We start from the raw sequence: 144,179 nt of genomic DNA, 5'->3' as shown, positions 1-144,179 counted from the left end.
AGTGCGAAGGCTAGTTCCAGCAGATAAATGAAACCTTCATCGTTATCCTCTTTCTGGACACAGCATAGAGCAGAGAGAGAGAGAGAGAGAGAGAGAGGTCAGGAAGAGGGAATGATGCAATAGCATTAACCGTCTATAGCCTGACATGATACAAACATGCATGGCTCATTGTACAGTAATAAAACACAGTACAATACTGTACACTGTACACAGGGTTGATCTCGGCACTTGTCATCAAAACTCCAAAGTTGGGTAAGTTCATTTGGTAAATAGTTTCTCTCAGCAGTACATCTCAGGTATATCCTGGCAGTGCCGTGCATGATAACAACGGTGATATCACATCACTAATTATGTTTAATTCACACAGCCATATTACGAAGGAAATGGCTGAAATGAAGGGAGCAGGAATGAAATGGCCCCCCAAGCCTGAAATAGCGCTGTCAGCCGGAAGGCACGGAGAGTAATGTAATTGGGGTGCTTAGTGACAGCCAGAGCAGGGGAGGGAAGGAGGGGGGACAGTTCAGCGCTGTCCTGGGCTTTTACACAATAGAGCTATATCCGGTGTGGGATGAGGACATGATCTGTTCTTTTGCCTTTGCTTTCGTCACTGGTAGCAGGCTACGCAGCTCAGTTGAAAGGTAAAGTAGCGAGAGAGGGGACGATACAGTATTAGTGTATAGTCATCCACATTTTCAGACTGAGGATACCCCCACTGGCGGACTAAACATTAGGCAGAAGATGCAATTGCCTCAGGCCTCACATCATTAAGGGGCCACACGAGCAGGGGGAAAAAGTGTTTTTTTTAAATTATCCACTTGAGGCCCCTTCATGCTCCACTCAAGGCATATTAATGGAAGTGAATAGGGCATTTTCACTGAAAAAAAGTATACAGGTATATAAATTATATAAAATAACAAAAATTGAGCTTTCTTATATCTTTCAGATACAGGACAGACACTTCAAAACATACTTTAATATTATTTAATTTGACTGTTTTTCCATGTATGAATCTGTTAATAAATGCATTTCTATGGGCTAATAGCAGTAAGGCCGAATTCAGTGTTTCATCTAATTATCATTTTTATATCTACAGGGGTCCCTAACATGAAAAATAAAACTGCTTAAAACAATTCCAGATTTGAGCTTTGTAGAAACCCAGCCCCGGGCCCTTAGACTCTAGGTCACTTGTCAAACTCATTCCAAGGATGGCCGAGTGTCTGAGGGTTTTCGCTGCACCCTTGTACTTGATTGATAAATTAAGGTCACTAATTAGTAAGGTACTCCCCTTACCTGGTTGTCTAGATCTTAATTTAAAGGAAAAACCAAAAACCCACAGCGGAATGAGCATTTATTTCGTAAAAAGATCGGTGCTGCTGACAATACTGCCCTCATCATTGAGGCAGAGGACACGTACATGTATATGTAGCCCATGTATCATGCGCTCTAGCCAACATGAGTATGGCATGTCATACTCTTTTTGGCCAAATAGCATCAGATACATGGGCGACATATAGTAAGACAGAGGGACGCCGTTTTGCTCGCTAGGATCCTTTCTTCGTTGAGAGTTTCAGCCACTTGTAAATTGAAGGAAAGTTGGCGCACAGTGCACTGTTCAGATGCTGGAATGATTTTGGATGAACGTGGGAAGGTAACCTACTTTTTGAAGTGATTTGTATGACAATCAGATGAAAACATCATGGCTGGTTGTGTTCGTGGCACAAATAAAAGATAATACATTTTTACAGTAAAATGACATGTCTTTACTGTAAATCACATTAAAAAAACTGAGTGGTTAAAGAGTTTTGATGGATACACCCACATGAAAAAATACTACTGTTTACTATCGAATACTGTAGTTAAATGTAGAATATAATACTCCACGTTGTAGTATCACTTGATCATGTGTAGTACTTACTATAGAATGTTATAGTATACTGTAGAATAATATACTACACATTGTAATATCCCTCGATTGTGTAGTGCTTAATATAACATTTTGTAGTATACGGTAGAATGCTATACTACACACAGTACTATCCCTTGATCATGTGTGGTAAAGGGAAAGGGGATACCTAGTCAGTTGTACAACTGAATGCATTCAACTGAAATGTGTCAACCGCATTTAACCCAACCCCTCCGAATCAGAGGTATGGAGGGCTTGGAGGGCTGCCTCAATTCGACATCGACATGTCTTCTGCGCCCGGGGAACAGTTGGTTAACTGCCTTACTCAGGGGAAGAATGACAGATTTATACCTTGTCAGCTCGGGGATTCAATCCAGCAACCTTTCGGTTACTTACTATAAAATTGCATAGTACATTGTAGAATCTGCTACACACGCTACACACTGACAAAATGTGTAATAAATCAATAACCCTTAGTAGAATGATGACGTTTGTATCCCAAATGGCACCCTGTTATATAATGCACTACTTTCGACAAGAGTCCTATGGACCCTGGTCAAAACCACTTAATTATAATAATATACAGAACGTGGTCCTTTGTAGCTCAGTCAGTAGAGCATGGCGCTTGTAATGCTAGGGAAGTGACTGTAAGTTGCTTTGGATCAAAGTTTCTGCTAAATGGCATATATTATTATTAAAAGTACTAGACTATAAATGGATTGGGGTTCCTTTTGGGACACAGACAGACATGTATTTGGTCGTCGTGGTCATTGGGAAAGGGATGACATGACACAATCCCTATTATAATTATCAAACACTAGTGTCGCGTTGCCATACCTCCAGCCTGGTTCTTGACGACGCTAATCAAACACTTATTCATAGGAGCCTGGTGATTAATGCAAATTAGACCTCACTGCTGAGTACAGCTGGCTGGCAGGAGTGGGTATCTATTGCTCTCTCTCTCCTCCCTCGTGTTCTCCTTCTCTCATAGTCTCTCGCTTGTCTCTTGTGCTCGTTCTCGCCACTTTTTTCTCTCTCTCCATCTCTCTCTTCTCTGGTCCTCTATCTCACTCTCTCTTCTCTTGACCTCTCTCTCATGATGAGTCATGGCCAGAGTGGGTCTCTGTTTGGATGAGTGAGGGGCGGTTGGAGCACTCTCCTCTCTTTCACTATGGCGGTAGTCGCCCGTGTAGCACCAGGCAAAACAACATGGCTTGTGATGCTGTATGTACGGTCCCTGTATCCACGGAAGCCATATATTTCACTCACACCTCTCCCTAGGAGACCGAACCCTCTCGCGCAAGTGATGTGTGAAGAATTGCTATGCAGTACATACACTACCACCTGTCGTTCATTGGTGTTGTTCTCGTGCTCTTTACTCTCACTCCATAGTGAGGCACTGCAGCAATAGTGCAGTGGAGTCGAATGCAAACTCTCGCAGTGGCACGTTGAAGAAACCGGTGTCCTCTAGACCTCCAGCTAATTGACAGCATTCATCATCATCTCAATGCAAATGATGCTAGATTACCATTATGAAGAGTCAGGTTGTCCCTGATCACATTGACAGATAAAATCAGAGGATAGGCTGAGTTTGGGGGAAAAGAAAGAGCACCCTCAAAAAAAAGGGAAAGATAACATTAAAAAAATCGTATTTTTTTCAAATGCACCATAAAAACAGCCACAGTGCTGATGATTCATAAAGTGATAAAGATGGGCTGTAACGCAGTCAGGCTGTATTTAGAGTCTTCTCACTCTCCTCCTCCCCCTGAGTAATTGTCATCTCTTTTAGGGTTTGACTGATGACTGGCTCTCTGATAAATGTGAGAAAAGGAGAGCGTGCAAAGCCTCACCGAGCGTCGTCAAATATAATGTCACTGCTCGGAGTTGTCAAGGGTAACGCAGTAGAATGTTCCACAGCATCAATAGCCAGGAGAGCTACAGGTTGAAATGGTTCTTAAACACCTTGAGACCAAACAAGGCACTGCTGCATTATAATGAGGATGGAAAATGATTTACGGTTATGTGCTACATCCTCCAGACAGACCACAGAAAGACTACCTTCATAGAGACATTTGAAATTGAAAGGCTCTTACTGATGACTCACTGTTTTACTTTATTTCTGGAGACAGAGAAGAAGAAAACAAGAAATTAATGCCACCTGTTGATCTCCTTGTAAAACATAATAAGTAGAGTTCAACACAGAAGGAAATGACCGCCACATTTTCACTTAAATTCCACTTTCAGGAGAGTGTCAGGATGCTAGACATGTTGCGGAGATGCCAAAACCTTAACCCTGTCTGCAGACACACACACACACACATAACCACACACACACACACACACACACACACACACACACACACACACACACACACACACACACACACACACACACACACACACACACACACACACACACACACATACACACACACACACACACACACACACACACACACACACACACACACACACACACACACACACACACACACACACACACACATAACCACACACACACACACACACACACACGCCCTGGGTCAATACTGATTACACACTGGGCAAGTGTGAAGGGTGTCTCTCCGCACCAAGTCACCCAGCTCAGCTACGTGATCTATCAATACACTGTATCCACTCCATCGTCACAGCGACACACTCCTACAGAGCACCAAATAATGCATGGGATACATTTAAGACAGGCATGCATGTTGAGAACACTCAACATCCTCACCATCCTCACCTCTGACTGAAAGGGGCAGTTCAGTAACACCTGACAGTGTAGTAACCTAGGAACACAACTGATATGACCACGTTGTATGTAGAGCTATCTGATATGACTTTGTAGTCGTCATGAAATTAAACTGTGACAGGGGGGCACTGAAAGGACATGAACAGGCAAGAGGTTGCTACTGTAATGTGGATTGGGCAGTCAGTATGTAGCAATGTGTGAGATCCCCCAACAGTTACACTCTATTTGCAGTTCTGTCATTTACCAAAATAAAAACTATTCCCAATGTAATCTGAAGGCAGCATGTATACACTGCTACACTGTCCTGGGTATTTGAATGATACGTCTGTCGATCAGGTTACTGTCCACAGACTGTGCCATGCTGTGGGAGAGGGAGAGAGAGAGAGAGACAGAGACAGGGGCAGACAAACAGACAGACAGAGACAGGCAAAGAGAGACAGAGGGGAGGGAGGGAGGGAGGGAGGGAGGGAGGGAGGGAGGGAGGGAGGGAGGGAGGGAGGGAGGGAGGGAGGGAGGGAGGGAGGGAGGGAGGGAGGGAGGGAGGGAGGGAGGGAGGGAGGGAGGGAGGGAGGGAGGGAGGGAGGGAGGGAGGGAGGGAGGGAGGGAGGGAGCAGTGGCTGCAAATGGCAGCTTCTGTGACACAACGAGAGAGAAGGGAGTGGGAGAAGAGATGCAGGGAGTGAGTGAGCAAGAAACAGTGAGAGAAAAAGAGAGCGAGAGAGAGAGAACTGCTGCCAGCAGAACTAGATCAGGTTGCAAATATTGATAGAGAGGCTGTTCAGCTAATAAGCAGAGGTAATTATCTCTTTTAATTCAACATTTTTATGGGAAATGTGACAAAGGACTTCAATGTTACTAAAGATTGTCAATGAACACAAGTGCTGAGGGAGTTCAGAAGATGGGGATACAAAGCCTTTTTTCACATTGGGAAATTGTTAGATACCTTTGTTTACGCCCAGCAACGGAGGACAAACTGAGGACAGAGTGATTCAGTCAAAGAGAAGAAAATACACACATTTGTCATGGTTTTGTTCTTTGTGGGGACCAATTGACCACAGTTGCATTGCACGTATGTGCGATGTATGTAGGAAGAACTCGCTGACTGACAACAACAGAGGAAGGAAAGATAGCAGATATAGAGCTCAATGATGAAGAAATTCAAAGGGTTTCTGTGTCTGTGGCTCAAAAGGATGGAGTGGTTCTACCCTTAGGAATCACAGAGGGAGAGACCAGCTCTGGTGGCTTAAACTCGGAGGGAGAATGATGCTTCAGATTGGTTAGCTGGGATATGAGCCAGGAGGACACTGTGTTTCAGCTCTAAAGTGGGGTAGAAGAAGAACCAGGTGGATAATATAAGGTAAGAAACTTCACATCATGTTTGACTCTGCTCTTTCATCAACTGCTTTTCCTCATCATTGGTGTGATATTGGTGGGGACAGCAATTACGTAATGGGGTTTAGTGTAATAATAAATGCAAAGTCTTTTGTCTTGTCCAATCTAAATTCATATAGTACAGGCATATTGCTGTGTAAAAGAGAAGGCAGATCTTCTTGTCGATATGAAAAGTTTATTTCCAAAACGCTTTATCCCCCAATGTTTGTGTTTTTTCATCAGATATGATGACTTATGGGAAGTTTCATGTGTGTGTAAAATATTACTGTTCTCAGATTTTGTATTCATAGATTTGAGATATGTATGAAAAAGTTTTTTTTGTGCAAAATGCAATATATCCATTGTTTAGCTGGAATGGAACGTTCGTATCCTGTATATTTGACCGTGATACGTGTTTTCCTCACCTAGCTATCTTATGATGAATGCACCTACTGTAAGTCGCTCTGGATAAGAGCATCTACTAAATGTTTTACATACAGATCTCCTGTTACTGTATTGAAAAAAAAGTTTACAAAAATATATACATTGATGTCACAAATGTAGCATTTGTACAGTTGTTTATTAAAAATGTATTTTTTTGTTGCATTTGACTGTAAAACCAGGCAATACTGCTTATTTCTGAGAGTGAGGGGGATATATGGCATTTAGCAAAAAACAGGATTATTTGTTTCTCTGAAATGAAACCATCAAGTGATAGATTTTAATCAAATACATGTAATTGAACAACCCCATGCCACAATTAGATCATGAGAAAACACACCAATCTCTTTTCTTATGATTTCTTTAAGCAATAAAATCTCATTTACCAAAATTTCTGAAAATGGATAGATAGTGTTTTGAAGTATACAGTGAAGTGTTCCTCATTAACAGCCCAGTATATGGATTGTGTATATGATCCTTCGGACACCTACAGTATCACTTCACATCTAAGGCTGGTATGAGATGACTGTATGATGCTTAGCCTACACCTGTTCCAGACAGCGCTTCATGTAAAAATACATTTCAATCCACACGTTATGCACACGTTCTACCCTCAGAATTCTAAACGATTGTCTGAGTACCAAATCAACACATATTTCTCTGAGGTTAAATCCATTAAGGAGATCGTATACAATGATTATGGACCACTAGTTGCAATCATGACAGGTTTTTTTTTTGGCATGATGCGCACTAAACTTGATTATTCAACTTGATCATGTATGGAGCTTTGTCCAGCAGACAGCTGTCATTAATCAAATCCACAGGAAAGATGTATTATCTGAGTGAATCTCCTAAAAGTACTGTACTCAAGATATAACCAAAGAGTTTACATTTTATTTAAAAAATACCAAGAGCATTCAAGTTGATGTACGGCAGTGCTCTGTGTTTCCCAGATATATCAATGGTCAGGTCCTGCCTGCCTGTCATCTCAATAGCACACCACAAACCTTAGCTTCATATTGTGTACATAACTGATGCCATTAGATTGTCTTGTTTGAATCCATTCATTATACATACTTGATTTTAGATTTGAATATGTGGTCAGATATGAAAATAGAATAAAAAATTCAAGACATTTAAGTTTTATTATATAATGTAAGCTACTCCTGGCCTACGCAGCATGTCGCACTATGTGCAATACAAATGTACATCTATATTAGAGTTTTATGTATAGTAAGCTTCATATTTTATATTTTAAAAAGTACTCAGTGGTTTTCGCAGTGACTAGAACATTGAATCACATACTAGAGTAAGTGGGTATGAAACATGTACTACTTACTACATTTATTAAACTGGGGAATTCATTCCAAAGCACTATATGTTGGTAAAGTAGCTTTTATTGTTTAAAGACATTATGAAAGAGATTGGCCTGTTTTTTCATTATCTAATAAATGACCTGGGGTTGTTAAATGACAGACATGTACTTGTTTAAAATGTAGCACTTGATGGTTTCATTTCAGAGAGACAAATAACCATGTTTTTTTGCTAAATGCCATATATCCCCCTCACTTTATTTCATTTGTATTTAACTAGGCAAGTCAGTGAAGAAACAATTCTTGTTTTCAATGACGGCCTAGGAACAGTGGGTTAACTGCGTTGTTCAGGGGCAGAATGACATACTTTTACCTTGTCGGCTCGGGGATTCATTCATGCAACCTTTCGGTTACTAGTCCAATGCTCTAACCACTAGGCTACTTGCTGCCCGACTCACAGAGAAATAAGTAGTACTGCTAGGTTTTACACAGTCAAATGTAACAAATAACCACTTTTTTTTTATAAAGAACTGTACAAATGATACATTTGTGACATCAATATTAAAATAATAATAAGTAAATACGGTAATATGAGATCTGTATAAAACATTTACATTTGACATTTTAGTCATGAAGCAAATGTTCTTATCCAGAGAGACTTACAGTAAGTGCATTAATCTAAAGATAGTTAAGTGAGACAACTACACACCACAGTCAAATATACAGGGTACGAACATGCCATTCCAGCAACAACAAAAAATGGATATATAGCGTTTTGCCCCAAATAAAAACATTTTCATGCACATCTAAAAATATATGAATAAAAAATATTTTCTGATGAAAAAACACAAATGTGATATAGCGTTTTGTAAATAAACTTCTAATGTTCACTTGCTTGGTGTCATAAGCTAAGAGGTCAATTAACAACATAAACAGCATGGGGTTTCCGAGCCATGGACCTTTATAGAGCCGAGCCTTTGGGACGCCCCCTAGTGGGATTGGCCTGTAATCACTTAATTGATCAAAAGAATACAGGTGGATGAAAAAAAGTGACCACGGGAGATATTTAGTCTTGTTCAGTAACACATAGAAGTGACGATAGGATGATTGTTAAATCACGGATTTGCAATAAAGCAATGAATGATTATGATGCACCCTGCATAAGCACAAATACACACGTACACACACACACACACACACACGCTTATCTCTTTTGGTTTCAGCTGAACAGTAACATCAGATGGAATTTCAAACACAAACTATTGTCCTTGCCGCTAGAGTGTGACTTATCAGTCTGTCTTTTATCAGGAGAGACACATAACGTTGTAGAAAATGGCTGACTATCAGAGTTTGCCTTTCCCTTGCCATGGTCAAATCCTGTCTTGAATGAAGTTCACTATGATAGAAATAGAATGAACAATAGTCATTCTATTTCTGTGGTCACTATTACATTGTCGAATGCATTAAACGTAGTAACAAACTGCCCATGCAACTGGACACGGCAGATGTACAATGCTATACTACGAAGGTGTGCTCCCACATTGTGTCCCCTGCGGTTAAGTGGTGAGCTACTCAATAGGAAAATATGTAGGTCACTTGAGACTACACGGGTGATGAGGTGAGCCATAGGAAAATACGATGACACCTGATCCTGAGCTATTCCTGAACAATGGACAAAGGGTGCTGGCTGCGATCACAGTCGCCGTGTTCGATTTCCTGCTTTCCTTGAGATGGAGTACCCCCTTTTCCTCCCGGCCTCGTGTTCCACCCCCCCATCCTTCGTCATTTTTTACACATAATCGAACCCCATCAGGATCATTCAAAAGCATTTCACCTTACCTGCACACTCAAATCACCTCCATGCTTTGTTCACTTTTGTGTGATCCTGTGTGTTATCCTATGTATGATCCTGTGTGTTATCCTATGTTATCCTATATGTGAATAATAACCACATTGTACTTTCTACAAAGATGCACTCATGAGTTATACTTTGGTTGCTATTTCAGACATAACAAAGTCATCCTGTAGTCAGGTTATTTGAAAGTGAAAGGAATGACAATGTAGAAATGTAGCAAAGGTATGCCACACAAGGTATGATTTCTCTCACGTGCCGTGGTATTCTTGGCATCGACTCTGCAAATCTGTCTTTTCACACACACACACACACACACACACGGAGGTATGCTGTATGTGTTCGCTGGAACATAAAGGTAACGACTGCATTTTGCCATATTTCCATATCTCAATGAAATCTGTATAGCACATAAAGCAAATAGAATTAAAGGCAGAGTTATAGTTGGTGTAGCGGTCTACTTGTGTTGCATTTATAACATAGACAGACATAAAGTAAGGTAAGAGGATTGGTGAAGCTCTATACTGTACATGACTAATCTAGATTCAGCTGTGCTAAAAGAAAAGCATCACCTAAACCACCTACTGTCGAATCCAAATAACTTCGGCATTCTAACAAAGCATACATTCTCCGCATTGTGACTTCTAAATTCCATTTCCTGCAAATCCATTAATGCAGCATGTTGCGAAATACTTTCTCCAGCATAGACCTGGAGGCACATAACTAATGACTTGAAGCACACACAGGGGGTTTTACTTTCATTTAATCAATTCATGTGTTGCCTGATATACTACTACAGACAGTATGACATGAGGACCGTTGTCGGCCGTAAGGGGATGGGGAGCAAGCTAGAAGGTGGATGGCATGGAATACAAACATAGTGAAATGCTGAAACCTTCCGTAGACTCTGTACATTGCAAACTGTGTTTTGCGATATTAGTGATTAAGAAAAAATATGTATTGGTTCAAATGATATATGGTATGTGTGCAGTAACAGTAGTGGTGAGACATTATCATGGGATAATCAAATCCTTTGGAAGAGGGCACAAAAGCAGACATAGCTGTCATAATATATTACAGCAGTTGACATAGCAACTCTGTTAGACCTGGCTGTAGAGTACAGCCAACTACTGTGCTGCGTTCATGGTGAATGGAGTGAGACTGAGAGGCTGTGGTAGAGAGAGGGAAGGACCGGAGGGATTTAGTAGTGCACGTCAGTGGACGGTTGTACACCGTCAAGCCTTCAGAGTGTTGATCCGGGGTATAGGGATGAGACAGGGACTGTCTGGGGATCCAGAGGGACCTGTGGCTGACTACTGGGGGCCTATAGACACTTTTACCCTGCTCTGCTGGTTACCCTGGAGACTGGACATGATGTGGACCAGGTGACGTCTGTGGCCCAGGTCACATCTGTGGCCCTTCGTAGCCGAGGTCTAGTAAATTAGTAGACAATATCTATACAGAGATGGATAAATCATTACAGATTGGCAAAGGTGTTTGTAAACCTAAGGCTAGTGTGATGTACAAAAAAAAGAAGTTATATACAGTGTGTGTGTGTTTCTGTGTTTGTTTCTGCGTGTGTGCGTGAATAAATATGTTATTCTTTAGTGTGTACATGTTTATTTGAATTCTATACAAATATGTTTTAAATGTGAATGATTGATCACTTAACCATGAGAAAGGTTTCTGTCTAGTATTGAACATGCACACAAGCAGAGGGTGGAGAAATGCAGTATACGTATTTATAAACTGGGTGGTTCTAGCCTTGAATGCTGATTGGCTGACAGCCGTGGTATATCAGACCGTACCACGGATATACCACGGATATGACAAAACACTTATTTTTACTGCTCTAATTACTTTGGTAACCAGTTTATAATAGCAATAAGGCACCTTGGGTGTTTGTGATATATGGCCAATATACCACGGCTAAGGGCTGTGTCCAGGCACTTCACATTGTGTCGTGCCTAAGATCAGCCCTGGTATATTGGCCATATATCACAAAAGGCCAAGTTTCCATATTGCTATTATAAACTGGTTACCAAAGTAATTAGACCCCCCCCCCCCCCCCAGGCCTTATTGCTTAAAAATATAGGAGGCAGTGGTAAAATGCAGTAAATCTTACACCATCCTCGTTGCGTGATTAATAATACTGCAAATTATACTGAATCAGGTCAAGTAAATAGAGCTTGAAACCTGGCTAAGTAGTGACAGAACATTTTCATTTTTAGACCAAGTGTGTCTCTCCCTCTCCTTCTGTCCCTGTGCTTAACATCTGTGATGGCGCACCCATGAAAACTGTGGCACGCACAGGAGTCCCCTGGGAATCCTGAATTAAACACATGCATACACACACACACACACACACACACACACAGGCAAATAAAAAAAAAGACTTGATCAAATTGAGTGCAATGCTGACATGACAGCCAGAAGAGCTCAGTACGTAAATGAACACACCACTGAGATAGGAAGCTTTACCATGTTGAACTTTCCACTACGTCCTAGTGTTGATGTCGCTGAAATCTGATCATTCTGCTGACTGTGTGTACTATAGCGTACAGAAGGCTGCATAAAAAATAGTGAATGATGTCTGGTAGCATCTCATCGGTTCTAAGCAAGTGGCCGATAAAAGCACAGGAAACGTCTTGTGAGAGAAGTGTCTGGATCTAGCTAGCTCCTCTCCACTTTGCCCGGCAATCAACAAAAATACTTCTGAAAAGGGCCATTTGGAATGAATGTGTGAGTCGTGATCAGGCTTCGGAAGCAGGAGGTAAAGGGGGGGGGGGGGGGGGGGGGTGAGTCTTTTGCCATTCATATTGAAAACGAATTCATGATAAAAATCTTGCATTTTGTCAAGAATCATGGTAATAGCACTAAGGCCATAATAATATCACCATAAAGTACAAAACATTTAAGGAATCTTATACGGTATGGTGACTACATCATTTAAGGTTTTGGTGTCAATGGATTATGTGAAATGTGGTTATGTGGCATGTGGCAATAGCCTGAAGACTACTTATGAAAGCCCAGTGGCATAATGGATTATGTGTGCATGAATTACACCAAATAAATGTCTTTGTAGTGCAGTTCCCCAGAGTCTTAAATGGTGAAGTACTTTGATACTGATATGCTGTAATATGACAGTTATTTCAAAGTACTGACGTCCGTATCCCTCTCTTCTCTCCTCAGGGAGTGGTCGGCCGAGAGTACAACAACCCACACAGCACACCTTCTCCCTGGCTATGACCGGCTGAGATGGGGCTCTGGCAGTGACACCACTGGAAAGGACCTCTGAGTGATCACACATTGGGACATCTGGGACCTCCCACCTACTCCCGACCCTGCAGCCCGGGCCTACGTGGCCAGCATGAGTGTGGGGCGTCTCAACCGCTACAGCATTGTGTCATCTGAGGAGGAGGCGCTGCGGCTCACCAACATGCACGGCGGCAGCAGTGGTGGAATGAATGGCTTTGGCAACGGCAAAATCCACACACGCCGCAAGGTCCGCAACCGCTTCGTCAAGAAGAATGGCCAGTGCAATGTGCAGTTCGCCAACATGGAGGACAAGTCATCGCGCTACATGGCCGATATGTTCACCACGTGCGTGGACATCCGTTGGCGCTACATGCTGGTGCTGTTCACGCTGGTGTTCGTGCTGTCTTGGCTGGCCTTTGGCCTGGCCTTCTGGGTCATAGCGTTACTCCACGGCGACCTTGACAACCCGGCCGGAGACGACAACTTCACGCCCTGCGTTCTGCAAGTCAACGGCTTCGTGGCCGCCTTCCTGTTCTCCATCGAAACCCAGTCGACCATCGGCTACGGCTACCGCTGCGTGACGGAGGAGTGTCCCGTCGCAGTATTCATGGTGGTCTTCCAGTCCATCGTGGGCTGCATCATTGACTGCTTCATGATTGGCGCCATCATGGCCAAGATGGCACGGCCCAAGAAGCGGGCACAGACGCTGCTGTTCAGCCACAACGCAGTGATCGCCATGCGCGACAGCAAGCTGTGCCTCATGTGGAGGGTGGGGAACCTGAGGAAGAGTCACATTGTAGAGGCCCATGTCAGAGCTCAGCTCATCAAACCCCGTATCACTGACGAAGGGGAGTACATCCCCTTGGACCAAATAGACATCAATGTGGGCTTTGACAAAGGCCTGGACAGGATTTTCTTGGTGTCGCCCATTACGATTATCCATGAGATTGATGAGGATAGTCCACTCTATGGGATTGGTAAAAATGACCTGGAGACGGCAGACTTTGAGATCGTGGTCATACTGGAGGGAATGGTCGAGGCGACTGCCATGACCACACAGGCGCGCAGCTCTTACCTGGCCACGGAGGTACTGTGGGGTCACCGGTTCGAGCCGGTGCTCTTCGAGGAGAAGAACCTGTACAAGGTGGATTACTCTCACTTTCACAAAACCTACGAGGTACCGTCCACCCCGCGCTACAGTGCCAAGGACATGGTGGAGAACAAATTCCTGGTGCCCACCTCCAACTCCTTCTGTTACGAGAACGAGCTGGCCTTCCTCAGCCGGGACGAGGACGAGGAAGAGGATGTGGTGGGCGTGGGCGGTGGTGTCAGAGTGCTGGCCAACATGAACAGTCCGGACCGGACCAGTCGACACGAGTTCGAGAGGATACAGACAACTAGGGGACTGGACCAAAGGTCGTACCGCAGGGAGTCAGAGATATGACCCCTGCCCTTGTACCTACCCGGGGTCAACTTTGATACGTTTTCTTTCCTTCCAAGGGTAAAAATGCAGAACAATGCAAAGTGCCATAGGAAAAGCTGACTACTGTAATAGGTTGGAAAGAAAATAAGGGGACAGTGAAAGGGAAAGAGGGATACTGTTTGGAAGGAAAAGGTGAAAGCAAGAGTACGCAGCTCGCAAAACTGTGGTAGAGAATGTCGTCAACAAAAGGAAAAGGCCTGTGAAGGACCTTATTCCTTCATGGAAACTTGAATATTTTTTTCATAATGTCATTTGAGTTTCAATGATGCATCGAACAGGTATAATGACAAGACCTAATAATCCGATACTAGGTGTTCATATTATTGCTTAGATAAGTTGTTTTGTGTGGAGTACCGTTTTTCAAAAAACATACTTTAAAAAATATTTTTGCTATTTCAACTTGCTGTTGGGCACAAATGATAGTGTTACAGTTTAAAGCTACCCATACGCTTCCCACATTGCTGGAATTCCCAATCGCTGTAACGGAGTTCGATGACACTTTGAAAATTCCTGTAAAAGTGTACTGCAGCATTCAGAAGCAATGAACCATGCTAAATCATTTAACCATCCACGAGCCATTGAAGCACAACGTAGTTTCACAACTTTAATTTGAACCAGTTGTGATGAATACATATAATTTGCACTATTAGACGAATTTAGGAGTAGGCCCAATAGTAATGCAGTAAATTAATTTAGAATGGGCAGGGGGGAACATCTCAAAATTCTCTAGAAAGAAAATAAATTGAATTGATCATTTTGATACCGCCTTGCTTAAAACATTAAAATAACACAGGATTATTCTGACCTCAACGAAGTTTGAAACAACTATAGGGAAAATATCATTACATTTCTTTGTTTCTCTCTTTTTTATTCTCTTTAAAACAAATCTATGCACATCATTAATGATATCAAGGGACAGAAACTGAATGGATTTCCGTAGAAGATGTTATGATGTCGTCCAATCACCATTGCATAATTCTACAAAGAGAACCGGTTTGATGAATGTGTGTCTGAACTCAATGAGGATTGAGGGCCTTCACATGTATAAAGTGTTTCCCCTCTAATATCTTTATAAGTAAAGAGCAGTTATTGTATGCTATCAAATCCCCTTTGATAGAAAAGTTCAAATAGTATGCAGAAAGAATGGTACTTTACCAGGTAAAGTGATGTGTGTTAAAGGAATACTCCACTCATGATGATGGTGTAAGTGACAATTTGCTTTTTGAAAGTCCTACATCTTGAAAACTTGCTGACATTTTCGGACTATATCGACAATGGACTAATTAAAAAAATACTAAATATAGTTTAAAATAGTGTATTATTCCTTCAAGCTTTGCTTTGCTGGAACTGTCATCAATATTTTCCTAATGGTCTACACAGGGTATGCATGTGGGGCAAGGTTAAAATGTGTAAAAAGATTTAATCCCGTGTTTTTAGAAACATACTGAAAGAGCAAGCTATTAACCCCTATTAAGCACGAGAAACTATCTTGGATATGTTGAAAAAAGTCCTTAGTTGATTTGATTCAATTACATCTCAGAAGCAATAGGCTTACATGATCAGGTGGACAGACAATATGAAAAGCAATAATACTGAAATGTACCTCCATGTTATGTACTAAACATAAATGGTGAAAGGCACAGAGCTAAATTTGGCTATCATGAGTCTATTTGTGGAACCCGCTTGGCTAGTCTGGTGACTCCATACTCTCGTGGTGCACCTGTTTTATAACTGGCACCACACTTATCTCTCTGACAGTGATGTTTTGAGTCTCGAGGAGCGCTTTCACCAAAACATCATGTATAGACATCTTTCGTCCTTCATTTACTGGAGTGATCTTCAAAGTTCAATAACTCAAGAAGTAGCTGAGCAGCTGAGTTAAGTTGGGTTCGGAACAACATTATATACATTATATTAAGAATGAGTACAATAACAACAAATATTTGTAAGCCTGGAAGCCTAAAGGTACCAAAACTCAATTTAAAATGCAAATTGGAATGGAAGTAACAAAAGGAGTCAAAAATAGGAAAGGTGTCTTGAATGTTAATAATCTAGGTTAAACTTCAAGCACAAAATCAAGCAAAAAATTCGAAATTCAAACCAAATAAATGTCATATTTTAGTATCTACAGATTTGTTTTTGTCTTAGTTACATATACTGAGTAGTTTGTAATTGATCAGTATCTAGGTAAAGCAAGAAAACTAAGGTGCATGACAGACTAATTTTAATCTTTGGCATGAATCGTAGCATATGAAATGTATACCTTGAATTTATGCCTACCCATAATTCACTGCTCTACTAAATAGCACACAATATATTATGCTGTGTCATGAAATCATTGAAATCCTCATTGAAATGTGCAGTTCATGTCCCCTAAAATACTACTTTTCCTCTTCCACCAAAATAACTGCCCTTGTATCTAAGAAAGGGGGAAGTAGGAGGTATAGTACTGTAAGACTAGCACAAGAAGAAACACCATGATGGTCATTCAGCTGGCGACAATGACTGATATTTTCCTAGTGGTCCTTTTATCCCAGGGGTATCCTTTGCCCTAAATAATTATACATAATGTGTTGCTTTTTAGAACTTTTAGGCTAAGAGAGATTTTTGGGGAGATAAATGAAGCCTTTTTGTCCCAATCCTAGACTTTAAGCTCATTGCCTTCTGGGAAGGCTCTGGTATCCTAATGTGTGACACCTTTGTACCTACTTATAATGTTTCGGTGGTATCCATGGTAAAGCATCATCAGCTTCTATGCTGCATCATCGGAATGCAAAATTCCATCATGCCTTTTTCTTTTTTATCTGAAGAAGTTTTAATATTAACAAAATGTACTACATGAAAACAGATAATGCACTAGCTGTACACAACATCAATAAACTATATTAGGCAACAGCTAAATACACACAAATCAACACATCTGTTTTTAAAGGAAGTTATTTTTAAATGACAGTATTTCATTGAGATACATTAGAATAAAATCATCCATATTTATCGATTTTTGTACCAGAAGAAAATCTGAAGAAATCACAAAGAAAGAGGCAAAAATAGATTTATTGCCTCAGGTTATCAATGATTTGATTTTGTTTCATTTCAGCACAGAAGCTTATGATTAAACAGGTATTTCTCTTAAAGGGATGATTGGAAAACCTTTGACCTCTGTAGAAGTCTTCCTATGGCCCAGGTGAAGAAACGTGCCCTGGGCTTTTATTTTAATGCAAAGTCAATTAAATTATTCGATTAAAACCTAATTGTAAATGAAAACTGGTTGGAGTGCATATTTTGTTAAATTTGCTTACTTCATGTATTTATCATTGTAAAACTGAAAACATTGGTATTACATTACAGTAGTAGCCCACAACACAGCAGCTGCTGTGAATTAACGTAATATTCCAGCATTTTGTTTCTCCCACCTAGCAAATTTCTTTGTTGCGAATCAACTCTAAACACAGGTGGTACTCATAAGGCCTGACTAATCAATCGACCAACTAACAGAGAGCTGTATCATGATGACAAATGTGATCAGACTGAGATCACAGATCAACATCTGTGTTGCCGAGGTGACCAGATGCCTCTCTGGTCTATGGACAATTATTCGATCCACTCGTTCAATAAATCACTGTGACATACACTCACACAAACAGCCTGGCGGGTTCAGGAGCCTTTTGGGACCCCATGGACCAGAACTGGAGGACAACCAGAGACAGGTGTAGAGAGAGAGATCAATGGAGGAAACAACTAGATGCATCATCATTACTCTACTGACAAAATAATAGAGAAAATGTTGGTTATATTTCTAATACTCGTTTCAATGTCTCACTTCTGGGGATTCTCTCTAGCAGGTCACTAACTTGACAAACCAATCACACAACGTCTGTTGGAGACAGACAGGTCGAGTGGCAAATGAGATGAGCCCCTCCCCTCTTTATAAGGTACCACTCGCCCAATTGTTCTCAGGCAAACCGTGAGGTTAGCGCTGCCAAACGTAGGACCTCAGCTCCTGTCGATAGTGTTGAGTACTGACCAAAAGGAAAGTTTTGCTTAGAGTATAATTTATTTGGAAGCTAGCGTCACACGGCTAGCTATCGAGACTTGGTTAGCACATGCCACAAAGCTTTAGCTAACTTGGCTAGCTAGCTGGAAAGCTAGCTAACCACACCCAAGGGCTAGCTCTGGCTGCAAGGCCAGATCAACCCACGTTCACCCGTGCTGATTAAACTGACTACCCTAGATTTACAGCTCGACGGTCGAGAGACACACTTTGTTTGTCGAGACACAAAGAACACACACACTTTCTCCAGCTAGCATTGTGCTAACTAGTTAGGCTGTTAGCCGAAAGGCAAGGAAAACTATTTTCTTGAGGAAAACTATTTTCTCTGAGCCATGGAGCCTTCTACCCCTGCACAGGGAGAACCGAGCAGGACTCTTGCCCTACTACTGTCACACTTGTATCCGTGTGGGGCTATGCTATCAGGCAAGGACACACACTCTTTGTGTATCATCTGCCTGGGGACAGAGTGTGCTGAAGCATCACTCGGTAACTCCTAGTCCTGTGTGCACTGTAGGGACTTTCATAAGCCTGCCCTTAAGCCAAGACTGCATAGATCAAACCCTTCACGGGCCCCATCGTCCTCACAGCCTGCGGGTGAGGAGGCTACCCCGCAACTTCAACCCTCACGGGCTGAGGTGGAGGAGGCTTACCCGAGGACCTCCAACCGTTGTTCGATTACTCTACAGTGGAGGAAGAAGAAGGGGACCTCATCATCAATGAGTTCGATAGGACTGGCCTTCGATACCCGATGACCGATTCAGGCTTATCAAAGTCTGCAGACTGGCAGCGGCCATACTCAATATTGAGTGGCACACACCCGTGGGGGGTGGCAGTGCAAAAGGGGATTGATACGACAGGAGGAGTCTCCCCTCTCGCACCGTCTCAGGAAATAAACTTCTCCCAGCTGTCCCAGCTTGCGTGGAGGAAGCCCAGCGCAACTGGGGCAAGCCCTTGTCCACTAAAGTCCAGACCAGGACATCCCTTGGTAGTTGAGCAGGCGCTGGCCAACCACACCAACCCCAGTGCAACTTCACAGACCGGCACATTTCTGAATCTATCTTCAAGAAGAACATAATGTCCCTACTGTTGGCTTATCAGGCAGATTTGCCGCTGGTACTGCCAAACAGGACCTATGAGAGGAGATCTGCGTCATTGCCGATCTCAACGTCTGTGCCTCCAGAGGACGTGTCATGAGCCTTGCTGTGGTGGGGGAGAGAGCCCTGCAAGTGTGGGAACGTCTCTCATCTCATTGGATAGCGGAGGCTATTATATTTGCTTATAATAGCAAGGGTTTACAGCCCTGGAGGGACTGAAGGCTCATTCCACCAGAGGTGGGCAATGTTCAAAGTAGAGGTCGACCGATTAATCGGAATGGCCGGTTAATTAGGGCCGATTTCAAGTTTTCATAACAATCGGTAATCAGCATTTTTGGACACCGATCATGGCCGATTACATTGCACTCCACAAGGAAACTGCGTGGCAGGCTGACTACCTGTTATGCGAGTGCAGCAAGAAGCCCAGGTAAGGCGCTAGCTAGCATTAAACGTATCTTATAAAACTAGTTAACTACACATGGTTGATGATATTACTAGTTTATCTAGCTTGTCCTGCGTTGCATATAATCAATGCGGTGCCTGTTAATTTATCATTGAATCACAGCCTACTTCGCCAAACGGATGATTTAACAAGCGCATTCGCGAAAAAAAGCACTGTTGTTGCACCAATGTGTACCTAACCATAAACATCAATGCCTTTCTTAAAATCAAAACACAAGTATATATTTTTAAACCTGCATATTTAGTTAATATTGCATGCTAACATTCATTTCTTTTAACTAGAGAAATTGTGACACTTCTCTTGCATTCTGTGCAACAGAGTCAGGGTATATGCAGCAGTTTAGGCCGCCTGGCTCGTTGCAAACTGTGTGAAGACTATTTCTTCCTAACAAAGAAAGCCAACTTCGCCAAACAGGGGATGATTTAACAAAAGCGCATTTGCGGAAAAAAGCACAATCGTTGCACGAATGTACCTAACCATAAACATCAATGCCTTTCTTAAAATCAATACACAGAAGTATATATTTTTTAACCTGCATATTTAGTTCAAAGAAATATTCCCTATTAAACTAGGGAAATTGTGTCACTTCTCTTGCGTTCATTGCACGCAGAGTCAGGGTATATGCAACAGTTTGGGCCGCCTGGCTCGTTGCGAACTAATTTGCCAGAATTTTACGTAATTATGACTTAACATTGAAGGTTGTGCAATGTAACAGGAATATTTAGACTTATGGATGCCACCCGTTAGATAAAATACGGAACGGTTCCGTATTTCACTGAAATAATAAACGTTTTGTTTTCGAAATGATAGGTCATTAATATGGTCAAATCCGTAAACTAAGGCTCGTATTTCTGTGTGTTATTATATTACAATTAAGTCTATGATTTGATAGAGCAGTCTGACTGAGCGGTGGTAGGCAGCAGCAGGCTCGTAAGCATTCATTCAAACAGCACTTTATTGCGTTTGCCAGCAGCTCTTCACAATGCTTCAAGCATTGCGCTGTTTATGACTTCAAGCCTATCAACTCCTGAGATTAGGCTGGCAATACTAAAGTACCTATTAGAACATGCAATAGTCAAAGGTATATGAAATACAAATGGTATAGAGAGAAATGGTCCTATAATAACTACAACCTAACACTTCTTACCTGGGAATATTGAAGACTCATGTTGAAAGGAACCACCAGCTTTTATATGTTATCAGGTTCTGAGCAAGGAACTAAAACGTTAGCTTTTTTACATGGCACATATTGCACTTTTACTTTCTTCTGCAACACTTTGTTTTTGCATTATTTAAACCAAATTGAACATGTTTCATTATTTACTTGAGACTAAATTGTTTTTATTTATGTATTATATTAAGTTAAAATAAAAGTGTTCATTGTTCATTCAGTATTGTTGTAATTGTCGTTATTACAAATATATATATATCTATCTAGATATATATATAAAAATCGTCAGATTAATCGGTATCAGCTTTTTTTGGTCCTCCAATAATCGGCATCGGCGTTGAAAAATCATAAATCGGTCGACCTCTAGTTCAAAGGCATCTTATTGCGACACATTTGCAATTCGGCATGTTGGGCCACTCCCTATGAGGTTTTACCGACTGGATGTCACTGCATCTTGGTTGGTGCATACATTCCTCAGTGCCTCTGAGGTGTGATGCTGTTGGGACTACACTGACTTCGGAGAGCAGGGCTGCGATATGGGAATTGGCCATATCCCATAAGTGAGACATCGAAACGAGTATTAGAAATAGAACTTAGGGTTACTTGCATAAGCCCAGTTCTACGAGAATATGAGTGAATTGTCTCACCGCATTTCCATGTTAGCAAGAGCACAATGAAGAAAGGCATACTTGAGAATGACCAGAGAACGGGCAATTTTAAAGAACTGATTCTAGCACAGAAAGATTCCAAAAAGTGGCAAAAATATTTCAGGTCTGTTACCATGGTTGGGCCGCAGGCGTGAAAGATTCAGCAGGCCACTGGCATTACACATCTGGCTAGAAGATTGCAGTAGCTCTGTTGGAATCACTTTTATATATAACTTTGACACCTTCTGGAAACAGAAGATACCCTACCATCTAAATCATCTTGTCTCCTGGACTCTGTCAAAGCATTTCAAGGCTTCGTTGAGACAATGATTTATCAATGACCCAAGACCAGGTCAGTTAATCCCTACCATTGTGTCACTGAGTTGTCATAATGCTGCAGCAAATGTAAATTATCCAAGGGTTGTTGGCAGACACAATGTAAATAACTGAATTTATGTCCCCCTAACTGCCTCTGTTGATCCTACAGCTATTGTATGCAGTAATCATGTGCCTATGAACCAAAGTTATACTGTTAGCACTGAGACAGTGTAGGAAGTCCACTATGTGCAGCTCACCATGTACTTTCAGCTCAAATATAAATAACATGAGCATGTCTACTTCTGATACGCTTCCCAGTAAAGCAATAAAAAACAATCAAACATCCCAGAAAAGTGATAAAAATAGCCTACATTAACATATGTAGCCTTTTGAAACAAGGTTCATGAAGTCAATAACTTACTAGTAACAGATGACATTCATATTCTGACTATCTCTGATAATACCTTTGATGATACAGTGGTAGCAACACATGGTTATAACATCTACAGAAAAGACAGAAATGCCAATGGTGGCGGTGTTGCCGTCTATATTCAGAACCACATTCCTGTAGCTTAGAGAGGATCTCATGTGAAACACTGTTGAAGTAATATAGCTACAGGTTCATCTGCCTCACCTAAAGCCCATTTTTGTGGGAAGCTGCTATAGACCACCAAGTGCTAACAATCAGTATCTGGTTAATATCTGTGAAATTCTTGATAATATATCTGACATCAACAGAGAGGTAGATTTTCTGGGTGATTTGAATATTGATTGGCTTTCATCAAGCTGCCCACTCAAGAGAAAATGTCAAACTGTAACCAGTGCATGCAACCTGGTTCAGGTTATCAGTCAACCTACCAGGGCAGTTACAAACAGCACAGGAATGAAATCATCAATGTATTGATCACATCTTTCCTAATGCTGCAGAAATTAGCTTTAAAGCAGTATCCAAATCCATCGGATATAGTGATCACAATATAGTAGCCATATCTATGAAAACTAAAGTTCCAAAGGCTGGGCCTAATATAGTGTATAAGAAGTCATACAATCAGTTTTGTAGGGATTCTTATGTTGATTATGTAAATAATATTTGCTGGTCTGTGGTGTGAAGAGCAACCAGACGCAGCACTTGACACATTTATGAAATTGCTTATTCCAGTTACTAATAAGCATGCACCCATTACGAAAACGAATGTAAAAACGGTTAAATCCCCTTGGATTGACGAGGAATTGAAAAATTGTGTGGTTGAGAGGGATAAGGCAAAAGGTATGGCAAATAAGTCTGGCAGCACAACCAACTGGCAAACATACTGCAAATTGAGAAATAATTTGACAAAACTGAATAAAAATAATTAGAAACAATACTATGAAGAAAAGAAAGGCAAAAAATATTTGGAGCTTTGGAGTACCTTAAATTAAATTTTGGACAAAAAGGCAAACTCAGCTCCCTCATTCATTGAATCAGATTGGTCATTCATCACAAAGCCCACTGATATTGCCAACAACTTTAATGGCTTTTTCACTTGCAAGATTTGCAAACTTAGGCATGACATGCCAGCAACAAACGCTGACACTACATATTCAAGTATATCTGACCAAATTATGAAAGACAAGCATTGCCATTTTGAATTCAGTAAAGTGAGTGTAGAAGAGGTGAAACAATTATTGTTGTCCATCAACAATGTCAAGCAATGTCAAGCCACCGTCTGACAATTTGGATGGAAAATTGCTGAGGATAATAGAGGACGATATTGCCACTCCTATTTGCCATATATTTAAGCCTACTAGAAAGTGTGTGCCCTCTGGCATGGACGGATGCAAAAGTAATTCCGCTACCTAAGAATAGTAAAGCCCCCTTTACCGGCTCAAAAAGCCGCCAAATCAGCCTGTTACCAACCCTTAGTAAACTTTTTGAGAAAATGATTTGACCAGTATACAATGCTATCTTATAGTAAACAAATTGACAACAGACTTTCAGCACACCTATAAGGAAGGACATTCAACAGGCAAATGATTGAGGATTGGCTGAGAGAAATATATGATAAAAAAGATTGTGGGGGCTGTTTTGTTAGATTTCAGTGTGGTTTTTGACATTATCGATCATAGTCTGCTCCTGGAAAAACGTGTGTGTTATTGCTTTACACCCCCTGCTATATTGGGGATAAAAGGTTACCTAACAGAACATAGAGGGTGTTCTTTAATGGAAGCCTCTCCAACATAATCCAGGTAGAATCAGGAATTCCCCAGGGCAGCTGTCTAGGCCCCTCACTTTTTTCAGTCTTTACTAACGACATGCCACTCACTGGCTTTGAGTAAAGCCAGTGTGTCCATGTATGCGGATGACTCAACACTATACACATCAGCTACTACAGCGACTGAAATGATTAAAACACTTAACCTCTCTGGGATATATGGGACGCTAGCGTCCCACCTGGCCAAAAGCCAGGGAAAATGCAGAGTGCCAAATTCAAATAAATTACTATAAAAATCAAACTTTCATTAAATCACACATGCAAGATAGCAAATTAAAGCTACACTTGTTGTGAATCCAGCCAACATGTCAGATTTCAAAAAGGCTTTTTCGGCGAAAGCAAACTGTTATCTGCTATTATCAGAGGATAGCACCTTCGTAAACAAAGAGAGAAACCATATTTCAACCCTGCAGGCGCGTGTCACGTTCTGACCTTTATTTCCTGTGTTTTGTATTTAGTTAGTATGGTCAGGGCGTGAGTTGGGTGGGCAGTCTATGTTTGATTTTCTATGATTTGGGGTTTTCTATGTTTCGGCCTAGTATGGTTCTCAATCAGAGGCAGGTGTCATTGGTTGTCTCTGATTGAGAATCATACTTAGGTAGCCTGGGTGTCACTGTGTGTTTGTGGGTGATTGTTCCTGTCTTTGTGTTTTGCACCAGATAGGGCTGTTGAGTGTTTCACACGTTTCTTGTTTTTGTTGTATCAGTTGTTCATGAGTAAATGTACATATTAAAAGAACCATGGACACTTACCACGCCGCATATTGGTCCTCTGATCCGTTTCGCCTCTCCTCTTCGGAAGAAGAGGAGGAAATCCCTTACAGCGCGACACAAAACGCAGAAATAAAAATATAATTCATGCCTTACCTTTGACTAGCTTCTTTTGTTGGCACTCCAATATCTCCCATAAACATCACAAATGGTCCTTTTGTTCGATTACTTCTGTCGATATATATCCAAAATGTCCATTTATTTGCCGCGTTTGATCCAGAAAAACACTTGCTCAATGAGACTACAAAATATCTCAAAAGTTACCTGTAAACTTTGCCAAAACATTTCAAACTACTTTTGTAATACAACTTTAGGTATTTTTTAAATAAATAATTGATCAAATTGAAGACGGGATGATCTGTGTTCAATACAGGAAGAAAACAAACTGAAGCATGCTTTCTGGTCACGCGCCTCTATCTAACAGTACACTTCAAGTGACCCTCGTTCAAGATGGCCGTACTTCTTCATTACACAAAGGAATAACCTCAAACAATTTCTAAAGACTGTTGACATCCAGTGGAAGCGATAAGAACTGCAACAAGGTCCCTTAGAAATCTGGATTCCCAATGAAAACCCATTGAAAAGAGAGTGACCTCAAAACAAAATATCTGAATGGTTTGTCCTCTGGGTTTCGCCTGCTAAATAAGTTCTGTTATACTCACAGACATGATTCAAACAGTTTTAGAAAATTCAGTGTTTTCTATCCAAATCTAATAATAATATGCATATCTTATCTTCTGGGGATGAGTAGCAGGCAGTTGAATTTGGGCATGCATTTCATCCGGACGTGAAAATACTGTCCCCTGTCACCAAGAAGTTAAAGAGCTGCTGTTAGTTTCAGGGTAGTGGCATGGAATAAGTTATTCCTAAATATTTGAAAAACTAAAAGTATTGTATTTAGGATAAATCATTCACTATACCCTAAATTTCAACTAAAACTTATAATGAATAATGTGGAAATTTAGCAAGTTGAGGTGACTAAACTGCTCGGAGTAACCCTGGATTGGAAACTGTCATGGTCAAAACATGCTGATACAACAGTAGCTCAGATGGGGGGGGAGTCTGTCCATAATAAAGCACTGCTCTGCCTTCTGAATTCACAAAGCTGTTTGTATAAACTACTAGCACACGGCTCAGACACCCATGCATACCCCAAAAGACATGCCACCAGAGGTCTCTTCACAATCCCCAAGTCCAGAACATACTGTGGAAGGCGCACAGTACTACATAGAGCCATGACTGAACATAACTCTATTCCACATCGGGTAACTGATGCAAGCAGTAGAATCAGATTTTTAAAAACAGATAAAAATTCACCTTATGGAACAGAGGAGACTGTGAAGAGACACATACACAGGTACAGACACGCATACGCACACAAACGTTAGCACACACACTCTGCACACACGTACATTGTAATATTGTCATATGGTGGTATTATACATTTTGTATTGTAGATATGTAGTGGTGTAATAATGTTATATAAAGTAATGTTGTATCTTTTGTTTTATGTGTAATGTAAGTGCCTTAATGTGTTTGGACTACAGGAAGAGAATGTGTATCACTAATAAATACAAATACAAAATACAGATAAGGAGGGTAGGGGCTCACAACAGGTGTTGTGTGATTGGTTCTTCAAGTTACTGATCCGCTACAGCAAATCCCAAAAGTGAGACATCTCAGTCATGTTCTCATAGAACCAGGGTTACGCAAGTAACCCTAAGTTCTGTTGCTTTGAAACCAGCCTTAAAAGTGTTTTTGACATATTCTTATGATATTATGTTTTACCACTCGTGGTAAAATAATCCTGTATATAGTATAACTTCCAAGATGGCGCAGCAAAAATAACTGTTTGTTATCGTCCCATGTAAGTATTGTCTTTTTTGTATTTCTTTTGTATACATTTCAATGTCTATTTTCCATTTTCGAAATAACTACATTCCTGCAACCTGCCTCACCCAATGTGGTACTTTCGAAATAACTATACATTCCTGCAACCTGCCTCACCCAATGTGGTACGGATCAGCTTGTAATGGCTCTCGTTTGTTGAATGAAAAGTGAACCAAGACCCAGCGTGGAAAGTGTTCATGATTTTAATATTCAAAAACACTCAAACAAAATAACAAACGTGAAAATGAAAGCGAAGAGTTCTGTCAGGCGAAAAACAAAGAAATAGAAAACATAGACTTTCCCACCCGAGTCACACCCTGACCTAACCAAACATAGAGTATAATAAGGATCTCTAAGGTCAGGGCGTGACACAGCTATTTCTTTTAGACCTTATAACTGGAACCTCCATCAGAAGCTAGCCAGCTAATTAGCTACTAGCTATTTCTTATGAAATCAATGTAGCCAGAGAATGGAAAATAGCTGTTCTCAGGTTACACCACGGTGATACCCTAGAGGGTGCTAGACTACTATAGACCATCACAAAACAGTTTAATTAGGTATTTGGTAACATGTGAATATATTTAGTATAGTTTTATCTAAAACTGTTAACTTTTTTCTGTTTTATAAATTTGGTATTTTTCTAAAATTCACTAAGTAGGATGGTCCTCCCCTTGAGGAGCCTCCGCTTATGGCAGTGGGGTTAACGTGACAGCCGAGTTGAGACGTTCGCTCCTAGTTAGGCGAGCTATGTCAAGCTATGTACATTAACAACTTTTTGTCTTGTGATAAATAATCTGCCGTGGTTTGCATTAGAGCCCTATCCACCTACTCTTGTAAATAATTGAAATTGGAGTGATTAAGTCAACCTCCAGTGAGTGACAGATGTAGGATTAGCGTAGCTGGCTTGAGTTGTGGTGAGCGAGTGACACTGGAATCACAGGGTCTGGAGAAGAATCAGCTCATGGAGTTATGTAATGGGGTTTGGTTGTGTCAATGAGAGGCTTTGGCGGGTTTTGGGATGTCAGTGTCACATGTATGGGTGAAGTTGCCATATGTTGGTTTACTGGTGGATAGTAATAATGGATACATACGGTATCACATGAAAACAGCCCTCTATGATGGTAACTGCAAGACATAGTCAGTGAGGTTCTGTGCATGATAGGTAGCACACAGAGATTCAAAATGGCTATCATCACAAAATGTTAATAATAGCTGTCATGCTCCTTCAAAGTTCAAGCAATGTTGTAACATGGCATGGGAGAAGATATGGGAGAAGATAAGCTCTTTTGTAACTGAGACTAATGAGTCAAGGGTCACTTTAATTTCAGATATGTCATACACATGCCATTCTGAAAAGCTCGGACCTAAAGGACTTATTCATGGTTAATGTATCAAGAGTAATCGTAAGGGTTACAAATATACTTTGGTTAACTAGAATTATAAATGTTTGTTTGAACTTGCAATGTCTATTCCAAGGGCAGCTTTAGCAGTTTAGGGGTGCGTTTCAAAATGCTGTTAAAAATTATGAAATATATAGGCCATATACAGCTGTTTTTAACACTTGTGCATCACAATTCAGTCAGTGAGGGCCCCCTGGGCAGCTGGTGCCTGTTTCAATTGACACCTATGAAACATAGCAAAGTCTGCTTTTGGTCCATTCTACTCATTCCCCTTACGCATATAGAAGTTTGATGGTGCTGGGAACCAAGCATGGCAGAATATTACAAGAAAAAAAGATTGAATGTGTTCTTAATATTTGGCTATTTTGTTTAGTAAAGATACTCAACCAGAATAACATTTGAAAAGTGTCATTTTCTTCCGATTCCAGCATGTTCCTAGCTGTACCCCCTGTGGCTGGAAAGCCTTGAATTCAAATAGGTCTATTAGCAGCAGTCTGAGCCCCTAGGGTGAGTGTGTCACCACTGCCCCGGCCTCTCCCTTGACACCCACGCCACGGTCCCTGTGAATAAAACCCATTACAGTTTTTTCCAAGCAATTTTTGGATCTGTGTTGAAAAGTATCTATAGCAATGGTCAAATACATTAGCAGAACATCTGATGATTGTCTTCCCTCAGTACCTCTTGCATATCTTAAACCACCTTTTGCAAAACTTTAAATACAAACGTCATCAGTAAATTCACTGATAATGATGACTATATGTGAGATTTAAAAAAATTGACAGATTGTTTCTCACACAAGATTATTGTTAAACACACAAACTTCCCTTATTTATAAGATGTATATGTATGGTTGTAGGCCCACCTCTTTCAAAATGTGTTAGCTGGGGCTGGGGTGTGTCACCAATCAAGCCCCAGAGCACACAGGAGTTGAACATTTACTGACCTAGATTAGAGATAAAACTAGCTAGTTTTAGAATGTTGTGTTGTACAACAGCTGACTAAATACAGGGCATTCAGATCAAGACCATGACACGTGCAGTTGAATGTTTCCATGGTAACGGTGTTGCTTAATTTCATGATGAAATTTTAAAACAAAGTTGCCACTTGTTGTGGAAAACGAGTGTCATGAAATACATATACCAGAAACAGGATACAGTTTTAGACTTGTCAGAAATGTCAGCAAGCCAGGCTAACTGTGTACAGTAAAATAGCTAGCTAGCACTCTTTGGCTTGCTAGTTAACGTAAACTCACCCCATTCCGTACAAATGTGCGCAACCGCGACATTCAAACGAGGCTGCATAGAAAACTAATGGGACTGTAGTGACTGTGTTGACTTCAACATCTTGGGTGTGAACTATGTTTCTATTCAAGCGTTGATCGACATGGTAATGGCTCTATAGTAATGGAGAAAAATTGAAAAAAACTGGCCCTCCGTTACATCGTGACGTGTCATGCCATAACGTACAGCACGCATAAAGCAACTATATCTGTCTTACAATCTCTCTCCACCAGGTGTAGCACTTCTCTCATCGTTTAAAAACAAGAAATGGACAGTGACAGGGTAAGGGGGATACCTAGTCATTTTTTGCATCATCACTGTAAGCGATCGTCACTCTCAAAGCCATTGTTTACTTCTGAAGATCACTTTAGCACCGCCCTAAAACCATATTTCATATTCGACACAAACCTTCAAATAGGTATGTAATGACACATTATATAAACTCTTTATAGTGTTTTATTTACATTTTAGAGGCGATAAGGTGATAAGTTGGACAGATCGAGTGAAAAAAAGGCATTTTCCCACACATCCCTCCTTCCCACTACCACGCATTAGTTTCGCTTCCCCACCCGCCATTTTTAAAAAGACCCGAAGGAGCTCATTGTCTTCTTCAATCATGCAGAAACGGGCAGCGTGGAGTTCTCGGCATGAATTCTGTTGCAAAGGGGAGAAATTGTGCTTTACAATGGTATTGACAATACAGTTGATCTGGATGTATTACGTTTTTTGGGCGCTAAAATAAGGTCAATTGTACTGACCAAGGCGAGTGAGTTTACGTTATTTGCTTTGCTGAACACAGAACGTTAGCGCACTGCTCTTTGAATGGCTAAATGGACCTGTCTCGCCGCAAGACTTTGACTAAAGTTGATATGTTGAATATCGAATACTCCAGCCAATGACATTCTAAAACTAGACTGTTCAGATCAAACAAACAGTTGCGTGGTTTCTCATATGTATCTGAACTGGGCTTTGTGGCTATTCCGTGCCAGTACGCTTGTATGAACTGAAGTAGCTAGCTAGCTAACCAATATTAACGTGGTTTTCAGACCACAAACATCAGAAATGTAATAAGGTCAGGTAGCGTTGTCACATAAGATCGCTAGTTATGGCTAACTAGTGAAGAAACATTTTATATGAAAATGAAACAAACCAATGTCGAAGTCTGCTAAAAAGCTACTAACCAATGTTAGCTAGCTAATACAAACTATTGGACGTGTATCTTGAAAACAATCAAAACAAGTAATCCAAAATACTACTCACATACATATTTACAACCAAATAGCAACATTTCACTTTATATCTAGAAAGATACATAGCAAGCTTGCTATGTCTTACCTTTTCAGCAAGAAAAAAGTTCAAGTTCTTTCCCATGTGTGAACGTAAATCTGAGATTTACTCTCGTCTTGGCCCGGGGCTCTGTCGCTTTCCTTTTTTACATGTCTGCTCTCCAAATTTCTGCCTGAGAACCGCTGCATCATTGCTGCTGGGTCTGCGTCTGCAAATGTCTGTAAGCTAGCTAACTCCACTAGCCATTAACCAAGTGTTGGCCATGGGCTAACCTACTAGCTAGCGATCACACCCCCTCCTCACTGACGGAAAACACGCCACTCATTGTGCGTGCCACAAAATGAATATAGGGGGTTCTCAGGCAAGCTAGGAGTACACTATTGTTACTGTTTCATCACAATGGATGAATACTAGTGATTTGTTGGAGCTTTTGAACATACTTTTTTTGTTTACATATTGCAGCTTTAAGTGTTCTGTTCACAAAATATAACGAAGGTTACATATTTTTCCCACGGTTATGTGAGCTATATGGATCACTCCAATATATTGTTATCACTCCACGGTAGAGATGAGGATTTACAGATTTACTCCCTTGTACACCTGTGTCATGGCTGGGGTCTGCCAATATATATAGACCCCATGGCTGCGACACACGTTCTCTACATCATTTGAGGTGCCTCTAGCACCGTAGAGGATTGGAGTGATCCATATAGCTCACATAACCGTGGTTACATACATAGCCTTTGTTATGTTTCACTTGTTATGTTCCCAGCACGGGACCGACACGCAGGGGCCGTCAATGTGGAAGGGGGGTCCTGGCACTGTCCCCGGAAGGGAAGACGACGCCCAGGGCCACTGAACCAACCGCAGAGGGAGGTGCTACATTTAACCGATAGTACCTAGCAAATGTGCAAGAGGAAGCCCAGCTGGCCGCAGCACAGATATCAGCGAGGAGCACTCCTCTCAGTAGAGCCCAGGACATAGCCACACCTAGTGTTGAATGTGCCACCACAGACATCAGCACTGGCCTGCCTGCCAGGTGGTATGCTGTCAGTAATCGTGTTCAAGATCCAATGAGAGTGCCTCTGCTTTGATAACCCAGACCCCAGGACACTCTCACCATAGCAGACAAAGAGCTGGTCTGTTGTTCTTACTGACCGTGTCCGCACCACATAGGCAGCCAGTTCCCGCACAGGTCACAGCATGCCGGGGTGAGGCCTTGACTTCCCCCACCACATGCCTGTCTGACAGAACCTTCGGAAGGAATGAAGGATTGGGGCAGAGAGATATACTCCTCCCACCAGGTTCCATACAGTAGCACTCAGAACTTACTGAAAGAGCATGGATCTCACCCACCCTCTTCATGGAAGTAATCACTATCAAGAAAGACACCTTCATAGAGATGTTTTTCAGGAAGGCTGACACCAATGGTTCGAAAGGCGGCTTAGCCAAAGCTGCCAAGATCACATCCAGATCCCAGCTCACCATTCAGCGGGTCCTAGCTGGACGCAGGCAACGAACCCCCTTCATAAACCTAGAGACCAAGGGATGGCGCCCCACTTGCCTGTTCACCCACCCCACATGGCAGGGCAAATATAGCTTCCAAATACCCTCAGTGTAGAGGCTGCCAAGCCCTCATCCAAGCGAGACTGCAAGTATTGAAGGACATACTGCACCCCGCATGACTTGGGCACAACCTCAATACCAGTGCACCAAGAGCAGAACAATCGCCAGCGCAACTGGCATGCCACGGTTGTATCCGGTGCCCTTGTGCTCTTCATGGTGTACATTACACCCTCCTGTAGTCCTAACATGGACCATTGGTGCCATTCAGGGGCCAAGCCCACAGACTGAGGCGGTGTGGTCTTGGATGCCACAGAGTCCCCCCGACCTGAGACAACAGGGACAGGAGAAGGCTGAACCAGGGTGGTCTGGGCCAGTATGGGGCCACCAGCTTTAGACGATGCTCCGCCATCTTGGTCCTGTCCAGCACAGCCTGGATCATGGGACAAGGTGGGAATGCATGAAGCTCCAGCCCTGGCCAATCATGAGCCAGAGCATCCAATCCCAGAGGCCCTGGTGGCTCCGACATGTAGGTCCACAGGGGGGCAGTGTGCATTCTCCCGAACTTGTCCCACAGGTGCTGCACCAACTGGGGTTGTAGGCTCCAGTCACAAGGTGGCGGGCCCTCCCTCGAGAGCATATCCACTGCTACATTCAGGATGCCATGTACATGCGCTGCGCATAGAGACGGTAGACATCCCTGAGCCCAGAGAAGGAGCACCTGTGCCATAAGATGGAGGCGGTGGGACCTCAGTCCACCCTGATGGTTGATGTAAGCCACCACTGTGGTGTTGTCCATTCTCACAAGTCCATGTTTTCCCTTCAGATGTGGAAGGAAAGACAGAAGGGCCAGCAGTACAGCTCAGAGCTCTAGTGTATTGATGAGCCTGTCCCTCCAAGGGGGTAGCCAACAGCCGCTGGCCAACCTGTCCTTGGTCACACCACCCCAACCGTTCTGGGAGGGGTCTGTGCTGACCAACTCTCAGCATCTCCGCCCCGCCTGAGAGAGAGGAGCGACAGCGCCACTTCAACAATTCCCTGAGGCACTGTGCGGTCACCCGCAGCTGGCAGTGACGGTGACGCTTCGGGTGCAGCCGGTGGGAGTTGAACCACTGTTGAAAAGGCTGGAGATAAAGCAGGCCCAGGGGAATTAGCAACGAGGCCACCGTCAGCAATCCCAACAGGCGTTGTCATGTCAGGGAGGTTACCATCCACCCCTGCCGAAAGAGGTCGGGGCAAGATAAGATCGCCTGACGCGTGCTCTCATGAGGATTGAGTCCAGTTCCATGCCAATGAAGACCACCCTCTGGGTGGGCATCAGGCGACTCTTCTTGTCGTTTACAGTAATGCCCGGCCCGCAGATGTGGGTCAGGAGCATGTCTCTGTCTGACAGGACCTGGGTCCTGGTCGTGGCACAAATTGGCCAATCGTCCAGGTAATTGAGGATCAACAATCCTCTGGACGTGAGTGATGCCAGGACAGTGTCCTTGCACTTTATGAATGTGCTGGGTGCCAAGGAGAGACCGAAGACAAGAACCATGAATTCGTAAGCCGTTCCTTCGAATGTGAATCAGAGGTACTGCCAATGAGCTGAGTCCATTGAGCTGGGTGAACAGGAACATGGAAGTACGCACCCTTAGGTCCAGCGTCACAAAACACTGGTCCCTGTACACGGCCTGCAACACACTGGCTTTGGACAGCATGTGGAACCTCAGTACCTTCAAGTACCCATTGAGGTTGCAGAGGTCCACAATCGGTCGAAACCCTCTGTCTCTTTTTGGTACCACAAAATAAGTGGAGTAGAACCCACCTAGCCATTCTGATGTCTCAATCCTGCGGATAGCACCCTTGTCCAAGAGTGAGGAGATCTCCAGCCACAGGGTTTTCTTCAGGGGGGTCAGCAACCATGGTGACATGAAGGCCCCTGAAGGACGGGGGCCAGCACCGGAATTGGAGTTGGTACCCCTTGAGCATTGTGGACAACACCCACGGGGACTCTCCACCCTCCTCCCACTTTCCCCTTTGAGACTGGCCACGCTGTGCCCCTCCCCGCCGTTGTCCCTCAGCCCGAGGTGATGGGGCAGGAAAGGGACCCCACTGTCGTTTGGGTGCAGGCGGGTGGCAACGGTCTGTCTGCCTGAGGAGGTGGAATGAACCGTCTCAGGGTCTCCCTGTCCCTACGAACCTCTCCTGCAAGGCCTCGCAGAACTCAGCAGAGATGGGGACAGGTGGAGAATCATCACTGTCCACCAGTTTGATGTCCAGTGCAGTGGCTACCCGATTGAGTAGGCTCCTCATAGCCTCTCAAGCCGCTGGGGGCGATTAAGCCCCGCTGCCGGCTTCTGATGGCCTGTCAGCCTGGTAGCCCCGCTCACGGTGGAGAACAGTGCCAGCATTGTCCCCCAGAATAATCCTATCACTGGCCAACAGGGAACAGCTGTCGTCGCCTTCGAAGCTATCAACCTCCTGACGCAGGGCATGCACCCTCCGTCCAAGGTGGTCCCAGCAGTTTGCCTCCTGCCCCCATCCAGGACTGGCATCAGCTATGCTCTACCTGCGTTGGCTCCCGCCACACTTCCTGGGAGGGGTACTGGGCGCAGTGCAGGGACCAACAGCTCGCTCGCGCACCACTCCTAATGGAAGGAGCTCGTCTCCAGCCTGAGCCCGAGCCTGGCCACCCACTCGCGCATCGCCTCCAATCGCACTAGGGGCAGGAGTTCTGAGAACACCACACAAAACTGGCATCCAGTAGCGCACTCCACCGCCCTCCCTGCGTGGCTCAAACCCAGGCAGTGCATACACGAGGTATGCGGATCCCACCATCACACCTGTCACAAAGGGAAGCCATAAGCTCAGCCAAGCCAACAAGGCCAAGGAGCATGGGTCCGACGCCCTGGGAAAGCTTATGTCATGACCCGCTTGGAGGTATAGGAACCTGGTGAAGGATAAACTATCCAGTACCTCTGCAAAAAACAGGGAAGACGTGTGGTAAAAGCAGGCATACAAAAAAACAGCAACCAGTTAATGGATTTGATTTTTATGTTATTTATTTTATGCCAACTGCAATATTACATAGCCGTTTAATATCCAAGCAGTAAAAACAGCACCATATGATGGAGTAACCCCGTTAAGGAACTCCAAAGCTAATGTCTCAACATAGTGAAAAGCCCACCAAGAAAGAAAAAACCTGCATGGTAATTCGCAGAGAACCAGCCGTTTAAGCAATTCAGAACACACACATAGAACAAGCCAGTTGGCAAGTTGTGTAAGGTAAATTACAGTTTGTGGCAGCAAGAGCCACCATACTAACAGGCTGACCACACCGCTCGCATCACGTGCATTGCAAAATAAATTTAGAAATCTGTGTTATTCAATTATTGTAGCCACACTGCTTGAGTGTCTGAGTTGCCAAGGGCTAAAATAGAAATGCGTTCTATTTCTGACGCAGATCGCGCTGCAAGTCCTGCCTCTCCCATCTCCTCATTGGTTTATAGAAGCAGGTACCCACGTGCCATCTCCTCATTGGTTATACTCACGTGGGTGACTGAAAGACGAACTAGGTCAGTGGCGGTAATGCACCTAATTTATGAAGGTTGCCAATTGCAATATAAAGTCAAGAGAAGAAAAAGCCTGGAAGGAAGAGAGTTGACTAGAAACGATTCGGTTGACCGTTTTGTGGGTGGATTAATTGGCGGAGTAGAGGACCTTGTGCATTTCAGGTAAAATAACAACTCAATGTTTATATCCTAGGACAAATTAGCTAGCACAGCAAGCTAGATAAATAGGACAACTTAGCTAGCAAGTGCAAGCTAGCTAGCTAAATTGCCATAAAGATTTAATAATGCTTTTTCGACCTGTCCCCAAATTAATGTAATTGGTTCAGAGTTAGTTTTGATATTTTAACCTGCGTGTCGTGATCGCGTTTGGTGTGGGGGGACAAAATAAATGTATGCACGATGGCGTACGAGCACAGCCGGTTTTGGTTCCATGTAATGGATGCACACAGAGTCATAGGGTCGCTTAGGGTCCCAGGAACTCAGTCAGGGTCTAAACTTACTGTTATAGTAGAATGCAAAAGGTGCAATATTTCTCTTGTTATGTCAGTCGCTGACAGTCACTCAGGCATGCAGGGCCCTGACATCCAGTGGGCCCTGTGAGAGCTAAACTCATGACTATGATTATATTTCCATTATTAGCAGCATCTAGGCTGTCCACTTTGGAAGCTGAGACAGAATAGCTATATAAGGAATGGAACATATAGGACCAGGGCCCTGCTACCATTTTAACCTATACAGCTGTCAGATGTGGGCGTTAAGTAGCAAGAACTGAGATGGAAAGATGATGGAGAAAGGTCAAGGGAAGCTATTTTCATATAGAGGGAGGGGACTCTATACGTTATGCAAAGACAGAATCCTATAAAGGCAGGACTCTGTAAAATGAGAATTTAGTCTTCTCCATGGAGTGGCTTGGCTCCGTTACATTTGTAATAAAGTCTTTCCATGGAAGGGCTCGTCTTTGTTACTTTGTATTAAAGTCTATTTTGAATTCACAAGTTCTAGTAAGAGTGTTATATTTCTGAGTCAATATCAGATACACTCAGATATCATACACTCAGATATCATTAACATGACATTAGTCATAGCAAAATGTGTAGAATTGCAGGAAATCAGCTGTAAAACTGAACATTTTTTCTCTGCTCCATGGCAAAATTTGTAGAATAACATCAAATGTGTCATGAAATTGTCACACTCTGATCTGTTTCACCTGTCTTTGAGCTTGTCTCCACCTCCCTCCAGGTGTCGCCCATCTTCCTCATTATCCCCAGTGTATTTATAGCTGTGTTCTCAGTTTGTCTTGTCAGTCTGTCTTCTTGCTTGCTCAAGTTCTGTTTCCCCGGTTCTGACCATTCTGCCTGCCCTGACCCCGAACCTGCCTGTCGTTCTGTATCTGCCGACTCTGACCCGTTTGTGAACCTCTGCCTGTCCTGAGCCTGCCTGCTGTTTTGTGCCTTATTGACTCTGCCCTGGATTACGGACCTCTGCCTGCCTTTGTCTTTTGCCTGCTCCCTATTTGAGTCAATAAACATTGCGTTAATCTTTTTGCAGGCAGTAGTGTTCTTTTGATGAATCTACTTGTATTTATGTTTTGAGAAGGCAACTACATTTTGAAAACGCATTTACTGTTTTGCACAAGGCCCCAGAGTTCTGTGTCTTGTGAACTCTGTTTTGAAAATTGACAATTGTTCCAAAAAAATACTTGTAAACAATTGAGGAAAACTGTCATTAACATACGGAGGCTGCTGCCTGCCATGTGACCACCCCGGCCAAGAAAAATTTGCCCGCAGCTGGGGAACCATACACTGAGACCTACTCCCCAATGTGTACCTGCCTGGCCCTCCTCTTTATATGTTTCCCCCCTGTTTTAGAGACACCCAGAAAATATGTAATCAGGTTTTGACCATTAATGGTGATTTGAACATCTTGGCCATGTTCTGTTATAATCTCCACCCGGCACAGCCAGAAGAGGACTGGCCACCCCACATAGCCTGGTTCCTCTCTAGGTTTCTTCCTAGGTTTTGGCCTTTCTAGGGAGTTTTTCCTAGCCACCGTGCTTCTACACCTGCATTGCTTGCTGTTTGGGGTTTTAGGCTGGGTTTCTGTACAGCACTTTGAGATATCAGCTGATGTACGAAGGGCTATATAAATAAATTTGATTTGAATGCACTAAAAAAATCCTACTATTTTGCTGAAATTGTGAGAAAAAAAAAAAGAGTGAGGATGACCCCCAAGGGAATGTCAGCCCCTTCTGTGGTCCAAATTAGCATATCCACACACGCCCCGGCCAGGTGGGGGCTTTCATTCACATACTATGAAACAAGGAACAACCCAACAACACACACATTCCTTTCAAGAGAGTGTGTAGTACATTACTGTACAGTCAGCCATGCTCTGTGTGCCTGCCATATAGGTTAATTAGCCCCACATCACACTCCCAATGGCTGGGGCTCTGGCAGGGGCTCTTGGTGACAGTAAAACGATGGGCAGTCGTGTTGAAGGGGCTATATAAAGCACTACCATGTCAAGCTGTACGGCTCTCTGGCCGCTTTCATTGCTCAAAGTACTCGCTATTAGTTACCAAGAGGATATCACTGAGTGATAGAGACTTTTAGCTCGGAGGTCTCTAGCTATTCAATCAGCCTACCGCCGCTTTTAAATACATTCATAGAACATTCTTCCACTGCAAATCCACCACCTTGTGAACAGTGTTTGATGCCAGAAGGCAAGATGGATTATTATCATATGTACAATTGCATCACAATTAGGCCTAACCTTTATAAAGCCAACATTACTACGTGGTAAACATAGCCCTGAATCCAGGGGCCTTGCAACCAAGGTAGAAAAATATTATCAATATATTCTAACATGAGAAGCATTGGCCAACTTTATCACAATGAAATTCAGTATCAATGGTTTCTAGAATAACTTTAGTTAGCTCTATCTTAGCCTAGTATAGTGTCCTGTGTGGTGAAGTCATGAGAAAAGACCAGCAGCTCTTTGGTCTGTCTGGGAGGGAACTGGCATCTGTCATCAACTGCTCTAATAGCCCTTTCACTGGGAGAGAGCAGGGATTTGATTCTCATCTCTTTAGCCCTCCATCCACCCCTCCCTTCTCTCCATCCATGCCAGCTGGAGTAGCATCTTTCTATTACTGATATCACTGTGTCCCAATTGGACACAGGCCCTTCTCCGGCCGAGACAGAGTCTCCTGTGTAAGGCAAAATGGGGGCCATTGTAGAGGGGGGCTCTGGGGAAAAGAACATCCACACAAAGACAGGCTGGGTTGGAGGCGTGGGGTGTTCGGGGAGACAGCACCTTGTCCAACCTGTCTGGCTATTCCCCTTTAAGCCAGGCACAACAACAACCAGGGAAACCTGACCTCACAGGACACCTCACTTGTGTGGGAGGTCCACTTTCAAAACATAGTCATGATAGGACTGATGTTATTACCCTATTAGTGATAATCATGATGACATGGTATCATGTTGAGAATAAAATAGTATAGTATGGCACAAGCTAATATAAGCTAAAAGTAGCCAGTAACCCTCAAGATTGTCAGTCAAATGGAGTTTCAGCGTCCTGCATTTAATGGCATGCACGTCACTACTTTTCAACTCCAATGGTTTGTATGGTCACTAAGGGCACTTAAGGATGGGCCATTGGCAGAACTCTAATATGGCGCCTGAGACGGGCACACAGAGGACATTGCTGCTGACAAAGACAAGTGAAACTGGAGACACACAGTGACAAGTCCCCATTGCTACAGACAAGGACCTTAGTGAGAACCCCCAAAAATGAATGACCCTATTACATAAGAATTTCTTTCTCAAGTCATTTATTCTCTTTGGTAATCTAATGTGGTATAGTTACATTATGTAATATGTCAGATAACACTTGTTGTTCTTAGATTTTCCAACATTAATTTAACTAGTCATGGTCTAACGGCGGTATATTCAAAACACCCCCTGAAGGGGAAGGGAGGGCAGTAGACCTATTGTGGCATTTTCAGTGTCATATGTTAAACCATTAAATTAGTAATTGTGTATCAATATCAGCTGTATTGTTATTCTACACCTAACCTATCCTCTGAAGATTTGTTCGCGTTCCAAGTTCTCAACTAAACTGTGACAAAGGAGCGCAACATAAGTGTGAAAGGCGTGACATCTAGTGGCGAAAATTGGCGGTTTGAACGAAAGTAACCAATGGGCCTGTTGTTTCATCAAAACTGTCTCTCTTGACCAATCAGTCTATACGATGTTTTTCTCGTAGTTTAAACAAAAGATGGCGTTCATTGTCTTGTAAATCCAACATTAGGCTACATTTATCTATTCAATTCATACATTGTCGACGTTTCATGTAAGTATTTATTTAACTGGTTATTTATCTAGCTACGTATCATAGTCTTCACATTGAGTATGCCAAGGCTCTCGGTGCAAGCTAAAACAGTAAGTTACTGTTTTACTTTGCTAGCTAGTCGTTGTTACTAGATATGTCTCAAATGTACATTGCAATACGTCAACAACTTTCCTGCAAACAGTCTACACGGTGAACAACAAAAACCTATCTAGAAAGGCACTCTGGGTACCGTAGTTTCATACTAGTAACATTATGTGCATGATGCATAATTGCTCTGGTAAATTACATGGCGTTATAGTTTTTCTAAGTTCTTCAACATGACATTTCCAGAATTGTGTTTTAGTGATGGCTTCAATATACTGTTGTTACTCGCCAAATAGTGAAAAGCGACTTCTCACCAAAGTAAAGATGTCGGTAGTGTGTGAACGACCTGTTATCTGTTATCTTCGACCGCAACTAAGGATTCTGAGGGGACATTGCGTTGGTAGCGTGGTAAGTTTGGAAATTAAACTTTTGTTCTCGTATTGTATCCCGTGTTATGGAGCAGCTTTTCAGGAACACAGAACACTTTTTTCACGAGGATATTACTTATTTAGGTCAAGATAAGGTGGTCTTAGTCCCTTTCGGAGACACTCTGACAGCCAAATACTCCATCAAAAGGTGAATCGATTCTCACTTGCGATGCCTTTCGTATCACATCAAAATAATTTCACAAATGAAAAAGACATACTTTGTACACTGTTTTAACCAGGCTTTATCCCAATTGCAGCCAACAGTATTTTTCAGCGACCACACGTTTCTGGCGGCCTTCCGTTACACACGGGTGTTCAGAGCATTTCAAATAGCTAATTAGCACTAATTAACACGCGATGTGACATGGAGATGGCAGTGTGGGAACGCTAACCTTAACCCTATAAAATTGTGTATCAATTCAACGTTTCGGTTTATTTCTCGCTGATATGAAAGATAAGGTCATTGTGCCTAAAAAATCAGGAGGGGCACTTTATAAAACTCCCCCATACAAAGAGGCTTTCCTCCAATGACTTAAGTGTAATGTAATGGAATTGAGTCACGATCAAGAGCTAGGACTTACTATGAGATATTCTCTTTTCAAGTGATCAGAAAAGGCAGAAAAGTTAGCGGACAGGTCAATGATTCCCATGTCAATAAGAAACCAAATCATCTGTCTGGAATCTTAAATTCCAAATAAAATTATATTTCTTACACGCTTCCTAACCACAGGTGTAGACCAACAGGGAAATACTTTCTTTCGGGCCTTTTCCAATAATGCAGAGTTAAAGATAAAATATAAATAGTGACACAAGGAATAAATACACAGTGAATAATGAGTAAAAATAACAACATGTCCTATATACAGGGAGTACCAGTACCGAGTCGATGTGCAGGGGTACGAGGTAACTGAGGTAGATATGTACATATAGGTAGGGGTAAAGTGACTAGCTAACAAGATAGAGAAGACTGAGTTGCAGCAGCAGCATATGTGAAGCAGTAGCAGCAGAGTGGGTGTGGGTAGAGTCCAGGGTGTGCATAGTCAGTGCAAAAGAGTTAGTTAAAAAGGGTCAATGCAGGTAGTCCAGGTAGCCATTGTATTAGCTATTTAGCAGTCTTGTGGCTTGTGGCTTGGGGGTAGAAGCTGTTTAGGGTTCCTGTTGGTACCAGACTTGGTGCACTGGTACCGCTTGCTGTTCGGTAGCAAAGAGAACAATCTATGGCTTGGGTGGCTGGAGTCTTTGAGGCCTTCCCCAGACACTGACTTGTATAAAGGTTCTGGATGGCAGGGAGCTCAGCTCCAGTGATGAGCTGGGCTGTATTCACCACCCTCTGTAGCACCTTGTAATTGGGTGTCTTACAGTTGCTGTACCAAGCAATGACGCAGCCAGTCAAAATGCACTCAATGGTGCAGCTGTAGAACTATTTGAGGATCTGAGGGCCCCATGCGAAATCTTTTTTTAGCCTCCTGAGGGGGAAGAAGTGCTGTCGTGCACTCATCACAATTGTGTGGCTGTGTGTAGACCATGTTTATTCCTTAGTGATGTGGTCACTGAGGAACTTGAAGGTCTTGACTCGCTCCAGTACAGCCCCATCGATGTGGATGGGGGCGTGCTCGTTTCTCCGTTTCCTGTAGTCCACGATCAGCTCCTTTGTCTTGCTGACATTGAGGGAAAGGTTGTTGTCCTGGCACCACACTGCCAGGTCACTGACCTCCTTCTTATAAGCTGTCTCATTGTTGTCGGTGATCAGTCCTACCATCGTCGTGTCATCCGCAAACATGATGATGGTGTTGGAGTCGTTCGTGGCCACACAGTCGTGGAACAGGGAGTACAGGGGGGGACTAAGCACACACCTTGAGGGGCCCCTGTGTTGATGTTCATGGTGGCGGAAGTGTTATTGCCTTTTCGTGAACAAAAAAGCAGAGTTACTATTTACCAATTAGTAACATTTTGGCTATATATATCACAGGTATGTTGTATTTTTAGTAGCCCAACTGATTAAGCCTAGAGAGACAAATAATACCTCCAACCTTGTGCCCTTGCCACCTGCATGCGCACACACACACGCCACACAACGCACACATTGCTTAACACAAGACACAAACTTCTCAGCATCTGCACACATTTACACAGCACTCCCACCATCACACACACCCGGGTTAGAAAAGCTGAAAAAACTTACTGTTAACTTCCCCAAAAAATCATTTAGGAAAATAATGCTTTTTATATTTATTGCTGGAAATACAAGTGCATTGAAATACATTTGACCATCATTCTTATTGGTCTATAGGTTAATTTGCATAATGTAGTGGAATTAAATTGCGCTGTGTGTATTTTTATCCAACACAACTATCAGCGCACAGCATACAGAGCCTGTTTTGAGCACGATTTCTCCTGCAGCTCCTAAACTGGTTGCTGCTGGAGTAAAACGTGCGCTTTTATAACCTCATTCATTGCGCAACAATTCTAAATGCAATCGCATGATAAAAAAAATAACGTTTTGGTGTATGATTAAAAATACCTAGTATTGTTATTGCCTCCTATTTACCATTTCAGTGCAGGCAACAAGCTAACAGCGCATCACCCACCACTTTACAATGAGAGCTGGGGGCAGTATGCATTTTGAAAACATACTTAATTGTTTGAAACCTGAATGTTTTATTTATGAGGCATGTTTTACCTTTATTCAAAGTAGCCTATAGGGAAAATCCGACCATGGAAACGTGGAGGCAATTATTTTATAAAGACTTCATAGGCGGCGCAGTGAGTTTCGAGTTTGATTAAGCTTAGGCTACAATTTATCCTACAATTTCTACAGTTCTGCTTAATATATTATCATTTGCAATGGATGTTAAAACCTCTTTAAGATAGGGGGCAGTATTTTGATGTTTGGATGAAAAACGTGCCCAAAGTAAACTGCCTATTTCTCGGGCCCAGAAGCTAGAATATGCATATAATTGGCAGATTAGGATAGAAAACAATCTAAAGTTTCCAAAACTGTCAAAAAATTGTCTCTGAGTATAACAGAACTGATATTGCAGGAGAAAACCTGAGGAAAATCCATCCAGGAAGTGCTGTTTTTCTGAAACTACTCTTCCATTGCAATCCTCCATTTAAAGCTATATCAACCAGATTCCTTTCCCTATGGCTTCCACAAGGTGTGAACAGTCTTTAGACATAGTTTCAGGCTTTTATTCTGAAAAATGAGCAAGAATGATCACATCGTGTCAGTGGATAGCCAGATGTCCTCAGATTTATGCATGCGCGCGCGCCTGGAGCGAGACCTTTTTCTCTCTTCTATTGAAAATGCTACCGTCCGGTTGAAATATTATCGATTATTTATTGTATAAACAACCTGAGGATTGATAATAAAAAAAATGTTTGACATGTTTCTACGAACTTTACGGATACTATTTGGAATTTTCGTCTGCCCGTCGTGACCGTATGAGCCTGTGGATTTCTGAACAAAACGAGCCAACCAAATGGAGGTTTTTGGATATAAAGAGAATCTTTTTCGAACAAAACAAACATTTATTGTGTAACTGGGAGTCTCGTGAGTGCAAATATACGAAGATCATCAAAGTTAAGCGATTAATTTGATTGGTCACGAAAGTCAGAAAAGCAATCTACTTTGCCTGCTAGCTGTTTGTGATGCTTTGTCTGCTGAGAGCTGTCCTGCTGTCACCGTAAAGCCTTTTTGAAATCTGACACGCCAGGTGGATTAACAACAAGTTGTGTTTTGGTATATTGCACTTGTGATTTCATGAAAATTTAATATTTTTAGTAATTTTAATTTGGCGCTATGCAATTCACCTGATGTTGACGAAAATTATCCCGCTAAAGGGATCTGTGCTCCAAGAGTAAAAAAAAAAACAACCTCTCCTACGTTTCTGTGCAGTGGTCGAAAAACTACTCAATTGTCATACTTGAGTCATTTTCTATTAAGGTATCTTCGCTTTTACTCAAGTAAACGTGAAAGTCGCCCAGTAAAATCCTACTTGAGTAAAAGTATTTGCTTTTAAACATACTTAATTATCAAAAGTAAATGTAATTGCTAAAATATACTTAAGTATCAAAAGTACAAATAAGAGTATAGATTGTTTCTTATTCCTTATATTAAGCCAACCAGACAACACCATTCTCTTGTTTTTATTTATTTATGGATAGCCAGCGGCACACTCCAACACTCAGACATAATTTACAAATAAAGCATTTGTGTTTAGTGAGTCAACCAGATTAGAGGCGGCAGGCATGACCAGGGATGTTCTCTTGATAAGTGTGTGAATTGGACCATTTTCCTGTGCTGCAAGGCATTGAAAATGTAACTAGTACTTTTGGGTGTCAGGGAAAATGTATGGAGTAAAAAGTACATTCATTTTCTTTAGAAATGTGATAAAGTAAAAGTTGTCATATATATAAATTGTAAAGTACAGATACTCAAAAAACGTACTTAAGTAGTTCTTCAAAGTATTTTTGCTTAAGTACTTTACACAACGCTCCCTCAACGTCATCAGGACAGAGAAACCAGACACATGCTCATTGCTCACATGGTGCACTCCGAACAAAAGACAATGAAAAAATGGACACATCTAGTAAATTATTGTTATGAAATAAGCCAAAACCAAGTGTAGCAGGTTGGGAACTCTGCAAACAACGTTTCCACTCTGAGAACGAGAATGGTAAATGACTGTAATGAATATATGCATTGACAGAAATGAATGTGCCCAAATTGCGGGCTTCCAAAAAAGGCATTGGCCTATAAGCTTGTGATTTGAAACAATCCACAGCTATTTGTTTAAAGAAGCTAATGATCCTCGATTCCTTTGCGGCTAAGTCATGCTTTCTGGTGAAGTATTTTATTTATTTCTGTATAGAAAGGAGTAATGACACTGTATAGAAAGAACAAAATGTAAACGCAACATGCAACAATTTCAACAATTTTACTCTGTTATATTCATATAAGGAAATCAGTAAATTGAAATAAATTCATTGGGTCCCGATGTATGGATGTATGGACCTTTCGGTTACTGGCCCAACGCTCTAACCACTAGGCTTTCTGCCCCAGTAGCCATTGAAGGTGAGCATTTTCCCACTGAAGTCGATTACAATGCTGAACTGCAGTCAGGTTAAGACACTGGTGAGGATGACAAGCACCCAGATGAGCTTCCCTGAGATGATTTCTGACAGTTTGTGCAGAAATGATTTGTTTGTGCAAACCCACAGTTTCATCAGCTGTCTGGGTGGCTGGTCTCAGACGATCCCGCAGGTGAAGAAGCCGAATGTGGAGGTCCAGGGCTGGCGTGGTTACACGCGGTCTGCGGTTGCGAGACCAGTTGGACGTCCTGACACATTCTCTAAAATGAAGTTGGAAGCGGCTTATGGTAGAGAATTTAACATTTAAATTCTCTGGCAACAGCTGTGGTGGATATTCCTTCAGTGAGCATGCCAATTGCACGCTCCCTCAACTTGAGACATCTGTGGCATTGTGTTGTGTGACAACTGCAAATTTTGGAGTGGCCTTGTCCCCAGCACAAAGTACACCTGTGTAATTATTTTGCTGTTGAATCAACTTCTTGATATGCCACACCTGTCAGGTGGATGGATTATCTTGGCAAATGAGTGCTTTAACCATATTTAATAACAAATGGTAAATAGAAGGTATGTCATCTTTGTCAGATTGCGTCTCTTTATACGCAGAGCCAGGATGAGAAATGGCATAGCGGTGGGTCCAATAGGGAAGCATATGGAAATAAATGTGCAAAAATGCTACAAACAGAACAAAAATATAAGCGCACGATGTAAAGTGTTGGTCCCATGTTTCATGAGCTGAAATAAATGATCACAGAAATGTTCCATATGCACAAAAAACCTATTTCTCTCATATGTTGTGCACAAATTGGTTTACATCCCTGTTAGTGAGTATTTCACCTTCTGCTATCATTTCTGTCAAGCCTTCTTCTTCGCATACAATTTGATGCGTATGTTCGATAAATCCACCGTATGCACCACACAGAACGCACTGCAACTGCCTCTTCAATGCAAGGCAAAAGCAGCGTTCCGTTAGAAATGAATGTACTTCTGGTGTACCAAAACGCAATGACGCTGTAAGTGTGATGGAGGCGTTGGTTGCTGTTAGCTTCGTCTTGCAACTAAGGGATTCTGTTGGGATACAGAACCAGAATCCCTTTGTTGCGGTCAAATAAGCTAGTTCTTTGTGTGTGCAAGGTGTAACTTATCCAAAATAAACTACTTTTGAACACTTTTTCTGTTTACCGCCAGACTACTTCTGGTTCATGTGCATGCGTTGGATCTGCACTACGAGCTTCATTGAGCATCCGACGCTACATACATGGGCTAGCATCAAAGTGAGCCAGCAGTGTCACCAGGCACAGCTTTGTGGCTACAGTTTCACCAAGACGTACATAATGGAGCTGATCCATCTCATGACATTTTCATATGCTAAAAACTCTTGATTTCCATGTATTGCATGTGTTTGATAATTTGTTTTGCTCTTGTCGGTATGAAGGTGGTCAATTTGAAACGAGCCATACTCCAGGCTTGGAAGGAGCCTAGTCCCATGTGGCTCCCTTTCCACCTCAACCTGGCAGGTCAGCTGACTTGTGTTGATCATCCATGTAAATGTATGCGATGTGGAAAGTAAACCGTTAATTAATATGATTTCAGGGTATGAAATAAGTAATTTCTTTATTTCCCTATGTTCCAGAGGCTCTTATGGAGCAGGCAATGATTGGCCCTTCTCCCAACCCGCTCATCTTGTCCTACCTAAAGTATGCCATCAGTTCCCGGGTATGGTTGACATTTTGAAACCCATCGTTTATCCTATACATAGTGTCAAAATAGACATATATGATCTGTATTCTTTGGTTGTAGCGATATTAAAGGGTTAATCTTCATATTCTGCACATAGTTGGAAAGGAAGTGTTCAAGATTGGCTAGTGTGCTTGATTTATTATGCACAATAATTACAAATGGAAATGTCTTTCCTCAGATGGTGTCTTATTCAAGTGTACTCTTAGCCATCAGTTTGGCCACCTTTTTATATCTCTGGCTAATACCAACTGTCTGACCACTACTAGACATGCATACTTTCATCGGCTGACAACTTGTCTGACAAATGCCCCTGTTTGTTCCCAAGTTTGATGATTTCTCCAGGGAGCTCTGCGTCAAGTCCCTGTTGTAGATTCTGGACATGTGCTCCCACCGTCTCAGGTGCGCATTCTTTTATTAGTCCTTCCTTTAAATTGGGCATTGGTGTTAGCCCTGGAAAATGTTTCATCCTGGCTCTGCGTATAAATAGATGCAACCTGACAAAGATGACATACCTTCTATATACCATTTGTTATTAAATATGGTTAAAATACTATTCGGTATGAGTCTGCTGCTCGATTAATTTTCTCAGGGCTAAAGAGAGTGAGTGCATTTCTGATGTCAAGTCACCTTTTCATATTGAAAAATAATCTGCAGAATAATCCCAAACCTCAATTTGCATGGTAGTGTGGTTGCTGACAGGCTGTGCCTGGTACTGCGAGAGGCTCGGGGAGCTGGGGCCGGCGGTCGGCACTGAAGCCAGCCATAGCCTCTCCTGGCAGGCCCTAAGGGACCTGGTGAACAGCACCAAGAACATTGCCCTGGTCCACATCGCATGCCTGGAGAACCAAGGTCAGTCAGCAGCTACGAAATCTTCTAAGGGATTTTCCTATCACTACCTGTGCTTGGCTGCATATTATTGTGATCAAACTGAAATGACAGCAAAATATTAATATTGTTGTTGTAGCATTTGATTGAATGGATTTCATTGGTATTGTTAGAGTTGCGTAAATTTGAATCTCGTATCAGGATAAATATAACAATGAGTCACCGATTTTATACTATGTATTTTTTTATTAGCTAAGTAATAAATGGCAAATGCAACTTTTGTATATACGGGCTCACTGTAATGCCACGCAGGGCAGAACAGAGAACTGACAGGATGTACATAAACAATTGTTCTTATACTGTGATAGACATAGTTCCAACCCGTCTATTAGCCTATCACAGTAGAGGCTGGGCGTGGTTTAAACTTGCCCAGCCTATCGCAGGCACTCAGGCGGGTCCCCGCCTCTTGGCGCTTCTTGGAGTCCTCCCTCCGTCGATGTATAGATCCTTCCTGTTCTGGTATCACCCCCTAGTTATAACAGTTGCTCAGTTCCTGCTATTGTGTTGTTCAGTATTTTTCCATCTCAGTTAAACCTCGTGATGACCACCCCTCCCTATCACAACTTTGTAAGATACAGCAAGTCACACCATGTGCTCAATATTGTTACATACAAAAACAAGGACAAAGCATCTGCTGGGCTGTTATCTACAGTTTTGCAACATGCAGGTCACACCATGTTACTCAGTTTTTGTCACACACAAACAGGCAAGTAGCAAGCAGTTGTTTAATCTCATAATGATGCTCCAGTGCACAAATGCAGACACCTCACACAACCAACATCAGATCATATTTAATCATATATATGCTAATGGCTATAATGTAAAATACAGAATCCAACAGTATGTTTAACTACACATCATATCTGAGGGCTTGGCTCCGTCCATTGTATCTGTATTCTTTAAGTTAGTAGGATAAATCTTACTTTGTCTTATACCGATTTTCTGCTTTTCCCCTGATATGTTTTAAAGGCCTCCTAGACCAATGTGGAGCAAGCTTTTCTCAAAGTGACAGAGGGCCTCAGCAGTCTAACCAATCAGACACTGAGAGGCAAGCTGGAAGTGTGTATTTCATTGGTGAAGAGGTGAGAATGTAGCACTTTTGGAGCAGAAGCCATTGCCTTTGTAAACAATAATTGAAGCCACTGGCTGTTTAAAAAAAATAATCATCTGACCTATCTTCCCCCTCAGTATTCCTACGATAGTGTTGGAACAGTCCGACCCCCTGCATCACTCATCGTTCCCCTCGGTCCACGCCTTCATCATGCTGGAAGGAACCATGAACCTGACGGGGGAGACTCAGCCACTGGTGGAACAGCTGATGATGATCAAGAGGGTGCAGGTGACCCCCCCCCCCCCCCCCCCATTGTGGTGCGTTCCCCTGTGCAGCGTATCCCTGCGCCACTCTTTGTGTTGGAGATCTGAAGACGTGTTTCACTGGCCTCATAGTCACCAGAGGGCACTGCAGAGCTGAAGTGGACCGCCTTCACCATCCTCGAGGTACTTCTCACAATGAAGGCCAGATAGTTACAGGATGTGAATGTTTTATTTTCCTTGGAGCCCGTGAACCATCTCTCATCTCTAGATCCCCCCCCCAGGTTCTTCTCAGACTGAAGAACTATCCCCAGGGAGAGATTGTACAGTACAGATATAGTGACTGAGTTATTCTTGACATCATAACAATCAATGGTTATAATGTCTGTTTCAAGTTTATTTACCAGTTAAAAAATACATTGGTCATATTACTCAATCACCACTGAATGAAATTAATGTAGGCTAGTGAATACTGCTGGTCTAGTCTCTGTCAATCTGCAGCAGGACTTCATGGACGACGTGAACATTGCCTTTAAATACCCTCTGAAGCTCACACCACTGCTGGACATGGCTGACCAGCAATGCATGTGAGTGATCCAGAACAAAAAAAGCATGGTATCATGTTTTATGCCATGGCATTGTTGAATTCTCGTTTCTGATTGGCTTGAAGGGCATGCTAGAGCGTGCATTATTTCCCTATAAAGCACAGTAGAATTCAATGGTTATAGTTATTGCTTACATGTTCCAAGTGTGAGCTGCTTTTGAAAGCAAAAGTCGAATTTCAAACATTGTTGAATTCGATTTTCATAATAGCAAGTTAGGACTGATGGTTTGGTTAGCTAAATAGCAAGTCTGTTTGTTGGTTACCAAAGCAACTAATGTAGCTATCTCGTAAACATGCTAGCTACTTCAGTGGATGTTGTACACATTTCTACCTGTAAATTAACACATCTCTAGTGGCAAATGTGTTTATTTATAGCCATGGTATAAAAGGGATAATCAAGGGAAAGGAGATAATGCATTCAACCAAAATGTGTCTTCTGCATTTAACCCAACCCCTCTGAGTCAGAGAGGTGTGGAGGGCTGCCTTAATCAACCTCCATGTCATCGGCGCCTGGGAAGCAGTTGTTGTTGGCAGTTAACTGCCTTGCTCAAGGGCAGAACCTCAGATTTTTCCACCTTGCCGGATCGGGGGTTCTACCTAGCGACCTTTCAGTTACTGGCCCAACGCTCTTAACCGGTAGACTATCTCCCCCTTTCACACATTCCTATCACTACATCACTGTCTGTCAGTGTATTCTTCTCTCTCTCTCGTGTAACCTTCGGGGTGAGGACAGGGTGTACTCCCCACGGCTGAAGACTGCAGAAAATGCCAACATCCAACCCAGGCCTCATCCTGTGAGCCGAGCCCACCGTCACCAACATCCTCAAGGTCCTCCTTCTCCCCATGCCAACCCTACCTAGCCTTAAAGTCAGCAGGGTCATGATGTTCACCAGGAGGTCCATTGCAAAATGTGTTTTAACGAACACAACGCTGACTTTTACCCGCAACTATATCCCTGGATTAGTACTGATGATAAGACCGTTAGTTCACCTTGTCATGAAGTCATATCACACTGTCATCACTGTATCTGTCTTCCCCTGTTGTGTTAGACAGTGGACGCAGACCACTCTCAAGTATCCAGGGGGCTTGCTGGTTGTGCCGTGACACATACTGTCTGGAAAAAGCCTGGACCCCCTCCTGGCTGCATATCGCAGCCACGGGAAAACTCACATCCTTTGCCCGGATGTTCATCAAGTGAGACAGACATCAACATACTGACATGTATTATATTAAAGTCAATTAGGACAGTTCAATCCACTGTATTGACAGACTCAAATGATGTTACTGTGGAAAGAAAGATGCAATCTGTAATTTGGTATTGGTTACTCCAGCCCCATTCCTCAGCTTAATAGCAAACCAAGTGGCGGGGCAGCCGTTTTGGTTGCAAAACAAATTACAGATTGTGGCTTTAAAGTCCAAATGGGAATGTCCAAATGATGGAAGAGGAACATAATGTTTGCAGGAGATGATTTATTGATGCTCTGTCTTTGCTCTTCAGGCTGAATGAGTTTCTGAAGCACTTCAGTGGAGAAGGATGTGAGTACATGAGTTAAGAATGTTTCACAGTTCCAGTGTTCCTGAGTATGGGACTTTTTGAATGAGATTTTACATTAATGTTGAAGACATGCTGAGTGTGGGAGCTGTTGAAACCAATTTAATATTAACATTGGGCACTATTTGTTCTATCTTGTTGCTGCTAAGACGGCCTCGGTGCGAGCCCTGCTGTTCGACATATCCTTCCTCATGCAGTGTCACGGGTTGCAGACCTACGGATCAGAAGTTGGTCTCACACCTAGTACTAATGCTATCTATCATAGGGATGTAGGTCAGTATTCATAAAGTGTCACAGAGCAGGAGAGCTGATCTAGGATCAGGTCCCTCCTGTCCATGCCAAATAACAATTACACTTATCCTGAAGAGTTTGCATCTTTGTCCTGCTCATTCAGCACAACACCACTAGGTGGCCAACCACCAATAGCTTTCTGCCTGTGCTGTCTGAGTGGCACAGCTGCAAGCAGCTTTGCCACATTTATATGATGTGTAGTATGATTCATGTAACATAAGTGTCATGGTCAGAACCTGGTCCTCATATAAATGGATGTCATGTCCCCCGCTCCCTATTATTATATGATATGAATCCATGTTGCGACCCCTCAATGTGATCCTGTCGGACCTCAGCCCCTCGGAGGAGAGCAAGACCCTGAACCCAGACCACCCCTGCTTTAGGATGGAGTTGGGCAAGGTGGAGAGCCTGGTGGCCCTCCTCAACAATGCCACTGAGCTGAAGCTAGTGTGAGTGATATTTCACTCTAGGGTCAGAATCAGACTGGCTTTGTGTTTCTCAGCTGCTGGGTGAAAAAGGAGGAAGGAACAAGCCCATGCTATGGTTAAAATGTTGTTCCCCATGTTCATTTTTTTATTAATTTATTTATTTATGAGCGTAATTTAAACCAGTGAGTCCTTTCTGCACCTTCACTTTTCCCTCCTAGAAATCTTGGCATGACTCATCATTTTCCTGAAGCTGTACTGATTGTTTCATACCGCTGTGTGTGTCAGTCAAATGAAGTGGCACGAAATCTGCCTCAGCACACCTGCAGCCATCTTGGAGGTGTTGAATGGCGTGCTGTATGTGGAGGCCGTGCAGGTGATTCCAGTATTGTGCATGGTCTATTTTGCTCTCGAAACCATGTCGACAGTCAACCGTTGAACCACAAAAGTGAACTTGCTCTTGCCGTAGTGGAAAATGAGTCATAGCATATGACTGCTGGCATTATGACTTGAGGTTGCATGTGTGCTGTTTTTAGTCCCTTCCTCATTTAAACCATTCATAAAGTTAGGTCATTTGTCGTATGAGTGGCCTGGAAGCATGTTCAGAGTTCACACACAGTCTAGAAGATAACAGACAACATTAAGGGCAAGGTGTGCATCATGGCTATCTGTGCTGTGGCCTGGCTGGTAGCCCATGTGAGGATGCTGGGGCTGGACGAGAGGGAGAAGCCCCCAGACCATGATACGTCAGCTCATGACCCCGCTGTATGAGGAGAACACACTGCAGTTCTACAACGAAGGGTACACACACAGATGGATGCTCGGTACACACACACCAGACCCGGGTTCAATACATGTGTATTTGATTATTATTTAATATTTATTTTCTGTGTGATTGACTATTTTCAAATAATGTGGCCCAAATCAACTACTATTGGAAGTATTTTCGAATAATTTCCGATAAATAAATAGCTTACTATTTGATAGTATTTTCAAATACCATGGTTAAATGCATAGAAGTTCATTTGAGTCAGTCTTTTTGAGTGTTTTCAAATACATGCCAATACTTTCCAAGTGTATTTCTAAATACTTTCCAATATTCAACTACATATTTGACTATTCAAATAAAACATATCTGAATACTTCAAAATGTACAGTACCTGTTAAAAGTTCAGACACTCAACTTTTTCATTCAAGGGTTTTTCTTTATTTTGACAATTTTCTACATTGTAGAATAATGGTGAAGACATCAAAACTATGAAATAACACACACGGAATCATGTAGTAACCAAAAAGTGTTAAATCAAAATATATTCATATTTTAGATTCTTCAAAGTAGCCACCCTTTGCCTTGATGACAGCTTTGCACACTCTTGCCAGTCTCTGAACCAGCTTCATGAGGAATGTTTTTCCAACAGTTTTGAAGGAGTTCCCACATATGCTGAGCACTGCTTTTCCTTCACTCTGCGGACCAACTCATCCCAAACCATCTCAATTGGGTTTGAGGTCGGGTGATTGTGGAGGCCAGGTCATCTGATGCAGCACTCCATCTCTCCTTCTTTTTCAAATAGCCCTTACACAGCATGCGGAGATCATCCTTTCACCTACTCTGCGTCTCACAAAGACACGGCGGTTGTAACCAAAAATCTCAAATTTGGACTCATCAGACCAAAGGACAGATTACCACTATACTAGTCAATTGCTCGTGTTTCTTGGCACATGCAAGTCTCTTATTCTTATTGGTGTCCTTTTAGTAGTGGTTTCTTTGTAGCAATTCAACCACGAAGACCTGATTCACGCAGTCTCCCGAGTGGCGCAGCGGTCTAAGGCACTGCATCTCAGTGCTAGAGGTGTCTCTACAGACCCTGGTTCGATTCCAGGCTGTGTCACAACCGGCCGTGATTGGGATTCCCATTGCCACGTCGTCGCCCGGGTTAGGGTTTGGCCAGGGTAGGCGGTCATTGTAAATAATAATTTGTTCTTAACTGACTTGCCTACTTAAATAAAGTATCCTCTGAACAGTTGATGTTGAGATGTGTCTGTTACTTGAACTCTAATGAAGCATTTATTTGGGCTGCAATCTGAGGTGCAGTTAACTCTAATGAACTTATCCTCTGCAGCAGAGGTAACTCTGGGTCTTCTTTTCCTGTGGCGGTCCTCATGAGAGCCAGTTTCATCAAAGCAGTTCAAAGCTTTAGCTCTGTATGGATGTTGCCTGTAATCGATGGCTTCTGGTTGGGGTATGTACGCACGGTAACTGTGTGATGTGATGCAGATACTGGGACGAAGATGTTGTCAATGCGCTAGTTAATGAAGCTGGTGACTGTGGTAAACTGCTTAATGTTTCAAATGAATCCCGGAACATATTCCAGTCGGCTAGCAAAACAGTCCTGTAGTGTAGCATCCGCTTCATCGGACCACTTCCGTATTGAGCGCGTCACCAGTACTTTTTGAGTTTTTGCTTGGAAGTGATTTGCCAAATGGAGGGTGAGGGAGGGCCTTGTAAAGAGTAATCTAGAGTTTTGTCACCTCTCATTGCACAGGTGACGTGCTGCCTCTCGTTCTTCAGTTCAGCAAACAGCTGGAAGAAGTAGTGCGGGTCCGTTTTCATCTGGAGCATGTTGCCACTCATCAGGTTGAGGAGGGACAGGCAGCGGTCCCAGGAGATCTCCCTGACGGTCTACACCAGGAAGGGTCTCAGTGGGTAGGAAGTCTCGTTACAGGAGTAAGTCCGGTAGAAGCAGGTGATCACAACGTCCTGCAGCTGGTGCTCTGTTGCCACCTCCAAGGAGACCACCTTGCGACAGCATTAAGACAAAAACCACGTTGGCCGGAGCGAGGGTGCTCTGTTTCCCCCAGCCATGGCCAAGCAGGAAGCGGTCCACACTCTGCAGCCACAGTCCTGGGTCATTGGGACAGGTTCTGGAGCCGGGAGCAGTGCTTGCACAGGAACTAACCCAGGCAACACAGTGGCTTGCCATTGGAGGCCTGGACCATCACCCTCTTGGGTGTGTCAGGGCCACAAAGTGGGAGCCTTCTTGACCTGCGAGGAGGTGTTGTCAGAGCCCTTTACTAGGTCTGGGGTGCTCTGATCCTGGGTGAGAGTGGACAGGTTGGTGCATGACTGTGGCTTCTCCAGATTCTCGTTGTTAAGGTGGATCATGTTGTTTTGGTTGTTCTAGTTAGGCAGCACCTTCTTGGAGCACTTTTTCCACTTGATCTTGAGCAAGCGGAGCTACATCTGTTCTTGTCTTTGGCGTTGTTGCTGTACTGAACTGCCATGTCGTGCCCCACTACATTTTCCCACTTATTCAACACCGTTGTGCATCGACATTAGGTTTATGTGTGTTCGTAAATGTGAGAAATATAATACAATTGATTTGTTCCTGTCTTGGCTAAGTAAATGACTTCTGTGTGGCTGCTAGTGCTAGCAAGCCTATTGTGTTGCATTTCAGTCTACAGTGTATGAATAACGTGTTTGCTGATGGTTTTGCATTGATCTACAGTACCAGTCAAAAGTTTGGACACACCTACTCATTCCAGGGTTTTTCTTTATTTTTACTATTTTCTATGTTCTAGAATAATATTAAAGACATCAAAACTATGAAATAACACACATGGAATCATGTAGCAACCAAAAAAAGTGTTAAAACAAATCAAAATATATTTTAGATTATAGATTTTTCAAAATAGCCACCCTTTGCCTTGATGACAGCTTTGCACACTCTTGGCATTGTCTCAACCAGCTTCATGAGGTAGTCACCTGGAATGCATTTCAATTAACAGATGTGCCTTGTTAAAATGTAATTTGTGGAATTTCTTTCCTTAATACGTTTGAGTCGATCAGTTGTGTTGTGAGGGGTGGTATACAGAAGATAGCCCTATTTGGTAAAATACCAAGTCCATAGTATGGCAAGAAAAGCTCAAATAAGCAAAGAGAAACGACAGTCCATTATTTCAACCTCCGCAGGATCGGTGTCCCCCCGATTAACATGTTTTTTTCTTTATAATGTTTTACCAGTGTGACGACCCTCCCACTCTGTCTGCTGAATTCTTTCTCTTTGCTCTTGTTTTCCTTAAGTCTTTGTTGAGAGCTTATTGTACTGAGATGGATAAGGATTGGGAGGAGGGGTTGCCTTGGTTACTGTTATCCGCTAGGGAAGTTTCACAGGAGAGCATGCGTTTCAGTCCAAATTACCTTGTGTTTGGACATAAAAGTCCACGCACCCTATCTGTTCTCCAGGATGACTGGAAGTCTCCCGAGCCCCCTCAGTCCCTGGTATCTTATGTGTGTGATTTCCGACAACGCCTGTACGCCGCTGGTGAAATGGCTAAAGAGAAGCTATCTTCACAGGAGAGGATGAAGGGCATATTTGATCTGGGAACTGAGCCTCGTCACTTTAGGTCAAGTGACGAGGTTCTTGCTCTGCTGCCAATTGTTGGTTCTCCTTTTCAAGCCAAGTTTCAAGGTCCATATATGGTTATGCGTCAGTGCACTGAGCAAAACTATCTAGTTGCCACTCCAGAATGGAGAGAAGCACACCAACTGTGCTATGTAAATTTGTTAAAACCCTGTTACAAAGGATGGAAAACCTGTTATTTTGGCTGATACCGTTATTTCGCTGGGTTCTTGTCATGCTAGGTCTGTGCATGGGGAGGAAGATGTTCCTAGTCCCTCCCACTCTGTCTGACAAATTATTTCTCTTTGCTCTTGTTTTCCTTAATAGAATGTAAGTAGGCAGAGCTGGGAGGTTCATCAGCAACATGGGACACACCTGGGTCCGGGTGTGTCCCAGGATAAATGCACCACTTCCCCATTCATTGAGGAGACTCTCTCCATGTAGACACAGATTTTGGTTGTGGCATTTTTTGTCTGTTTGCGTTGGCACCTTTCAACACCCCTCATTATCATTTATGCACGCAACCACTCACTTACACTACTGATTACTGACACACATGTCATTGTTAATTGTATTTAGTTTACTTTAGTTAATAAATATATTTAGTTTTTCCTTATCTCCATGTTGTCTCCCTTTTTTGTTACGAACTTTGAGCTGGTTCGTGACACCAGATCTAATGTGATGTATTTTCCTACATTAATTTCACATTTCCACAAGCTTCAGTGTTTCCTTTCAATTGGTATCAAGAATATGCATATTCTTGCTTCAGGTCCTGAGCTACAGGCAGTTAGATTTGGGTATGTCATTTTAGGCAAATTTAAAAAAGTGTCCGTTCCTTATTAAGACATGACGGTCAGTCAATCTGGAAAACGGGAACAAAAAGTTTCAAGTGCAGTTGCAAAAACCATCAAGCTCTATGATGAATTGACTATGATGAAACCATCACAGGAAAGGAAGACCCAGAGTTACCTCTGCTGCAGAGGATACGTTCATTAGTTACCAGCCTCAGAAATTGCAGCCCAAATAAATGCTTCATGGAGTTCAAGTAACACACATCTCAACATCAACTGTTCAGAGGAGACTGCATAAATCAGGCCTTCGTTGTTGAATTGCTGCAAAGAAACCATTACTAAAGTACACCAATAAGAAGACTTGCTTGGGCTAAAAAACACCAGGAATGGACATTAGACTGGTGGAAATCTTCAAAGCACACTTAACCAGCATGGCTACCACAGCATTCTGCAGCGATACTCCATCCCATCTGGCTTGCGCTTAGTGGGACTATCATTTATTTTTCAACAGGACAATGACTCAACACACCTCCAGACTGTGTAAGGGCTATTTGACCAAGAAGGAGAGTGATAGAGTGCTGCATCAGATGACCTGGCCTCCACAATCACCCGACCTCAACCCAATTGAGATGGTTTGGGAAGAGAAGGAGGGGCCAGAGGGCGAGCTGCCTTCTGAAAATTCGTAGGCGATTGTATAATCCCCACTTTCTTCCATTCTGCTAGCAAATGTGCAGTCTTTGGGAAAATAAAATTGATGACCTACGCGGAAGATGAAACTACTAACCTGACATTCAAAACTAATCTCATATGCTTCAGGGAGTCGTGGCTGAACAGAACAGCGGCATCTGGTAAGACAAAGGGCGACGGACTATGTATTTTTGAAAATAACAGCTGGTGCACGATATCTAACGAAGTCTCAAGGTTTTGCTCACCTGAGGTAGAGTATCTCATGATAAGCTGTAGACCACATTATCTACCGAGAGAGAATTTCATCTGTATTTTTCATAGCTGTCTACATACCACCACAGAATGATACTGGCACTAAGACATCACTGAATGAGCTGTATTCCACCATAAGCAAACAAAGGCGCTCCTAGTAGCCGGGGACTTTAATGCAGGGAGCTTAAATCCGTCTTACCAAATTTCTATCCGCTTGTTAAATGTGCAACCAGAGGGGAAAAAACAATGGACCACCTTTACTCTTATTATTCTATCCTCCTGATTCCTGCTTACAAGCAAAAGCAGGAAGCGCCAGTGACTCGATCAATAAAAAAAGTGGTGAGATGAAGCAGATGCTAAGCTACAGGACTGTTTTACTAGCACAGACTGGAATATGTTCCCGGAGTACACCACATCAGTCATTGGCTTCATCAATAAGTGCATCGATGACGTCGTCCCCACCTTGACTTTACGTACATACCCCAACCAGAAGCCATGGATTACACGCAACATCCGCACTGAGCTAAAGGCTAGAGCTGCCGCTTTCAAGGAGTGGGACTCTAACCCGGAAGCTTATAAAAAATCTTACGAACCATCAAGCAGGCAAAGCGTGAGTTTGGGATTAAGATTGAATTGTACTACACCGGCTCTGACACTCGTCGGATGTGTCAGTGCTTGCAAACCATTGCAGACTACAAAGGGAAGCACAGCCGAGAGCTGCACAGTAACATGAGCCTACCAGACGAGCTAAACAACTTCTATGCTCGCTTCGAGGAAAATAGCACTGAAACATGCATGAGAGTACCAACTGTTCCGGAAGACTGTGTGATCACGCTCTCTGCAGCCGATGTAAGACCTTTAAACAGGTCAACATTCACTAAGCCGCAGGGCCAGATAGACTACCAGGACGTGTACTGCAATCATACGCTGACCAACTGGCAAGTGTCTTCACTGACATTTTCAACCTCTCCCTGTCTGAGTCTGTAATACCAACATGTTTCAAGCAGACCCCCATAGTGCCTGTCCCCAAGAACACTAAGATAACCTGCCTAAATGACTACCGACCCATAGCACTCACGTCTGTAGCCATGAAGTGCTTTGAAAGGTTGATCATGTCTCACATCAACACCATTATCCCAGAAACCCTAGACCCACTCCAATTTCCATACCGCTCTAACAGATCCACAGATGATGCAATCTCAATTACACTCCACACTGCCCTTTCCCATCTGGACAAAAGGAACACCTATGTGAAAATGCTATTCATTGACTACAGCTCAGCGTTCAACACCATAGTGCCCACAAAGCTCATCAATAAGTTAAGGACCCTGGGACTAAACACCTCCCTCTGCAACTGGATCCGGGACTTCCTGATGGGCCGCCACCAGGTGGTAAGGGTAGGTAACAACACATCCGCCACGCTGATCCCCAACACGGGCTCCTCAGGGGTGCGAGCTCAGTCCCCTCCTGTACTCACTGTTCATTCATGACTGCATGGTCCAAGCACACCAAGACAGTTGTGAAGAGAGCATGACAAAACCTATTCTCCCTCAGGAGACTGAAAATATTTGGCATGGGTCCTCAGATCCTCAAAAGGTTCTACAGCTGCACCATCGAGAGCATCCTGGTTGCATCACTGCCTGGCATGACAACTGCTTGGCCTCCGACCGCAAGGCACTACAGAGGTACTGGGCCATACGCACTACCATCACTAAGGCCAAGCTTCCTGCCATCCAGGACCTCTACACCAGGCTGTGTCAGAGGAAGGCCCTAAAAATTGTCAAAGTTTCCAGCCACCATAGTTATAGACTCTTCTCTCTGCTACTTCACGGCAAGTGGTACCGGAGCACCAAGTCTAGGTCCAAGAGGCTTCTAAACAGTTTCTACATCCAAGCCATTAAACTCCTGAAAATCTAATAAAATGCCCCCCCCCCCTTTACGCCACTGCTACTCGCTGTTGTTATCATCTATGCCTAGTCACTTTAATAACTCCACCTACATGTACATATTACCTCAACTAACCGGTGTCCCCGCACATTGACTCTGTACCGATACCCCCCCTGTGTATAGTCTCACTATTGTTATTTGTTAGTTATTGTTATTTTGTTATTTTACTGCTGCTCTTTAATTACTTGTTACTTTTATTTCTTATTCTTAATCGTATTGTTTTAAAACTGTGTTGTTGGTTAGGGGCTTGTAAGTAAGTGTTTCACTGACCACCTATTGTATTCGGCACGTGACTAATAACATTTGATAACACAATCGCATTGTGTGCACATATGCCGCGTTCATGTGCTAGTCGTAACTAGGAAACTCTGAAATTTTAAACTTGCTAACTGGTTGTAGTTATACACGTGACACATTCAACAAGTCAGCAAGTCTGACATTTCAGAGTTCCAGTCTAGCATGTGAACGAGGCATAAAACCACCAAAAGACGCAGCCTAATTGTAAACAAAGCCACTTGTCTGAACACCAGCAGCTCAATGCGCTGTTATCTTTTTATTTTAAAAACCATTTGTACTGGGATGGTCTATCCTTGCATGTAAAACAAGTCACATGGATATAGATGTTTTTATTTTGACCAAGCGTTTTTAAATGGCCTACACTTCCCCCCCCCCCAAAAAAAGTAACAGTCAGTATCTGGTGTGGCCACCAGCTGCATTAAGTACTGCAGTGCATCTCCTCATGGACTGCACCAGTTTTGCCAGTTTATTGCTGTGAGATGTCACCCCACTCTTCCACCAATGCACCTGCAAGTTCCCAGACATTTCTGGGGGGAATGGCCAAGGCCCTAGCCCACACCCTCCGATCCAACAGGTCCCAGACGTGCTCAATGGGATTGAGATCTGGGCTATTCGCTGACCATGGCAGTACACTGACATTCTTGTTTTTCAGGAAATCACGCACAGAACGAGCAGTATGGCTGGTGGCATTGTCATGCTGGAGGGTCATGTCAGGGTGAGCCTGCAGGAAGGGTACCACATGAGGGAGGAGGATGTCTTACCTGTAATGCACAGCATTGAGATTGCTTGCAATGACAACAAGCTTTAATTTCTTACACTAGTACTTCAATTGAAATCCATAAGGGAAGAGGAATTTTTCCTAACTGCGACCTTAATTGCCTACCGTCTGTAAGCTGTTAGTGTCTTAACGACCGTTCCACAAGTTCATGTTCATTAATTAATAATTAATAAATTAATTAATTCATCATGTCACCAAGGTGGCATAGCAGTTCAGACGTCTTTTGTCCTCGTCTTGTCGTGTCCTGTATATATATATATTTACAACTTTTTTTAATTTTTATTTTCCATCAACTCATCTTCAAAACACTCTCCTGCAACCCGCCTCACCAATTTATATTTATAAAAAAGTATTATTTACCTCAAATCTGTAATCCTCCAAGAAGCTAGCCTGAAACTAGTCAGAAGCTAGCCAGAAGCTAGCCTGAAACTAGCCAGAAGCTAGCCTGAAACTAGCCAGAAGCTAATCAGAAGCTAGTTAGCTTCTTTACTGGCAAATCGTTAGTATTCAGCTAACCACGGTTTGTGGTCATCAGCTATCCTTTAGCTCGAAAATCTATCGCCAGTTCTGTACGGCGCAGCGCGGCTCGGAACGGAACATACCGGACCAATTTTTCTCTCATGTCCCTGGATTTCGACTGCTCTCTGGACATTCATACCCGGATCTCACAGCTAGCTAGCTGCTATCCGTGTGACTATCGGCCTTCGTCGATTCCGGAGCAAACATCAATTATTCCGGAGCTAGCCAGCTCCGTCAATCACTCCTGGGCTGCAGTCACCTATCCGGACCCGTTTTACTGCCTACGCGGAGCCCCACCGGGCCTTCACAACTGGACTGGCGACGTTATCTACCCGAAGGAGTTAACCCGGCTGGCTCCTCCGTCGCGACGTTACCTGAACGCCCATCTGCGGCCTGCTAACCGTTAGCTGTCTTACCGGCTGCTATCTGAATAGACAATCGGACAATTTATTTATTTTTATTATTATTATGTTTTCTTCTTGGGCCTCTATAACTATATCTATTGTTTTTATTTTTGTTGTTGTGTGATTTGGATTAATCCCCTCTACCACACGGAACCACACTAATCTACTGACGGAACGCAAGAGGTGGCTAACAACAGACCTCCATCCTATGCTAGCTTGCTACCGATGGCCTGGCTAGCTGTCTAAATCACCGTGATCCCCAACCAACCTCTCCACTCACTGGACCCTTTTGATCACTTGACTAAGCATGCCTCTCCTTAATGTCAATATGTCTTGCCCATTGCTGTTCTGGTTAGTGTTTATTGGCTTATTTCACTGTAGAGCCTCTAGTCCTGCTCACTATACCTTATCCAACCTATTAGTTCCACCACCCACACATGCAATGACATCTCCTGGTTTCAATGATGTTTCTAGAGACAATATCTCTCTCTTCATCACTCAATACCTAGGTTTACCTCCACTGTATTCACATCCTACCATACCTTTGTCTGTACATATACCTTGATGCTATTTTATCGCCCCCAGAAACCTCCTTTTACTCTATGTCCCAGACGTTCTAGACGACCAATTCTCATAGCTTTTAGCCGTACCCTTATTCTACTCCTCCCATGTTCCTCTGGCGATGTAGAGGTGAATCCAGGCCCTGCAGTGCCTAGCTCCACTCCTATTCCCCAGGCGCTCTCTTTTGATGACTTCTGTAACCGTAATAGCCTTGGTTTCATGCATGTTAACATTAGAAGCCTCCTCCCTAAGTTTGTTCTATTCATTGCTTTAGCACACTCTGCCAACCCGGATGTTCTAGCTGTGTCTGAATCCTGGCTTAGGAAGACCACCAAAAATTCAGAAATTTTAATTCCAAACTACAACATTTTCAGACAAGATAGAACTGCCAAAGGGGGCGGTGTTGCAATCTACTGCAAAGATAGCCTGCAGAGTTCTGTCCTACTATCCAGGTCTGTACCCAAACAATTTGAACTTCTACTTTTAAAAATCCACCTCTCTAAAAACAAGTCTCTCACCGTTGCCGCCTGCTATAGACCACCCTCTGCCCCCAGCTGTGCTCTGGACACCATATGTGAACTGATTGCCCCCCATCTATCTTCAGAGCTCGTGCTGCTAGGCGACCTAAACTGGAACATGCTTAACACCCCAGCCATCCTAAAATCTAAACTTGATGCCCTCAATCTCACACAAATTATCAATGAACCTACCAGGTACCTCCCCAAAGCCTTAAACACGGGCACCCTCATAGATATCATCCAAACCAATTTGCCCTCTAAATACACCTCTGCTGTCTTCAACCAAGATCTCAGCGATCACTGCCTCATTGCCTGCATCCGTAATGGGTCAGCGGTCAAACGACCTCCACTCATCACTGTAAAACGCTCCCTGAAACACTTCTGCGAGCAGGCCTTTCTAATCGACCTGGCCGGGGTATCCTGGAAGGATATTGATCTCATCCCGTCAGTAGAGGATGCCTGGATATTTTTTTTAAATGCCTTCCTAACCATCTTAAATAAACATGCCCCATTCAAGAAATTTAGAACCAGGAACAGATATAGCCCTTGGTTCTCCCCAGACCTGACTGCCCTTAACCAACACAAAAACATCCTATGGCGTTCTGCATTAGCATCGAACAGCCCCCGTGATATGCAGCTGTTCAGGGAAGCTAGAAACCATTATACACAGGCAGTTAGAAAAGCCAAGGCTAGCTTTTTCAAGCAGAAATTTGCTTCCTGCAACACTAACTCAAAAAGGTTCTGGGACACTGTAAAGTCCATGGAGAATAAGAACACCTCCTCCCAGCTGCCCACTGCACTGAAGATAGGAAACACTGTCACCACTGATAAATCCACCATAATTGAGAATTTCAATAAGCATTTTTCTACGGCTGGCCATGCTTTCCACCTGGCTACTCCTACCCCGGACAACTGCACTGCACCCCCAACAGCAACTCGCCCAAGCCTTCCCCATTTCTCCTTCTCCCAAATCCATTCAGCAGATGTTCTGAAAGAGCTGCAAAATCTGGACCCCTATAAATCAGCCGGGCTAGACAATCTGGACCCTTTCTTTCTAAAATTATCTGCAGAAATTGTGGCCACCCCTATTACTAGCCTGTTCAACATCTCTTTTGTGTCGTCTGAGATTCCCAAAGATTGGAAAGCAGCTGCGGTCATCCCCCTCTTCAAAGGGGGGGATACTCTTGACCCAAACTGCTACAGACCTATATCTATCCTACCGTGCCTTTCTAAGGTCTTCGAAAGCCAAGTCAACAAACAGATTACCGACCATTTCGAATCTCACCATACCTTCTCTGCTATGCAATCTGGTTTCAGAGTTGGTCATGGGTGCACCTCAGCCACGCTCAAGGTCCTAAACGATATCTTAACCGCCATCGATAAGAAACATTACTGTGCAGCCGTATTCATTGATCTGGCCAAGGCTTTCGACTCTGTCAATCACCACATCCTCATCGGCAGACTCGACAGCCTTGGTTTCTCAAATGATTGCCTCGCCTGGTTCACCAACTACTTCTCTGATAGAGTTCAGTGTGTCAAATCGGAGGGTCTGCTGTCCGGACCTCTGGCAGTCTCTATGGGGGTGCCACAGGGTTCAATTCTTGGACCGACTCTCTTCTCTGTATACATCAATGAGGTCGCTCTTGCTGCTGGTGAGTCTCTGATCCACCTCTACGCAGACGACACCATTCTGTATACTTCCGGCCCTTCTTTGGACACTGTGTTAACAACCCTCCAGGCAAGCTTCAATGCCATACAACTCTCCTTCCGTGGCCTCCAATTGCTCTTAAATACAAGTAAAACTAAATGCATGCTCTTCAACCGATCGCTACCTGCACCTACCTGCCTGTCCAACATCACTACTCTGGACGGCTCTGACTTAGAATACGTGGACAACTACAAATACTTAGGTGTCTGGTTAGACTGTAAACTCTCCTTCCAGACCCATATCAAACATCTCCAATCCAAAGTTAAATCTAGAATTGGCTTCCTATTTCGCAACAAAGCATCCTTCACTCATGCTGCCAAACATACCCTTGTAAAACTGACCATCCTACCAATCCTCGACTATGGCGATGTCATTTACAAAATAGCCTCCAATACCCTACTCAACAAATTGGATGCAGTCTATCACAGTGCAATCCATTTTGTCACCAAAGCCCCATATACTACCCACCATTGCGACCTGTACGCTCTCGTTGGCTGGCCCTCGCTTCATACTCGTCGCCAAACCCACTGGCTCCATGTCATCTACAAGACCCTGCTAGGCAAAGTCCCCCCTTATCTCAGCTCGCTGGTCACCATAGCATCTCCCACCTGTGGCACACGCTCCAGCAGGTATATCTCTCTAGTCACCCCCAGAACCAATTCTTTCTTTGGCCGCCTCTCCTTCCAGTTCTCTGCTGCCAATGACTGGAACGAACTACAAAAATCTCTGAAACTGGAAACACTTATCTCCCTCCCTAGCTTTAAGCACCAACTGTCAGAGCAGCTCACAGATTACTGCACCTGTACATAGCCCACCTATAATTTCGCCCAAACAACTACCTCTTTCCCAACTGTATTTAATTTTATTTATTTATTTATTTTGCTCCTTTGCACCCCATTATTTTTATTTCTATTTTGCACATTCTTCCATTGCAAAACTACCATTCCAGTGTTTTACTTGCTATATTGTATTTACTTTGCCACCATGGCCTTTTTGCCATGAACTTGTTCTCAACTTGCCTACCTGGTTAAATAAAGGTAAAATAAAAAAATAAATATGATAAAAAATGTTTTAATTTCTTACACCAGTACTTCAATTGAAATCCATAAGGGAAGAGGACCAGTGAAAACTTAGGGTGTTAGCCAATTTTGACATGTGGCAACTAGTGTTATCTCATAGCTGTGTGAATAAGGTTAGGATTAGGGAGGTTTAAAATCTGATTTTAAGAAGATAAATTGTAGAAATAGGTGGGGTTTAGCCATAATTATGACTTTGTGACTGTAATAACTAGTGACGACCAAATTTAGGGAAAATTAGAGAATTGGGAAGTAACCTTATTCAAAGAATCTCTTTATGTCAGAGCAGTGACACAAATACACTGAGTTGATTTACATGCACACAAATAATTAGATTTTAAACTGATTATGACAGTTGGCCGAGTATGGCATTAGTCATATAAACGCCTTACTCTGCTATCTTAATCGGTGTACGGTCATAATCGAAGTAAGCATACGCCAATTAAAACACCTGGTTTTCTGAGCAATCTTTCCAATTATTAGGACATGTAGATGCCTTAATCAGAGTTACAGCGGTGCATTTGATCTGCGCATGTGCTAGCTCGAGCATCGTGAGCTTCCTTCTTTTGCACGAGTGAAGTGAGTTTGGGAAAACTGAGTATGCATCTTAAATAGTTTTCACATACAAACTTTATGTCCAAACTTTGTGTCACAGAAATAACATGGTTGCTGTGGTAGAACGTTTGTTTATTGGCTATTTTCGGCATTTATCAAAGTCCCATCAGGTAGCCTGATTTCAGATCTGTCCATGTGAACATGTAAAGTGTTGGTCCCATGTTTCATGAGCAGAAATCAAAGATCTCAGAAATTGTACACAAATTTGTTTACATCGCTTTTAGTGAGCATTTCTCCTTTGCCAAGATAATCCATCCACCTGACAGGTGTGGCATATCAAGAGGCTGATTCAACCGCATGATCATTACACAGGTGCACCTTGTGCTGGGGACAATAAAAAGCCACTCTAAAATGTGCTGTTTTGACCACACTACACAATGCCACAGATGTCTCAAGATTTGAGGAAGCGTGCAATTGGCATGCTGACTGCAGGAATGTCCAAAAGAGAGCTGTTGCCAGAGAATTTTGTGTTAATTTCTCGACAATAAGCAGCCTAGAACTTCATTTTAGAGAATTTGGCAGAACGTCCAACTGGCCTCAATTGCAGACCACATGTAATCACGCCAACCCAGGACCTCCACATCCGGCTTCTTCACCTGTGGGGATCGTCTGAGACCAGCCATCCGGACAGCTGATGAAACTGGGTTTGCATAACCGAAGATGGCCACTGGCACGCTAGAGAAGTGTGCTCTTCACAGATGAATCCCAGTTTCAATTGTACCAGGTAGATGGCAGACCGCGTTTATGGGGTCGTGTGGGCGAGCGATTTTCTGATATTGTTGTGAACCCCATGGTGGTGGCGGGATTATGGTATATGAGCAGGCATAAGCTACGGAAAACGAACACAATTGGATTTTATCAATGGCAATTTGAATGCACAGTGATGTTGTGCCATTCATCCGTCGCCATCACCACGTTTCAGCGTAATGCACGGCCCCATCTGTACACAATTCATGGAAGCTGAAAATGTCCCAGTTCTTCCATGGCCTGCATACTCACCAGACATGTCACACATTGAGCATGTTTGGGATGCTCTGGATCGACGTGTACAACCGTTTGTTCCACTTCCCACCAATATCCAGCAACATCGCCCACCCATTGGGACAACAATCAACAGCCTGATCAACTCTATGCGAAGGAGGTGACGCGCTGCATGAGGCAAATGGTGGTCACACCAGATACAGATTATTATATTTTTGTTATCCACACCCTACCTTTATTGTTACCAACAGTATCTGTATTCCCAGTCATGTAAAATCCATAGATTAGGGCCTAATTAATTTATTTCAATTGACTGATTTCCTTAATAGGAACGATAACTCAGTAACAAATTGAAATTGTTGCATTTATATTTTTGTTCAGTATATTAATCTGACGTCACAATAATCGTAATATTGTGTGCATGTAACCGTACTCACTGACACAACTTCCATATGGGGTCTTTAACCTTGGCTGCCTATGAACCACAATAACCCCCCTACTCTTTTGACTTTGCTAATGAAGACACTTTTTCCTCTTTCTCCATTCCTGTTGATTGTCACTATAATGACCTTTAATCTTTTCCCTGTCTCTTGTGGTTGTGTTGTAGGTGACCGCTCCATGTCCACCTCCCTATCGGCCTCCCAGCTCCACACGGTCAACATGAGGGACCCTCTCAACCACGTCCTAGGTTAGAACCATGCATGCGCCGGTCTCAAAGCTTTAGCACCTATTAGGCATTGTGGCTTACCAGTATGGCTTACCAGGGCATGCCTTTAATGTTTTAGTGCTTTTCATAACGATTTCATTCTAGCTTATATGTTTGATTAAGTCGCTCTGGATAAGAGCGTCTGCTAAATGACTAAAATGTGATTTAGTGGAGCCCAGGACGGATCCACTCTGCTCTCTCTCTTTCTCCCTCTAAAGCCAACCTGTTACTGCTGATCTCATCCGTCCTGGGCTCCAAGACAGCGGGGCCACACACCCAGTTTGTGCAGAGCTTCATGAAGGAGTGTGTGGAGTGCCTGGAAAAAGGCAGCTGTGGGAGCATATTGTAGTTCATGCCTTTCACCATGGTGAGTGGGAGAGAGGGGAGTTGACCGTGGGGGAGATGAACTGTGGTAGTCTAGGGGAAGGAGAGTAGTTATGTAGTGATAACAGTTGATTGTTAGTTCTACGCAACTTAGGTAAGAAATGTGACCTCGACATGGGATTTTTACTCAACACATTCTGGGGAGACATATTCCTGCAATGAGTTTTTTTTTCTTCATTTCTTTTGATAACGATAATTTTACTATTTCTACCTTCTATGTTTAAAAAAAATCTTAGTACATCTGGCCCCAAGTCTCTAGCTGACCTCATTCTTGCATCCACACTTTTATAATGATGCTTTTAATGTATGTAATTTAAAAAATTACTTCTCATTCATCTTGTTTCTTTGTTCATACTTTTATTGAATTGTATTATTTTATGATTTGAAGAGCTACAGTTGAAGTTGGAAGTTTACATAAACCTAAGCAAAATAAATTTAAACTCGGTTTTTCACAATTCCTGACATTTAATCCTAGTAATAATTCCCTGTTTTATGTCAGTTAGGATCACCACAAGAATGTGAAATGTCAGAATAATAGTAGAGAGAATAATTTATTTCAGCTTTTACTTTTTTCATCACATGCCCAGTGGGTCAGAAGTTTACATACACTCAATTAGTATTTGGTAGCATTGCCTTTACATTGTTTAACTTGTGTCAAACGTTTCGGGTAGCCTTCCACAAGCTTCCCACAATAAGTTGGGTGAATTTTGGCCCATTCCTCCTGACATAGCTAGTGTAACTGAGTCAGGTTTGTAGGCCTCCTTGCTCGCACACACTTTTTCAGTTCTTCCCACAAATGTTCTTTTGGATTGAGGTCACGGCTTTGTGATGGCCACTCCCAATACCTTGACTGTGTTGTCCTTAGGCCATTTTGCCACAACTTTGGAAGTATGCTTGGGGTCATTGTCCATCTGGAAGACCCATTTGCGACCAAACTTTCATTTCCTGACTGATGTTACTTCAATATATCCACATCATTTTCTTGTCCTCATGATACCATCTATTTTGTGAAGTGCACCAGTCCCTCCTGCAGCAATGCACCCCCACAACGTGATGCTGCCACCCCCATGCTTCACGGTTGGGATGGTGTTCTTCGGCTTGCAAGCATCCCCCTTTATCCTCCAAATATAACGATGGTCATTATGGCCAAGCAGTTTTATTTTTGTTTCATCAGACCAGAGGACATTTCTCCAAAAAGTACGATCTTTGTCCCCATGTGCAGTTGCAAACTGTAGTCTGGCTTTTTTATGGTGGTTTTTGGAGCAGTGCCTTCTTCCTTGCTGAACGGCCTTTCAGGTTATGTCGCTATAGGACCAATTTTACTGTGGATATAGAATGTTTTGTACCTGTTTCCTCCAGCATCTTCAAGGTCCTTTGCTGCTGTTCTGGGATTGATTTGCACTTTTCACACCAAAGTACGTCTCTAGGAGACAGAACACGTCTCCTTCCTGAGCGGTATGACTGCTGTGTGGTCCCATGGTGTTTATACTTGCGTGCTATTGTTTGTACAAATGAACGTGGTACCTTCAGGCGTTTGGAAATTGCTCCCAAGGATGAACCAGACTTGTGGATGTCTACAATTTGTTTTTCTGAGATCTTGGCTGATTTCTTTTGATTTTCCCATGATGTCAGCAAAGGGGCACTGAGTTTGATGGTAGGCCTTGAAATACATCCACAGACACACCTCCAATTGACTCAAATTATGTCAGTTAGCCTTTCAGAAGCTTCTAAAGCCATTACATAATTTTCTTTCTGTTTAAAGTCACAGTCAACTTAGTGTATGTAAACTTCTGACCCACTGGAATTGTGATAGTGAATTATAAGTGAAATCTGTCTGTAAACAATTGTTTGAAAAATGTCATGTCATGCACAAAGTTGATGTCCTAACCGACTTGCCAAAACTATAGTTTGTTAACAAGAAATTTGTGGAGTGGTTGAAAAACGACATGTAAACTTCCAACTTCAACTGTATATAAATAGTTAGAATCTGGAGAATGCCACGTAAGAAGTGTGTCGTGTGTTGTCTGTCTGTCTGTCGGTCGGTCGTGGGCATCACTGACCTGACTCTGCCCCTGGGGAGGAGCGTAGCAGCAAAGGCCAGCTTAGTCTTATGGTACCCTGATGGTTCCCAGGGCTCAGCTCACCCACCTCTGCCTTCTCCATGGATTCTATTTCCCCAGTCACTCAGGGGCGAAACCAGCTTCACAAATAAATAAGCATTTTACTTAGTCATGCATTAGTGTCAATGTTAGACTAAGAGAAGATCTGACAAAGTGGAAGTTAGGATTCACACTTCAAAGCTTGGGACTCCACTTAGATGGTGTTTCATCACTTTGGCATAGAAATGCCAGTTTCACGATACTCCAAAGTTGGTTAACAACTGTTATGTAATCCTGATTGCTTCATCATTCATTCAAATTTAGGCTTTCTTTCATTTTGATAGTCTCTATGGTCAGTAATACAAAACTGTCAAATTAAATGTTTTCACAATCTTGGAATCATTATTCATAAAAAGTGTACATATTGTCATTATAATAACGCCTCATGAAAATGTAAATACCTTCTAAATTAAGATATTTTATAGGTGTTTTTCAGTATGCTGATAATTTTCAGAATTCAAATATTTTCACTTAAATACAAAGTATATACAGTACCAGTCAAAAGTTTGGACACCTACTCATTCAAAGGTTTTTCTTTATTTTGACAATTTTCTACATTGTAGAATAATAGCGAAGACATCAAAACTATGAAAGAATATATGGAATCATGTAGTAACCAAAAAAGTGTTAAACAAATGTAAATATATTTGAGATTCTTCAAAGTCGCCACCCTTTGCCAAATATAAAATATATTTTGATTTGTTTAACACTTTATTGGGCATGACATGATTCCATATGTGTTATTTCATAGTTTGTCTTCACTATTATTTCACAGGTGTAGAAAATAGTAAAAATAAAGAAGAACCCTGGAATGACTAGATGTGTCAACTTTTGAATGGTAATGTGCGTTAATTGACCTTCAGTGCTCCTTGCTAGAGTAATAGGCTACCTACCTGTAACATTGTTTACAGTGACTTCCTCCCGTTGCTTGCTTTGTTTTTGTCGTTATCAAACATATGGCTAGTGAATGTCACTATCCCATCACTAGGTTCCTGTGTTTTGTTTAATCATGTCACATGACCTGGATTTTAACCTTATAAAAAGGGGACAGTTTGATTAAGCTTTAAGTCAGATGGTCCAGCACCATCCTCAGATTTTGTGTCTTATTCTCATTTCTGGGTAAGGAAAAAAAATCTAGGTCATATGACATGAATAACCAAAACACAGGGCCTTACCCATGACGGATGATCACATGGCATTGTTTTGAGACAGAAAGGGCCTTATTCTTTAGGGCACATCATAGCAGAATGTTTTGCAACTGAAAATGAAAATAAGCATTTGTTATTGGTAGTTAATCCCTGTTTCAGACCATTTTCTTCCGTTTGATGCCAAATGAACATGACCACAATAACCATAATCCCACATGTTCAACCTCTTCACTGTCACATGGTGGTGTGATGCTCTCTGAGTGATATTCCCCGGGCCTTTGAAGGAACACCCCACTGGTGATTCTTAGTGAGCTCGTGCTTATCAGTCATCTAGCCTTGCATAACTTCCTAAATGAAGTCCCTGGATGGGGGAGGGAAATAAAGCATGTCATTAGACATAACAGTCTAAATGTTACTTTCGGGTTCACAGAAGATGCTTACTCACTGTCTAATAATCCTTAATTTCCTCTGTAGACGGTCAACCAAGCATCTAGACACACGGCTTTTAAGGAACAACTGCTTTTACTAGACAACCCGTGTCCTACCATATTTGGCAATTGCAAACCTAATTTTTGTTATTATACTTAACACAAATATAACGTAACATGCAACAAGTTCATATAAGGAAATCAGTCAATTGAAATAAATTCATTAGGCCCTAATCTATGGATTTCACATGACTGGGAATACAGATATGCATCTGTTGGTCACAGATACCTTAAGAAATATATATATTTTAAAAGGTGTAGATCAGAAAACCAGTCCGTATCTGGTGTGACCACCATTTGCCTTATGCAGCGAGACATCTCCTTTGCATAGAGTTTGAACAGGCTGTTGATTGTAGCCTGTGGAATGTTGTCCCACTCTTCTTCAATGGCTGTGCGAAGTTGCTGAATATTGGCAAGAACTGGAACACGCTGTCATATGTCGATCCAGGGCATCCCAAACATGCTCAATGTGTGAAATGTCTGGTGAGTATGCAGGCCATGGAAGAACTGAGACATTTTCTGCTTCCAGGAATTGTGTACAAATCCTTTCGACATGGTGTATTATAATGCTGAAAGATGTGATGGCAGCGGATGAATAGCACAATGGGTTTCAGGATCTCATCACGATATCTCTGTTCATTCAAATTGCCATTGCTAAAATGCAATTGTGTTCATTGTCCATAACTTATGCCTGCCCATACCATAAACACACAGCCACTCTGTTCACAACGTTAACATCAAACCACTCGCCCACACAACGCCATGCACGTGGTCTGCGGCTGTGAGGCCGGTTTGATGTACTGCCACATTCTCTAAAACTTAACTGGAGGTGGCTTATGGTAGAAAAATAAACTTACAATTCTCTGGCAAACAGCTCTGGAGGACATTCCTGCAGACGGCATGCCAATTGCACGTTCTCTCAACTTGAGCCATCTGTAGTATTGTGTTGTGTGATGAAACTGCACATTTCCAAGTGGTCTTGTATTGTCCCAAGCACAAGGTATGTAATGATCATGCTGTTTAATCAGCTTCTTGGTATGCCACACCTCTCAGGTGGATGGATTATCTTGGTAAAGGAAAAATGCTCACTAACAGGGTTGTAAACTAAACAATTTAGAGAAAGAAGCTTTTTGTGCATATTGAACATTTTTGGGTTCTTTTTTATTTCAGCTCATGAAACATGGGACGAACATGTTAATATTTTTGTTCAGTGTATATTTGGTGAGCACTAATGCATTGCATTTGACAAAATAAAATGTACCAATAACTCCAAAATGAAGTATAACATACAGATACTTGCAAGCAATTGTCTCTGTAAAAAAACAGTACATTTTCATAGAACTTATGAAATACAAATGGTGGATTCATGTATAACCCCTAAAAAAAACTTCCTCAATGACACCCTGGGACAAAAGTTGATTACAGCTTATGAAGCTTACTACAAGGGTTGCTCACAAAGCATACAGGCCAATAATTGAGTAGGCTTGCAGTGCATTTGGAAAGTATTCAGACCCCTTGACTTTCTCCACATGTTATGTTACAGCTTTATTCTAAAATGGATTACATTTATCTACAAACAATACCCCATAATGACAAAGCGAAAACGGGTTTTATACAAAATTTTAAAAACAGGGCCTCCCGAGTGGCGCAGCGATCTAAGGCAGTGCATCGCAGTGCTTTAGGTGTCACTACAGACCCAGGTTTGATCCCAGGCTATGTCACAACCGGCCGTGACCGGGAGTCCCAAAGGACGTTGCACAATTGGCAGTTCTGGCCGGGGGGCTTTACTTGGCTTATCACACTCTAGCGACCCCTTGTGGCAGGCTGACTTCAGTGGTCAAATGAGCTGTGTTTCCTCCGACACATTGGTGCGGCTGGTTTCCCTGGATAAGCGGGCAGGTGTTAAGGAGCGCGGATTGGCGGGTCAAAAAATGTACATAAGTATTAAAACCCTTTGCTATGAGACTTGAAATTGAGCTCAGGTGAATCCTGAGGTGAATGTCTGCTGCATTGAAGGTCCCCAAGAACACAATGGCCTCCATCGTTCTTAAATGGAATAAGTTTGGAACCACCAAGACTCTTCCTAGACTTGGCCGCCTGGCCAAACTGAGCAATTGGGGGCGAAGGCCCTTGGTCAGGGAGATGACCAAGAACCCGATGGTCACTCTGACAGAGCTCTAGAGTTCCTCTATGCAGATGGGAGAACCTTCCAGAAGAACAACCATCTCTGCAGCACTCCACCAATCAGGCCTTTATGGTAGAGTGGCCAGGCGGAAGCCACTCTTCAGTAAAAGGCACATGACAACCCATGTGTAGTTTGCCAAAAGGCACATAAAGTTTCTGACTGAGAAACAAGATTCTCTGGTCTAATGAAACCAAGATTGAACTCTTTGGCCTGAATGCCAAGCGTCGCATCTGGAGGAAACCTGGCACTATCCCTACGGTGAAGCATGGTGGTGGCAGCATCATGCTGTGGGGATGTTTTTCAGCGGCAGGGACCGGGAGACTAGTCAGGATCACGGAAAAGATGAACAGAGCAAATTACAGAGAGGTCCTTGATTTTAAAAACCTGCTCCAGAGCACTCGAGAACTCCAACAGGACAACAACCCTAAGCACACAGCCAAGACAACACAGGAGTGGCTTCGGGACAAGTCTCTGAATGACCTTGAGTGGCCCAGCCAGAGCCCGGATTTGAACATGATCGAACATCTCTGGAGACCTGAAAATAGCTGTGCAGTGACGCTCCCCATCCAACCTGACAGAGCTTGAGAGGATCTGCAGAGAAGATTGGGAGTACAGGTGTGCCAAGCTTGTAGTGTCATACCCAAGAAGACTCTAGGCTGTAATCACTGCCAACAGTGATTCAACAATATACTGAGCAAAGGGTGTGAATACTTATGTAAATGTAATATATATTAAATAAATTTAAGAACAAATTCTAATTTACAATGATGGCCTAGGAACAGTGCCTTGTTTAGTGGCAAAACGACAGATTTTTACCTTTATAGCTCTGGGATTCGATCTAGCAACCTTTCGGTTACTGGCCCAATGCTCTAACCACTAGGCTACCTGGCGCCCCAAAATATACATTTGCTAAAAATTCTAAAAACCTGTTTTTGCGCTGTCATTATGGAGTATTATATGTGTAGATTTTAGGGGGGAGGGACAATTTAGTCAATTTTAGAATAAGGCTGTACTGTAACAAAATCTGGAAAAAGTCAAGGGGTCTGAATACTTTCCAAATGCACTGTAATTGGAACATGTAAAAAAGCATTTAAATGATATTTTAAGCATTTTATAAATACACATCTAATCATAAATATACTAAATAATAAATAGATCATAAATAAATAAATAAAATAGATCACCATAAAAACATGGCAATTTCAAGTCAGTTTTGGGTCAATCGCTCTGCCCATTTGCTTGGGCTATGTTCCTTAGACTGCGGACTATGTCCTGGCCAAAGCTTTGGAGCTGCACCAGAGTCAGATGTGTGGCTACCTGAACCTCATAGTCCCCAGTGAGACGAGAGGCCAGGCTTGTGGCTGTGGGCAGCACCGCCACCGGGCTCTCCGCCACTTGGACCGCTTTCAGCATCTGGAGATACAAAGAACTCTAATTACAAAGAACTCTATAATCAATCAGCATTTATGTCGGAACAGTATTTGAATCCAAGGGATTTTATAATACTGTGTATGCGTGCATGGTGTATAAGTCGTTTTACAGGGAGCCTCACCCTGTTGATCTGGACACGGAGATCTCTGATATCAGTCAGCAGTGCAGTGATTCTCTCTGTGTTGGCCAGGCGTTGTACGACAGCTCTTAGCAGGTCCTGGTGCACCTGTAGTCCCTCTGACATACGTCTCAGACAGGTCTCCTGATGGAGAGACCTCAAATGTCAAAGCAATGCCTTATTTCTAGGGCTGATATCATTTTCAGATGCCATATTTCTTATATTTTCTAATCCAGGCCTAGAGTTGTTCCTGGGAAGGTCTGGCTGTCACTATACTACTATAGGCTCCAGGTAGTAACATATTTCATCCTGAACCTGGTCTTCATATTCACGTGAATTAGGCATAGAGGCTGTAGTGCAGAGTCTGACGCTCACCAAAGTAAAGTTATCTGTCAAGGCTTTGAGTGTGGGAGCAGAGGGGATGCCAAGATTGATCGCCAGGTATTGTAGTTTCCTGTTCTCACTGCTCGAGTTAAGAATCAGGGTCTGAGGGCCAAAAGACAGGATTAGAAAACCAATGTTTAGAATTAGAACATTGGACGTCCATTAAGTACTTATCTAAACTGAGTGGAATTTCCAACTAAAATAACTGATTCCACCTATCAAAAATGGATACATTTTGTGCGTAATAGTAGGCCTATATAGGCTACAGGTGACATTTTTTGTGCACGATCAGACCACCATAGACATAAAAACATCGTCCAGAATGGTAACAGCTTCTTCAATGCTTGTGTATGCTATTAAATGTACATTTCCTGTAATATGGAGAATGATAATACATCTGATTGGATTTGGCCTATACAGCTCACTCTCCCCACAGATACACAAACGGTGGTGTCTGGTACAGCCTGCCACGGGCAGAAGTAACGTTAGTGGGCTTAGCCGAGGCCGATCCACTTACCTCAGAATGAATGCACGATGTGTGTGTCTCAGGAATAGCATCCAACACCTTTTTGATCAAACTCTTGCTGTTTTCTACGGACAGGTTGAATTCTGGATCGTCGACTAGTTGACCCGCCTCGCCAGAATACTCCAAGATCGGTGCGCTTTGACCGTAGCTGGCCATGTTGCAGAGAATGGCGAAAACTGTAGAGAACAACGTTGCCTCTGTTATAGCTTCCGAACCTCCGGTTTAATGCAATGTCGAAATCGGGGTTGTGATGAAACTGTGTGATCATTGGTTGATATGAATATGCAATATCTGTCCCATTTGCCCTTGCAAATTACCCACATCCCCGTGAGTATAACCTAGTTAAAAATAGCAACAGAGGAACAGGAACCCCTGTCAAAAATACCTGCACCTTTAAAAATAAATCCATAGCTATAACTTCAAACTATCTTTTACAGTGATAACTCAATGATAGCCTTGATTCCATCAACTATTTGACCTGCTCTGAAGTATCCTTCTTTCTCTGAAATAACTTTTGTCTGAACTAAAAAGTTGAAACATCCTAATTTTACACTTTGTCGTTTAAAAACTGTCCATCTAATAAATTGTCTACGAGAATATATTCCACGTTTTACATTACTTGTTGCATTCTTTCTCATATCCAGTTGTTGTGAAGTCAGTCAGTCTACCAGCAGTGAAGGAGGGACTTGTACTACTCACCTATCAGAATGTTCATTGCCTTTGGGTTGATGGCACTTCAAGGAATTTGCTGATACAATTGACCGACCAGTGAACGCAAGTTGTTAGATACCATCATAGCCTTTACCCACTATATTTATACTAGTTGATGGGAATTCCCTTTCTATCACAATACTAGCTGTACAGTATCGAGTTGAATCAGTCATCTTTTCTGGTGAAAGTGTTGGAAGTGTAAAAATATTGCAATTGAATGGGCTGTATTATAAACACATCTTAATTGAATACATATATACTACATGTATAGTAATATGAACATGAAAATAATCTTGAAACAACTTGAACATCTAAAACATCTTTAAAATGTGTTGGCATGGTGTTATAATTCGGCAGCTGTTTTAAGTGACAATGGAGCCTGGGTTGGCAAATTATGACAAATGACAATAACTTAATGTTCATATAGACATACATTTTCTGATTTTGGTTAGGAAAAGCTGTGTAGACCAGCAATATTGAAGTCATTAAATTCTGGAGAGAAAAAAAACTATCTGGAATTCCTACATTCCAAAAACTGAGCCTGTCCTCAGGCAATGTTAATTAGAGGAAAACATACGTATCTGGAAAGCCCAATGAAACAGAACTGTCCTGACATACACTGAGAATACAAAACATTAAGAACACCTGCTCTTTCCATGACATAGACTGACCAGGTGAATCCAGGTGAAAAATGTGATCCCTTATTGATGTCACTTGTTAAATCCACTTCCATCAGTGTAGATGAAGGGGGGGGGGGGGACAGGTTGAATAAGGATTTTTAAGCCTTGAGACATGGATTGTGTATGTGTGCCCTTCAGAGGGTGAATGGGCAAGACAAAATATTTAAGTTCCTTTGAACAAGGTATGGCAGTAGGTGCCAGGTCTGTGTCAATAACTGCCACGCTGCTGGGTTTTTTCACATTCAACAGTTTTCTGTGTGTATCACGAATGATCTACCACCCAAAGGACATCCAGCTAACTTGACACAACTGTGGGAAGCATTGGAGTCAACATAGGCCAGCATCCTTGTGGAAAACTTTAGACACCTTGTGGAGTCCATGCCCTGATGAATTGAGGCTGTTCTGAGGGCAAAATCTGTTCCTAATGTTTGGTATACTCAGTGTATACTGGAGGGGGGACCACCGAGAGATCCACAGTAGTTTTCATCACAGGTCTGAAAATACTACATTTTAGTAATCCACTATAACAAAACATTACATTTCAGGAATTACATCACCTTTATGAAACAAAACACATCTCATATGTGCAGTCGATTCATTAATATCCTCATTTCCTAAAACTCTGGATTTGATAGTGTGGTCACTGTGGTCAAATAATAACTTCCACTTAGTTTCACTTCTGTTCTCTTAGTCTCGATTGCCATCAGTGAAAATTCTTCTTAAATGGAAGTTAGGATTTGCCCCGATGTGAGCAAGTGGAGTGAGTGACGTCAAATAAACATGGAATTGGCCTCTGTGGGGTTTCATACAAGTCTGCCATCTTGTGGCCTCTCGTTACCCAAGCCTCAGTTTCTGATTTACTCAACAGTGGCATTCATCAGCACCAGCAAATAGGTTCCTCTCAGCCTATAGGTGTGCTTCCTAGTCTTAATTTGCTTCTTCTAAGGGGGAAATCTCAAACTGACATCCAGCTACGGCTCTTCTCTTATATGTGACTAAATCATTATGTATTTGTGTTTTATTGACTGTTGTTTTGACTTCTGTATTCCTTTCAACATTATTTGTACAAATTGACCAAAGGCTGTCTTATGGATTCCAATTCTATACTAAATACCTTGCAGTGTTTTGTCAGCCCTTCTCAACCATGTCTTGTATAGTTGTATAGTTCTCCTTGTAACAGATCCGGTTTCTCTTCATGCTTTGACACTAAAACTGAGCCTGTGATCAGTCAATGTAGATTGTTACATCTGGCCATGCATGGAGAACTCCACCAAACCAGACCCCTGAAATCCACACGGCCTCTATCTTCATTCAACCAAACCTAGACATGAAAGGAGGCCATTATTCACTGCCGTGCTCAATGTAAATGTTACTGACCTGGGTATTGAACCCAAAGTTTCCACGCAACTCAAGACAGTGTTAGCTCGCTGAGCTAAAGCCTAGAGCATTAGCTCCAGAACTAACATGAGTCTTTAGTTCTCAGGCGAGGTCACTTGTCACACATACCATAAAATGTTTTTGCACAGTAAAAGGACCAGTTACACATGGTATAGACCTACTGCCTGTACATGGGTAATCTGGTGGATACAACTCTACAGCAAGTGTGCAGCCGGGAGAGATTGGCATTTCTCCGCTGTCTTGAATGTATGCAGGGTGAAGCAGCTTGATGTACAAGATGGCCCCCAGGACATAGGGTCTGTGTATAGAAACATTGGTCTCCCAGCAGGGTTAAACCATGTTCCCTGATAGCGACACAAAGAATGTGAATAACTGTTCCAAACAGTATATAGTCAGAAAGTCAAATGTTGGGATTCATATTTATTTTACTTGGTAATTTTCATTTCTGACAGCTACATACTTTTGTATTTATCTGTGACATATCCTGCGAGAATTAGGGTGTGCTGTACTGAAGTCTTACTGTAAAGCCTGAGTAGATAGACGAGTCACAACTCTGTGCTGGAAATTACAAAGACGTGCAATCCAGTTGGAGTGATGTACATGTTTTACATCTGACACTGATGTTGGTCAAGTAGGAGTCATGGAGGAGTTGAGCAAGAACGAATAGTTGCAGTGGAAACGGAGCAAGTGTGTGTTGAGCAAGACAATGACATCAACTTCAAGAAATGGGAGACAATACTGCATGCCAAGGCACTAACCTTGGGCCAAGATACTTTTCTCAGCAGACCCAGAATAGGTTTGTTCTAAAGGAAATGGTTCATCCCTACCCTCCCTCTCTCCATTGAAATTGTTAACAGACATGTTCTAGATTGTTTATGTACCTAGTGACTACTGTGTACTGTATGAACAGTACATAGTGCATACACTTGCCAGAGTCTTGTTCAAACTTACCAAAATAAATTGGTCATAGTAGCGAAGTAATTACAATTTAGCTAATTAAAACTGGAGTGATAGACTTACAACGGCGACCTAGCCAAGATAAAGCAAAGCTATGCGAAACAAACAAAAACAACACAGTTACACATGGAATAAACAAACGTACAGTCAATAACACAATAGAAAAAAGTCTATATACAGTGTGTGCAAATGGCGTGAGGAGGTAAGGCCATAAATAGGCCATAGTAGCGAAGTAATTACAATTTAGAAAATTCAAACTGGACTGATAGATGTGCAGATGATGATGTGCAAAAAAGTAAATAAAAACTATGGGGATGAGGTAGGTAGATTGGATGGGCTATTTACAGATGGGCTGTGTACAGCTGCAGCGATCGGTAAGCTGTTCAGATAGCTGATGTTTAAAGTTAGTGAGGGAGATATGAGTCTCCAACTTCAGCGATTTTTGCAATTCGTTCCAGTCATTGGCAGCAGAGAACTGGAAGGAAAGGCGGCTAAAGTAGGTGTTGGCTTTGGGGATGAAACGGATGTTACTGTGATAGACTGCATGTAGTTTGCTGAGTAGAGTGTGGGAGGCTATTTTGTAAATGACATCGCCGAAGTTGAGGATTGGTAAGATAGTCAGTTCTACGAGGGTATGTTTGGCGGCGTCAGTGAAGGAGGCTTTGTTGCGAAATAGGAAGCCGATTCTAGATTTCATTTTGGATTGGAGATGCTTAATATGAGTCTGGAAGGAGAGTTTACAGTCTAGCCAGACACCTAGGTATTTGTAGTTGTCCACATATTCTAAGTCAGAACCGTCCAAAGTAGTGATGCTAGTCGGGCGGACGGGTGCGGGCAGCGATCGGTTAAAAAGCATGCATTTAGTTAGCGTTTAAGAGCAGTTGGAGGTCACGGAAGGAGTGGTGTATGGCATTGAAGCTCGTTTGGAGGTTAGTTAACAGTGTCCAAAGAAGAGCCAGATATATACAGAATAGTGTCATCTGCGTAGAGGTGGATCAGGGAATCATTAATTCAATTCAGCTCATAGTAATGGCTGGAACGGAACTAATGGAATGGTATCGAACTGAAACATGTTTGATACCATTCCATTCCAGCCATTATTATGAGCCCATCCTCCCCTCAGCAGCCTTCTGTGATGACCATGTTGATCTGGGGTTGGAGATTTGATCAAAAGTGGGGAAGCCTTTTTACTCTACCATCCACTTACACATATTCGGGGACAGGGGAGCTGTGGTGTACCAATAGAAGGGGAGCGAGAGTGGGGAAAAAGGAAGAGAAAAGTTTGCATCTCAATAGTCTTACACAGCTTCCTCGTCTGGTATCCTTTCATTCACACTGAAAGAATTAGACAGGTGAAAGCACGTTTATTTTAGGAATCCACCATATTGCTTTTATGGGCTTCCGAATCATCATACAGGTGAAGGAAAGCAGACAGGGAAAGGAAGCAACTCTAGACTATTGAGATGTACTCAGGGACATCCTCACTCACTCCTCGTCAATAGCCTTCACTTTAGGCCGGAAGAGGAAACAGTCTGTCCATCCAGGCCCTGGCTGGAAACATTTTAATCTGCAACCCAATGCCATGTTGGGCTGCGCTCTGTGGGATTGGATGGGTAACCTTATCCCCCACTTTGTGTCCCATTACCCAGCAGTTGTAATACTCACACCAGTGTAACATGTCTGGGGGTAGCGGGCGGGGCAAGGTGAGCCTGAAATTTAAATTAACCACAGCGACAGCTACTGCATGTGCTAGGGAACAGGGGTGTTACATTACACGTGTGCTGCCCCACATACTCACAAAACAATACATCCAGATACACAGACACCCATGCACAGGTTCACACACACACACACACACACACAAACACAGAACTAATTTGTGTTTGTTTACTCTACCATCAAGCCCCCCACCACAGGCGGCCGGTGGCACCTCAATTGGGGAGGCCGGGCTCAAAGTAATGGCTGGAACAGAATACTATTGAATGGTATCGAACACATCAAACACATGGTTTCCATGTGTTTAATACCGCTCCATTCCAGTCATTATTATGAGGCGTCCTCCCCTCAGCAGCCTCCTGTGACACACACACACAAGTATGTTACTGGGAAGGGCGGGACTGGCCAGCTAGCTGTGTTAGGAAATGTCAGCAAGGGAGGCTTACCATCTATATTTCAGTGCTGTTGAACCTCCTGCTCGTCACGGGAGCCTGTTTCCTTGAGATTAGCTCTGTTAGGATCAATAACACTGTCCTGTAAAGCAAACTCAGCCAGGAGGAGAAGTGCTGTGAATAGAATGCTGATGCACCAGAGAATCTATGTGCTCATATCAAAGCAAATGAATGATAAAGGTTCTTCCTTATTAAAGTTATGTCTTAGCGTCTTTGAGTTTGCCCTCTAAACTAAGTCAAATATAGAGCAAAATGGATGAACAAGCTACTGGAGAGAGAGGACTCTTAAAAGCGGATGTGTTGCCTAAGGGACTAAGGAAGTGTAAAGACACAACGAGCATCATACACTCTGCTGGGCAGCTCAAGGGCACCTCCTTCCCAGTCAACATGGAGAGGGCCAGGTGGTCCCATTTTGTCCTCCTCAACCCCAGAACAGGGTCACCCAAGTTGAAGGATTCCTTCCCAGACTTTTTATGGCCCTCATACATAGTTTATTGGCTTGTTCTACTCTGGAGGCATGTGTTTTCGATGCAGGGATACCCTTGTTGACAAACCCAGTTACAGGGTGTGCTGCGCTAACAGCCGATTTCATTATTCATCATCGTGTTCTGTGTTAAATCTCACTAGTTCATGTCGAATAGACACAAATACAACATTTTATAAGGTTTTCCTTTACTTATTCTAATAAAAGATTAAATTAGGTATTTTGTGTCCTTTGTAACCTGCATAGTAATAAGGTTATTTAAGGCAGATTGGAGGTTTGCGTATTCCATCTTGTTTTAATGCTTGGCTAGGTTTAGGCAAGAAATTCTAATTGGTTAAGATTAGGTTTAGGGGTTGGAATACGTTTAGGTAAGAAATGTGACTGGTTAAGTTAAGGGTTAGTATTTGAACCAGTAATGTTTTGTGTGGCAACCCGCAAATCTACTGTTTATTTCACACCTACTGTGCTGACTGTTGAGCTTTCATCCAACCAATCACATTCATTCCGCCCTGGAAGCAGAGCTGCCCTCGGAACAAAAATTAATAAGGAAGCCTCCACTGAGCATATTAAAACAGGAGTTTACTCTCTTGGTTTACCGCTTGCTGTGTCATGTTCAATTCCACTCTACTTAAATCCACTCTTCTCATATTCGATCCTCTCCTACAAAATTACACGGAGGGGAAATGGACATGCATTTCCTTGTGCCTGAGTCTGTCCAATTAGGCAGTTCAAATAAACCACAGCAGCAACTGGTCCAGCAGGTTGCAGCCCCTGCAATGCAGTTTGGAAAGCCCCAGGGAAATGGCCTCGGTAGACGGTCTGGCTCCCACCATGATGCAAGGCTCCCTCAGAGACACTAGCGGGAAGAGGAGGACAGGAGGCACACCTATAATCTAGAGATAGCTTCCTATTCCTTGTCTCTTTTTATGTGTGATATGTCTGGGCTGTTTTCCTGATCACGTGACCTTAACCAGGACATTGACCATAAGTAGATTATAGGCTTTAACTAGGGCCCATAATTCATCCTAGTCAGTGCACATGATCACCACTGCTCTTAATGGATCTGACATTTATCCCATTCTTGTACTTATCAGTTGTATCTAAAGGGAGATATTCGAGAGTATTGGGACAGAGCCCAAGATTAGAATATCATTAGCATTTTCTGGTTTCTGAATGGCAGTCAGTGCTGCCAGCATTGTGAAGTTTGAATTTCAGCTATCAGGTAGACTGAGGGACTGGACTGACTATGTCCTACACCCCTGGGTAACGATATGTCAGTCAGTGTGTTTCCCTTGTCGAAGAACAACTACATCAGAGTATCCCAAACAATCTCATTTATAATCTCTTTCCGTTTCTTGGAACCCACCACAAGGTTAATTCTGCTGAGTAATACAACTCAGACAAGGGCAAGTACATTTTGAAAAAGCCCATCCCTTTCAAATATTAAACTGCTGAACGTGTGTATTAGCTCTTATTGCCAATTTTTGTCCCTGTGGACTCAGCCCACAGTTCTGGAAGCATTGTGTTGTGCCAGCATGAGTGATTAACGCACTGTAAACCCCCACAGCAGGACCTTAATTTGCACTTTAAAACAGAAGGGAACTAAAAGGAACACATTTTCTCCCACTTGGGATGGTTTCTGTGTGAAGGATCATTGTGCCCTGGTGTGTAGGCAGGAATGTTCCTATACTGCACTGGCTGTTTAATTGTCTTGGTGAGAACAACAAAAGGTCGCTATAGTACAGCGAGGACGGGTTTCCTGTACAGCCCTTCTACTACACAGTGCATAACAGCAATGCAGCTTGTATGTGTACTGTTTTGTAGTGGTGTATGGATCAATCAGATCTCTGAGCCTTTTACCGGTTGGAGCGTTTCATTGATTAATGATTCATGTGTATCATTCTAGTACAGTGGCCTGAACACATTATAGGCAGATTCAACTGATGGTCCAGTTGACATATGCACATTAATTTGCTTAGTTTCTTGGAGGTAAAATAAGACCATTTGCACCAACGATAATTTAAAAAAGAAACCCATGGAATAAATTGTTTTATTGTAAAGAACTACATTTCACTGTTTATGGACTGCGTATATGTGACAGGTTAAAGGAAATATTCATAGCCTGTTATACATTAAAAAGTATTAGTAAGTTCATAGTATGTGAGGATCTTAAAACATCTAAGGTTAAAAAGATGCATTCAGTATCAGTTGATAAAGATTGATAACATTCATATAATTGTGTTAAAGTTCAAATCTGTCAAAGGGTACGAATTGTGAGAGTAATGTGTAAATGTTATATTGATTACTTGATTTTGTAGTGCCTAAAAGTGTTAATCTGTGATCTACGAAATGCTCTTAATCTATGAGCCGGAGATCGATTGCTCTGGTCTCCACCCATATTCCTGGGGAAAATCGTGGTCTTTTTCTCATTGAACTAAACGTTGAATTGAGAATACAACACCGTATCACTGTCGTGATTATTTCTCCCCTGTTTTCAGGGGCGTAACATTTTTGGAGGCTCCGCTGAGATTGCTGCTCAGATGTCCAGTTTCCACACCCTGGTCGCTGAATTCCGAGCCAGCTAAATCTCCACATAACAACTCAGGCAGGCTGCAGTGAGGAAAGTGTTGCTGTTCGAGGGAAGTTGGAAGTTAGTGGTTAAGTACGTGTCAACTGAGGCCATTGATCGACCATCAGAGACAGTAAGGACCATCTAATTCAGAGTCAACTCCTGCACAGTAAAAATTCCTCCTGTTCTGTCAACATGACAAGTGCCTTGGAAGAACTACAGGAAGAGGTAGTAGGAGAATTGCACACCCTGACTAAAGACAAATTACTAGAGATATGTGATTTCCTTGAAATATCAGGTGAACAGAGAAGAGATGTTAAAGACAAATCCCGCATATCATTAATGACTCGCATTATGATGTTCCTTGAAAGAGAGGAAGTCGCAGAGTTAGAAGATGGCGGCATGTCGGAATTGTTGCTACTTAGAGACGAAATGACAGAGATGATCAGTGGCATAGATAACAAAACAGGGCAAATTGACCATGATATTGAACCAGCCGGAACACATCACAGAATAGAGGAACTGAGAACTGTAACCCCACAAGAAGGGGTGGGAATTTAGCAGATTATTCCAGCCAAAGCCAGTGATTCTCTGCGTCAGCCCCAACACCATGCCAATCTTCAGGGGAGCGTGCCGCTCTCACCCAATGCACAGCCCAGCTCATACTGGCGCAAAGAGTTTAAAATTTCTGGTCAGATAGGTGAACCGGGCCAGAAAAAAAAACAGATTTTTTCCAGCCTTGTCCATCAGATTGAAAATGGACTTAACAGAGGATATCCTGAGGTAGAAATAGTAGACGCAGTAGTCAGGGCTATTTCTCCAGGCTCACAGCTACGCAGCTACTTGGGAGTTAAACCCCAGCTAACTCTTCCCACACTTAGATGTATCCTGCGTTCCCACTTCCAAGAGAAGAGTGCAACAGAGCTTTACAAACAGCTAGCTTCAGAAGCACAGCATAGCAAGGAGACCCCTCAAAGCTTCCTGATGCGCGTTTTAGATTTGAGGCAAAAAGTACTCTTTGCATCCCAGGAGTCAGAATCAGGGCTTAAGTATGACCCTGCTCTAGTCCAGAGCATGTGTTTTCACACAGTCCTTACGGGTCTCCAGAGTGACAGTATCAGGATTGACATGCAGCCTCTCCTGCTAGAGAGCAAAACATCAGATGAGGTTTTGCTAGAGAAGCTTAACATTGCTTGTGCTAATGAGATAGAAAGACGAAACAAAAAGCGGTTTAATGCCCCACAGCCTGCTACAACTGTAAGTGTAGTCCAGTTAGAAGATACGCCATCTGCAAAGTGTCCTGTGAAGGAAGCCAAAACTACGATACCCGCAGGACTGTTAACAGAGTTAGCTGAACTTAAGACAGGTGTAGCTTCTCTAAAAGGTCTCAGTGCAGAGATTGCTCAGATTAAAGAGACATTACAGCAGCCTGTTTCAGTCACCGCATTGTGCCTATGCCCCACCCCCAGTTAGGAGGCCAAATAGGGACCCCCAGCCACCTGTTTCCCAGCAGCAGTATTACAGCAACTACAGTCGGTCCCAAGCACCTGACCCTGCGCAGCATCAATATGCACCTAACCGGTATACCAACCACTCTGCTCAAGCTCCAAGGAGGTGTTTTGTCTGCCAGCAGGCCAGAACAGATGCACGCTGCACACACTGCTTCCGATGTGGGAGTGGAGAACATTTTCAAGCTGGATGTAAAATCCGGGGAGCCAGACCATCAAGGGAGGCCCCTTTAAACGGAAACGGGTTACCGCTGAGGGACGAGTGTTAACCGTAGCTACCAAAAAGTCCCAGAAATGTGCAAATTGTGCCAGAGAAGATTTATTTGAGAACCTGAAACAATGTTCATCATGTAAAGAGACACTGTACTGTTCCAAAGTATGTCAAAACCAACATTGGACTAAACATAAGGAAAAATGCACTCACCTGAAAATTGACTCTAATAGTGAAAGGTTTTCCTGCACAGAGGAAAATGCCCACTCCTTACCATCCCTAGCTCAAGGTTGCCACCCCCGTAAGGTCACCTCGCTAGTCGGCAGACAGTGCCTTATTGAGTGTCACCTGAATCGCCACCACCTCCAAGCTCTATGGGACACAGGCTCTCAGGTATCGGTCATTGATGAACGATGGAAAGAGGAATCTCTCCCAAACGCAAGGCTGAGAGATGTTTCAGAAATCCTGGACTCACCTGATGATCTAAGGTTGACTGCAGCAAATGGGACTGAAATGCCGTACCTGGGATGGATTGAAACAACTTTTCGGCTAGCCTCTGAAACTGACCAAACAAAGGAACTGATCATCCCGGTGCTGGTAATGAAAGGCTGTCACCTATCACATCCCATCATAGGTTTCAATGTTATCGAGCACATCCTGACAATGACCGAAAAGACTAAACGATACAGTACAGTAAAAACAGCTTTCCCAAGCCTCAAAAGAAACAAGGGGAGAGCTTTTATACAGGCTGTTAGCGCAGAACAGACAGATGAATACGCAGTGAAAACCAAGAAAGAGAAGGTTGCTGTACCAAAACACAGTAGCATTCAGATTGAGTGCCGTGTAGCTTCCCAACCTTTCAAAGATGACATGACAATGCTTTTCCAGCCAGACCTGAACCCGCAGTGGCCAGACGACCTTGAGTTCTTTGACACACTAGTCAGAGTCAGGAAAGGTGTTTTTCCAGTTATCGCACAATAAATCGGTACAGTACAAACCATTATGACTGTGTTACCTGCCCAAGTCTTTGAAAAAACTGTCACCTCAGCCACAGTGAATCACACCAGCGTTCGAACCCCATGTACTGCTACTGAACAGTGGGATCCACCAGTAGGTTTAACTCACCTAACCGAAGAGCAGAGAGAGGTTGTTAGGCAAATGCTTAGAGAAGAGTGTCACTCCTTCTCCAGATCAGACAATGACATTGGCTGCATTGAACGATTAGAGAAATAGTCATTTTCAAAGGACTCTGAACCAGTAAAGCGCACATACATGTCAGTGCCCAGGCCACTGTATCAGGAGATGAAGGGTTACATTTATGACCTCATAGTCCAGGGCTGGGTTAGGAAGTCAAACTCTTCATATTCTTCACCTGTCGTGTGCGTTCGTAAGAAGGACAGGACCCTCCGGTTGTGTATAGATTACAGAGACCTGAACAGAAAGACACATCCCGACCGCCAGCCCATCCCTCGGGTCCAAGACATCATGGACAGTTTAGGTGGTAATTCCTGGTTCTCCCTCTTAGATCAGGGGAAAGCGTATCACCAGGGGTTCATCTCTGAAGAAAGCAGACAACTGACAGCATTTGTGACACCGTGGGGACTCTATGAGTGGATACGTATGCCATTCGGCCTCATGAACGCTCCTGCAGCTTTTCAGCGGTGTATGGAGGAGTGTTTGGAAGGGCTCCGGGATAACATCTGCATTCCTTATCTGGACGACACGCTAGTTTTCAGTAAAACATTCGACAGCCATGTGAATGATGTGCGAAAAGTTTTGCAGCGTCTCAGAGAGTATGGCATTAAACTCAAACCAAGTAAGTGTGATCTCTTTAAACCCCAGGTCCGTTATTTGGGCAGAATAGTGTCTGCAGAGGGCAGCCGAGTTGACCCAGCCGATTTTGAAGCAGTAAGAGCATTGAAAGAAATCAGAACAGAGACTGTGGGCCAGCTCAGAAAAATGCTTGGTTTACTCACTTACTACAGACAGTACATCAAAGACTTTTCTAGGAGTGCCAGCTGCCTGTATGACCTCCTGAAAGCAGATTCAGAGAAATTACCTGACCACCCACGGAAAACAAAAACAAAGAAAGTAAGTCATGTGGTGCCCTCAAACAAGCCAATCCTGTGGACTGACCAGCATCAACAGGCACTTGAACAGCTGATTGAGTGTTTGCGTCACCCACCAGTTTTAGGTTTCCCTGATTTCACTCAGCCATTTGTTGTACACACTGATGCGTCACACCAAGGCTTGGGAGCAGTTCTTTATCAAAAGCAAGAGGGGAAGCTTAGGGTCATTGCTTATGGCTCTCGAACTTTAACAGCAGCTGAGAAGAACTATCACTACCTCTCGAGCAAGCTAGAATTTCTAGCTCTAAAATGGGCAATCACTGATAAGTTCCATGACTATTTGTACTATGCTCCGACCTTCACTGTATACAGCGATAACAACCCGCTCTGCTACATTCTGTCTACTGCAAAACTGAACGCAACCACTTCCAGGTGGGTTGCAGACTTGGCTGATTTCCACTTTACAATAAAGTACAGGCCAGGCAGAGAGAACAGTGATCAAATCAAATCAAATTTATTTATATAGCCCTTCGTACATCAGCTGATATCTCAAAGTGCTGTACAGAAACCCAGCCTAAAACCCCAAACAGCAAGCAATGCAGGTGTAGAAGCACGGTGGCTAGGAAAAACTCCCTAGAAAGGCCAATACCTAGGAAGAAACCTAGAGAGGAACCAGGCTATGTGGGGTGGCCAGTCCTCTTCTGGCTGATTATAACAGAGATTATAACAGAACATGGCCAAGATGTTCAAATGTTCATAAATGACCAGCATGGTCGAATAATAATAAGGCAGAACAGTTGAAACTGGAGCAGCAACACAGTCAGGTGGAAGTTGAAACTGGAGCAGCAGCATGGCCAGGTGGACTGGGGACAGCAAGGAGTCATCATGTCAGGTAGTCCTGGGGCATGGTCCTAGGGCTCAGGTCCTCCGAGAGAGAGAAAGAAAGAGAGAAGTAGAGAATTAGAGAACGCACACTTAGATTCACACAGGACACCGAATAGGACAGGAGAAGTACTCCAGATATAACAAACTGACCCCAGCCCCCCGACACATAAACTACTGCAGCATAAATACTGGAGGCTGAGACAGGAGGGGTCAGGAGACACTGTGGCCCCATCCGAGGACACCCCCGGACAGGGCCAAACAGGAAGGATATAACCCCACCCACTTTGCCAAAGCACAGCCCCCACACCACTAGAGGGATATCTTCAACCACCAACTTACCATCCTGAGACAAGGCTGAGTATAGCCCACAAAGATCTCCGCCACGGCACAACCCAAGGGGGGGGGGGGCGCCAACCCAGACAGGATGACCACAACAGTGAATCAACCCACTCAGGTGACGCACCCCCTCCAGGGACGGCATGAGAGAGCCCCAGCAAGCCAGTGACTCAGCCCCCGTAATAGGGTTAGAGGCAGAGAATCCCAGTGGAAAGAGGGGAACCGGCCAGGCAGAGACAGCAAGGGCGGTTCGTTGCTCCAGAGCCTTTCCGTTCACCTTCCCACTCCTGGGCCAGACTACACTCAATCATATGACCCACTGAAGAGATGAGTCTTCAGTAAAGACTTAAAGGTTGAGACCGAGTTTGCGTCTCTGACATGGGTAGGCAGACCGTTCCATAAAAATGGAGCTCTATAGGAGAAAGCCCTGCCTCCAGCTGTTTGCTTAGAAATCCTAGGGACAATTAGGAGGCCTGCGTCTTGTGACCGTAGCGTACGTGTAGGTATGTACGGCAGGACCAAATCAGAGAGATAGGTAGGAGCAAGCCCATGTAATGCTTTGTAGGTTAGCAGTAAAACCTTGAAATCAGCCCTTGCTTTGACAGGAAGCCAGTGTAGAGAGGCTAGCACTGGAGTAATATGATCAATTTTTTGGTTCTAGTCAGGATTCTAGCAGCCGTATTTAGCACTAACTGAAGTTTATTTAGTGCTTTATCCGGGTAGCCGGAAAATAGAGCATTGCAGTAGTCTAACCTAGAAGTGCAGATGCTTTGTCAAGGATGCCACTGGATGCCACAAGGATGCCACTGGATGTAGAGTCACTGATGAGAGAATGTTCTGAGGAGCTTCCACCAGACACCATCGCCGCCACGATACAAGCAGTTGAGGTACAGAAAGAGGCTGTTGTACCATGGTCATTTTCAGCTGCATCTATGTCAGTATCAGCTGAAGGTGAGACAACCACTGCAACAACCAGCTCGATCCCAAAAGATGGGATAAGAGAAGCACAAGAATCTGATCCGGTCATCCGTCCTGTGCTAAATTTTAAACTGTCTGGTTCCAAACCACCAGTTAAAGAGCAAAAGAAATTCAGTCCAAAGACAAAATGCCTATTCAGAGAATGGGACAAATTGACAATAGACAGTGATGGCATTCTGTACAGAATCACTACAACCAGTTAGTTCTACCAGAGCAGTACAAAGGTAAAGTGATGGAAGAGTTGCACAATAACATGGGACACCAAGGTACTGACCGCACTGTATCACTAGTACGTGACCGCTTCTTCTGGCCATATATGCAATCTGACATCGAGCACTATGTGACTAAAACTTGTAGCTGTGTCAAGCAGAAAAAGCCAGCCCGTGCAGCAAGAGCTCCTCTGACAAACATTGTGACAACACAGCCATTTGAACTGGTATGTATTGACTTCCTTCATCTCGACAGATGCAAAGGGGGATATGAGTACATCCTCGTGATTGTTGATCATTTTACACGTTTCACTCAAGCCTACGCCACCACATCAAAGTCAGGTAAAACTGCTGCAAATCTCATCTTCAATGACTTTGCCCTGAAGTTTGGGTTCCCGTCCCGCATCCACCATGACCAAGGGGGAGAATTTGAAAATCAGTTGTTCCATCAGTTAAAGAAACTCAGTGGCATGGCAGGGTCCAGGACAACACCCTATCACCCGATGGGAAACGGTCAAGCGGAACGCATGAACAGAACATTGTTGCAAATGTTAAAGACACTAACTGGAGTCACTAAGGAGTCTCTGAACAAACTGGTTTATGCCTATAACTGCACCCGTTGTGAAGTGACTGGCTATTCACCATTTTATCTTCTGTTTGGGAGATCACCCAGGCTTCCAGTTGATATGCTCTTTGGATTGTGCACAGAGGCAGGTTCCAGTAACCAGCGAGAATACGTGGAGAACTGGAAACGAGGGATGGAAGAAGCATACGCCATTGCAAATGAAAATGCTCAGAAAGCCGCTGAAAGAAGTAAGAAGTACTATGACACTAAAGTTAGGAGTTCAGTGCTACAGCCTGGCGAGCGAGTTCTGATTAAAAACCTGACACCAAGAGGAGGACCAGGAAAACTCCGTAACTATTGGGAAGATACAATTCACACAGTGGTGAGACAAATGGGTTCAGACCTGCCGATTTATGAATTGAGACCAGAAAAGGGTAGGGGACGCTCCAGGGTCCTGCACAGAAATCTGCTCATGTCCTGTGACCACTTACCTTTTGAGACACAACCAGAAATGACCAAAGTGGACAGAAGTCAGAAAACGAGGAGACACCAGCCTGCATCACAGACTCTAGATTCTGATGAAGATAGTGGGGATGAATATGACCTTCATCATGAGCCGCTACGGTTCCCACATCTCCTACAGTACCTGAGGAGAGGAATGCTGAACCAGCGAGAGAGTGGGAACACAGACCCCCAACAGTGAAACAGACAGTTGCAGTGCCAGTCCCTGATACGCTACCAGCACAGCCTCTTGTTGAAAAGCGGCTGGAGGAGACAACAACAGTTAAAGACCTGCCTGCTGAGGAGAGTAACTTGCCTGCTGAAAATTTGCCTGATGATCGTCCACCAAGTGCCTTTCCTTCATATACTGATGCTGCTGAACCTGAGGAACCAGCCTACCAGCTGCCACAAAGAGAGAGACACCCTCCAAGACGTATCACCTATGATCAGCTTGGTATCCCTTCCTGCTACAGTAGACAGCCACAGCCACAGTTGTTCCCTGTCTACTCTTCACCAGGACTGGTTCCATGGCTGCCATCACTACAGCAATGTTACTTTCAGCCACCTTACATGGCTTCAGCAAACCTGAGGCTACAGAGTTGACATGTTTGACCATGGACTACTGTCTGATTTCACAGACTGTCAAAAGAGACAATTTACATACTATGCATATAGATCATTAAAAGTGATGGACTGTTGATCAATAGTATGAGAAAATACTGCTTATGTTATATAGCTGGTCAACAGATATGGACTGTGAATATAACTTGTTAGTTATATGTGAACTGTGACCCTTGACCTCTGCTCAAGTACTACCTTACAGAAGAGGATTTTCTAGGTCCAGTGCATACGGACTGTTGAAGAAGACAATGTTGGTAATGTTGGGACAACATTTATTTTGTCGGGGAGAGTGTGACAGGTTAAAGGAAATATTCATAGCCTGTTATACATTGAAAAGTATTAGTAAGTTCATAGTATGTGAGGATCTTAAAACATCTAAGGTTAAAAAGATGCATTCAGTATCAGTTGATAAAGATTGATAACATTCATATAATTGTGTTAAAGTTCAAATCTGTCAAAGGGTACGAATTGTGAGAGTAATGTGTAAACGTTATATTGATTACTTTATTTTGTAGTGCCTAAAAGTGTTAATCTGTGATCTACGAAATGCTCTTAATCTATGAGCCGGAGATCGATTGCTCTGGTCTCCACCCATATTCCTGGGGAAAATCGTGGTCTTTTTCTCATTGAACTAAACGTTGAATTGAGAATACAACACCGTATCACTGTCGTGATTATTTCTCCCCTGTTTTCAGGGGCGTAACATATACTATATGGATGTTATATGGAAAACAATAATTGGAAGGATACGGAGTGACAGAGTTGTTCATAGTGTGTGTTGCTATCCTTTTGTTCTGTTTGCTGTTTTATATGGCCAAAGGACCCTTCACAGGCACAATTTTGATAATGGGCCACTCCTGGTTCAATTATTAATCTGGGTTATGTACGGTGCCCAGGTCTGGATGGGCTTCCTGCATATATGGACACAAATCCTAGTGCCGCTGTGGCACCCACCTAAAAGCCAGACAGAACTCTCCTTGGCTGGCACTGAATGGCCTGAAGTGTGGGTGCAGCCAGGTTAAGGCCCTATAATAACCACCTCCTCTGGCAGACTTAGCCCTCCAGCCTAAGCCCCCATCTGGGCTCTCCTGGTCCTGGGCTATACCATAGTGCTGACAGTAGAAGAGGCCTCGGACGGGCCCGGCTTGGTGGGCAGAGACTTGAGGTACTCCAGGTGGCGGCGGGTGTCCTCCGTGTTGTGCCGGACGTAGTAGACCAGGTAGGAGATGACCATGGTGAACCAGCCGAACATGGTGACCAGCATGGCCACGTCCGTGGTCTTCTTCATCACAAAGCACAGGTCCGGGTCCTGGGCCAGCAGGAAGGGCACACCCTCCGCCCCCACGTCGGGCGGATCCGACGTCTTGCACACGATGCCCGTCAGCGAGAGGGGCTCCAGGTCAATGTGGGGCATGGACATCTGCAGGCTGCAGTCGCAGTGCCACGGGTTATTGGTCAGGTTGGCGCGTGCCCGCAGCCCCTCAAAGGCCTCAGAGTTAAAGTTGACCAATTTGTTGGAAGACAAGTCCAGGAAGGTGAGCGAGGGCCCCAGGCTCCTGAAGGCCCCTCGCTCCAGCTTGGCCAGCTCGTTGTTGGAGAGGTCCAGCTCGCTGAGCAGGGGCAGACCCTGGAAAGCATTGCTGGGGACCTCAGTGAGCAGGTTGAAGTCCAGGTAGATGCGCCGTGTGTCATTGGGTAGGTCCTGGGGGATCTCCGTGAGACGCAGGTTGCTGCAGCGCACAGTCTTTCCATGGCCGTCGCTCTCAGAGCAGTAGCAGCCCTGGGAGCAGCTGGTGGCGGCGTGGTGGAAGCAGGTCATCAGCACCACGCAGTGCAGCAGCAGACACATGACCACCGAATGGCGCAGTAGCCAGCCGCTCGCCAGCAGGTGCATGGTGGGATATGGGCATGCTCCAGGGAAGACCAACCTGGGCGAAGGGGCGGAGCCAGTGTCAAGGGGCGGAGCCAAATAGCTGTCAAGCCTATGGAGAAACAGGAAGCATGATTGGTGGAGGGAGACAACACAACCCACTGATAGGAGAGGTACAATTGTTGCAATTGGTCACCAAACATGCAAAACATTTATTATAAATAGATGTGTTACTTAAAACACAGATGCAGGATAACTAGTGGAACTGTGGTGAGGATGCGGAGGGGATCTTGCGGTCTTGTTCAGCACAGTTGGCTGACTAAACCATGTTAATACTTACAGCTTTAAGGAAAACATAAGGATAAAAAAGTGCCCTCGCACTGGCAAAAACACACAAGCAAAAAGTGCTTTGGTGTCAGTGGGACTGATAATTGACATCCCTGCAGTGCTGGCTTATTTCGGCAGGTAGCCTAGTGGTTAGAGCGTTGGACTAGTAACCGAAAGGTTGCAAGATCAAATCCCTGAGCTGACAAGGTAAAATCTGTTGTTCTGCCCCTGAACAAGGCAGTTAACCCACTGTTCCTAGGCCGTCATTGAAAATAAGAATTTGTTCTTAACCGTCTTGCCTAGTTAAATAAAGGTCAAATTGTCACGCGGGACTAGGTGTGTGTGCAGGAATCTGACGCAGAGTGAGAGTAACGGAGTAAAGTGCTTTACTATTGCACACCCAACTGATAAGCCCAATACAATACAGGGTGCAGGACACTATACCAGACAACCCAAAACCACAGGGTGTCCAGTATAGAAAATAAAATATGACCTAATATGTACACACGTAACAAAAGACAATCCCGCACAAAACAAGGGCGGGTCAAACTACTACATATAGGGAAGCTAATTAAACCAAAATACACACAGGTGAAACTAATAAGACAAAACCAACAGACAAACGAAAAAGGGATCGGCAGCAGCTAGTAGGACGGTGACGATGACCGCTGAACACCGCCCAAACAGGCAGGGGAGCCAACTTCGGCGGAAGTCGTGACACAAATAAAGTAAAAATATATATATTTTTCAGTGCATCAAATTGAATCAAGCTTTATTTATAAAGCACATTTCAGACATCGAGTGCAACAAAATGTGCTTTTACAGGGAAAAAAACCCCAATGAAAATAAAAGCTGAAATATTTACTACACAACCAAAATAAGACAACAACGAAAAGAATGACACACTGAACAACTAAAAAGCACTCTGAGGCAAAGTGAAGCTAACAATGAAGAGATCTCTTTTAAATTTGCCCACAGTTTCAGCTCCCCTCAGGTTCTCTGGCAGGCTATTCCAGAGGCTGGGGGCATAATAACCTCTCCATGCTTCTTGGTCCTAGGCTTTGGGATAGTTAGAAGGCCAGTGCCAGATGACCTGAGGGAACTACTGGGTCCATATCTTAAAAGCATGTTTGACATGTATTGGGGTGCACAATTATGGATTGATTTAAAAACCAATAGAAAAACCTTAAAATTATTCTAAAAGTAACAGGCAGCCAGTGTAGAGACCTTAAAACCAGTGTAATGTGTGTGCTCTGTCTGGTCTTGGTCAGTACTCATGCTGCAGCATTTTGTTTGTTTTTCAGTTGACCGATGGCTTTCTTGGGAAGACCAGACAGGAGAGCATTAAAGTAGTCAAGCCGGCTTGTAATAAAAGCATGGATGAGTCTGACTGTATCAGTCAGAGAGAAACAGCTGCACCGTGGCAGTGGTAAAAAGCTATTTTGGTCATATTCCTAATGTGTGATTTGAAATTGAGTTCAGAATCTAAAATAACAACTATCTTTATTGCGCATGAATTAAAATGTGCAGCCAGATTCTCTCTCTGTGCTTTGGCTCCAACAATAAGTACTTCGGCCTTGTCTTGTGAGCAATCCAAGTATTTAAATCACTAATACAGTCAAATCATTTATCCATGGAGTTCAAATCCTCTGGTGATACAGAAATGTAAAGTCGTGTATCGTCTGCATAGCAGTGAAAATCAATGCTGTGCTTTCTGATGACGCTGTCAAGGGATAACATCAGTGGCGGTCAGTGTCGTTTAAGATGGAGGATGATTTTCTTTTTTTATGAGCATGGCCTTCTTTCTATTAAAGCACATTGGATGACTGTCATTCATATTCCATTCACCCAGCTCAATGTAACAGCATTTTTTTTGTATACCCATCATGAGGTTGCTACAGCCTAGCCAATGAATGACAGTTTACAATGTAGGTGCACACAGGTCGAGACACAAATTTGAGGTGACAGACAGTGACATTCAATACCGCCTTGCACAATCCTGCCAGCCCCCTAACCAAATTGTGCTATTGTGTGTGTTTTTTCACATTATTTGTTACTTATTTTGTACATAATGTTTTTGCCACCGTCTCATATGACCAAAAAGAGCTTCTAGATATCACGACAGTGATTACTCACCCCGTACTGGAAGAAGATTATTTTTCTTTAATGAGATGGATGCAAAGGATTTACTCCAGACACCCAACAAGGCTCTCATCCTAGTCATTTGCAGGAGAAAGAGACAGAGATATCTGGGACGCATGTCTGGGTGCCTTGTAAGGATTCGACGGCGAGTCGGTAATCTTTCTTTACCATCGGTCCTATTAGCCAACGTACAATCATTTGATAATAAAATAGACGAACTGCGAGCATGTATATCCTACCAAAGGGACATTTAAAAACTGTAATATCTTATGTTTCACAGAGTCGTAGCTGAACGACGACATAAATAACATACAGCTGGCGGGTTTTATGCTTTTTCGGCAGGATAGAACAGCAGCCTCTGGTAAGACAAGGGGTCAAAGGAAGTCTCAAGGTTTTGCTCGCCTGAGGTAGAGTATCTCATGATAAGCTGTAGACCACACTATTTACTAAGAGAGTTTTCATCTATATTCTTTGTAGCTGTCTATTTACCACCACAAACCGATGCTGGCACTAAGACCGCACTCAATGAGCTGTATACGGTCATAAGCAAACAGGAAAATGCTCATCCAGAAGCGGTGCTCCTAGTGACCGGGGACTTAAATCTGTCTTACCAAATTTCTTTCAGCATGTGAAATGTGCAACCAGAGGGAGAAAAAACAATGGACCACCTTTACTCCAAACACAGAGACATGTACTAAGCTCTCCCTGGACATCCATTTGGCAAATCTGACCATTATTCTATCCTCCTGATCCTGCTTACAAGCAAAAACTTAAGCAGGAAGCACCAATAACTCGGTCAATAACAAAATTGGTCAGATGAAGCAGATGCTAAGCTACAGGACTGTTTTACTAGCACAGACTGGAATATGTTCCGGGATTATTCCGATGGCATTGAGGAGTACACCACATCAGTCATTGGCTTCATCAATAAGTGCATTGATGACGTCGTCCCCACAGTGACTTTACGTACATACTAGAGGTCGACCGATTATGATTTTTCAAAGCCGATACCGATTATTGGAGGACCAAAAAACCCGATGCCGATTAATCGGCCAATTTTTTTATTTGTTTATTTGTAATAATGACAATTACAACAATACTGAATGGACACTTATTTTAACTTAATATAATACATCAATACAATCAATTTAGCCTCAAATAAATAATGAAACATGTTCAATTTGGTTTAAATAATGCAAAACAAAGTGTTGGAGAAGAAAGTCATATGTGCCAATATGCAATATGTGCCATGTACTGTATGTGCCATGTAAAATGTGTACCATGTAAAATATGTGCCATGTAAAAAAGCTAACGTTTAAGTTCCTTGCTGAGAAGATGAGAACATATGAAAGTTCCTTTTAACATGAGACTTCAATATTCCAAGGTAAGAGGTTTTAAGTTGTAGTTAATATAGTATTTATAGGACTATTTCTCTCTATACCATTTGTATTTCATATACCTTTGACTATTGGATGTTCTTATAGGCACTATAGTATTGCCAGTGTAACAGTATAGCTTCCGTCCCCCTCCTCGCCCCTACCTGGGCTCGAACCAGGAACACATCGACAACAGACACACTCGAAGCAGCATTACCCATCGCTCCACATGCTGAAAGGCCCTTGCAGCGCAAGAGGAATAACTACTCCAAATCTAAAAGCGAGTGACGCTTGAAACGGTATTAGCGCACACCCAGCTAACTAGCTAGCCATTTCACATTGGTTACACCAGCCATTAGGCTGATAGGCTTGAAGTCATAAACAGTGCTGTTCTTGCGAAGAGCTGCTGGCAAAATGCACAAAAGTGCTGTTTGAATGAATGATTACGGGCCTGCTGCTGCTCAGTCAGACTGCTCTATCAAATCAGACTTAATTATAACATAATAACACACAGAAATACGAGCCTTTGGTCATTAATATGGTCGAATCCGGAAACTATAATTTCGAAAACAAAACGTTTATTATTTCAGTGAAATACGGAACCGTTCGGTATTTTATCTAACGGGTGGCATCCCGTTAGATAAAGTCTAAATAATATAAGTCTAAATATTCTTGTTACATTGCACAACCTTAAATGTTATGTCATAATTACGTAAAATGCTGGCAAATTAGTTCACAATGAGCCAGGCAGCACAAACTGTTGCATATACCCTGACTCTGCGTGCAATGAACACAAGAGAAATGACACAATTTCACCTGGTAAATATTGCATGCTAAACTGGATTAGTAGTTATAACTAGTGGTTATGATGGATAATTTTTTATAAGATAAGTTTAATGCTAGCTAGCAATTTACCTTGGCTTCTACTGCATTCGCGTAACAGGCAGGCTCCTCGTGGAGTGCAATGGTTAGAGCGTTGGACTAGTTAACTGTACAGTTGCAAGATTAAATCCCCTGAGCTGACAAGGTGGAAATCTGTCGTTCTGCCCCTGAACAAGGCAGTTAACCCACCGTTCCTAGGCCGTCATTGAAAATAAGAATGTGCTCTTAACTGACTTGCCTAGTTAAATAAAAGGTATTCAATAATAATAATATTTTTTTTAAATCGGAGCCCAAAAATACAGATTTCCGATTGTTATGAAAACTTGAAATCGGCCCTAATAAATCGGCCATTCAGATTAATCGGTCAACCTCTAGTACATACCCCAACCAGAAGCCATGGATTACAGGTAACATCCGCACTGGGCTAAAGGCTAGACCTGCCACTTTCAAGGAGCGGGACTCTAACCCAGAAGATTATAAGAAATCCCGCTATGCCTGCCGACTAACCATCAAACAGGCAAAGTGTCAATACAGGACTAAGATTGAGTCGTACTACACTGGCTCATACGCTCGTGGCATGGCTTGCAAACTATTAAAGACTACAAAGGGAAGCAAAGCCACGAGCTGCCAAGTAACATGAGCCTACCAATCGAGCTAAATTACTTCTATGCTCGCTTCAAGGTAAGTAACACTGAAATTTGCATGAGAGCATCAGCTGTTCCGGACGACTGTATGATCACGCTCTCCATAGCTGATGTGAGTAAGACCTTTAAACAGGTCAACATTCACAATGCTGCAGGGCCAGATGGATTACCAGGACGTATACTCCGAGCATGCGCTGACTAACTGGCAAGTGTCTTCACTGACATTTTCAACCTGTCCCTGACTGAGTTTGTAATACCAATATGTTTCAAGCAGACCACCATAGTCCCTGTGCCCAAGAACACTAAGGTAACCTGTCTAAATGACTACTGACCCGTAGCACTCACTTCTTGAGCCATGAAGTGCTTTGAAAGGCTGGTCATGGCTCAAATCAACACCATTATCCCTGAAACCCTAGACCTAGACCCACTAATTCGCATTCCGCCCTGACAGATCCACAGATGATGCAGTCTCGATTGCACTCCACACTGCCCTTTCCCACCTGGACAAAATGAACACCGATGTGAGAATACTATTCATTGACTACAGCTCAGTGTTTAACACCATAGTGCCCTCAAAGCTCATCACTAAGCTAAGGACCCTGGGACTAAACACCTCCCTCTGCAACTTGATCCGGGTGGTACACTTTGCACTCCGGTACTGCTTGCCATGCGGTAGTAGAGAGAACAGTCTATGACTGGGGTGGCTGGGGACAATTTTTAGGGCCTTCCTCTGACACCGCCTGGTGTAGAGGTCCTGGATGGCAGGCAGCTTTGCCCCAGTGATGTACTGGGCCATACGCACTACCCTCTGAAGTGCCTTGCGGTCGGAGGCCGAGCAATTGTCGTACCAGGCAGTGATGCAACCGGTCAGGATGCTCTCGATGTTGCATCTGTTGAACCTTTTGAGGATCTCAGGACCCATGCCAAATCTTTTTAGTTTCCTGAGGGGGAATAGGCTTTGTCGTGCCCTCTTCACGACTGTCTTGGTGTGTTTGGACCTATCTTGTTTGTTGTTGATGTGGACACCAAGGAATTTGAAGCTCTCAACCTGCTCCACTACAGCCCCGTCGATGAGAATGGGGACGTGCTCGGTGCTCCTTTTCCTGTAGTCCACAATCATCTCCTTAGTCTTGATTATGTTGAGGGATAGGTTGTTATTCTGGCACCACCCGGCCAGGTCTCTGACCTCCTCCCTATAGGCTGTCTCGTCATTGTCGGTGATCAGGCCTACACTGTTGTGTCTTAAGCAAACTTAATGATGGTGTTGGAGTCGTGCCTGGCCATGCAGTCGTGACTGAACAGGGAGTACAGGAGGGGACTGAGCACGCACCCCTGGGGAGCTCCAGTGTTGAGGGTCAGTGTGGCAGATGTGTTGCTACCTACCCTCACCACCTGGGGGCGGCCCATCAGGAAGTCCAGGATCCAGTTGCAGATGGAGGTGTTTAGTCCCAGGTTCCTTAGCTTGGTGATGAGCTTTGAGGGTACTATGGTGTTGAACGCTGAGCTGTAGTCAATGAACAGCATTCTCACATACAGTGCCTTGCGAAAGTATTCGGCCCCCTTGAACTTTGCGACCTTTTGCCACATTTCAGGCTTCAAACAGAAAGATATAAAACTGTATTTTTTTGTGAAGAATCAACAACAAGTGGGACACAATCATGAAGTGGAACGACATTTATTGGATATTTCAAACTTTTTTAACAAATCAAAAACTGAAAAATTGGGCGTGCAAAATTATTCAGCCCCTTTACTTTCAGTGCAGCAAACTCTCTCCAGAAGTTCAGTGAGGATCTCTGAATGATCCAATGTTGACCTAAATGACTAATGATGATAAATACAATCCACCTGTGTGTAATCAAGTCTCCGTATAAATGCACCTGCACTGTGATAGTCTCAGAGGTCCGTTAAAAGCGCAGAGAGCATCATGAAGAACAAGGAACACACCAGGCAGGTCCGAGATACTGCTGTGAAGAAGTTTAAAGCCGGATTTGGATACAAAAAGATTTCCCAAGCTTTAAACATCCCAAGGAGCACTGTGCAAGCGATAATATTGAAATGGAAGGAGTATCAGACCACTGCAAATCTACCAAGACCTGGCCGTCCCTCTAAACTTTCAGCTCATACAAGGAGAAGACTGATCAGAGATGCAGCCAAGAGGCCCATGATCACTCTGGATGAACTGCAGAGATCTACAGCTGAGGTGGGAGACTCTGTCCATAGGACAACAATCAGTCGTATATTGCACAAATCTGGCCTTTATGGAAGAGTGGCAAGAAGACAGCCATTTCTTAAAGATATCCATAAAATGTGTTGTTTAAAGTTTGCCACAAGCCACCTGGGAGACACACCAAACATGTGGAAGAAGGTGCTCTGGTCAGATGAAACCAAAATTGAACTTTTTGGCAACAATGCAAAATGTTATGTTTGCCGTAAAAGCAACACAGCTCATCACCCTGAACACACCATCCCCACTGTCAAACATGGTGGTGGCAGCATCATGGTTTGGGCCTGCTTTTCTTCAGCAGGGACAGGGAAGATGGTTAAAATTGATTGGAAGATGGATGGAGCCAAATACAGGACCATTCTGGAAGAAAACCTGATGGAGTCTGCAAAAGACCTGAGACTGGGACAGAGATTTGTCTTCCAACAAGACAATGATCCAAAACATAAAGCAAAATCTACAATGGAATGGTTCAAAAATAAACATATCCAGGTGTTAGAATGGCCAAGTCAAAGTCCAGACCTGAATCCAATCGAGAATCTGTGGAAAGAACTGAAAACTGCTGTTCACAAATGCTCTCCATCCAACCTCACTGAGCTCGAACTGTTTTGCAAGGAGGAATGGGAAAAAATTTCAGTCTCTCGATGTGCAAAACTGATAGAGACATACCCCAAGCGACTTACAGCTGTAATCGCAGCAAAAGGTGGCGCTACAAAGTATTAACTTAAGGGGGCTGAATAATTTCGCACGCCCAATTTTCCAGTTTTTGATTTGTTAAAAAAGTTTGAAATATCCAATAAATGTCGTTCCACTTCATGATTGTGTCCCACTTGTTGTTGATTCTTCACAAAAAAATAAAGTTTTATATCTTTATGTTTGAAGCCTGAAATGTGGCAAAAGTTCGCAAAGTTCAAGGGGGCCGAATACTTTCGCAAGGCACTGTAGGTGTTCCTTTTGTCCAGGTGGGAAATAACCAGGTCCAGAGTAGGGCGGGCCTAGCAACATGCTGGATAAAGTCCATAGAGCTTAAAATATTAATAAATTCAATGGCCTTGGATTCAGTTTCTTGGTCAAGATTAATATTAAAATCACCCAACACAATGATTTTATCATAGTTCTCAAGGACAATAGACAATAGTTCAGATAAATCAGTAAAGAAAGTGGGGCGGTGCTTTGACGACCTATACAGGGTTATGGCCAGCACTGATGGCTGACATTTAAACAGAATAGCATGATGCTCAAAAGACCCAAAGTCACCAAACAAAATGTCCTTACAGCTGAGAGCATTAGTAAAAATAGAGACTGTTCTCCCACCCTTTTTTGATAGAGTATGAAAAGCTGTAGGCCAGGGGAGGCTTCAATAAGAGTGGCACTACAGTCTGATGACAGCCATGTTTCAACAAGGAACATGCAATCAATTTGGCATTCAGGGGCCTCCCGAGTGGCGCAGCGGTCAAATGCACTGCATCGCAGTGCTAGCTGCGTTACTACAGATCCTGGTTTGATACCAGGTTGTGTCGCAGCCGGCCGTGACCGGGAGACCCATGAGGCGACGCACAATTGGCCCATCTTTTCAGTTTCCTGAGGGGGAAAAGGTTTTGTCGTGACGTCTTCAGGACTGTCTTGGTATGTTTGGACCATGATAGTTTGTTGGTGATGTGGACACCAAGGAACTTGAAACTCTCGACCCGCTCCACTACAGCCTCGCCGATGTTAATGGGGGCCTGTTCGGCCCACATTTTCCTGTAGTCCACAATCAGCTCCTTTGTCTTGCTCACATTGAGGGAGAGGTTGTTGCCCTGGCACCACACTGCCAGTTCTCTGACCTCCTCCCTATAGGCCGCCTCATCATTGTCGGTGATCAGGCCTACCACTGTTGTGTCGTCAGCAAACTTAATGAGGGTGTTGGCCACGCAGTCGTGGGTGAACAGGGAATACAGGAGGGGACTAAGTACACACCCCTGTGGGGCCCCAGTGTTAAGGATCAGCATGGCAGACGTGTTGTTGCCAACTCTTACCACCTGGGGGCGGCCCGTCAGAAAGTCCAGAATCCTCTGCCAGAGTCCTTAACTTAGTGATGAGCTTTGTGGGCACTATGGTGTTGAACGCTGAGCTGTAGTCATTGAACAGCATTCTCACATAGGTGTTCCCTTTGTCCAGGTGAGAAAGGGCAGTGTGAAGTGTGATTGAGATTGCGTCATCTGTGGATCTGTTGGGGCGGTATACGAATTGAAGTGGGTCTAGGGTGTCCGGGAGGATGCTGTTGATGTGTGAGCCATGACCAGCCTTTCAAAGCACTTCATGGCTACCGACGTGAGTGCCACGGTGCGGTAATCATTTAGGCAGGTTACCTTCGCTTACTTGGGCACAGGGACTATGGTGGTCTGCTTGAAACATGTAGGCATTAAAGACTCGGTCAGGGAGAGGTTGAAAATGTCAGTGAAGACACTTGACAGTTGAGTACACGTCCTGGTAATCCATCAGCTACTGATGTGAACTGTGTTCAGTAGGCTAATCCAAAAACTGTTTACGCACTCAGAACCGGGGTCAGTGCAAACAACACTGAGCTAACAACTTGTTAATGAGTCCTGTAATTTACACTTTTTATTTAGCATGTAAGCCTCTAAAAAATAATCTGTCCTTTTACCCTAACACCCTTCATTAATACCTGAACACCAACCATTTGCTATCCCATTACTAATCCTCTTAAGGAAAAACCCACTTGACATGTATTTTGGCCACCCAACAGCATTGTAAGGCTACATGCTAAAGCTAAAAAAGGCAACAAAGGCAACCCAAACAGCCTTAGCATGTTGTGCTAGCAGCTATATCCTCTCCTGTAAAAAATTATTTTACTTAAACTCTCGGACTTCGGCTGGTTCTTTAAAATGGCTGGAGACCAGAGCAAGATCCACTTACCAAGATTTAAAAAATGAAATCGATCTCTAAGTACCACATGACCGGGGGAGTCGTCTAAATGACGCATCCTAACAAGTCTCATTGCAATAGGCCAGACCAGTTGAAAGTTCAAGACCGTCCCTATCAGCCCTGACCTTCTTCTTTCAAAAGACACACTCAGATGATTATCCCCATTTCTTTATTAAAGCCAAACAAAGAAGATATAGTGGAACAGCCCTGACTACAGATGAGACAAAATGCTCAAGGATATGAAAAGGATGCCTAAAGTGTTACTGTGTAAGAAAAGCGGTCATTTTCCCACCATGATCCATGCTGCCCTGATGAGGTGGAGCTGTGGGGAACCAAGGAAACTGGACACATGAGGAGAGAGAGAGAGAGAGAAAAAAGGAGAGATCTGAGGAAAATAGGTAACATGACAATGGAGAAGGACACAGAGGAAGGCCCACTGAAGAGAGATTAATGAGATGCATCGGAGGAAAGAGGGAGATATTAGCATGTCATGGGCTGAGAAGGACAGCTGTTAATGAAAAGCGGAGGCTGGAGGGGTGATGGAAGGAAGGATGTGGTGATGGAGAGACGAAAGTGAGTGAGGGATAAAGCTATGGGACAACAAGAGAGAAAGAGCGCAACACCAACCTCATTAAATCAAATTATCAATAAAATCAGGTTAATTAAGCTATAAAGACAATCACCAACCCAACTATAATTGACCTCTCCTGCGTTTAAATTTACACTGTGCTCAAGACAAGTGCCCAGAGGTCAGTTTTGGCAGTTCATAAATTGACTGCAGTCAATGTTAGAATAATAGGCTACATCTCAGGCACCAAGTGCGCAAGAGCAGTAATTTTGATATGACGCAAATTTAGGACCTAACTCAGCAAAACCATTATAATCCCGAAGGAATAGAACTACAATGTCCTCAAAGCAAAGGATTGTCAAAGTTGTTCATGCATTATTTTGTTGTGATTGTTCATTGTATTATCATTCTGTCCAGACAACCAATGATAGACAAGTTAGGCCTATGTAGGTCATGAGGATGAGACACAGAAAGGGAGGTGAGGAGAGAGGAAGCACAGAAGAACAAATACAGCTGTGAGGGAAATATCTCAATGTTATGTTGAGATGCAGACACTTACATATGAGTCTAACCATATTACCATGCTCTCCCAACTCTGTCCCTATCCACCCCAATTATGAACAAATTTCAGTCGGTTTAGGGACTCAGATTATTATTGCCTGCCTGTCTGATTTCCATTGAAAGCCTTCATGCATTTATTTCCAGAATTATATATTATAGTACTGGTGCTTGCCTAGCCAGCCATGTGTTAGAGAAACAGGAACACACGTTTTCGTTAGAGGCCATCTAGGGTTCAAACAATAACAAAGTGCGCCACCCAGCCACTGTTTTAGTAAAGAGCGGGGGATGGGCTGGAGAAATGTAACCACTCTCAAATGTATAGACAGACCTATGAATCCAAGGACTGACCATGCTTAAATATCATTTTTTTCCCAAGAACCAAACGGGTACATATCATTCATTTAAAAGTAAAAAAATCTATTTAGCAATTTTGACCCTTTAAGCAGAACATCATTTTGATTAATCGACATGGCAATTTAGAGCTGCAAGAATGAATTTCCATTTTGAACTTGAACCCTGTGGTATCAACTAAAATTGAAGCAATAATTAAAGGATTAATAATCAAGTGTATTATTTTAAGTTCAGTTCACTTTGAAGGGTATTCTGACATACAATACATTTATAAATACAAATTATTTGTAGGCTATTAATCTACTATTGTTACTTACACACAAAAATTTTACCTGCACATTTTCTTTGGCGTAATAGTCACTATTTTGATTGTAAGCAACAAGCGTGTCAATAATAAACTCTTACTGGGTGTAGGCTAGACCAATGCCTCCTGGGGAATTGATAGCCTTTCGAAGTTAGTCTTCTATCTTGTCAGGCTAAATACGGTAGGTAATAAGCTACTGTTTGCCCCATTCTTCAACAAGCATTTTTGGAGCCTGAATGTATTAAACAAGCTGCAGTTATTTCCACAGTCATAAAAGCTTTATAGTAGCCTATATCACCGCATGCTGTGTTTAACAGTATATGTAAATGTATGTCTATGAAATGCATGAATTTTGAATAACATGCAGAATAAGCATTACTTACATCTTTAACGTTCTCCCCCTCCTTCGCATGGCGTGACACTCAACCGAATCACTTTAGTTTCAAGACGCCCACTTTCAAATCTTCAAAATAGATCATTATTCATTCCACGCCACACTGGAATTCGGTCGCTTCAATGGGGTCCTCTGTTGCATATCGCCAAACCAACGGCGCGCAATGCACCTTGAATTGAGTGCTTGCTCAATGCAGCTTTTTAGTTTCCACGCAACCAGAAAACTAACATTGCTGTAGCCATCGGAAAATTGGCAGGGACACAACACGCGAGTGTACGACGCCTATGGAGGGTTTCATCCAAGTGTGATCCTGCCAATTATGACAAATAATTATAGTGCAAGTGCAGCCACGGGGCGGAATATATTTTAGACACTGAAAAGACAACGTTTGGCTACTGACATCTGAAATCATTGTCCTAAGTGGGCACATAATAATGAAACACCATTTGTTTGGTATTATACTCTTGTCTTCCAAGAGCTTGTGTTTTGACAAACAGTTTACAGATTTTTATATATATTTGAGTTGTATTAGAACACACACACATACAGACACACTCACACAGCCATTGATTCTCAATATAACTTATAAATGCCTCATGAGCTAAGTTCAACTGTCATTCCCCATCAGAACCCAAGATATAAGCTCGTTTCTCTCCAATATTTGTAAATAAAGTCAATGTAAACAAACAGTGTAAAGCTTCAAAACATGGTTCAAATTACAATTTTCATCTCATGGATGGTCAGTCCTTCCATCCATAGGTCCATCTATGAATTTGAGTGGTTACAGCCCCATCTCTGAGCTATTTACCAAAACACTGGCAGGGTCGCCACTTTGTTATCGTTTGAACTGCAGATTGCCCTTTTAAGAAAGTGGGGTTTGACTAATCATGTTTGATCTGCAGGTTATTGTTTCAGTACTGTGTTGCCAGTGCTGTCTATCTTTGGCTGTCTCCGGGCCTCTTCCTGTGTGTTGCCAACCGATAAGGAAGCCATCCAATCAAAACCACACTGTGATAACAGACACAGGCTGGGGCCCAAGAGTGGCTGCCAAGCAAAAAGGGTATTAATGGAATTTAAATCAATCAAAGCATCCCACGTAAGTCCCCCTCAATGTCCCCTCAAACCATCAAATCAATGTCAATGACAGGATGTGTGTGTGAGACTGAGTTATGAATGTATGTTGCTTTTACAAAATAGCTCAAGAATAGACTTGATGGGAATTCATTTGTGTTTTATCACCTGGGAAGACTAAAGATGCTATTGTGTATGTATTGGCCACATAATTACAGTGCTCAGCGAGAGTGGATTATGCCGCTTTTCCTTGTCAATTAGGTACGGATTACATACGAGGATGAGCATATGAAGATGAAACAGCAGAAAATGCGACTAGTTTCTTATCATCGACAGGATACGCGTCCCAAATGGCACCCTATTCCCTGTATGGTGCACTACATAGGGAAAAGGGTGCCATTTGGGATGCAAGTAGAGGGGAGAGGAGGAGATAGCAGCACTTCCAGACAGTCAAATGCCTTGCCTTCATCTTCTGCATGCAGCAACAGATTACATCAAACGGCCCGCATTGGTGGATGTATGCATTCTGCATTAACAGAGTGTACCTAACAGTAGAGGCCGCTGAGGGGAGGACGGCTCATAATAACGTCTGGAACGGAGCAAATGGAATGGCATCAAACACCTGGAAACCAAGTGTTTGATGTTATTGATACTGTACCTTTCCACATATTCCCCTCCAGCCATTACCACGTGCCTGCCCTCCCCAATTAAGGTGCCACCAACCTCCTGTGATACCTAATACTGATAGACTACACTCCAAGTGATCCAACTCCTTTGAGTGAATCAAAGTTAATTCTTCCCTCTTTGATCCAATCAGCTGGGCCTCTAAGGAGGAAAAGTTGCCTGGATTGCTCCCATCAACATGGTGTTGCTGGAGTGCTGCTAAGTGTGAACTCAGCTGAGGTGCATACTGAAGTTGCTGTAATGTTGTATTAACAATGGAATGTGAACGTTGTGCCAAGATTAGCGAGGCTACGCTTCGCTCTCTCTGGCACAAGAACAAAAGGAAAGTCATTAATGAGATCCAGGGTCTGCGGTCCTCCCCTCCGTCTCTCTCACTCTCGATCTTTCTCTCTCTCACTCCGCCTGTCCCTCTCTCTCTCTCTCTTTGTCTCTTTCTCACCCTCGCGCTCTGTCTCCTCACTGCTCTCAGCTCACTCCAAGATCAAAGCCGTGGCTTGTCTTTGTGAGCATGACAGTACTTCCACCTTATTTATTTATTTCCCTGGCAGCTAATTAAAAAAAAAAATCAAAAGCGACAAGAGTATATAAAAATAATTCCCCCGACCACCTTGGGGAACAGAGTTACTGCCGGTCAGCCTATCTGTGAGGAACGCTTGCATCAAAGTCTACAATGCAATTAAACAATGCACCTCACTGTGGAAATTGGACATAGTTATACTTAGTTTCCTTTGCGTTGTTATATTAAATGAATTCCCCATTTCTGCAGATATGACGTGAGAAGCATTGGCAATCGGGGTTGGGGTCAATTTATTTGAAGGCAGTCAGCTCAGAAAGTAAACGGAAATTACAATTCAATAATTGAAACAAGAGCATTTATTTTCAATGACTTCTCAATCAATTGAAAAGTAGAACCTTAAATTCACTTCCTGAATTGACTGCCTTTAATTCGAATTGACCCCAACCCTGTAGGCGATGTAAAAATTATGGAGACCCAAATGGATTTGTGAATCAAGTCTTGGTGTCTGATAGTTTGTAAAGGGCATGTGGAGATGGGGATTCGATTGACACAGACATGACGACACAGGCACACATCCACTCCCAGACTATCTAATTTAGCTTCATCTCCCTCCGAGCCTCAGTCAGACATAATCTGTCAACAGGAGTGGAGGGAAAAAATCAGAATGTGTCAAAATCAATGCAAAACAATGTCTGATTTTTCACTTCCAAATTGTGGCCTTGTTGAAATCCAGTCAAAGCACTCATGTTATGTTTTAACTAGTGCGACAACACTAGCTAATGGACTTACATTTACTGGTCTGGTTTCAGTATGGGGCTATTATCTAAAGAGTGACTGAGGTTGTAGGCTAGTGCACAGTACCTCAAAGGTGAAATTATTATGGTAGCCCTTGCCATTCCTTGGCCTTGTTTCCTAATGCCCTTTCATTATGATTAATATTTATCACCCTTTCATTGTGTCAAGCATATTCACAAAGGGAGGCAGGGAGGGGCATACACTTCAAAGGTCACTGCATGCATACCTCTCCAAATATACTTCTTCTGGGAGTGACTTGGTCAAAACAGGAAAGGGATTTAAAATGTTGTCAGGTCAGATTTCAGGATGTATTAACGTTGCATATGATATTGGATATTTATCTATTTACAATGTTGTGTCCATCCGGCCGTGATTGGGAGTCCCATAGGGCGGTGCACAATTGGTCCAGCATCGTCCGGGTTTGGCTGTGGTAGGCCGCAATTGTAAGTAAGAATTTGTTCTTAACTGACTTGCCTAGTTAAATAAAGGTTCAATAAAAATGTTTTTTATTTTACGATCTACATGAGTCAATAAATGAAGACCCTCCTGTGAACGGAATTACAGTGCCTTGCGAAAGTATTCGGCCCCCTTGAACTTTGCGACCTTTTGCCACATTTCAGGCTTCAAACATAAAGATATAAAACTGTATTTTTTTGTGAAGAATCAACAACAAGTGGGACACAATCATGAAGTGGAACGACATTTATTGGATATTTCTAACTTTTTTAACAAATCAAAAACTGAAAAATTGGGCGTGCAAAATTATTCAGCCCCCTTACTTTCAGTGCAGCAAACTCTCTCCAGAAGTTCAGTGAGGATCTCTGAATGATCCAATGTTGACCTAAATGACTAATGATGATAAATACAATCCACCTGTGTGTAATCAAGTCTCCGTATAAATGCACCTGCACTGTGATAGTCTCAGAGGTCCGTTAAAAGCGCAGAGAGCATCATGAAGAACAAGGAACACACCAGGCAGGTCCGAGATACTGTTGTGAAGAAGTTTAAAGCCGGATTTGGATACAAAAAGATTTCCCATGCTTTAAACATCCCAAGGAGCACTGTGCAAGCGATAATATTGAAATGGAAGGAGTATCAGACCACTGCAAATCTACCAAGACCTGGCCGTCCCTCTAAACTTTCAGCTCATACAAGGAGAAGACTGATCAGAGATGCAGCCAAGAGGCCCATGATCACTCTGGATGAACTGCAGAGATCTACAGCTGAGGTGGGAGACTCTGTCCATAGGACAACAATCAGTCGTATATTGCACAAATCTGGCCTTTATGGAAGAGTGGCAAGAAGAAAGCCATTTCTTAAAGATATCCATAAAAAGTGTCGTTTAAAGTTTGCCACAAGCCACCTGGGAGACACACCAAACATGTGGAAGAAGGTGCTCTGGTCAGATGAAACCAAAATGGAACTTTTTGGCAACAATGCAAAACGTTATGTTTGGCGTAAAAGCAACACAGCTCATCACCCTGACCACACCATCCCCACTGTCAAACATGGTGTGGTGATGGCAGCATCATGGTTTGGGCCTGCTTTTCTTCAGCAGGGACAGGGAAGATGGTTCAAATTGATGGGAAGATGGATGGAGCCAAATACAGGACCATTCTGGAAGAAAACCTGATGGAGTCTGCAAAAGACCTGAGACTGGGATGGAGATTTGTCTTCCAACAAGATAATGATCCAAAACATAAAGCAAAATCTACAATGGAATGGTTCAAAAATAAACATATCCAGGTGTTAGAATGGCCAAGTCAAAGTCCAGACCTGAATCCAATCGAGAATCTGTGGAAAGAACTGAAAACTGCTGTTCACAAATGCTCTCCATCCAACCTCACTGAGCTCGAGCTGTTTTGCAAGGAGGAATGAGAAAAAATGTCAGTCTCTCGATGTGCAAAACTGATAGAGACATACCCCAAGCGACTTACAGCTGTAATCGCAGCAAAAGGTGGCGCTACAAAGTATTAACTTAAGGGGGCTGAATAATTTTGCACGCCCAATTTTTCAGTTTCTGATTTGTTAAAAAAGTTTGAAATATCCCATAAATGTCGTTCCACTTCAAGATTGTGTCCCACTTGTTGTTGATTCTTCACAAAAAAATACAGTTTTATATCTTTATGTTTGAAGCCTGAAATGTGGCAAAAGGTCGCAAAGTTCAAGGGGGCGGAATACTTTCGCAAGGCACTGTACATTTTTACACACCCTGAACATTTTTAATAGACATTTCTGACATGCTTCACAACTGCTCAGTAAAACGCGTTTGGAGAGTTCATTGCAAGCAGATGCTTAAAATAAACGTTTCTCTACCTCTATCCCAAGAACCACTATCCTTGTCTGACAGAGGACATCAAGCAACTCGAGATCCCTGTTAGACAGCTATCCGCAGATCTGCGACAAATCCTGTTTCCGTCTCCCCTGCTGCCACAACAGTCAGACTGCATCAAGGCCCCAAAAACACGCCATCAATAAGTAAACAGGAAGGGAGGCAGGCAGCGAGTGTCCATCTCACTTCATTACCAATGTGCCTCTTCAACTTCAAATGGGCTTCTATTTCCAGATGCTTAGCGTGCTTGTGTACTCTGAAGTCTACCCCCTGGTCTGTGTCTGTGAGAGACTGTGTGTATGTATGTATGTATGTATGTATGTGTGTGTGTGTGTGTGCTTTTGTGTGTGCTTTTGTGTGTGTGTGTCTGTGATTGTGTGGGTGTTTGTCCCTCTAGTATTGGTTCATTCAGAAAGTGGATAGTCTGTTGTACTGATTGACAACAATCACACACTTTTCCACTGAGTATACAAAGTCTCACTGCACCACTTTCTACACGGACAGGCCAGCCAAGGTGCATAATTAATCATGCAGTTAATTTACAGCTGCTAGGTTATCCTTAAGGACCATTAACAAATTAGAATCTTAAGAGTTTTTCTTGAGTATGCGGTCTGCGTCATATCTGTGAATCTACAGTATTTTGTGTAGCACAGGAGGTTGTTGGGACCTTAATTGAGGAGGACAGGCACATGGTAATGGCTGGAGGGTAATTGGTGGAATGGTATCAAATATGTCAAACATATGGTTCCATGTGTTTCATGCCATTCCATTTACTCCATGCCAGACATTATTATGAGCCGTCCTCCCCTCAGCAGCCTCCACTGTTGTGTATGTAGAACCAGCCATATATACTGTACTGTATTATATGGGTCACAGCATCATCCAGTATAGTCTACACTATAGTTCTGATATGAAAAAAAACATTGCCAAGAGTTTGACATATTCATTCTTAGCAGGAAAACAAACAAACAGGGACATGAAGCCATGGCCACCGCCTACTAGTGAGATAAACCCATTTAGTACTGAGGGGCCTTGAGCCATGGGTTAAATAATTCCATCGTTTTTGACAAACCTGTAAGGCAAAGGCCAAATAAAGGGCTCCCTCTCCTGGTCAGGCAGCACTCACAGTAGGAAACAAACTAGGAAACAAACTCACTCTCTGAAGATTATTTGAAGGCTTCAACAGTATGATGACATGTTAACTAAACATTGGAATACAATTTCTAGTCATTTGCACTCATGCAAAGATAATGTCCCTCTCCTTACTATCTGAAGAACAAGTGCCTAAAGTCCCTGTCAAGTGATCCAGTACCTTTCTTTAGTTCTACAGCTAATGTATTGATCCTGAATCAAAGGGAAATTATGATACTCCAGTCTCACTGATTGGGCGAAAAATTCAGTGTAGTTTATTTCCCCCCCTCATTATTTGAACGTTCTTTGTTCTAGAAATGGGCGGTATAATAATGCTTCTGGTTAGAGATCATTGGCTTACGCCGGAGGGAAAAAATCTTAACCTGTCTGATAGGTCCATCTTGTTGGCGGGAGGGAGAACGTTCGAAGTTTGAACATTTCAAACGTTATGAGCAAAGGAAAAACAAGCGCCCGTTAGAGGTTGCAAATATTAGGGACAGAAAGTGAATAAACGTTTAAGGATATAAAAACTAGCTAGATAAATTTGTCAGAGGCTCAGAAAATTCAAGTTATCAAGCTTCAGGAACAGAATACAGCAGAAGCATGTCTGAACCATTGAAGGTAAGATAGCTAACATATTGTCGATACGATAGACTACAAACACGATGTAACGTTACACACTTTCATGCTAAATACATTTCTTTACATTTTTACATTTTCATGGCTTTTTTAATGACTTACTACATTTTAGCTAGCTGGTAAGTGGTAGTTAGCTAGGTAACTGTGATTGACCTTAAAGTAATGTAAGCTAGGTAGCTAACCAGTCGCCTCAGTAAGACACACGGATAGAACAAGGAGGCTGAGATTTAGCGACAGGGACGTTAGCTAGTTATACAAAAAAATAGGCCAGTCAGTGATTACGCCAACCATAGTCGTCCCATTCAGTCCAGAATGTTACTTTTCAGAAGTACATAAGACTTACGTAACCATACCAAACGTAACAGATCATATTAATTAGACTGTCACAGATTTACGTTTACCGTGTTACGTCTAGTCTGATGGTCATTTGAAACTAAAGTATTTCGAATAATGTTTTTTTAAATTAAAACGATGTACTTGTGAGATTTGCTCGAACGACTCCAGGGAGCTTGTTTCATCAGAAGGGCGGGGGAGGGGCGATAGAAGAGCTAGGGCTAGTGCGTTACTTTACGGTATGGCATGGAGGGAGATGGTAGCCAAACCGACTCGCGCTAGTTAGACAAACTTCGTGCAGCCATAACTTAACGATCATGCCATCTAGTGCCTGTCTTGGCTGAGTCAACTCGTTGTCAGAAGCTAGCTAACTAGCTTTACTAGCCAGCTATAGCTAAAGTAGATATTATTGCTGCGCTCCCTGTGCAATGTACAGGCTACCTACCTGCTAGTTGAGCATTGTGGCCAAATTAATTCCATTTAGCATTTTATTTTTTTGAAATCTCCCACTTCACTTGCTACACATGGATCCTCCGACTGTGGCGCTGCTTTTATTGACCAACAATGTGAACTTTGTTTAACTTTTCTTTAACTAGGCAAGTCAATTAAGAACAGTAACAACAAGCAAAATGTGTAGGCTACAGGTGGTGCTTTTTTTATGGGGCGCACGCATAAAAACAGTATACAGTATAAAACTGTTTTAGACCATTTGCCATGTTTATATCCTTGTAGGCTATGTAGCAATGTCACAGATCATTTTAGAGGACACCCCCCCCCCCAAATACTCGCCTGAGTAATCGAATACTAACGTCCATTTGGATGAGTGGTCAACTCTACATAAGACCGAATGTTACTTAAATTAAGCTAACAACCTAAAGGAGAGCCGATGGGTGGGAGGATAATCTTTTTAGCATGTTTTATTTTGCAGTGGTGGCCTTGCATGTAGGGGAAACACTCCCTATTAAAATTTGTTTTATTTCACACAGAGCTTGTTTGAGAACAAGGCGGTAGAGAAGACCAAGAAGGACCCTAACCGCCTGTCGGTGGAAAGGATCTACCAGAAAAAGACTCAGCTGGAGCACATTCTGCTACGTCCAGACACCTACATTGGCTCTGTGGAGCCTGTCACACAGGTAACTAGTGCCATGCTACTTTATCAAACAAGTACCACACTACGTCAATATTCTCCCTGAAAACTCAGAGCCCTGTTTGTTTAGAGTCCCTACACACATTTGATTGTGGGGCAGGGGTGTCAAATTAGAGTAAAATATAAGCAGACAATGCTTATCTTTAGAACACAAACAATGGTTGCTGTTTCCTGTTTATTGTTAGAATTGTCACCAACGCATACTCACTTTCCTCTCCAGCAATTGTGGGTGTTTGATGAGGATGTTGGAATGAACTGTCGAGATGTGACCTTTGTACCAGGTCTCTACAAGATCTTTGATGAGATCCTTGGTGAGTGAACTCCTATTAAATGAGTAATGTTACTGTGTTCATTTCACGGATGGTGTATTGTACAGTTAAACCTTGACCATATGAAAATCCCTTACAAAATTGTGAAGTGCCTATTCTCCGATTTCCCTTCTAACCACAGTGAATGCTGCTGATAACAAGCAAAGAGATAAAACCATGACCTGCATTAAAGTAAACATTGACACGTGAGTATTCTCGTATATTGAACATGACACTGTTTAATATGAATCCTGAAGTGATGGCGGCTGTCCTATGAAATGGAAACTTTCAAGTGTATTATACCATGCTGTATATGTCACTATTGGGCTATACAAAATTGTTTAACAGTTGAAGGAAATGCATCTGGTGTAGTAGAAACAATTATTGGTACACATGATTGTCTACTTAAAAATTAAATTATTTCAACTTATGTTCATTTTTCTGTTCACTGTAATGGGGAATCCTGTCTTGTGCTAAAAATGCATGCAGCAACTTCTGTGGCTTTAATGAAAGAGGAGCAGTCATTCTCCCCTGATGGCAGTAGTCAGGATTTGGTTCAATCACGGTGAATCAATTCATGTGAATCCAAATAATTTGTCAAACAGTAGTTTTCCTTTTGGATTATGTGGCTGCAAAACTTGTTCTGTAGATAGATACTTCAGGTTGATGTGAGCATTACATTTATGGTACATTGCAACTCAATAGATTCTTGTCAGCACACAAAGTAAACACTTCTAAGGTAAGTTAAATATGACAGCTAGAAAAGGTCAATTTCCTGAAGAAAATGTGCTTGCTTCAGCTCAAATTTGTATGGTAGTGGGAGGTGTATTAAATGTAGAATTCAAGCTGAATGGAAGTAGTTTGTTATAGGGAGAATATGCTTGATTACTTTAGTGCTTTTTTCGGTTAAGTCGGTTAAGAACAAATTCTTATTTTCAATGACAGCCTAGGAACAGTGTTAACTTGTTCAGGGGTAGAACAACAGATTTGTACTTTGTCAGTTCTGGGATGCGATCTTGCAACCTTTCGGTTACGAGTCCAACGCTCTAACCACTAGGCTACCTACTGCCACAATTGTTTTTTTTTCGATTACATAAATGATAAACAATGCCAGCACTATGCCTCTGAAATTAACTGTGCCTAAAACTCTTCTACTCTTTCAATGGAGCTATCCAACTCCTGACACCATTGTAGTTAATATGGGGGGGGTACCCTGACCAGGGCTCAAACTGAGGTCCCTGTGTTGGTCATACCAAAAGGCTAAAATCTCTTGGTAAGGTCTTGTACTAGGGTTGCTTTAGTATTTTCTTTTACAAGGGGTCACGTGTTTTATTGGCTCGCGCGTCTCAATTTTCGAAACATGAAATTTGTTAAGCGGTTAATGAACTTTGTATGGCCTTACTGTAAGTGACCTGAGCTTGTGCTTGGTGTTTTTCAGTGAGAACAACTCCATCAGTGTGTGGAACAATGGGAAGGGCATCCCTGTGGTGGAGCACAAGGTGGAGAAGGTCTATGTGCCAGCTCTCATCTTCGGACAGCTCCTCACCTCCAGTAACTATGACGACGACCAGAAGAAAGTCACCGGTAAGACTTAATGAAATCAGACACTTATTGTCACTCGTTATTTACTCTCCAAGAAAAAGCGTCTTCCAATAGAGGAGTCTTGCCTATTTTAAAAACCTGCCATCTATCTTCACATGTTATTGTACTCCATCTTTAGGCGGACGCAACGGCTATGGTGCCAAGCTTTGCAACATCTTCAGCAACAAGTTCACCGTGGAGACGGCCTGCAAGGAGTCCAAGAAAACCTTCAAGCAGGTTGGTCAAACTACCAACGGCACCTTACAATACACATCAATTTCTTGGAAGTCTGCTCAGGCTTGTGAGGATGTATCCTATTACCGAAGTCTTAATTCTATTTGTTGTTACCTGTTCTCTTTGTGCCCCTGCAGACGTGGTATGACAACATGGGGCGGGCTGGGGAGCACAAGATCAGGTCGTTTGACGGCGACGAGTTCACGTGTATCACCTTCCAGCCGGACCTGTCCAAGTTCAAGATGCAGACCCTGGACAAGGACACGGTGGCCATCATGACCCGACGGGCATACGATATCGCCGGTGCCACCAAGGGAGTCCGCGTGTTCCTCAATGGCAAGAGGCTACCCGTAAGTGCAGGCTAACCTAGTGGTAAACTAGGCGTGATTGCCACACTTAAGAAATTACTCTGTGCTATAGTGACTTTAACAATAGGATAACATCTGTTAATTAAAGGACCATCTGTCCATACTGACGTCTCCAAATGTATTCCTTTGACGGTTGAAATGCTGTTGGACTGCAATGTTTGTCGGTTTTGATTACCAACATCTCTGTCCCTCTAGGTGACGAGTTTCCGGAGCTACGTGGACCTGTACGTGAAGAACAAGGTGGATGAGTTGGGCTCACCCCTCATTGTGGTCCATGAGGTGGTGAGTGAGCGCTGGGAGGTGTGCCTCACAATGAGCGAGAAGGGCTTCCAGCAAGTCAGCTTTGTCAACAGCATCGCCACCACCAAGGTAAAAAGGACAGTGGTCTAAGGGGCATGTGGTTTTGTTGTGACGTGTGTGTACAATGTTGGGTTTTGGATTGAGCTGCGGTATGGAAGATAAATGCAACTGTGAATGTACTCTAACTGGATAATATTGTTTTGGATTTTAATCTTATGGCTTACCAACCACTTGGTTTTATTACCGGAGTCATTTTCTATTTTTGGCAACAATATGTCACCATCTTGGTTCCTTTTCCACAAGTCATAATCTTAAAATTGTATGCATAACAAATATGTGGGACTACTGTTCCTGTTCTTTGGCCCCAGGGTGGGAGACATGCTGACTACGTGGCAGACCAGGTGACTTCCAAGATCATTGAAGTTGTCAAGAAGAAGAACAAGGCTGGCGTGGTCGTCAAGCCTTTCCAGGTATATTTGGATAAAAAAAACGCCTGCTAAATGTCAGTGACTTAGCCGTGCGTGAATACATTTTTAGGGCTCTCGAGTGGCGTAGCGGTCTAAGGCACTTCATCTCGGTGCTAGAGGTGCCACTACAGACCCTGGTTCGATTCCAGGCTCTATTACAACCGGTTGTGATTGAGAGTCCTGTAGGGCGGCGCACAATTGGCCCGGTGTCGTTAGGGTTTGACCGTCATTGTAAAATAAGCATTTTTTATTTTTTATTTATTTTTACTGACTTGCCTACTTAACCTTTATTTAAGTAAAAAATATAATTGTGTATGTGTGGTCCCGGGAATTGAACCCACTATCGCCAGGGTCTACCTACTATGCTAAGAAAAAAAGGACCAGGTACCCCACCAAACTGACCCAGTCTCCCTGAGATGCCATATTTGCTGATCAAAGATGACAAGATAAAACTGTATTGTCCATTACATTTTCATAACATGACTATTTTAATGAGATTGTACTTTGTCCACCTCTCCCCAGGTGAAGAACCACATGTGGATTTTTGTCAACTGCCTGATCGAGAACCCTACCTTCGACTCCCAGACCAAGGAGAACATGACCCTGCAGCAGAAGAGCTTCGGTTCCACCTGCCCCCTCAGTGACAAGTTTATCAAACAGGTAAACAAGGCCTAGCCTTAAGTTCATTGTTCCTTCTCTCTGTAGAAAGTCCATTGACACTCATACAAAATATCATACTCTTGTTTGGATTGAATCATTTTGTACATGGCTTATTGTCTGTCAACCAGGCCAACTCCTGTGGGATAGTGGAGAGCATCATGAACTGGGTGAAGTTCAAGGCCCAGACGCAGCTCAACAAGAAGTGCTCTGCCGTCAAGCACAACAAGATCAAGGGAGTGCCCAAACTGGACGACGCCAACGACGCAGGTAAATCACATTTGTTATGATATGCATTTTAGTCTAGTCTGTCACTATTTTGCTTAAGAGGTTAGCCCATAGTTCACTTCTAGTTACTTATAATCTTCAGTTTTAAAACAAATCAATCAACTTGTTGATCTAGTAAAGTTTTACACTTAGTAATGATGTCATACGATTCAAAATAGTGAAGTCGCTGTGTTTCTCTACAACCAGGTGGCAAGAACTCCAACGGCTGCACTCTGATCCTGACAGAGGGAGACTCGGCCAAGACGCTGGCCGTGTCTGGTCTGGGCGTGGTGGGCAGAGACCGCTACGGAGTCTTCCCTCTCAGGGGAAAAATGCTCAATGTGCGGGAAGCCACTCACAAGCAGGTCAGAACAGGCATAAAACATTTTTTGAAGTTGGTGATCACTAGATAGATATCTCTAAGGCTCTGCTGGGCATAATTGGGACTGCAATTGAAAATGACTTTATTATCGCTATGGGGAATTTTTTTGTTCTGTGTTGAATCAAATCAAATGTATTTGTCACATACCGTAATTGCTGGACTATAAGCCGCTACTTTATTCCCACGCTTTGAACCTTGCGGTTTATACAATGACGCGGCTAATTTATGGATTTTTTCCCCCGCTTTCACAAGATTCATGCCGCCAAAAAACTGAGCACGTCACATGATGTGACGTAAAATCGAGCGAGCTCAAACTTCCCGTCATTCTGATTACGGTAGTAATTTTGTCACCCTCATCATGGCAAAGACACAGAGAAATGCATATGATGCAGCTTTCAAGTTGAAGGCGATCGATCTGGCTGTTGGAGAAGGAAAGAGAGCTGCTGCACGGGAGCTTGGCCTTAATGAGTCGATGATACGACATTGGAAACAGCAGCGTGAGGAACTGACTCAGTGCAAAAAGACAACAAAGACTTTCAGAGGGAAGAAAAGCAGATGGCCCAAAGTATTTGCAGCCACTCGACATCAGTGTAAATCGTGCATTTAAGGTGGCGCTCCTTGTTCAGTGGGAGTCTTGGATGACAAGTGGGGAGAAATCCTAAGAGCATCTTATGGTCAAGTCTGCCAGTGGGTCCTGACAGCGTGGAGCATTGTCAAAAAATCCACTATCATCGAGTTTCGAAAGGCTGGACTGCTGCGTGTTGAAGGGGCAGCATGAGCTCAGCGGGGTATTTGCCTCCGGATGAAAGTGACGAGAGCGACAATGAAAACGATCCAACATCGGATGAAGCAATTCTGAGGCTATTCATCTCCGACAGCGAAGGAGATGACTTCAGTGGTTTCAGTGCACAGGAGGAAGATAGTGACCAAGTTAATTTATTTCAATGTACCGGTAGGCACCTGCGGCTTATAGACGTGCGGCGTATTTATGGACAAAATACATATTTTTTTAAATAATTCAGTGGGTGCGGTTTATATTCCGGTGCGCTTAATAGTCCAGCAATTACGGTACACATGGTTAGCAGATGTTAATGCGAGTGTAGCGAAATGCTTGTGCTTCTAGTTCCGACAATACAGTAATAACCAACGAGTAATCTAACCTAACAATTCCAAAACGACTACCTTATACACACAAGTGTAAAGGGATAAAGAATGTGTACATAAAGATATATGAATGAGTGAATCGATCCTCACCATATGTTTACAAAGGGCCTCAACCCCTTTGATTTGATTTAGAATGTTACGCATCTGCTGTGGTCGTCCACTATTGAACTAGTTGTTTATAGTTTGATCCCTGTGTGTCCCCTGTGTCAGATCATGGATAATGCTGAGATCAACAACGTCATCAAGATCCTGGGGCTGCAGTACAAGAAGAACTACAGCGACCCAGAATCCCTCAAGTCCTTGCGTTACGGCAAACTCATGATCATGACCGATCAGGTCTGTACTGTCTACTGGCAATTTCTCTGTGGAATTTAGAGCTTTTTGTCTGAACTCATTTATTTGTGTAGCTCATTGGAATGTTTTGTTTTTAACTGTAACCTTTATTTAGTCATGAAGTCCTATTGATTGAGATACTTTTGTAATGGTGACCTAGCCAGTAAAGCAGCTCTACTCCTAGAACTGAAATAATAATTTCTCTTAATGGCCCTAGTCAGAGTATACCAGTTGTCTCACTGACAGAACATTCCTCAGATCATTGATGCTCTCCTGTGTGGTTGTTTGACAGGACCTGGATGGCTCCCACATCAAGGGGTTGCTTATCAACTTCATCCACCACAACTGGCCCTCACTGCTACGCCACAACTTCCTGGAGGAGTTCATCACCCCCATCATCAAGGTACATGGTACAGTCCAGTTGAGACTGACGGTTGCTGTTTTGGGCACTGTGATTCTTCAAGGCAACTCCCCATAGTGAACATCAATTTTTAATCCAGCTATATTAAATACAGCCATGTCGACAACATAGAAGCTTGCTTGTACAGTTTCCTGAACTAGTCTTTACATGCAACGCCAGTGCCATCTGTTGGCGACATTTCATAACTGTAACATATGCATACTGTATTTATATTATAGTTTTACAGTAGCAAGCATTTCGAGGTTTTTGCAAATATAGAGATCGGTTAATATTAACAAGTATAGCAAACAGTCAAATGTCCATTTTTGAATTCTTCCAGGCCACTAACAAGAAGCAGGAGCTGTCCTTTTACAGCATCCCAGAGTTCAACGAGTGGAAGGATGTACAGACCAACATCAAATCTTGGAAAATAAAATACTACAAAGGTTTGTGCCCTGTGGTAGTGAAGCTGAACATGTAAGCAGCCACTTCGTATTTTTCCCATACCTGCCCCAAATATTACGGTGTATTTTATTTTTTACCATAACCCCCTCCCCATATATTTAGATGTGCTTCTAACATCACCACCTGTATCTATCCAGGTTTGGGTACCAGCACTTCAAAGGAAGCAAAGGAGTACTTCTCTGACATGCAGAGACATCGCATTCCCTTCAAGTACGCTGGACCTGTCGACGACGAGGCAATTACCCTGGTACGTTGGCCATTCACCCTCGTTTGAATCCCTGTATAAAGGTTGAATAAAAAGAAATCGACTCCCATGACCAAACCAAGATCTTTCTCAATCAGCAGATCTTTATATTTTGATTGGAGAATCTTTCGCCGTCTATAACCACATTTCTATGCGAGAAGTCATGCCGTATAAAAACATGTTTACCTCATGTTGTTGTGACGGAAACATGACTTGTCGGTACAATTACATAAATGTCGGAAGACAATTTGTTCGGTCGACAACATGGTAGAATCCTTTTGTGTATGTCAAATGAATTATGTGACAATTCCAGCGGAAACTGCAAATGCATAAAATAAACAATTTCAAGGTAAACGAGTCACGTGATCATATGTTCATGTTGTAGTACAACTTAGCAAGAGTTTACGGGCATATGAAATAAAATTATCTTCATGGTGGTTAAGTGATGAGCTTGATTCAAATTTCCAGTAAATATTGAGGGTAATATTTGAATGCTGGTGACTTGATTGGCTGACAAATTATTGTGTGTGGGGGGGGGTATATTGCTTCATATAACCTGCCTGTCCAATTGATCAGTGAACTGCTGTCTAGAACATGCAGAAATGACAAATAAAATGCACCGAAACCAATAGGTAGGGCTGTAACCAATGGTTATGGATAATCTTTCTTTGTGGAACAAATGGCTGACTGAAGACCGGACGGCCGGGCATTCGTGTCGTTGAGTCCCTTTCTGTTGTAACGTGGACTACAATGTGATGACTTTGTTGCACCTTGCTGAAACAAGCAAGTTGTTGTAGCAAACAACTATTTGGTTGTCTAGGCCAGGGTTTCCCAAACTGTCCTGGGTGCCTCGTTGGGTTAACTTTTATTTTTTATGTTCTTTTTGCCCAGGTACTACACAACTGACTCAAATAACCAACTCATCAACAAGCTTTGATTATTTGTATCCGATGTGTGTAGTGCTAGGGCAAAAACCATAGGGCCCCCTCCCTGGGTGCACAAAGGACAGAGTTTGGGAAACCCTGGTCCTGCAGCAGCACATGCAGTCAGGAGAGAGAAATGTATGTTCCGTGGCCAGTTTGTACACCACCCCATTCACAAAAATGGTTTGCTTCTACAGGCATGGAGTCACTTGGCGTGCCGTATGAGTCAAGCAGACGGGCATCGATCTGTCGCCAATTGGCTTGAAACCTAGCTTATGATTCCTATAGCGGTAGTTTCATCATCTGTGATCGAGTCTTACCCTTTTTTTTTCTCCCTAGGCCTTTAGCAAGAAAAAGATTGAGGAACGTAAAGAGTGGCTGACCAGCTTCATGGTCAACAGACGCCAGCGCAGGGAGCACAACCTGCCTGAGGTAAATCACTGGTGACCTTTGACCCTTTAGACAGCCCAACCATAGAAATGGAATTGGTAGAACAGATATTCCCAGTCAAGTCTGCTCCGTGATGGGTGGCTCATTCTAGTAATTATATTTTTATGAGCCTAGTCATAACACCTGTCTTTTTGTGTTCCAGGAGTACCTGTATGGTCAAGCCACCAAGTCCCTGTCCTACAATGATTTTGTCAACAAGGAGCTTGTGATGTTCTCTAACTCAGACAACGAGAGGTCCCTCCCCTGCCTGGTCGATGGTCAGTGGTGGAAAGGGGGTTATTTCAAGTTGACCTTAAACAGTACCTGTTAAAGGGTAGTGCCTGCTGCAAAAAATGTATTTAAAAAAATTGTTTTTTTGTGCGAACCAACCTTTTTTGTTGCAACTGTTTGTTGGTTTTACATTGCACCAGCCAATGTTCTTCGCTATAAACAGTTACTTAGTTCATCCAGGAAATGTATAAATCTATACCACTTGAAACATTAACTATATAGACTTGAACTATCATTACTGTTATTTATTGAATAATTACCTACTATATTTAATTATTACTCAATTTAAAGTAACGATTAACTCATCAGGAATTTTGGGCACCACAGGAATAGTTGTTTAACGAGTTACTACCTCCCAACTTCAACTCTAAAGATATTATAAATATCTCTTACATCAATAAGTCAGTTATTAATTAATACCTCGTCAGCCTCTCCTCTGTCATTGTGACCACGAAGTGCACCGTGGTAACTGCGTAAATCTGCACGAACCCTAACCAAATTGATGAGTCAGTGATACACAAATTGCCTTAGTAAATAAATAACTAATCACACAGATACACACTCACACGGTATAGGTTATTGATTACTAACAATGCGATAAAGTCCCTAGTGGACTAACCCAACAGAAAAGGGCTGGTGAAAGATAAAGAGCAGGAGAGAGGGAGAGCGAGCACTTATCGTACATGCATTTAGAAACTATGCTCACCGTAAATATGAATATTTGGCACCCTAACAACCGCTCATTTGGATTAGAAATGCAACATGTATTTACGCTTAGATGTCTTTCTCTGTCTCTGAAACCACTCTGTCCGTCAACAAGAAGTAGTTCGATGCAAGTCTCTGGGTGTCCACCAGAGGTCACAATGTCCTTAGTTGTGGGCTCCTTTGTCTTGAATGTTTGTTGGAAGGATACATCAGATGTACCATACGGTGTTGAGGGAACTGTTCTTCCCTAGCGTCTTGGTCAATTGTCCTAGACTCCTTCACATGCAGAGCTGCAGACGGTGCATGTTTTAGTCTTCACCTTCTCTCGTTGAGTTTCAGTCTTACCATTTTCTGGTCTTTCTGGTAGTTTTAACCACTTCAACCTGTGGACTGTTCTCTGGTCTATTTAAATTCTCGGCTAGTCCTATTAAGCCTTCTGGCCGTGGAGGGCAGTTCCATCAAGTAGGCACGAACTCTGACCTCATTATGGGTGTGATTTAGTGTGCAACAGACCTGAAAAACCATTCTCATTAGACTGAACTCACATTTCTATATTTTCAAACCGTTTCATCGTTCTTCATATTGTATGAACATCCTATAGGGTGGAAACATTACAGCTAAGTTACAGTATTTCTGATACTTTTAATGACATCACAAAATAGACATTAATTTTCCATATTCCATCCCTCATCGGATGTTGAAATATATTGTGCCTGTTTTGGCAAGAGTTTCTCTACACACAACACATTCCTTTGTTCAATATTGCAGGGCGTGAGAGAGTTTACAACTGGCGTTAAGTCCTAAAACCAGCGCAATTCCCCCCTTCCTCTGGTGGGAGGGGTTGGCTGGCTTTCAGTCACCAAGGAGAAAGTCATGACAACTAGGAGAGCTAAATACACACAATCAAAACTGATATACTGTTGTGTCTCCCAGGTCTGAAGCCGGGCCAGAGGAAGGTGCTGTTCTGCTGCTTCAAGAGGAATGACAAGCGGGAGGTGAAGGTGGCTCAGCTGGCTGGTTCCGTGGCCGAGATGTCAGCCTATCACCATGGAGAGGTGAGACCCAGTGAACTGTGGGGAAATGTAGTGACAACTTTCAATATCCCTCGACTCAATTTGTTGGTTTCTATTTTGTTTATTGTTGGATCGGTATTGTAGTACTCATAAGGGTATTAATAAGTGACCATTTTTCTGACATACCATGGTAAAAGACTTACAACATGTAGACTAGAGTTTGTCTTCAACCTCTTTCAGAATGGAATGTCATCCTCTGTATCTCTCTATGTCAGGGCTCTCTCATGATGACCATCGTTGGCTTGGCCCAGAACTTTGTGGGCAGCAACAACTTGAACCTGCTGCAGCCTCAGGGTCAGTTTGGCACGCGGCTGCACGGTGGCAAGGACTCTGCCAGCCCCCGTTACATCTTCACCATGCTCAGGTCAGCGCCACAACATGCTCTGCATATGCCATTCTCTGTAATGATGCAGCGTACTTGGTTCTGTGAAGTTTCTTGGCGACGACTACATAGACATGAAGCTTTTAGAATGTGACTTGCCTAAGCGGCCGCTGCGGTCTTAACGATACATAGACTGGGGGCTTAGGAGGTCACTTCAATTCCAGAGATTGACATTTGCACAGTTTCGACCACTGTCTTCGCCAGGCTGCCGTGTTTGTCAGTGACGTAAGACTACTCTCTCTCCCCCCCTAAAGCCCCTTGGCCCGTCTACTCTTCCCTGCGGTGGACGACAACCTGCTGAAGTATAACTATGACGACAACCAACGCGTGGAGCCTGAGTGGTACATCCCCATTATCCCCACCGTGCTAGTGAACGGCGCCGACGGCATCGGCACGGGCTGGGCAAGCCGCATCCCCAACTTCGACGTCCGCGAGATCGTCAATAACATCCACCGCATGCTGAACGGGGAGGAGCCGCTGCCTTTGGTGAGGGGAGATTCGTTGAAGGCCTATATAAATGGGAGCTAGGAGTTGGGATGGGTTTAAGATCGAATGCCCTTTATGCGTTCAGAATGTGTACAGGACGAGTCAATCAAGGCCTAATCAAGAATCCATACTCAGTATTTCTTTTGGATGTGAAATCTAGATAAAATATGTTTTAGTGACTGTTCCTTTGCAGGTTTGGGATTGGCCCATAGTTTCAGATCCAGTTATAGTTTATTGATGTTTTGTTACAATCAAGTTCTCAATCAAACCTTTCCTTCTCAAGGATTCAAATGTAAACAAAATTACTTGTTCTGTTCAGCTCCCCGGCTACAAGGGTTTCAAAGGCACCATTGACCAACTGATGACGAATCAGTACCTGAACAGTGGAGAGGTGGCCATCATCGACAGCACCACCATCGAGATCTCTGAGCTACCCGTCAAGACATGGACACAGGTTGGTACATAGTTTTATACCCTGGTCTTGAGTGGATCAGTTGGGTGGTTTATCTTTACTTGATAGAAGTCTGTGTCAAGTCACTGTCCTGCTATATGAATATACAGTAGCATAGTAGTGCCTTGGATCCATAACAACAATGGTTAGAATCTAGTTATCTGTTTGCCCTTTGTAAACGGAAAACGGAAATCTTGTTCTTATTTGACAAGTTCAGGTTATACCTCTGTTTCAAAAACATGTCCACCTACTGAACACAACCCAGGTAAATTCTCCATGTCTTCCCCTCTCCCTCAGACCTACAAGGAGAACGTGCTGGAGCCCATGCTGAACGGCACAGAGAAGGTCCAGGCCCTCATCACCGACTACAAGGAGTACCACACGGACACCACGGTGCGCTTCGTGGTCACAATGACAGAGGAGAGGCTGAGGGAGGCCGAGGCGGCTGGCCTGCACAAGGTCTTCAAGCTGCAGCAGTCCCTCACTTGCAACTCAATGGTAATGATCACCCTACCACAAACATGCTACTACTCCCTCAAATAATGTATAATTAATTATTGACTTCTGGCTCCATTTTGTAATGATTGTTTTAATTTGTCTTAAATTGATACTCTGAAGGGTACTACTCATTCCCCAGAAATATAGTACTGCAACAAGACAGTAGACAAGCAGAACATTCAATGTGATGTTTTATATCTATCAGAATAACCTCTCTCCTTGCCCCTCAGGTGCTGTTTGACCATGTGGGCAGCCTGAAGAAGTATGAGTTGGTGCAAGATGTGCTGAAGGATTTCTTTGAGTTAAGGATGAAGTACTACGTTCTGAGAAAGGACTGGCTGGCTGGCATGCTGGGGGCAGAGAGTGCCAAGCTCACCAACCAGGCCCGGTTCATCTTGGAGAAGATTGAGGGAACCCTGATCATCGGTAGGTATCAGCGCTGTCTCCTTCCCCTATGACAATTATTTTAGCTTACCTATAGGGTAAGATCTGCAAACATCCAACAGTTGATTCTGTGTTCAAGCCCACACACACAATGCTCTTGTGTTTTCATTCACCCTCAGATTGGCATAGGCAATAATGTTAGCTGTTGTACTATTTCTGTGAATTTCATGAAAAGCCCATGCCACTGGTTGGGTGATTTTGTTTCTTGCTTTTTTTTTTAAAGGTAGCCATTGTATGTCTGTCTCGCCCTTTCTCCAGAGAACAAGCCAAAGAAACAGCTGATCCTCATGCTGACGGAAATGGGCTACGACTCCGACCCCGTCAAGGCCTGGAAAGAGGCTCAGGAGAAGGACACGGTAGTTAATTTCATTCCCCAATATCTGACCATACTCCTAATTTGTTTGTCTTGTTTTTCTTTTATCATATAATCCAACATCCAACCCACAGTTATGATATCATGAGCGTACATGGTAGCTTTAACCCAGGAAAGTAAGTTGACTTTATTTGTCTCCCCTATTGAAGACTGTGGAGGAAACGGGGGATGATGAGGACAAAGAGGAAGACACCACTGGGCCAGACTACAACTACCTGTTAAACATGCCTATGTGGTACCTCACCAAGGAGAAGAAAGAGGAACTGTGCAAACAGAGGGATGCCAAGGTCATTTGTGAACTAATGTTTCATTTTGGTTTTATAAATGGGTTTGTAGCATCGTGAGTCTGTAGTTCAAGTCGACTACAAAATCACAATGCAATGCTCTTTATGGGCTGGCTAGGTAGCAAGCAAACATGGCTACACACAGTAATACCAAAGACAAAATTGCTATCTAAAGTAGCTAGTTAGTGCAGTTTAGGCAATTTTACAGCTATTAATTTAAGAGTCTAGCATCTCACCATGTTCAACCTGCAGATCGATGTTCCTCCGAGTGGAGTTCGACACTCGTAACGGCAGATACTTTTGAGGAGATGGGGAGACGTTGCCCATGCTACGTCAATGGGCCACGCAGTGCATTCTGGGACAATGAGTTCTCTCCAGAGTGAAGGGGAGGCTATTGGGTGCTAGCTCAAAACAATATTGCTATGGATTTCATCAACAAGAAGTGCATTACAAATATTTTCAGAGATGTGAGATAATTAACTTGCTATCTGTAGTATCGTATAGCTTTGGAATCGTGACATTGCGTACTCTAGGAAAATAGGCACATTTCTCAACATATACATTGACTTTGAGGGGGGTCGCATGGCGACGAGTTTAGCAGCCACGTGACTCAGCATGCCGTTATACGTTCCTTCATTGGATTCCTATCTCCTTCCTTTAATATCTCTGGCAATGGTACCATGCAATGCACCATGGATTAAAGCCCTCCTTTAAGTGGCACATTTCTGGAGTTGGGAATGCCGCAAAACAATTATCAATAGCTCATTGGAGAGAAGACAGCCTCCAGAGTTATGAAATCTGACATGTAATTATAGACGTTTTCGCAGTCTAACAGTCATGTTCCTGTTAACTTCTAGTGTAGTGAGCGACTTTATCACAGTGCGAATTTCTGCCTGCTTTAACGCCAATAACTGAAACATGAAATCACCCAGGGAATCGATAGAATATCACTGATGCACTAAATCGCCATAACTTCGCTCCTCTCATGCAGCTGACCGAACTGAACACAGTGAAGAAGAAGACCCCAGCTGATCTCTGGAAGGAGGACCTCGCTGCCTTCACTGAGGAGCTGGAGGTAATACGACATGACCAATCACATATGTCATTCTGTAACAACACTTTTGTCATTCTGTAGCATTGTCTTTCCTGTAACATTCTGTTATAACGGCACCACTCATTCTATAAAATTGTCATTCCCTAACGACACTATTCATTGGTTGCTCCTCCGTCAGTTGGTCTCATCGTGGCCATCGTTATGAATGTTCTATGGACCTCCGGAGTCATATTGGTGCAAATTACAGATGGCTTGGAAATATGAGGACCGTGCTAAAGTTGGTAGGAAACAATTTTTCCGTCATTGTCGTCAAATTTACTTTATAGAGGTCAATGTTGCCGTTAGCTAGCGAAGTCAGTGCTGTCCCTTGAATCTTTGCTAGCTAGCTAAAGTTATATTCTATCTAGTCAATCTGGCGAAATCACAATGATAGCAAAAGTTTTTCCTACCAATTGTCATCGTGTTTCCAAGCCTCAGACAAATAATCAGCGCTCATTGAGTAGAATGCTCAGTCCTAAATCGGCCATAAAAGAAACATTCAAAACATTATAGTGACGAAACGTGCAACCCATGAATAGTCATTCATTCCATAAGAACAAGTATAATTCTGTAACGTTCTGTTATTTCATAACACCTGGGTCAAGTAATCATCACTGTGACGTAATATATTTGACTCTGGGTTTTCTTCCACAGCGTGTGGAGGAGACGGATCGACAGAACGCCAACATGCCCGTGGTGAAGGGAAAGGCTGGCAAGGGCAAGGTGGTGAAGGTGAAGCAGGAGACCATGCCCACGCCCCAGGGACGCCGCGTCATCCCACGCATTACCAGCACCATGAAGGCTGAGGCCACCAGGAAGGCCGTTGTCAAGAAAGGCAAAAAGGTCAGTGCCTTTTCTGGAACCTCTTTGTGTTAAACCCTAACTAGACTACAATAATTTTTAGATTTTATGTAGTTCACTGGTAAAGGAACTTGTTGGAGATGGTAATTGACTATTACTTTGTATTTATTTCTATATAATTCAATTTTGATATTTGTATGTTTTTAGGGTGAGGATGTGGTGATGAAGATGGAGTTTGATGAGGATGGAGGAGAGAACGGAGAGTCGGCTGCTGCTGAGGAGATTAGCCTGGGAGCGCGACTGACCAAGACACTTAAAGCACCAGCCAAGAACAAAGGTGAGGATAATGTTTTGATTTTACAAGAATCATGCCCCATTGGCCTCTTCCAGTAGAGGTGTAGTGACATGTTTTGGATTTATTTTGTATGCTAGAAAGTTAACACAAGTATTTAAATGTATTATATAGATCAGGGGTGTTGAACATGCATGTTCAACCAGGCCCGCGGGTGGTTTGACTAAGATGGTTTCAATGAACCTACATTTAGTCTCTTCACTCTGTCCAGCTTGCTAACAGTCATGGAAATGAAAGCTAGACAGGGTGCATCAAATTCGATAAGTGATGTATCGAGTAGAGGTCGGCCGATTAATCGGAAGGGCCGATTTCATAACAATCGGAAATCTGTATTTTTGCACACCGATTTGGAAGATTTCAACATTTTTACACCTTTCTTTAACTAGGCAAGTCAGTTAAGAACACTTATTTTCAATGACGGCCTAGGAACGGTGGGTTTAACTGCCTTGTTCAGGGGCAGAAAGACAGCTTTTTACCTTGTCAGCTCGGGGATTCAATACACAAGTATATATTTTTAAACCTGCGTATTTAGTTAATATTGCCTGCTAACATGAATTTCTTTTAACTAGGGAAATTGTCACTTCTCTTGCAACAGAGTCAGGGTATATGCAGCAGTTTGGGCCGCCTGGCTCGTTGCGAACTGTGTATTTCTTCCTAACAAAGAAAGCCAACGTCACCAAATGGGGGATGATTTAACAAAAGCGTATTTGCGAAAAAAGCACAATTGTTGCACGACTATACCTAACCATAAACATCAATGCTTTCTTAAAATCAATACACAGAGGTATATATTTTTAAACCTGCATATTTAGCTAAAAGAAATCCAGGTTAGCAGGCGATATTAACCAGGTGAAAATGTCGCTTCTCTTGCGTTCATTGCACACAGAGTCAGGGTATATGCAACCGTTTGGGCCGCCTGGCTTGTTGCAAACTAATTTTCATTGAAGGTTGTGCAATGTAACAGGAATATTTAGACTGGATGTCACCTGTGAGATAAAATACGGAACGGTTCTGTATTTCACTGAAAGAATAAACGTTTTGTTAAGGCTCGTATTTCTGTGTTATAATTAAGTCTGATTTGATAGAGCAGTCTGACTAAGTGATGGTAGGCAGCAGCACGCTCGTACGCATTCATTCAAACAGCACTTTAGTGCGTTTTGCCAGCAGCTCTTCGCAATGCTTCAAGCATTGAGCTGTTAATGACTTCAAGCCTATCAACTCCTGAGATTAGGCTGTTGTAACCCATGTGAAATGGCTAGCTAGTTAGCAGGGTGCTCTAATAGCATTTCAATCGGTGACCTCACTCGCTCTGAGACTTGGAGTAGTGGTTCCCCTTGCTCTGCAAGGGCCGTGGCTTTTGTGGAGCGATGGGTAATGATGCTTCGAGGGACAGAAGATATACCGTTACACTGGGCAATACTAAAGTGCCTATAAGAACATCCAATAGTTAAAGGTATATGAAATACAAATGGTATAGAGTCCTATAATTCCTATAATAACTACAACCTAAAACTCCTTACCTGGGAATATTGAACTCATTTTAAAAGGAACCACCAGCTTTCATATGTTCTCATGTTCTGATCAAGGCACATATTGCACTTTTACTTTCCAACACTTTGTTTTTGCATTATTTAAACCAAATTTAACATGTTTCAATATTTTATTTGAGGCTAAATTGTATTGATCTATTATATTAAGTTAAAATAAGTGTTCATTCAGTATTGTTGTAATAGTCATTATTACAAATAAATTTTAAAAATCAGCCGATTTTAATCGTTATCGGCTTTCTTTGGTCCTCCAATAATCGGTATCGGCGTTGAAAAATCAGTCGGTCGACCTCTAGTATAGAGGACTACTTTAGCTAATATTGACGTAGAGGAAATAATACATTTTTTTAGGTTCGGCCCTCCAGACCTCTGTAAAGACAATGCGGCCACTAGGGTTTGACACACCTGCCATATTATCAATAAAAACAAAGGATATTAAAATACGACTTTTTTTGTACAAATATTGTGTCCATAAGTTTTGTCATTGATGATACCGCCTTGAAAATCGATCATTACAAAGATATATAAATATACATACACACACAAGGATTTTGAGCATTCCTTCCATTGGCACTTATCAGGGGAGGGTCACCATATAAAATACACTTATCGTACCATTTTAGTATGTCAAATTATCAATGGAATCCTCAAATTTCTGGTGTCTAAATGGTGTCATTGGTGTTAAAATGAAGAGGAAACGTTGGGAGATTAGTCATAGCACTTTAGTGAATTCTGTTTTGTAAGGGTTTATGACCTTAGATTTGCGCTTCTGTCGCCTCTTAAGAAAATCCTCAATTTGTCATTGTTACCACTGTTACTACTCCTACTGGTGGCACAATGTTATCATTATTTATATATATATATGCTGCCATATTAGTTGGTTTTAGAATGGGAAGATATACACAAATACATTTTAAAAACAAATGCTGCCACAATTCAAGAATGACCTCTGGTAAACATACATAATCTGTGATTCACTGACTAACCAAAGGCCCTATTCCCCTGCAGTATCAAAGGCATTGGGCAAACAGACCACCCTGTCGTTCAAGCCCATGGCGGCCAAGAGGAACCCGTGGTCTGACGATTCTGGCTCAGACAGTGAGTTGGTGATTCCACTGGATGTTGACCCAGTGATACCCAAGGAGAAACCTACACGCAAAGCCAAAGGTGAGACACTACCCAGAGGGGAAGAGGCAAAAATTGCTACTTGGTGAATTTGTGAGGCATATAAGACATTGCGAGATGCAGATTAGTAAGACATATGCGCACGGTTCTACCTGCCCCTCACGCTGACCTGCCTGCTCTCTCTTCATTAATGACACTAGTGTGTTTGGTCTATTGCATGTAGAATAGACTCGTTTAGGCTATGGGACTGATGTCGCCGGCATACAGTAGGCTATCTTCGGGCCACTCTTTGTTGCTGAATGGGTGGGGGGGGCTTGTCTCATGAAATTGCCATAGTTTACCCGGTGTAGAATGTATAGATTACCCGTTTTACATATAATGGTATGTGGCCCATTGAAAGCGCTACGGCATGTTTGTCTGTTAGGGTAGGCGTTTTAAACGCCGACAACTTTCTCTGGAGGCATTATACTTGTCTGTAAAGCAATGCCCCTTCTGAAGTGGTATTAACCACCATCGGTAGGTGACCAGAACTGTCAATACTAGCCTGCCTGCGCACACCTTTAAAAAAATTTTTTAAAGCGCTTTAAAGTTGTACAGTGGGGAGAACAAGTATTTGATACACTGCAGGTTTTCCTACTCACAAAGCATCTAGAGGTCTAATTTTTAGGTACACTTCAACTGTGAGAGACGGAATCTAAAACAAAAATCCAGAAAATCACATTTGTAGGATTTTTTATTAATTTGCATTTTATTGCATGACATAAATATTTGATACATCAGAAAAGCAGAACTTAATATTTGGTACAGAAACCTTTGTTGGCAATTACAGAGATCATACGTTTCCTGTAGTTCTTACCAGGTTTGCACACACTGCAGCAGGGATTTTGGCCCACTCCTCCATATAGACCTTCTCCAGATCCTTCAGGTTTCGGGGCTGTCGCTGGGCAATACGGACTTTCAGCTCCCTCCAAAGATTTTCTATTGGGTTCAGGTCTGGAGACTGGCTAGGCCACTCCAGGACCTTGAGATGCTTCTTACAGAGTCACTCCTTAGTTGCCCTGGCTGTGTGTTTCGGGTCGTTGTCATGCTGGAAGACCCAGCCACGACCCATCTTCAATGCTGGTTGTTGTTGGCCAAGATCTCGCGATATATGGCCCCATCCATCCTCCCCTCAATACGGTGCAGTCGTCCTGTCCCCTTTGCATCCCAAAAGAATGATGTTTCCACCTCGATGCTTCACGGTTGGGATAGTGTTTTAGATTCCGTCTCTCACAGTTGAATTGTACCTACGATAACATTTACATACCTCTACATGCTTTGTAAGTAGGAAACACTGCCGATTTGCAGGTTATCAAATACTTGTTCTCCCCACTGTATATTGTGACTTACCAAGACATTTTAGTAGAACGAAAGCTAGGCAGACTACCCTGAGCATAATTCTGTGGATTTCTTTTCTTTTTCGTATGTCAGTTTTAAACATTACAATTTGTTTCCCATTTGTCGCATCCCTAGTCTAAACCACCCAAACAGTTCTAAATCGGCAATTGCGTTACCCAGCAGTCACTTATGCTCATTGGCATCCCATGCTCGCGTGTAATTCATCAAGCCCACCAGGCAATATGACAGTCCCGGTGCCTCAAGTGTTATGTCTGGCTGCTTGTTCTGTTTCGTGATTTGGGGGTCTTTGAAGACTCCAGACACTTCCTCTGAGTAATTAGCTGTACTACTCACTTCTGATTAGGCTTGTCTCAGAACTTAGCTTGATTACTTACTGTATGTTGAGGACATTCCCATGTCTCTCGTACTTCCATACAGGAAGCTGTTATTTTGGCACAACCTAACAGTAACATGCTGTCTAACAGTTGCTATTTTTTACAGGAGTAGAAAGGGATCCCTGCCTTTAACAGCATGTGTTACACTAACTTTATTTAAGGTCTCTTTTTTTTCCCCTTTTTCTCCCAAATTTTGTGGTAGTTAGTCTTGTCTCATCGCTGCTAAGTTGCTGGGTGGCCTGATTAGTAAGAAAAGAAAAGGTAGCCAGCTAGCCGCACTTTGTGCCTCTGGTCAAAAACCTGTATTAACCAACTTTTCAACAACAAGCTGGGTTTGTGATTAGTGTTCATGCAGTGATAATGGAACAAGTGTTGTCTTTTCCCAAAGCTGCTGTGAAGTACAACCTGTACAGCAGTGAGGATGAGTTCGGCTGTGGGCTGAGCTCCCCCGAGAAGGCAGCGTCCGTTGATGACGACTGCTTTTTCCCCGAGGCCAACGCTGCAATCGATAGCGAGGCAGACTCTCCACCGCCTAAGGCCCCTGAGCCCAAGTGAGTCTATGATGAACAGTATAGTTTAACAGGACTTTTTTGTAGGCCTGGTGACACGGGTGATAATTGTTGGGGGTAATGCAGTGAGTTAAGCCTATGTAAGCAATAGTCTAAACTCTGCACATTTGATTTAATTGCAAATCCTGACACCAGTCAAACTCTCTTCATATAGAAAGATGGTGAAAAGCAAATCAGCGACTGTAAGTGAAGCTAAAAGCAAATCCAGCTGTAAGTATATTCCAGACCTTCCCACCCCAATGGCATACTGTGGCAGACAACTAAGGTGATTATTGGACTAGCACAGTTGAAAATGTAATCCAAACGTGTTTCTGTGTTCTGCAGCTCAGTCTGATGGCGATGATGCGATGGCCTCTATGCCTGCAGCCAAACCCAAGGCAGCTCCCAAGAAACCAGCAGCTCCCAAGAAAACAGCAACCGCCAAGAAGAAGCCTGCAGGTACTATAGAACACCTCTAGCCCTGTACTGATCATACTGCAGTAGTTGTGACATTAGCTTTCTGCTTCAATGAGCAATAAAACGTGTACATGTAACTGTCAAAATAAAGGAAACCCCAACTGTCTTAATAGGGCGTTGGGCCACCAAGACCGCCAGAACAGCATTAATGCACCGTGGCTGGATGCGACACTATTCTTCCATGACAAAATTCATAATTTGGTGGTGGTGGGAAATGCTGTCTCAGGTGGCTACTCCAGAAACTCCCATAATTGATCAATTGGGTTGAGATCTTGTGACCGACACGACCTTTAAACCAGAGATTCTATAACTTTTAGGGCCGGTGACCCATTTTGTTGTAGCAAATTTTATTAGGGACACCCCCCATACCGGGTCTCGGGCCCTGAGAAGGAACATTTTAAAAGCCTGCTTCTCAGCATCGGCGATAGAATTGTGCAGTTTACAAGCTGTTAGTAATATTCATTTAAAAATATGTATTTTGAGATCTGGCCTGGGCCCTACTTTGAGAATCCATGCTTTTTAAACCCCATGCTTTTTACTGCTCTAATTATGTTTGTAATCTGTTGAAATATAGCAATAAGGCACCTCGGAGTTTGTTGTAAGGCCAATATACCACAGCTAAGGGCTGTATCCAGGCACTCTGCGTTGCGCGTAAGAATAGCCCTTAGCTGTATTATGTTGACCATATACCACACCCCCTCGGGCCTTATTGCTTAATTATATCGGCCCCTTTTCAATACAACAAATGGAACTTTGCAGGATTGAGTCTGATTTTGTTGTATCCTGAGCCAGAGCTCAACACAGTATAATTCTATTGGCAGGGGTAGCCGATGAGCGGTCTTTCAATCAGCTTGTCAGTGAATGTGCTTTTCGGATCGGAGGTGCACATTTCTTAATATTCTTTGATAGTTAGTGAATTATTAGCCCAGTTATAGATAAGTGTATATAGGTCAGAAATTGGGAGTTACTGCTTCCTCCAAGAGCACAAAACGTGTAGGCTACATTTTCAAGTTGTCTTTGAAAAGCCAGTCAGGTAAAACGTTTACGTCTTAAAGGGGCAGTTTTGTATTTTGAGACAGGCATGAATATGCAAATAAGCCAATAGACAGAGGGGTAGCCTACATTGTCTAATTCTCTGTATGGTAATAATAATTCATTGTATTTTGTATAGTGGTTTGTCATACGATGCAATTTACAGTCACCAATTTGGCCTATGGTGTTACAGACCAAGTAAAAAGTAATTAATGTCAAGCCCTTCATAATGTAAAAAAAATAAACATTTTTATGTCTCATGCAATGTAGACCTGCATTGAACTCCACATATAGGCAAATCATAGTAATCTAAAGCCATTTCCATGTGAATGTTATTGGATTTGCATTACATTATGCTCGAATAGGCTATTGGCCACTGTCTTAAATTGTAAGGGTACAGCTTCAATGTTCACTGTAAATGTGCACCAGAAGTTGCACAAAATTCAAGTTTCTGCTCGTAGGACCTAAAATTTGCTCAGTGCCCCAAAATAATTAAGAGGGAACATTGAACGTAAGAATGATTGAATGTTAATTAACTTGGGAACCACACATGTGAGGAACACCTGCTTTCAATATAGTTTGTATCCCTCATTTACTCAAGTGGGGCGGCAGGTTAGCCTAGTGGTTAGAGCGTTGGACTAGTAACCAAAAGGTTGCAAGTTCGAATCCCCGAGCTGACAAGGTACAAATCTGTCGTTCTGCCCCTGAACAGGCAGTTAACCCACTGTTCCTAGGCCGTCATTGAAAATAAGAATTGGTTCTTAACTGACTTGCCTAGTAAAATAAAGGTTTAAAAAATAAATTTAAAAAGTGTTTCCTTTATTTTGGCAGTTAACTGTATATTTACATGTTGTATATCCTGGATGATGTTATATTGAGGGATTATTCTGAACAGACTCCTAACCCCATCATCCCCTCCAGATGCGAAGCAGCCGTCCATCATGGATGCTCTGTCCAAGCCCAAGCCAGCCTCCAAAACCGCCACCAAGAAGATCCCGTCGTTTGACTCCAGCGACTCAGGGGGCTCGTCCAATGCCCCTGCCCCGTCTAAGGCCGCACCAGCCAAGCGCAAGGCCCTGCCGGCCAAGCGCAAGGCCCTGGACAGTGACGACTCGGACAGAAGCTCTGATGACCTCATGTCCCGCATCAAGGGCAAGAAGACAACCGTCGCCAGCAAGGTGAGTCCAAACAGTGGCGGTTCTAGCATTGATGTGAGCCAAGTTATTGATAATGCAATGATATCCTGAGACTTTTTACAATTGACATGGTGCTGGAAAATATCAACTTAAGCTTGTTAACCATGAATTCAGGTTTGCACCCTCCCACCTTGTCAGATCCCTCACTCTGAAATAAATTCACTTCAATTTGGATGTTTTCTTCTTCCTGCATCTCCTTGTAGAAAACAAAAGTGTGGGATGATGAGAGCTTCCATATATCAGATGAGGAGGTTGTGGCTCCCAGGAGCAAAGCAGTCCGTGCCAAGAAACCCGTCGCTTACAACTTTGACTCAGACTCTGATGAGGACTTTTAGGTTGGAGCATCCTGTTCTCTTATATGGTCAATGTCTCCTGTTATCAAGGATATTACAACTGAAGTCCCTTTTAATGAATCAATGTTTTTATATACTTCACTGCCGCTTGGCCATTTATGGCTTTGCTTTGTAACATTAGAAGTCTTGATTGCTTTTGCACAGAAGACTGGTTATATTAGAATTGTATCATACCTGGAAGAAAAATAAGACTTGTTTAAAAGCTAATAACAAACAACGATGTCCTATGAAGGATTATTCTCACGCATCTTGCAAATGGCAAACTTTGACAAATGTTATGCTGAATAATTTCACTAGTTTTAACCTATTCGTTACATGTTCAGTCTTCGGTTTTCATCTTTTTATTCATGTTCTGTCTTGTCATGTAAATATTTAATTGGATGTCTTTTTATATTTGTTTTGGGAAATAAAGTAGTTGCTTGTTATCATGTGGTGGTTATGTGTTTGTTCGTAATTGGGAGGAGTTCCATGTAAATTTGAAATCACGCAATGCTTAATTAACAGCTTTGGAATTTAGCATTCCCATTTATTTGCTTTGACACATCTCAGTACAGATGTGCTCCTTATCGCAAATGAGCAGAAGTGTATTCGGTGATTTGGAATGTTCAACATTGCAGACAAATGGAAAGAATAGAGCTGACATGATTCCCTAGTCTCTTACACACATGTTGTGCATGATACATTTCTATCCTGATGTTCTGTAAGGTTACATCCTCCCGAGCAGGCCCCTGATCAAGTTGAGCTTGGTGGCCTGATTGGGATGGGCATTTCAACAGTTCTACAACTCCTTCTCTACAAACTCATTTCAGGTGAATACTGTATTATAAGAACTTTAGTTTGACAAGAATTGGGTATCAATACCCTGTGAAATGAACTCATACCTTACTTGTATCAGGGAACATGGATAATCTTTACCTGATACCTTTTTGTTCTGATTTGCTATGACTATTTTCATCAATCTAGAACTGCAATATTTTGGAAAAAAGTGGTGCCCCCCCCCCCCCCCAACCATATGGATTGAAAATACACATTTCAACCCATGATATATTGTTAGACTTTTGTAATCATACAAATATATCATAGTGAATTCATAATGTGACTTAATAAACCATTTCATATTTTACACTAAAACATTAGGAACAGGTGTTCCTGATGTTATAGCAGCCCCACTTCAGAGGCAGGATGATGTACATGAGACTTGGGACAGCAGCGGTATGCGGTTCAACTCAATATCAGGAAGGTTTCCTAATGTTTTGTACACTCAATGTATGTAACTATAGACAATCAGTTTTAGGAAGCTCTACACACAATTTTTACTTTATCCAAAATATGCATTTACGGGAACCCCTCTTTATACCTGTATTAGTCCATTTTTAAACTATGATTCCACTACATGGGTGGGAAGCAGGGGCGCTCCAGTACTGGCTGTAATGCACCATAACGATGGATGACAACCGCTGATAAACCCCAAGAAGACTAGATAGCTATTGTTAGTACACACCGGTAGTGTCTGTTTTCCGGTGTCGCGAATTAGTTAGTTAGCACACGGTGTCGTTCCAGCTTCCCGTCTGTACTAACTGGGTGCGAACGGTAGGCAGTCTCCTGTCGGTCACGGTTGTCCCGCAGTTCTGTTAACGACGTGCAATGAAAACTCCGATAATATTTGTATTTTCCTTTTGACCCACATTAGAAAGTGTCACACAAGCATGAAGATATCGGGGGACATTCATGCAGACACCAATGGGTTCTGCAAAGGGTCATGAAGTAACACTAATTTTCCCAATAGGAAAACAAATCAGCTAAGTCATACGGTTTTTAGGGCTACAAAAAAACTTGTTTGTAGGACATGTTGGGATCTTTTTGTTTCGGTGAAATGTATTCGGGAAATGACGGTGATTTAATAACCATAATATCGACGTATATTTGGAGCAATGCAATGACAGTGTGCGTGTGGTCTTCCCACTACAACTATCGAGGCTCTCATTCTGGTAACATGATGATCGATGCTTGACTACCGTTTGACAAATATAAATATTTTGCGTTTATCCATAATAATCTCATGTAAATTAGCCAACCTGCATTGCCTACCACTACTGTATCTGCGAGCTGTTGGCTAGAGCGCAGGTGCCAAGACCAGAGTAGGCACATTTTGCTATTTCACGCAACAGTTTTTGACAAAACGACCGGTTTGGGTGAAAATGCAATGGAAGCACATCAAACTTTAGATTTTTATTTGGTACATAATTTACATGTGTAATTTTATGTCATAACTCAGGTGGGGAAATGCGCATAGGCTGTGTACTCTGCAGATTCTATGAGAATCTTGTCGCCAAAGGGATGGAAACCTAGCTAGAGCGGCAA

General features: G+C 42.9%; 5 protein-coding genes and 1 pseudogene across 11 annotated transcripts; 3 read left to right on the top strand and 3 right to left on the bottom strand.

Annotated features, from left to right (window-relative positions):
* The first annotated feature begins 5,340 nt into the window (after positions 1 to 5,340).
* Positions 5,341 to 21,363, top strand: kcnj12a (potassium inwardly rectifying channel subfamily J member 12a). Its single transcript, XM_020454538.2, has 2 exons — positions 5,341 to 6,012; positions 12,825 to 21,363. Exon 2 carries the CDS (start codon positions 13,003 to 13,005, stop codon positions 14,332 to 14,334), a length of 1,332 nt encoding a protein of 443 aa, XP_020310127.1. The 5' UTR covers positions 5,341 to 6,012; positions 12,825 to 13,002; the 3' UTR covers positions 14,335 to 21,363.
* Positions 21,364 to 40,312: 18,949 nt separating this feature from the next.
* Positions 40,313 to 78,547, top strand: LOC109865523 (mediator of RNA polymerase II transcription subunit 24-like). 7 transcript variants are annotated; one of them, XR_004204456.1, is made up of 13 exons: positions 40,313 to 40,472; positions 47,511 to 47,592; positions 47,709 to 47,791; positions 48,141 to 48,214; positions 48,500 to 48,664; positions 49,670 to 49,782; positions 49,889 to 50,039; positions 50,087 to 50,197; positions 51,665 to 51,809; positions 52,114 to 52,151; positions 52,317 to 52,440; positions 69,025 to 69,105; positions 69,342 to 69,367. XR_004204456.1 is itself a non-coding variant. In XM_020453770.2 (13 exons), the coding sequence occupies exons 3-12, from the start codon at positions 47,775 to 47,777 to the stop codon at positions 69,470 to 69,472; spliced, it is 1,026 nt and encodes a 341-aa protein (XP_020309359.1). In that variant the 5' UTR covers positions 40,313 to 40,472; positions 47,511 to 47,592; positions 47,709 to 47,774; the 3' UTR covers positions 69,473 to 69,490; positions 78,022 to 78,547. The 7 variants fall into 7 exon arrangements, 5 of the variants coding, with proteins under 5 accessions (XP_020309359.1, XP_020309358.1, XP_020309361.1 ...); XR_002251576.2 differs by having other exon boundaries at positions 52,317 to 52,907; positions 69,342 to 69,360; XM_020453770.2 differs by lacking the exon at positions 52,317 to 52,440 and adding an exon at positions 78,022 to 78,547 and having other exon boundaries at positions 69,342 to 69,490.
* On the bottom strand, positions 55,366 to 68,869 carry LOC116355464 (cyclin-dependent kinase 5 activator 1-like; annotated as a pseudogene).
* On the bottom strand, positions 76,352 to 79,289 carry csf3a (colony stimulating factor 3 (granulocyte) a). The gene is made up of 5 exons (XM_020453777.2): positions 78,646 to 79,289; positions 77,938 to 78,122; positions 77,412 to 77,522; positions 77,040 to 77,180; positions 76,352 to 76,900 (listed from the first exon to the last, which is right to left on the bottom strand). The coding sequence occupies exons 1-5, from the start codon at positions 78,659 to 78,661 to the stop codon at positions 76,706 to 76,708; spliced, it is 648 nt and encodes a 215-aa protein (XP_020309366.1). The 5' UTR covers positions 78,662 to 79,289; the 3' UTR covers positions 76,352 to 76,705.
* A 15,762-nt stretch (positions 79,290 to 95,051) lies between these two features.
* Positions 95,052 to 109,685, bottom strand: lrrc3ca (leucine rich repeat containing 3Ca). Its single transcript, XM_020454535.2, has 2 exons — positions 109,354 to 109,685; positions 95,052 to 96,778 (listed from the first exon to the last, which is right to left on the bottom strand). The coding sequence occupies exons 1-2, from the start codon at positions 109,380 to 109,382 to the stop codon at positions 95,896 to 95,898; spliced, it is 912 nt and encodes a 303-aa protein (XP_020310124.1). The 5' UTR covers positions 109,383 to 109,685; the 3' UTR covers positions 95,052 to 95,895.
* Positions 109,686 to 116,292: 6,607 nt separating this feature from the next.
* top2a (DNA topoisomerase II alpha) lies at positions 116,293 to 142,190 on the top strand. The gene is made up of 35 exons (XM_020453667.2): positions 116,293 to 116,515; positions 117,853 to 117,999; positions 118,234 to 118,324; positions 118,464 to 118,527; positions 119,760 to 119,905; positions 120,042 to 120,139; positions 120,274 to 120,486; positions 120,700 to 120,873; positions 121,173 to 121,274; positions 121,794 to 121,931; positions 122,060 to 122,198; positions 122,403 to 122,560; positions 123,952 to 124,077; positions 124,367 to 124,477; positions 124,815 to 124,920; positions 125,077 to 125,186; positions 126,446 to 126,538; positions 126,699 to 126,813; positions 128,465 to 128,586; positions 128,820 to 128,968; positions 129,241 to 129,472; positions 129,792 to 129,926; positions 130,221 to 130,421; positions 130,652 to 130,847; positions 131,124 to 131,221; positions 131,388 to 131,525; positions 132,514 to 132,597; positions 133,270 to 133,458; positions 133,624 to 133,753; positions 136,324 to 136,482; positions 138,601 to 138,763; positions 138,936 to 138,991; positions 139,106 to 139,219; positions 141,191 to 141,447; positions 141,669 to 142,190. The coding sequence occupies exons 1-35, from the start codon at positions 116,498 to 116,500 to the stop codon at positions 141,798 to 141,800; spliced, it is 4,704 nt and encodes a 1,567-aa protein (XP_020309256.1). The 5' UTR covers positions 116,293 to 116,497; the 3' UTR covers positions 141,801 to 142,190.
* The last annotated feature ends 1,989 nt before the right edge of the window (positions 142,191 to 144,179 follow it).

Source organism: Oncorhynchus kisutch, linkage group LG20, assembly GCF_002021735.2.
Source record: "Oncorhynchus kisutch isolate 150728-3 linkage group LG20, Okis_V2, whole genome shotgun sequence".
In the NCBI taxonomy this organism is placed as follows: domain Eukaryota; kingdom Metazoa; phylum Chordata; class Actinopteri; order Salmoniformes; family Salmonidae; genus Oncorhynchus; species Oncorhynchus kisutch.
This window is presented reverse-complemented; position numbering and strand designations above follow the sequence as displayed.

What these genes read in the sequence shown, in the direction of transcription:
- top2a (XM_020453667.2), top strand. An exon ending in CGACCAGAAGAAAGTCACCG is followed by an intron (nt 119,906 to 120,041) that starts GTAAGACTTAAT and finishes CTCCATCTTTAG; the next exon opens with GCGGACGCAACGGCTATGGT. An exon ending in CAGCCTATCACCATGGAGAG is followed by an intron (nt 128,587 to 128,819) that starts GTGAGACCCAGT and finishes TCTCTATGTCAG; the next exon opens with GGCTCTCTCATGATGACCAT.
- kcnj12a (XM_020454538.2), top strand. Translation starts at nt 13,003, where the DNA reads ATGAGTGTGGGGCGTCTCAACCGCTACAGCATTGTGTCATCTGAGGAG.
- lrrc3ca (XM_020454535.2), bottom strand. Translation starts at nt 109,382, where the DNA reads ATGCGAAGGAGGGGGAGAACGTTAAAGAT. An exon ending in AGGGGGAGAACGTTAAAGAT is followed by an intron (nt 96,779 to 109,353) that starts GTAAGTAATGCT and finishes GTTTCTCCATAG; the next exon opens with GCTTGACAGCTATTTGGCTC.
- LOC109865523 (XM_020453770.2), top strand. An exon ending in TGATGATCAAGAGGGTGCAG is followed by an intron (nt 50,040 to 50,086) that starts GTGACCCCCCCC and finishes TCCCCTGTGCAG; the next exon opens with CGTATCCCTGCGCCACTCTT. An exon ending in CCCTCTCAACCACGTCCTAG is followed by an intron (nt 69,106 to 69,341) that starts GTTAGAACCATG and finishes CTCCCTCTAAAG; the next exon opens with CCAACCTGTTACTGCTGATC.
- csf3a (XM_020453777.2), bottom strand. An exon ending in CATCGTGCATTCATTCTGAG is followed by an intron (nt 77,523 to 77,937) that starts GTAAGTGGATCG and finishes TTTGGCCCTCAG; the next exon opens with ACCCTGATTCTTAACTCGAG. An exon ending in TCCGTGTCCAGATCAACAGG is followed by an intron (nt 76,901 to 77,039) that starts GTGAGGCTCCCT and finishes TTGTATCTCCAG; the next exon opens with ATGCTGAAAGCGGTCCAAGT.